Source organism: Engystomops pustulosus, chromosome 1 (genome assembly GCF_040894005.1).
Source record: "Engystomops pustulosus chromosome 1, aEngPut4.maternal, whole genome shotgun sequence".
NCBI classification, from domain to species: Eukaryota; Metazoa; Chordata; class Amphibia; order Anura; family Leptodactylidae; genus Engystomops; species Engystomops pustulosus.
Window position 1 is genome coordinate 84,629,394 of NC_092411.1, and position 121,896 is coordinate 84,751,289.

The 121,896-nt window shown below is 41.2% G+C and overlaps 1 protein-coding gene across 2 annotated transcripts; it reads left to right on the top strand.

The window, feature by feature from the left end:
- The first annotated feature begins 42,230 nt into the window (after positions 1–42,230).
- PRODH (proline dehydrogenase 1) lies at positions 42,231–121,646 on the top strand. 2 transcript variants are annotated; one of them, XM_072146522.1, is made up of 15 exons: positions 42,231–42,605; positions 46,554–46,762; positions 70,908–70,942; positions 78,308–78,382; positions 87,033–87,182; positions 91,360–91,424; positions 95,352–95,468; positions 99,362–99,441; positions 105,405–105,486; positions 107,527–107,619; positions 112,283–112,429; positions 113,151–113,326; positions 117,178–117,276; positions 120,285–120,373; positions 120,985–121,646. In XM_072146522.1, exons 1-15 carry the CDS (start codon positions 42,273–42,275, stop codon positions 121,173–121,175), a joined length of 1,941 nt encoding a protein of 646 aa, XP_072002623.1. In that variant the 5' UTR covers positions 42,231–42,272; the 3' UTR covers positions 121,176–121,646. The 2 variants fall into 2 exon arrangements, with proteins under 2 accessions (XP_072002623.1, XP_072002632.1); XM_072146531.1 differs by lacking the exon at positions 78,308–78,382.
- The last annotated feature ends 250 nt before the right edge of the window (positions 121,647–121,896 follow it).

Consider the following 121,896-nt stretch of genomic DNA (forward strand, 5'->3'; position numbering starts at 1 on the left):
TCTATAGGTACAAGTCTACTATATTATAATAAGTACTATGTTATAATTACTCTTATAAAGTTATATACATACACAGAAAGCACACACACTATATAACCTGTTCCTTATGTTCCTTAAGTGCTGCTCATCCAGGGGGTCAGGAAGCAAGAGACTGATTTCTGGTTCTTCCACCTTAAATATCCCTATGTGTAGTCCCTGCCCACCGCCTATAACTCCACCCTAAGACCCTCTCAGGATAGACCCCAGTGTGTGCAGGGAATCTCACACCTGGTTCATAGTGGCTTCTTACTGTTCAAAGCCTTTTGATATGTTAATGACCCAATGGCTTCAGTACACACATATCTCACCCCAGAATATCAGTGACTGCTATCAGTATATACTGTATCCATTTACACTATATGTAATATATATATATAATAATAGAGCAGAGGGTCCCGTTAGGAAAAAAGTTCCCCTGTAACATCTACAAATCTTTTGCATACAGTTAGGCTATATTCACACTGCCGTTGCCCGCCCGTACCGTACCGTAGCGGGCAACGGCAGTGTACGGGGAGAGGAGGAGGAGGTGAGCGCAGCTCACCCCCGCCCTCTCCATAGCAACCTATGGCGCACGGCGCCGTATTACGGGAAAAGATAGGACAGGTCCTATCTTTTTCCCGGGTACGGAACGGTACGGTGCCGCACGTGTGCGGCACCGTACCGCTCCCGTAGGGTGCCGTGCGCCCATAGGAGTGTATGGGGGACGTATATCTGCCGTATATACGTCGGCCGTATATACGTCCCCCATACGTTCGTGTGAATATAGCCTAACCTGATCAATCACGTTTACTAGGTATTTAACCACAATGAGGAATGACAATGGGAATCCAGTATAAAATCTGAACTTTTCAGTGATAGTTTATTTTATTCGGCTACAGTATAACTTCTTTTCTGTAGCTTATACATTTCTGCAGGCTAAACTTCTAGGTAAACACAACACAATGGAAACAACAAAAAAAAACATTCAAATCAAATTCACAGCCCAACTGTTAAATCCAAAACACAAATATTAACAGGATTAGCCTAAGGAAAATAAAGCTGGTTTTATTACAGTTTATAAACTCCGAGATGGATGTTATTTTTATCGAAAACCGCTTGAATAGATTACAAAATCACTCTATTCAAAAAGCTATGTAAATCCAAATGTTGGAATCCTAATAAAAAGATAGACTGTGAATCCCGGAAAGTAGAAAGTCAGATTAAAATTGGTGCAACAAAACCATTATAGGAGAATATACTACTCAATAAACATGCACCCAATAAAGTTTCTCAGTAAAATTAACTGTATTAAATCTCTATTAGACAACACTACAACAGTTATTACACTGAATAAGCTATCCCCTTCATAAAGTGCCAAGAAAGGAATGCTGTGGTTGCTTCCTACAGGGATCACCGCAGTTAAATCTTAGGGGTAAATGCCCTACACGTCCAGCAAATCTCACAAATGGTTTGTTTCCCTGGCTAACATAATTTTTTTCGCCTGGTGCTTGGAAATTGTAAAACTATAAAGCTGCAAATCTCTGTTCACAACATGTGTATTACACATTTGGAATAGGAATAGGAACTTTTTGTATGAAATAAGGTATAAATTAAAGGTATGAAATGAAGTATAAATAATATTAATGCAAGCAGCAATGTCAGTTTCTAGGGCACAAATGTATGTCAAAGGGCCATGATCTGTCGTAAAAAAAAATTGTTGTGTTATAAGATTTAAAGTATTTATTGAAAATAGATGTAATCAAATAAGATAAAGTGCTCAGACGATTAATAAACTATAGATAGATAGATAGATACCGGATAGATAGTCTCCTGTGATGACATGTGGAGACATTGCAACTATTTTTTATAGTTATAGTACTAATTAGTATGGTACTAATTTGTATAGTACTAATACTAGTACTAATATTTGTATAGTACTAACTAGTATAGTACTAATTTGGTCACTCTGTTTGTGATTAGATACATTGGAATATTGTGCACTTTATATTTATTTATTTTAAGAATGAGCTTGCAATATAAAATATTTCAATATATCACGAGGGGAAGTGATGTCACTCTGAGTTTTGTATATATATACCCCTGTTTCCCTGAAAATAAGACAGTGTCTTATATTAATTTTTACTCCTATATAGGCACTAGGTCTTATTTTCAGGGGATGTCTTATATTTCCATGAAAAAGAATTCGCATTTAATGCTGGACAGAAAAATCAACTTCTCTAACATTTTTATAACTCTCCAAATTTATTTCATGCAGAATTTCCTGTCACTCCATTTCTATTGGAATCATTGGCCCCAATCTCTCATGTTTAGCAATAGCACTTTTTTCCAATGATCCCCTTCTTGTCAGCACTTCATGTCTGGGTAACTGCTTGTATCACATTTGCAGCGCAACAGTCACAGATTTTATCCCATGATTTCTTCCCGCAGGTCACAACCTCTTGTGGTATCTAAATTATCTACTGATACTAATGTACAACATGGGGGGAGCTAGGTCTAATTTTCAGGGGAGGTCTTATATTTCTGAGCTTGAACAAAATTCTACTAGGTCTTATTTTCATGGGATGTCCTACTTTAGGGGAAACAGGGTATATATATATATATATATATATATATATATATATATATATATGTGTGTATATATATATATATATATATATATATATATATATATATATATGTATGTTTGTATACACCATGTTTTTTATGCTTGATAAAGATTTGTGATGAATTGAAACGTCATGTTTTTATGCCTGGATTGAAATAAAGATTTCTGGAATTTAACTCCACAGGGGCTGTGACTTCCTCCATTGAATGCATCAAGCTTTTATAGCCCCATTGATCCTTATGAGTGCCGATTGTATGAGGTATATTTTGGTATCTGCTAGATGCTGTGAAAAATATGAAGGATATAGAACCAGGGGTCTAACTTAAAGGACATCTACCATTTGATAACCTAATGGTAGATATTTATACTCACTTCCCCGTCCCAACCTTCTTTTGTTATTCTTTTAGAATGACCGAGGTTCATAGAAAAAGAGCTTTATAAACTACTCTGTTGAGCACCTCATGGCTCCACCACTCCCACCCAGCCGTATGACATGCCGACACAATGCTAAGAGAGCTGGTGACTAGAGATGAGCGAGTATACTCGTCCGAGCTTGATGCTCATTCGAGTATTAAGGTAATCGAAACGGCTCGTTGCTCGGACAAGTATTTCCCCTGCTCGAGATCGAGCATTTAATTAAAAAAACACAGTGAAGAACAATGAAGAATAGAATAAAAACGGTGAACACAGTGAACACAGGATCATTTAAGTGAAAAACACAGTGAAGAACACAGTGAAGAATAGATTACAGATGTTTGGCACATCTGCTTACTTGTCGGAAGATACGCGCGGAACGGTGTGAACAAAATACTATGTGAAAAACAATATATATGTGTGAAGAACACATTGAAGAACATGGTGAGCAGGACGGAGACACCGGGGAGCAGCAGCACGGAGACTTCGACGGAACAGCAGCACGGAGACACGGGGGCAGCAGCACGGAGACATCAGGGGAACACTTGTACTTTTCCAGTCTAGAACCATGAAGAGCCGCAAAGATGGTAAGACTATGAAGGATCTCAGCTATGAGGACAGACTAAAAGAATTAGATATTTAGTTTTTGGAATAGACAACTAACAGGATACATGATAAGGTGATATAAATATATACACTCACCGGCCACTTTATTAGGTACACCTGTCCAACTGCTCGTTAACACTTAATTTCTAATCAGCCAATCACATGGCGGCAACTCAGTGCATTTAGGCATGTAGACATGGTCAAGACAATCTCCTGCAGTTCAAACCGAGCATCAGTATGGGGAAGAAAGGTGATTTGAGTTCCTTTGAACGTGGCATGGTTGTTGGTGCCAGAAGGGCTGGTCTGAGTATTTCAGAAACTGCTGATCTACTGGGATTTTCACACACAACCATCTCTAGGGTTTACAGAGAATGGTCCGAAAAAGAAAAAACATCCAGTGGGCAGCAGTTCTGTGGGTGGAAATGCCTTGTTGATGCCAGAGGTAAGAGGAGAATGGCAGACTGGTTCGAGCTGATAGAAAGGCAACAGTGACTCAAATCGACACCGTTACAACCAAGGTAGGCAGAAGAGCATCTCTGAATGCACAGTACGTCGAACTTTGAGGCAGATGGGCTACAGCAGCAGAAGACCACACCGGGTGCCACTCCTTTCAGCTAAGAACAGGAAACTGAGGCTACAATTTGCACAAGCTCATCGAAATTGGACAGTAGAAGATTGGAAAAACGCTGTCTGGTCTGACGAGTCTCGATTTCTGCTGCGACATTCAGATGGTAGGGTCAGAATTTGGCATTGTATCAACGGTGTGGGGAATATTTTCTTGGCATTCTTTGGGCCCCTTGGTACCAATTGAGCATCGTTGCAACGACACAGCCTACCTGAGTATTGTTTCTGACCATGTCCATCCCTTTATGACCACAATGTACCCAACATCTGATGGCTACTTTCAGCAGGATAATGCGCCATGTCATAAAGCTGGAATCATCTCAGACTGGTTTCTTGAACATGACATTGAGTTCACTATACTCAAATGGCCTCCACAGTCACCAGATCTCAATCCAATAGAGCATCTTTGGGATGTGGTGGAACGGGAGATTCGCATCATGGATGTGCAGCCGACAAATCTGCGGCAACTGTGTGATGCCATCATGTCAATATGGACCAAAATCTCTGAGGAATGCTTCCAGCACCTTGTTGAATCTATGCCACGAAGAATTGAGGCAGTTCTGAAGGTAAAAGGGGGTCCAACCCGTTACTAGCATGGTGTACCTAATAAAGTGGCCGGTGAGTGTAAATGGCCTGTTTAAATAAGTTGGAGAAAAGTTATTTATATATATAGTGATATAGTGATGGAGGCAGGAAGCTGCAATATACAGTTTTTATACTCAACTTTCTCACAGACACTGATACTGCTAACAAAGCCCCCCTCATGAATGAGAAAGACATGTGACTCTTTGAAGAGAATTCCTGAGAGCAGCATGAGGTTGATTTCTCTCTTTATATAGCCAGGTCTCTGTTAGTCCCTCACCTTCCCGAGGGAGTGGTTAATGATGTAGCAGTACTGTATCACCTACAGCCCCTGTCTGTCTCTCTCAAGGTTTCAGCAAGGGATTGTGTAGAATTTGTTACAGTGCCCGCTGGGGAATGTAAAAGTGAGCTGTGCATGTCTTTAGTTGAATACTGGCAGACCATTCCTAAAGTTCTGGTTCCATACTGGCAGCATTGTGCACCATCAGCAACCCCACCACTCTGCCCTTTAACGGACCCCCACCAATAGTGGGCAATTCTGGCTGTCACGTGGCAGCCCAAATCACCCATTATATTTCTGGGTCCATTTTCCTGAACCGACTGTTAAAATAGCAGTCACTTCAGGGTACCGGGCAGTGGCCAATAGACTTGTGTCTATGGCAGAGCTAGGGAACATTATGTTCCCTGCTCTGCCATAGAAGAGGAGCGCACAAGACATGCTGTGTATATTTGCGTATCTAGGGGTGGTGCAGTGTGTATAAATGTGTTACTAGGGGTGGTTATGTCTATATAAATGTGCTACTGAGTGTAGCACTGTGTATATAAATGTGTTACTGGGGGTGGCGTGTCTATATAAATGTTCCATTGGGGGCGGTGCTGTATATTTAATTGTGTTACTGGGAGGGGTTCTGTTTATATCCCATAAACTGTGTATATACTGTATACTGTGTATATATCACTAGCAGCATTTACTTTAGTGAAAAAAATTGTGGGGAGGGCCCTCGCCTGTTTGCACGCAGGAAAGCCCACCTCCCTTAATTCAGCCGAATGAGACCTGTCAATCGGGAACAGGGAGGCAGGGCAGTGCAGTGAACAATGCATATGCTGGACTCACATTAATATGATAGGACCATTTAGGGATAAGGGAAATGCTTTTTAATCATAGTTTTCAATGAAGTATTTATTTTGGGTTGGTTAATTTGAATGGAAAGTTCCCTTTAAAATAAATACAATATGGTGAATAGCTGTAATCTTTATTCAATCAGATTACAGGCATTGTAAGGGATAGCTTCCCATGTGTATCACTTTTGTACACAGGCTTTGTAAGGGGTCAAAGTATCAGTCATTTAAGGGCATTTAATGCTCTTAAAAAATATACATATTAGTATATTCACACATGCGAGTTACAATCACATGTAAATACACTAATGTGCACACAAAGCATATGCACGCACATACAGTGCCATATGCAACATACTCACATACAGTGTATACAGACACCATATACACATCACAGAAACTGCATATATACATCACAGTATATGTTATATACATTTTATGCTGGACAATGTGCAGTACAATATAGATACAATGGTGCACATCCTCCATTCTTTATTGTGTCAGGTCAGACGACGGGGCCCCCTGACACTGCGGGCCCCATAGCGGCTGCTATGGCTGCTACTGCTGTAGTTACGCCCCTGCCATCAACCTCTTATTTAATTCTGTTTTGTCCCAGATTGCAATACAAATAATGTCAAAAATACAAAAAAATATATATTCACATTTTCATTTAGTATGTACCTAATTTCTCTCTCTCAACCAGGCCAATTTCTCAATCGTACCTTAAAAGCATATACCATAGCTTGTTTCATTAGTGGGAAGGAAGGCTGCTTTCTACAGTATATATCGAAGTACATATTTCTTCACTGGGTCCATATTTCATGGACCTGGCAATATGTCACTCAGGACATACTGAAATAACACATTCATAGCTTAAAAATCTGGGCAAACTAAACCAACCCCATGTAAACTTTCACATTTGCAACCCACATACTGTAGTAACTGGTATCAATCGTTAACTATAATATATGGTATAATAAAAAATACTCTCCATTATCACCTTGCAAAAATTAAAAACATGGTCTAATGTTGGCTTTAAGGGTATTGAAACTAATATTCCTGTTTGCCAAAGGAATTGGAGATCAAGTGGTAAAAACCCCAAGCATGTCTAGGGGAGGTTATTCTGCCTTACAATCTTACAACTTGATGTTTCATGATTTATTACTTTGTTTAATTACAAGAGGAGTTCAATAAGACATTGTGGTGGGGTTATACTATATAACACTGACAGAGGAGCTTTTGCATAGATTTAGACAATCCAAACCAACAAGCTTGTTTGTAAAAATAATGCTTATCGACTAAAGTCTGATTCTTCAAGAAACCAAAGCAGCAAAAAACAATGCATCTCAAGTTTTGCATTCAATAAGCACCCCAGGCATGAAACTAGGCAATCACTTACACAGAGTTGTAACTCGGCACTGCCACGAAGAATCACTGTACAATTGGTGAGAATTTAATGCAGCCTTGTTCCTTGAGATCATTTAACAGGAGGATAGTTATGTGCAGATGCAGCAGAAGCAATACCATTTATGCCTTTTGCAGGAAACCGCTTGTGAAGGTGTCAGAAAATATAATTGACAGTGATCCTTGTCTTTTTTCACAACTACAAATCCAACATAACAGAAACTTGGTTATGGTATGCAGTAAATACGAATCATTCCATGCCTACTAAACTTTCCACTTTCCCAGTCATTTCTCAGCTATTTTTTTGCGGTGTAAACTGAACGAATAATAATAATCTTTATTATATAGCAACATCATATTCCGTAGCGCTTTACAAATCATAGTGGACATATAAAAATATAATATTACATTACAGAGTACAAACAGTCTTCTGGAACAATAAGACTGAGGGCAGTGGCGGATCCACATTAGGACAGTATGGTCAGGTGCCCGGGGCCCTAGGCTCCCAAGGGGCCCCAAATAACAAAGCAGCCACCACCACAGTCGGGGCCGACAACACGCTTTGGTAATTGCCCAGGGATACCATTGTATAAGGACATGAGGGAGGGCAGAATGGCCGTGTGGGTGACTCGACCGTGCGTACAAACCAGCACATATCAAAAGAACCAGTCTATTCATATGGAGAATGGCACAGACTAAACCCATGTGTCTGCACCGCTCTGTATTCTGTGGAGGACCCAGGCAGTGTGTGATGATGTCATCACTCGCTGCCTGCTTCCCTGCACAGAGATGAGCCTCAGCAGCAAAAGAGCCAGGAGAAGAAGACGGGGCAGCACCATGGGAGCAGGGAGGTTAGTATAAGTTTTATTATTTTGTTCATTGCTCATATTTAAAACTTGGGGGGCTATATATAAATAGATTTGGTGTGAGGGGTGCTTACAAATAGACATTTGTGGGGGGCTGAATATAGACTGGTGGCTGGGGGCTGTATATAGACTGGTGGCTGGAAGCGGCTGTATACAGACAGGAGGATGTATATGGAATGGGGGCTGAGGGAAGCTGTATATAGACTGTGGGCTGAGGCTTGTATAGAGGCTGAGGGTTGTATAGAGAATGTAGTCTGGAAGGGCTAAAAATAGATTAGGGAAAGTGGGGGCTGTATATAGACTGGAAACCGTATATATAGTGGGGTTGTGGGGTGCTGTATATAGACTAGGGGGCTGTATATAGATTGTGGGCAGGGGGGATGTACGTATATAGACTATTAAGGCTGTGTTCACATGATGCGTTTCTATTTTGTTTTGAAACGCAAAGTTTAATTTAAAAAATGTTCTAAAGCATGGAGAACCAATACAAATTATTAATGTTTTAGTATCATACCCCTGCCCTGTTGCACCATATCTATACCAACTTGCCTGATGTTTGCTGGAGGAGTGGAAAACGAGGAGCGTCTATCTATTCTATGTACTGGCTTTGCCCTCCTATCCACCTCTACTGGATGATCATTGTAGACATCCTGTCTTCAGTCCTAAGCTTTCGAATTCCTCTAGATCCTAGCATTTATCTGTTATTTTTTTTTTCCAATCAGTTAAATAAGCATGCTTCCAAACTTTTCTTGCATTTGCTTATGGCAGATGCCTAATCGCAGCCAAATGGAAACAACCTGCCCCTCCATCCCAGGTTGAGCTCTGCCCTAGGATTCAAGAAGTCTGCACAATGGAACATCTAACAGCTCTCCTCCAAAATACTGTAGATAGATTCAATCTCATATGGGCCCACCTGGATGACTTCTGGACAGGAAGGAGTTTGTGCTGAATGGAGGACTGAATGGTCCACTTCCCTACAGGCTGGTGAAGGTATCATCTCCCTTAACTTCCCTTTCTTCCACTATGTGTTTTCTCCTATGTATGTCCCCATGTCTCTGTATGTCTGTTCTCTTTACGATTGTTGACTCACAACGAGTCTTCTATTTACTTTCTTTAAAGTTTTCATCTCGGTTTGATGCTCAACAGCATTTTGTTCAGACTTTACATATGTTCTCCTCGCAAATGGTTTTGAACATTGACTATGTTTATCATCGCTATGTTGACTTTCAATAAAACTACAGTTATATAAAAAAATGTTCCAAAAGCTGAAATGAATCCAATGTAATTAGATGTAATATGCACATATTACCTGATATTGATTGGTTTTCTATGTCAATGATAATCATAATTTTTTAGTGAACAATTTTTTTGCCTGCGTTTTTATTTCCAACTCTTTAAAAGTAACTTTTTACATGTTTCTGCTTTGTAGTATACTTCATCATCATGAAAAAGGTTCTAGGAAAAACAAAAAATGACAGTGGCAACTGCTATACAGGATTTAGAGATACAGTGACAAAGGAAGACTGTGGACACACAGGAATTTAATTATAGATAGTGAAATGAAAGACACTTAACTATGAAAGATGAAACATAATAACAAAAGCGAGACAGATATTCAAAAGGCAGAACATTTCCTAGCACGAGTGACTGTGCTTGAAGAAGTCAAAGGAGGCAAAATATATTCTATGCCAGACATTTGCTATAATTCTAACATAGTGCTAAATATATTTTCTTTTGCAATGCAACATTTGTAATTCTAACATAATACTCAGGAGTCAGTCATTAGATAGATTTGTGCATTGAGAAACTCTTATTTGCATATGATAGATACACATATTTTGTATTATCATGCAAGCATCGATAATATGTTGCTTTATAGTTATTTTCATTGGAAAATTATGCAAGAATCAAAATATGAGCATGCACAGTCTTTACATTCATTATACCTAATTAAGATTACAGTTTATAAAAGACACTTAATCTTCATGTTTCAAAAATCTTATAGCAGAGATGTCTCAGTATCAAAAGGTGCAACAAAAAATGAATGCATAAAAGGCCTGTTTCTGCATTCAGGATGTAGACTTGGATTACTGCATATTTTACTATTCACCGCTGCTCTCAATCCCATTCTGGTCTCTGCAACCTGTTCTCCTTTAAAACACAGAAATTGTACAAATCTAAACAGTGGCTAAGGCAAGTTATCCAGTGATTGCCTGTATGATCATTCCATTTTTCAACCAATGACATAAGTAGGAATGGCTTGGCCCCATAGAAAAATTGCAGCCCTTTAAAATATGAAAATATGCCTGACTAGTCTAGTGATGGTCCTCCCTACCAAGGTTGTGGTAGTTCCAACCTAGCTTTTAACTATTCTGAACCATTTATGAAAGATGTATACTTGTAGTAAAATATGACTAGTGATGATGTATTTTTTCTTCTCTTATTTGCGCATTTCATAAGTACTTTTTGAGGTCAAAGTTGAATTTTTAGCGACGTCATTATAAATAATTTTTGTATGCCTTTTAGGAAAATTTTTTGAGGGAATGTAAAAAAAAGGAAATTCAGTTTTAACATTTCTGCCTTTATTCAGTTAAAAGTCACCATCAGGTGTGAACATATCAGTAAAAGGCTTTAGGTTAAGGGCATTCAGACATGTGAAGGCGAAAAACCCTCAGGAATTATCTTAACTTTTTTTCTTCCCTTTATAGAAAACAAAATGACAATCTTCTCGGAAGTGGACGTCCCAGCAAATTCACCTCATGTTCAGACCATGCGAAGTTAATGGAAGCCTACCATCAGGAATACCTTAAATGAGATAAAGTTTTTAATTAGGTAGAGAGAAAAGTTTAGCTAAAAGCATTGCCTACTAGGGCTTTGTAGACAGAAAGGAAGCTACCATCAGTAATATGGTAATATTAAGACTGAACATGTAAGGCTTCTCTAGTATGGTTGCCATCGGAAAGTTTATTTTTTCTAAGAACATGGAAACATGGATAACGTCACAAATCTTCTTCTGAGCAAAAAGTATCTGGAATAATTCCTTATTTCACAAAATGGACAAAAATTGAGATGTTTGGCCACAATACACAGGTCCAAAGCACCTAGCAATCATTGGCCCAGACTTACCAAAAGTAGTGCAAACTGCATTAAGTGCAGTTTGCCTCACTATTGTGCAGGGTGCAGCAGATTATTGCACTCTGTTGTGGTGCTGTGCTATATCTCTATGGGGTTGCTGTGCTAACCAAATTTATATTGGTGCAACTTTGCTATCTGCGTTTATGAGGAGGTGCTGGTGTTAAATGAATGAATTAATTGAATAAATGAGGCAGAAACAATACGGTCGTATATATTATAATATATGAAAGGCTTACAGTATAGTATTTGCATATGCAGGGGGCACAATGTGATCATTTTGAGGAGCACACAGTTGTTATCTAGGGACATCTGTGTGTCACGGGCACCCTGTTGATCCAGGATCACCTCTCCACGCTCCCGCTCTTGTTCGTCCTGTGTATCCTGTCTTCGCGTGTATCCTGCATTCCTGTGTATCCTGCGTTCCTGTGTATCCTACGTTCCTGTGTATCTTGCATTCCTGTGTAACCTGCGTTTCAGTCCTGTGTGCCAGTCTGTTCCTGTGTTCCTGATCCATCTGTCAGCTCTTGTGTTTCCTGATGTGAGTCCTAGTGTGCCTTCCTGTGCTCATGGACCCTGCCAAGGAGCCACGTCAGATACTGGCTGAACTTTCCGGTGTTGTCGCCCGGCAGTCGTAGCCGATTGCTGCCCAAGGAGAACTTTTAGGCCAAGTCGCTTCCGCTCTCCAACAACTGCTTGACCCTCAGCCTCAGGCTCCTGTGACCACTCCAGCGGCAGTTCCAACGTCTACCCCTGAGACTTCTCCTGTCATCCCGGCTTCTACACCGGCACCAGAACCTAGGCTAAGATTGTCTATGCCTGATGGTGATCCCAAACTGATGGCAATCCCAAACTGTGCAGAGGATTCATCCCACAGTGCTTGCTGCATATAGAGTTAATGCCATCTCAGTTTGTCACCAAGCGCTCCAAGGTGGCATTCATCATCATACTCCTCTCTGGAAAGCCCTTGGCCTGGGTGACTCCTCTGTGGGACAGGAACAATCCAGTTATGGCCACCCATACTACTTTGCAGGCGGAGTTCCGGTCCGTGTTTAAGGAACCTGCACGAGCCTCTTCAGCAGAATCGGCGCTACTGAACCTACGCCAAGGAGATTCATCTGTGCGTGAATACGCGGTCAAGTTCTGCACCCTGGCGTCTGAACTTTCTTGGAATGACACAGCCTTATCTGCGACCTTTAAAAAGAAACCGTCCTCATGGGTCAAAGATGCATTGGCTGCCCGTGATCTGCCGGCTACTCTGATGGGTCTTATCACCTTGGCCACTTGGATAGACGTGCAGTTCTTGGAAGAAGCTGAAGACTTGCGGCACGAGCGACCACTAGTCCAGCCTCCGGTCGCACAGTCTGCAGTTGAACTTATGCAGGTCAACAGAGCCCGCCTCAAACCTGAGGAACGTTCTAGATGTTTTCAAGAACTGTGTACTGTGTCAGTCCCAAGCACCTCATAGGGTCTTGTCCAATCCGTCCCTAATGTCCAGGAAACGCCAGCACCTAGGGCTTCTGGGAGAAGCGTCCTTAGGTGTGAATTCAGCTTCCCCACACCAGACCTTCTCTATACGTGTTTCGTGGACTATCTTGATGACATCTTGGTTTACTCTCCGGACCTTGAATCCCATCAGACACACATACGTCAAGTCGTTGGTTGACTTAGTGCCAATCATCTCTACGTCAAGCTGGAAAAATGCCAGTTTTCCAAGCACAGCCTTCCATTCCTTGGTTATATAATTTCCAACAGAGGCCTCCAGATGGACCCCAGTGAAACTGTTTATTCCGCATTTCTCCACTCTGGTGTCTCCCATCGTGGCATTCACCAAGAAGGGTGCCAATCCACGTGCCTGGTCTCCAGCAGCTGAAGAGGCCTACTCCAGGTTGAAGTTTGCATTTTCTTTGGCTCCAGTACTCACTAGGCCTGATACAAACAAACCCTTTCAACTTGAGGTGGATGTGTCCTCTGTAGGAGCTGGAGCGGTGCTCCCCCAGAAAGGAAACTTCGACATTCCAAGACCTTTTCCTCGTCTGAGAGAAATTATTCTATTGGAGACAGAGAACTGTTGGCCATAAAACGTGCTCTGGAAGAATGGCGGTATCTTCTGGAGGGAGATCTCCATCCTGTTAGCGTGTACACTGACCACAAGAACTTACTGTACCTCCAGACAGCCCAGCACCTGTATCCCAGGCAAGCCCTATGGTCATTGTTCTTCTCCCGCTTCAACCTGCTGATTCATTTTTATTCAGCTGACAAGAATGTCAAGCCTGATACCCTGTCCTGTGCTTCCTGATATTGTGGGAGAAGAACTGGCTTCTCGGCACATAATTTCTTCTGACCAGCTTGTTGTTGCAGCTTTGGTGGAGCTTCGGCAGCTACCTCCTGGCAAGACATATGTTAGACCTGCTTTCTGGAAGAGCATTCTGTCTTGGGGACATTCTACCCGTGTGGCTGGGTACCCCGGAGTGCAACGTACGGTGGCCCTCATCTCCGGCTACTAAAGATGGCGAGACCTGATCAAAGATGTTTGGGAGTTTGTGGGATCCTGCTCCTCCTGTTCCCACAACAAAGCCTCTTGTCTCAAACCAGCTGGACTGTTTCTTCCGTTGTTGATGCCCAGTCACCCGTGGTCCCACGTGGTAATGGATTTTGTCACCGATCTGTCTCCTCAGGCAGTACTGTCATCTGGGTGGTGATGGATCAATTTTCCAAAATGTCCCACTGTTCCCCTTCGAGGTCTTCCATCTTCCCCACAGCTTGCCAGTTTGTTCTTCAAACATATCTTCCGACTGCATGGTCTCCTGCTACACATTGTGTCCGATCAAGGAGTCCGGTTTGTGTCCAAATTCTGGTGTTCCTTGTGTAACCAGCTGCAAGTCAGCCTTGACTTTTCTTCTGCCTACCACCCTCAGTCGAATGGTCAAGTAGAGAGGGTGAAACAAACTTTGGGCTGCTACCTGCTCCACTTCGTCTCAACCCGTCAAGACAACTGGGCTGACCTACTACCTTGGGCTGAGTTCTCCTACAATTCCCTGGACTCGGAGTCTACTGGCTCGGCTCCATTCTTTGTGGTCTATGGACGTATTCCTTTCCCTCCGATGTCCCTGCGGTAGAGGATCTGGTGCAGGACCTCAAGTCTATTTGGGACCAGACCCGCCAGTCCCTTCTACGAGCTACAGACCGTAACAAGACCCAGGTGGATAAGAAATGTTGAGCTCCTCCTGTCTTCTCTCCTGGTGACAAAGTATGGTTATCCTCCAGATATACAGGCAAAAGGATAAGGTTCGCTCACCACCAGGTGCACAATCCAAGACAGGGTCCTGGCTCCCACAAACATAGGTGAAAGAAGGTAAGTAAAAGAAGTTGATTGGCACTCACAAAATCCATTAAAATCGTTGTGCAGCTTTATTTATCCAAAAATAGGTACAGTACAAGCAATGGGCAGATGTAAAGAAAGGATGAAATTCACAGCTGACGCATTTCAGCCCATCAGGTCTTTAGTCATAGATCCATAGATCAAGGATCATATATGATGGTCTGAAACACGTCAGATGTAGATGTGAATTGTATCCTTTCTTTTCATCTGCCCATTGCCTGTACTGTACCTATTTTTCGATGAATAAAGCTGCACAACAATTTTAATGAATTTTGTGAGTGCCGATCAACTTCTTTTACTTCTTCTTCATCTATTATCCATATATGTCTGGCTCAAGATACCCAGCTACAAACTTGGTCCCCGGTTCCTTGAACCCTTTGAGGTAATGAAGCGCACCAGTCAAGTGGCCTACAAGCTCCGCCTTCCTCCATCTATGCGCATCCCAAACTCCTTCCATGTCTCCCTCCTGAAGCCAGTCATCTTGAACCGCTTCCTCTAGCAATCCCCTACTCCTGCTCCTGTTACAGATTCTCCAGATGTCTTTGAAGTTAAGGAGGTTCTGGACATGAAGATCGTGAGGGGTAAGCAGTTCTTTCTTGTAGACTGGAAGGGGTTCGGGCCTGAGGAGAGATCCTGGGAGCCCGAAGGCTAGTCGCACCTGTGGAGAGACCTGGTGATACCCCGCTACAGCAAGACCATCTCGCTTTGCAGCGGGCTCTGGTGATGACCAGGTGCCACTTAGACTCTGGTCCTAGGTGCTGGCTAGTACCATTTCCCACTGTGGTCCAGAGGGTCCACAGACTCACAGCCCTGACACTGTGAAGTCACCGGGGTGGCAAATTCTGCAGTGATGGCCAGGAGAAGTTGCCATGATGTTCTCTACCTAATGAAGAAGGAAGCCACTGGAAAAAAATCGGGATGGACCAGCCCAACACAGACTTAGACATTTTTGGTATTTATTTATACATGAAGGATATTTTTGTGTGTGCTGTTTATTCATTGCTGGTAAATATGTGTGGTATTGTCATTGGTGTCGATGGGTTTGGCATATTCATTGCTGAAATATATTTATGTATTTGCCAAATTTATTACAGGTATGTATTTATATTTGTGGTAAATACATTTCAGCTATATATATGTGTAGCATTTTTGCTGGAGAGATGTAATTTCTATTTGCCTTATATTTACTCCTGGTAGACCTAATTGAAGATGATCCCATAGCAGTTATCCTCTTAAATTTTTATCTTATGATTTTAAAAGGGGGAAGCAGCCATTTTATTTTTCACCTCAGGATTTGCCCTGTTTTGCATTTTTGCTACAATTTTACAGGGGGAGGGGGGTCACAACTTTGCTTCTTAGCCTAGGGCACCAAAATGCCTTGTCCCAGCATTGCTTCCCCCTCCCTCACTGAAAACACTTAAATCACTTACCTCATAGTCTCTCTCCTCTATGTAGTCTTTCCTAGGTGTACAGCCCATGATGTGGTGGTGCGGTCTCAGATAGCTGGAGGAGAGGTGGCACCAGCTCTGAAACCTGAAGCTGCATGGGACCCAGCAGTGGTCTGAGGCCCTATTCCATTGCTTGTGTCCCAGCTATGTCTAAATGCTAACCAGTAACTATTCTGGGCACTATAACCTGAAAATTAAGCTGAAACAAAGTCCATATCTCAGGTAAAAGTTGAAAACCAGGAGATTTCTTATACTTCTGTATAAGACCTGTCTACAGCAATAAAGACCCACATTAGCAGGATTTGCAATGTAACCAGACCAATTCCTTGATGACGCTCTGTCACAAATAAAGGTAAAATTGTTATTAGAGGGCTAGAATATGCTAGAACTCTAAAATATGTGACAATGTGGCAGATTTACTTGTGCGGTCCATTCGCGATCTCTGCGGTGGATTCGGGTTTTCCGTCGATTTACTAAGGCAGTTCCTCCGACGTCCACCAGGTGTCGCTGCTGCGCTGAGGTCCGCCGGAGTTCACAATCCGTTCCTGGGTACAAGTAAGCGTTTGTCCAGCGACACATTTTTTTTTTTTAAAATGCGGCGGTTTCTCCGAATCCGTCGGGTTTTCTTTCGGCTGCGCCCCCCCGATTTCCGTTGCGTGCATGCTGGCGCTGATGCGCCACAATCTGATCGCGTGCGCCAAAATCCCGGGGCAATTCAGAGAAAATCTGTGCAATTCGGAAATATTCGGGTAACCAGCCGTAAAAACGTGACTCGGGCACTTAGTAAATGACCCCCAATGTGTGTAAAACTAAGTCATTTTACAACACTAAAAGCAACAATACAGCCAATATTATAAATACAGTTAACATATTTGATTCAATTTATATAACAAATAAAATACAGCATGTACTCCAGTGTAAATGATTATTATAATGTCTATCGCACAACAACCAAGACAAGTGATCCATATGAGTCATTTGAGAAAAACTATTATTTATGATATAGAAAGAACAGATGTACATTTCCATTTATGTAATATTAATTGTTTTGCTTGCATATGGTGCTAGGAACTAGACACAATAACACTGCTCAGTAGATGACTGATTTGGTGATTTGGGAATTAATGGCTATTATAAACAATGAAATTACAGGATGGATTTTTCATCAATAATCCTACTTAAAAAAACATTATTTAAAGTATTGTAGTATAAAAAGTTTCCAATCATAAAGCACACTAATGAAATCATAGCGAACAGATTGCCTCCTACCCCGTATATATGATTTGCTAAGAAATTAATTCTACTTAGTTTTGTTTATCATTGTGTATTTTTCAGGGATGACTTTGTAATTGCTTATATTTTATGCAGAAAAGAAAACTTCAATTCTCTTCTGAGATAATTACTTTTTAACACTCTTGCTCCATTTTCTATAGAATTCTACAGTTTTTTTATTTGTTCCCCTGGCAAATTGATAGAATTTACATACTTACAATATGAAGTTTTCATCAAGCTAAATGCAAATATTTGTCCTAAAATATGTATGATATATAAAATGATTAAGTACTATAATATCACAAGTGTAATATCCAGAAGACAAGCAGCTTCTAGCTAAAGAATAGTTTTCAATTTCAATCCATTCTTCAGTATCTTCAGCAGGGGCAATCTTTTGTCCTGTGCCCTGAATGTCCCTGGGCAGGATTCACCAATATCAACCCTGTCTGTATCAGCAGACAGAGTTGAATGCTGTAGTGATGCCCACTATGGCGCTGTGAGCTCTTGTCTTTACCACAGCGGCAGATTGCACTGCCAAAACTGCAGGTACTGTACCATGCTGCCTGCAGCTTCTGTGGCTGAGGTGAGGAGAGAGCAGGAAGTTCAGCTGATCCCGCCCTCACATCGTAGTCTGGTTGAGCTAAGGAACAGCTAAAAAGTGTGAACTACAGCCCAGGAGGAGCAGGGAAACAGAAGTAATGGGTGGAGCTAAGAAGGGAAGATGAGAAAGCCTGTGGATAAACGAGATCTGGCCAGACTGGCCTCAGGTGGTGTCAGTAGGTGTGAGCCTGGGTCAGGAGGTGGGAATAGGAAGAATGTGCAGTCAGTGTGTGTGCAGGTATTAGGAGGTGTAAGCAGATGTGAGCGGGGTCAGAATTTATGTGCAGAGGTCAGGAGGTGTGAGAAAAGGTCTGGATGTATAAGCAGGATGTATGTACAGGTGTCAGGAGGCAAGGGCATGGGTCAGGATCAGGGGTGTACCAAGCCAGTCTGCTGCCTGAGGCGAGCCATAGAGAGACGCCCCCCCCCCCGCCAATATATGTGATATATCAGGGAGTGTCAGGACCAGATCCATCATATTGGTTTGGTGTAAAAATAAAGCAATGCAAAATGCATACAGCGGGTATAAAATGCATATAGCGTACCGCCATGTAGTATAAAATGCATACCGCGTACCGCCATATAGTATAAAATGCATACAGCGTACCGTCATGTGGTATAAAATGCATACAGCTTATCACCATGTGGTATAAAATGCATACAGCGTATCGCCATGTACTATAAAATGCATACAGCGTACCGTCATGTACTATAAAATGCATACAGCGTACCGCCATGTAGTATAAAATGCATCCAGAGTACAGCCATGTAGTATAAAATGCATCCAGCGTAAGCCATGTAGTATAAAATGCATACAGCATACCGCCATGTAGTATAAAATGCATACAGCCTCCCCCCATGTGGTATAAAATGCATACAGCTTATCACCATGTGGTATAAAATGCATACAGCGTATCGCCATGTACTATAAAATGCATACAGCGTATCGCCATGTAGTATAAAATGCATACAGCGTACCATCATGTACTATAAAATGCATACAGCGTACAGCCATGTAGTATAAAATGCATACAGCGTACCACCATGTAGTATAAAATGCATACAGCGTATCACCATGTAGTATAAAATGCAAACAGCGTGCCACCAAGTAGTACAAAATGCATCCAGCGTGCCGCCATGTAGTATAAAATGCATCCAGCGTGCCACCAAGTAGTATAAAATAGATACAGTGTACCACCAAGTAGTATAAAATGCATACAGAATACCACCATGTAGTACAAATGCTGCATATACATACAGCAATACAGCATATATACACATAAACAAACAGTAGATACAGCATATACACACACAAACATATATACACACACATATATACACACATATAACATATATACACACATATTACATATATATACACACACACATAACATATATACACACATATTACATATATATACACATATTACATATATATACACACACACATATATATATATATATATATATATATATATACACATACACACACACATATATATATATATATATACACATATTACACATATATAAACACATGTTACACATATATATACATATTACACACACATATACATATTACACACACATATATATAAATATATAAATATAAAGTAACCTTACCTGTTCTTGGAAAGTTCGGGGCCTTGTCCTGCAGCGGCGGTGGCGCAGTGCGGGAGCCGGGAGCGGGTAGGTCGAGAGCCGGGAGCGGGGAAGGGGGGGGCGCGTGAGCGGGGGTTCAGACGGGATGGAGGGGGAGCCGGGAGCCGAGAGCCTTGAGGGGGGGGGGAGCGGTAACGGAGCCTGGAACTTGAGCGGGGGCGGGGGAAGCAGGGAGCCTGGAGGGGGGAGGGGAGACATGAGCGCAGCGGGGTTGAGAAGGGAATGGAGGGGGAGCCGGGAGCGGAGTAATGGGCGGGACCGAAAGTATACGGGGAGTGGGGGAGTTTGATGCAGGCAGGGGGGCGGAAGCTCGGTGCCGGCGGCGTCGGGGGGCGGGCGCAAGGTGCCGGCAGCGTCGGGGAGCAAGGTGGGCTGCAACGCGGTCCCGTCCGGCGTGCGGCCCGGGAGTTCAGTGCCGGCCGGTGCCGCCCCCTCGTTGAGCAGGAGGCGCGCCGCCTGAGACGAGATGCTCAACTCGCCTCATGGCAGGTGCGCCCCTGGTCAGGATATATGTGCAGGGCTCATGAGGGGTGGGCAGGACTTAGGAGGCAAGAGCAGGGGTCCGGATGTTTGTGCAAGATCAGGAGGTGTGAGCAGGAGTAAGGATGTATGTGCAGGCGTTAGGAGGTGTGAGCAGGGCTTAGGAGGCAAGAGCAGGGGTCAGGATGTATGTGCAAGGTCAGGAGGTGTGAGCAGGAGTCAGGATGTATGTGCAGGGTCAGGAGGTGTGAGCAGGAGTCAGGATGTATGTGCAGGGTCAGGAGGTGTGAGCAGTAATCAGGATGTATGTGCAGGCGTCAGGAGGTATAAGCAGGTGGTATGTGCAGTGGTCAGGAGGTGTAAACATGGGTCAGTTTGTATGACCAGGAGTAGGGTCTGGGTAGCGGTCATGATGTATGAGAAGGAGGTGTGCTTCAAGCAGAATAATACAGCGACCTGAAGCAGGAGACATGATTTAGTGATCTCACCGCATCTTACCCTGCACACCCAGAAAAAGCATCAGGAGGGAAGAGATGTGAGTATTAGTTTATTTTTTTTTTTTATTATACAGGCACTTCCTGGCTTAGATACAAGATAGGCAGATCCTGGCGTAGGAATAAACACTTTGCAGGACCCCGCCGGATACATCAGGAGGCTGAAGCCTCTTGATGTTTCGTGCTGCGCAATAACCCCCAATAACTCAGTTTACCCTACTATGTATTAGTAAAGTGCTTTAAATATTTTCCATTATTATATAACAATTGAAACATTTCTTTTCTTTAGTTACACTTTAACCCCTTAAGGACGCAGCCATTTTGTAGCTTAAGGCTCAGCCCAATTTTTTTGATTCTGACTTGCTTCGCTTTATATGTTTATAACTTTTGAACACTGTTACTTATCAAAACGATTCTGAGATTGTTTTTTCCCCACATGTTGTACTTCATTTTAGTGGTAAATTTTGGCAGATAAGTTTTGCGTTTATTTACAAAAAAAAGAAAATATGATACATTTTTTGAAAAATTTGCCATTTTAGAAATTCTATATAGATAGATTTCAGATAGATTTACCACCTAAATAAGTTGCTGAATAACATTTCCCATTTGCCTACTTTACATTTTCATAATTTCTGAAATGTCTGGATAATTTATTTTGATGTCACGCGGCTTACAAATAGAATATCGCTTTTCCAGATTTTCAGAATTGACTATTTTGGGGATAAATACAGTTTTGAATGAAATTTTACATATTTAGCATCAAAACCCCCTATATAATCTACCCATTTTCAAATCTGCACCCCTCAAGCTATCAGAAACAGCTTTTACGAAGATTGTTAACCCCTTGAGATCTTCATAGTAATTGAATCAAAATGGAGGTGAAATTTAGAATGGTCATATTGTTCCCTTATACGTTAATTTAGCACTAAAATTTACACATTTCCAAAATATAAAAAGAGAAAACCCACCATACAATTTGTTCTGCAATTTATCCTGAGTACAGAGACCCCCCCCCCCCCACATGTGGACGTTACTTGTTTTATGGGTACACAGTGAGGTGCAGAAGGGAAGGAGGGCGCTGCAGCTGCCAGGATTTTAGTTTCCTCATTGGCCCCTTTTGAAGGCTATAAAATTTTCGCTTTTTCGTTATTGGGGCCATGTGACGGCATTTTTTTTGCGGGATGAGATGCTTTTTCCATTGTTACCATTTTGGGGTTGGTATCACCTATTGTTGAAAATTTAGGAACTTTTTTTGAGGGCAGGAGTAGAAAAGCATCAATTCTGTACTGGATTTTTTACTTTTTTTTTTTTTTGGTGTTCACCGTATAGACTAATAATCATGTTATCTTTATTCTATGGGTTGTTACGATTACGGGGATACAAGACATGAATATATTTTCTTACGTTTTACTAAATTTGTCAAACAAAACCCTAATGTGGGGAAAAATCTATCATTTATGTATTGCCATCTTCCAAGTGGCGTCTTCCATTGTTACTTTTTTGGCTACGGAGCTGGTTGATGGCTTGCTTTTTGCAGGATACTTTGCACCAGTATCATGTCTGAGTATATATGGTTTTTTGATCGCATTTTATAGCATTTTTTGTGGGATTGAAAAGGTAAAAATCATAATTTTTGGAGGGTTTATAACAGTTTTTTTTTACGGCGTTTATCGTGGGGGTTCAATAATGATTTACTTTTATTCTACGGGTTGTTACGGACGCGGTGATACTATATATGTGGGGTTTGTGTTATGATTTAGACTTTTTTTTGAGTTATATGTCTCTTTATATGTTTTGGGGGTTTGGGGCATTTTTAGTGATTTATGACTTTATTTTTTTATTGAATAACTTTTTTTTTTTTACTTTTTCACTTTTATACCATGGGAAATGACCAAGCAATCATCTGATTGCTTGTTCATGATAATATTCTGCAATACTGATGTATTGCAGAGTATTATCAGTGTCAGCCTATACACTTGCATAGGCTGGCACTGTGCCAGTAAGATGACGTCACAGACGCCATCTTACCGGCAATTCTTGCAAGTAACTCTGGGGTCCAGCGGCATTTAACGGGTTAAGCACCCGCGATCGGAGACAACTCCGATCGCGGGTGTTACACTGGGGTGCCGGCTATTAGTTACAGCCGGCACCCCGTGTTTCCCGATGCCGGTTTGGCTCTGATCCAGAGCCGAGCCGGCATAAGCGCCGTGGCGGATATTTCCGCCACTGAGCGCTAAGTCACTGCGCTCTGTGGCGGATATATCCGCCACGGAGCGTGAAGGGGTTAAACATGCCCATAGAATTGTTACTTTTGTACAACACAAAGTGGTACAGTAGCCAAAAGTGGAACATTTAATAAGAAACCTAATCATAGCACTAACCATATAGAAGTCTATAGCATATGCTGTGTGAACAATAAGGGTTAATAGCTTATTTGCACAAAGTGGCATTGACAAGGTGGGGAAGGACTGCGGCATAAGGTTCAGAGAGAGACAGAGAAAGTTCTGTAGAATCACAGACTGGGATGGAGGACTGAAAGGGAACAGGGGAGATCTTGTACCTCACTATGCTATGCAGAAGACACCTGTACCTACAGTCTTGAACACATCCAGCACTGCTACATACAGAGAGAGAGCTCTGTCTCATGGCTTTCTGCTCTGCGAGCAGGTAGCAGTAGCCTCTCCCTTTACAAACTGTAGAGTTTGTAAAGTATTTTTATACTACATACTCCATGGCTTGTGAGCACAAGTAGAGGAAGCCACCATTGCAGCACTTAGATAATCTCAGGGGGATAACAAAGAAACTGCTGGATTTAGGTAACAAAGATAAAAAGCAAAGTTCTTTTAGATTCCAAGAGCTATTGATATGTGGAAAAAAACCTTTACAGATACTCTTAGATTTTTCTTTAAATTGCTACTTGCATTTTCTTAGTCAAATCTAAGAGAACATCACATGCACATCTCAAAGGTCAGCATGTGGCCACTAAAATGGCAAATTGATGAGATCTTCAAAAGCCATCATTGTTGAAAGAGGGTCTCTTCAACTTTAATAAGTACAATATCATAACATTTTGTTGCTAATAAGTTTAATAAGCCACAATTATTACACTTTATATGCTGTTTTGACAGAATAACATACATGTATTCATGCAGGGTTCTCCAGAGGCCTACTGCACATACAAGGTAGTTACCACACAGTGATTTTAATAAGACTTTATTATCAAACGGTGCATTTTCTTGCTCATTATACAGCCTATTTGAGGAATGTTATCTGAACACGATTATGGCAACTTGCTATCATTTTTATAATGGTTATAAATGGCAAGTAAAAAAAGCTAGCTATATATATTAATATCATGTGAATTTTGAACAAATAAACCATAACTTACTCGGCTTATTTACCCAAGAGTTTCCCTTCAGGATAGATTTAAGCTTCTTCATGAACATTTTTATTACACGTTCCTCTTGTAGTGCTACTTAACATATTTAAAACGGACAGATGGAAATTAGTATGCAAATCAGATACTCTATAATTGATGTAGGTTCTCTATTAAAAGCTGTGCATTCATTACTTAACTTTGTTTGTCAGGAACTTCTTTATTTTAGTATGCCATAAAATAAAGTGACATCTTCTATTATAAAAAAATTATATAAATTTATATAAACAGCAGCTATTTAAAAAAAAAACACTTTTATTTATCTTTCAGGTAAATTCTCTAACTATTTCTCTAGCATACAAATCAACAGACACAGGGGCACATTTACTAAGGGTCCGCACACCACATTACCGTCGGGTTTCCCAACTACTTCCGATTTGCCCTGCATTTAAAAAGGGTTTTTGGCACACACGATCGGATTTTGGCGCAATGGACGACTTTCATGCGCCACAAATCGGGGGGCGTTGCCATCAGACAAACCGACTGATTCGGACTAAGAACGGGATTTAAAATTCAAATTGTGTTGCAAGACATACACCGGGAAGAAGAAGGTGAACTCCGGCGGACCTGAGCGGGGAAGCGACACATGCAGGATCTCGGGCCTACCATCTTAGTGAATCACGCCGGACTTCATCCTCAGCGGACAACGCACCTCGGGGATCGCGACAGGACCAGTTAAGTAAATGTGCCGCACAGTCTTTTGTTCACGTTCGTAAATAAAGTAGCTGGTTCTGATGCTAGAACCAGGTCTAAACTGGTAGAGATTACGTCGGGAGGCCAGAACCTCATAGTAGATCCGTGCTGCTGAGTGTCGACAGAGGAAGGGGGGATATTCAAAGAACCAGTCTTACTAGAATCCTCCCATTGTTTTTAATTTTTCCAAAAAGAGAGGATCCAGTGTTAATAGACTATCCATTGTCTACCGCAGTTCAATCCATGCACTGTAGCGGCTGGTGGGGTAGCGCCTATGTACTATAGACTTCCACATTTGTCAAAGCCAGTATTTTCAAAAATGCTGTAAGCTGCAAAGAATTTTTTTACCACTCTTTCCACTTTGCAGGTGTGTCAAGGGTGCTCATGTAGCAAACTTACTCTTAAAATAATTACTGCATTCCAATCCCCGGAGGAAGGAAATTACTGCTACAGTTTTTTCAGACAAAAACTTTTTTCATTTCATGTCAGTTAAAAGTAAACAATGCCATACAAGGACTTAGCTCATTTGTTTTGTGCATAAAACATCCATTCAAAACACATAGGCTAAGTCCTTGTATGTTGTTGCCTCCTTTCAACTGTAGTTTTGACTATAGTTAAAGGACCAACCCAATTGCGGGTTGCTGGGGGGTTGCCATGGCATCTGGGGGTCTAAACAAGACCTGCTTGACTATCATGTATGGAGGACTATTAGGGCCCATTCAAGACTGGTTCCAATAAGCAAACTGTCAGTAAAACAAACATATACAATACGAAACACAGATGCAATACAAAAATACTGAAATGTATGGTATAAGGATTCTAGGTATAAGTCCCCTAAAGGGACAGTAAAATACAATTTCAATATAGTTTTTAAAAATAAAAAATGAATAAATAATATAAAAATAATTTTAAAAATCGCCCTTTTCCCCATAAGTACCTTTATACTGGGTTAAAAATACTGAGACTCTCTTGCTAGCTTACTACCGTTTTCCACTTCCTTACACCTCTCTATGGCACCAACCTGCTCTTTTAGTTACAAGTAGGGGCAGGGGCATAATCTATTATATTTAGGGATTATCTTCGGACACTGCATAAGGAAATAACTCTCTGAAAGGATCATAAGGTCTAGAATCTGTTAGCTAGGTTGATTTCAATTGTTTATTGTGTTTTTCACACTAAACACCCAATATGTTTCTATTTCAGCAGGCTGCGATCCAGATAAACATGTATACTATGGATCATTTTGGACATTAACAGAAGTTTGTATCGATCCATCCCCTCATTGATATGTAAACATGTATATGTATAATATATTCGTATTTCATGCATTGTGTGATTGTCATGTTTTTTCAATAAAACAGTTTAAAAAAATAAAATACATTAAAAACACAAAATGGGCATTGTCATGCAGTGACATTGGTTAAGCAGATATTACTTAATTTTACCAATACAGACAGTCCCTGAATTACAGAAGGACACCCCGACTCACAGATGACCCCTTGGTACCTCTGGTGACCTCTCTGGATGCTTTACTTTAGTCCTAAAGAACCTATCTTGTATGTATAAAGTGATCAATAATAATAATTACTTTATTTAAATAGCACCTACAGATTACTAAGCACTGCACAGAGCTTGCCAAATCAGTCCCTATCCCTAAAGGGGATAATAATTTTGCTAACTACCTACCAACATAGTGGGGAAGATTTACTTACCCGGTCCATTCACGATCCAGTGGCGCGGTCTCCGACGCTGATTCGGGTTCTGCCGGGATTCACTAAGGTCGTGCGCCCGATGTCCACTGGGTGTCGCTGCTGCGCTGAAGTCCGCTGGAGTTCACCTCCTCCATCTCGGTGTATGTGAGTGCTATTCTTGCGACACAAATAATTTTTTAAATTTCACGTTTTTTCCGAATCCGTCGGGTCTTCCGATGGCCAAGCCCCCCGATTTCTGTCGTGTGAAAGCTGGCGCCAATTCGCCACAATCCGATTGTCTGCGCCAAAATCCCGGATTAATTCGGCGCAAATCGGAAAAATTCGGGAAACCTGACGAGAATGCGTGATTCGGACCCTGTGCCCCACTGTAGTGCCCCACTTTGAGTTGGATGTACCTCAAAGTAGTATATATATATATATATATATATATATATATATATATATATTATCCTGTAATAAACAAATCCTAATAATGGACCAGACCTTGGTATACCTATCCATCTGGGAGTCTGCCAGTCCCTCTATGGCTCTCATCTCCTCCATTCTCATGATATGGTTCAGGGCCTCTGCCCACTGGGCCCTTGAAGGACTTACACTTGACTTCCAAAGTCTGGGAATTATCTGGCGAGTAGCGGAAATGCAGTGTCTCAGAAATCCTCTTTTTATCGCAGAGATGGAGCCAGGAACCATGGATAGTAGCCCAATCTCTGGAAGCGGTACAACCGTGTCCGACCATAGTTTATTGTAAAGTGCAAAAACTGCTTCCCACAGACTTCTCACCCCAGGGCAAGACCACCAGATATGTAACATGGAACCATGTTCCCTGTCACATCTCCAGCATATATCAGACACCGCTGGGAACATTTTATGTAGCTTTTCTGGGGTTCGATACCATCTGGTGACAATTTTAAAGTTTGTCTCCTGTATTTGTGATGAGACAGAGAGTTTATGGCTCAAGACAGCCACCTTATCCCATTCCTCTTCAGCAAATGTTTTGTTCAATGCTCTTTCCCAGGCCTGTCTGTACGGGACTGGCTTACTTTTAGTCCTCTGTCTCAACAGCCACCCATAGACTACAGATATCAAATGTCTAGGAGTATCTTTGCTTGTGAAAATTTGTTCCATAAATGTTAGTTTACCTGTTAGTGATTGTATGGGACCCAGTGATTGTAAGAAGCTGCTTAATTGATTAGCCATAAACCATCTGCTACCTCTCATGTCTGCAGGAAACCAGCCTTCCAGTGAGTGTATGTCACGGCCTTCCAGTGCGTGTCGTACCTGTACTACTGCGTTCGACGGTAGACCAAAAAAATCAGGGTTCAGATCACGTAGGGCGCACTTAGCATCTAGAAATATTGGTGACATGGGCCCCGGTATGGAGGTCAAGTTATGTCGTTTCCTCATTCTGTCCCAGCTACCTAGAAGTGTTTTATAGAGGGTTGTGCAGGGAGAGGATGTGTCGCGGTCTGCTGGGGAAAGCCAGAGGGATGCCATCAGAGGTGATGGATATCTATTTTTTTAATGCTCCGCACAGGAAACTATGATATTTGCTATGAAACTATGCTATTTTTACCCTTAAATTTAACCTATTAGAAAATAGAACTCTAACCACATTAAATAAGCCCACATAAGCCCAAATAAAAAATAATTATGTCTATTAGAAGTTGAACATGGAATAACTAAAGGTGTGCTGTCCTGAAGGGCATTTTAAGATAAGATAAACTTTTATTAGTTCCACAGTGGGGAAATTTCCAAGGTTACAGCAGCAGAGAGAGTACAGAGAGTACAGTACAATCAACGACAGAACAATAATATTACGGATAAATGAACAAAAAGAAAAAATGATAAAAAGACAAAAAAAAAGACAAGCAATGATCGGCTGTTTGGTATTCAGTCTGTGGATGGGACCCGAAGGGACTGGTTAGGTGGTGAGCACAGCTTACTTCCTTTTGGGCCTTGCTGGTTAAACAGCCTCATTGCAGCAGGGAGGAATGACTTCCGATAACGCTCCCTTTCACCCTTGTCGTGAAGCAGTCGGTCACTAAAGGTGCTACCCCATGCCACAGTCTCATGCATGGGATGGGAGCTTTACTCCAAAATATATTTCAACTTACACAGTGTCCTCCTCTCATCTACCACCTGCACTGTGTTAAGAGGACCCCACAGGACAGAGCTGGCTTTCCTAATCAGTTTGTCCAGTCTGCTCTTTTCCTTAGCTGAGATGCTGCTTCCCAACAGACTACACCAAAGAAGATGCCACTACAGAGTTGAAGAAGGTCTTAAGAAGTGCCCCTGCACTCCGAATACCCTCGGCCTCCTCAGCAGGTTTCGCCTGCTCTGACCCTTACTGTGAAGTGAGTTTATGTTCTCTGCCCACTCCAGTTTATTTTTGAGGAGGACACCTTAAAGGCCACGTCCTTAAGGTGTTGATGCCTCTCTAGCAGTCTCTTCACCAATACCCCAGAGGTGGTTCATCTTGTCCTCCTTAACCACATTCATCACCTTCATAGCATCCAAATTATTGTTTCTAGGTAACAGGAAAAAAGGTTTGCAAAAAATGAGACCGAGTGGAGCGCTAATAGAAGTAGTTTGCCCAATATTTCGAAAATATACCAATACAAAATGCCAATCGATTCTATCAAATAGCTAATTTATTAGAATTCAAAAAAAACTCTATAAAAGGAATTTACATCAAATAAAAAGTCCAAATAACGCGTTTCGGGTCGCAGACCCTTTATCAAATTCAGGACACAAATGAATAAATGCATGAATAGAGAGTGACACAGAAGTATTTATAGTAAAATGTAACACCTATACTTACAATTAGAGGCTCTGGTGAAAGTGGGAAGAGGAGGGTGCCAAAAACGGGGAAAAATGGCGCGACATTATACGCAATCTTAGGATGGTCAAGGATTGCTTGATGGTCATCGTGATTCAAGTGCTTCTAGCAAATTGAATACTGCAGTTTGTCAGTTGATGTAATCATACATAGATATATAATCTTTTTATACTAGTATTTGTTATTCTGTAATTGTGTTTACCTTATTATGTATATTCATTAACGCTGACATCGTGTAACCATGGTGTGCCTCAAGTGTTGTACTGTTTCCATATTTTACTAATTTTAATGTGTATTTTGTTTTCATAAATAAAAGTATAAATGTTATTGTAAACCTAGGTGCCAGCTTCATGTGTATCTCTTTGGCGTAATAATTTGTGAGGAAGTGTAGTTGCTGTGTAATTTTGCATGGTATGCCATTTGCCATATTTGGTTTAATAACTCTAATGTTGCAGCTCCTCCTATTCAGCAGAGCTTGAAGATGTAAAGAAAGAATAACAGAGGGTCTGCACACAGTACAAAAAGACTGCTGAAAAATCAGGGATTATCTACAAGGCAGTTAAGGCACATGGGCAATCTGTGTAAAAGTGTGGCCAACTCGTTTAACTTAACTTTACAAGAGACTTAACAAAACACTTAACAAAGCAATTTTAAGGTATATTGTCTCAGATGTTTAAGGAATGTGGAAACTCTTTAACCCACTGAAAGAATTTGCTTTGAGTAAACACGTCAATGAAGATAATGCCATTGCTCTTTAACTATGGGTTTAACCCCAAACTATTATCCTACAGAGACCTAGAGTATATTAATCCCTTTGCCAAAATGCCTTATCAACAACTTTACACAATGTGGTCCAAGGTTCTTTTGAAACTTGACTACAGCCCAAGATAGACAATTATATCAGTCAAATAAAAAGCATTCTCCCAGTCATGATTATGCTTCAGGGAAGTGGGTAAGATTGTCTACCAAGAACCTCATCTGAAAAGTTTGCTCCATTTTATGTTGGTCTATTTTCACAGCATTCTCCACAAATCTTTTTTGAAAAAGCATGTTCCTCTGACTTTATCAGTGTCTAATCCATAGCTCCAGTTGTGATTCAGTGTGAATTGGAGTTTAAACACCACCTCAGGTTATACCATTTCCAAAATTCTTCCAAACCTGGTGGAGCTAATGAGATTCTGATGGCCTCTCATAAAAGGGTGGGTACTGTAACATTGGTCTAATTGTTCCTTTTGGTCAGGGGATCGTCACTTAAGTCGTCACTTAAGCACATTAAACAGTATTATTTTTAATTCATAATTTTTAGAAACTCATAATAGAAGCTGAGGAGAGGAGATTCACCTAATTACATTACTGTTAACATTTACGTTTGCAAAACGTGATGTAAATGAGACCATACTGTGTTAACACGTTTTAAAACATTAACATGTCCGTTTTGTAAACACAAATGTTAACAGTAATGTAAGTAGGTACAGATGAAGGAAATCAGGTGCATGAACTCTGTGAATCGCGGCAGAAAGCATTATGGTCGGACAACGCACAGCGGGGATTGCAACAGGACCGGGTAAGTATATGTGTCCCATAGAGTTGTTACGTGTACGGTTAATTTACACAGTGATGGCCCTGTACATGGATAATAAACACAGTGATATCACAGTATAGGGATAATATATACAGTGATGTCACAGCACAGGGATAATACACACAGTGATATCACAGTACAGGGATAATATATACAGTCATGTCACAGTACAGGGATAATACACACAATGATGTAACAGTACAGGGATAATACACACATTATGTCACAGTACAGGGATTATACACCCAGGGATGTCACAGTACAGGGATAATACACACATTATGTCACAGTACAGGGATTATACACCCAGGGATGTCACAGTACAGGGATAATACACACAGTGATATCACAGTACAGGGATAATACACACAGTGATATCACAGTATAGGGATAATATATACAGTGATGTCACAGTACAGGCATAATACACACAGTCATGTCACAGTACAGGGATAATACACACATTGATATCACAGTACAGGGATAATACACACAGTGATATCACAGTATAGGGATAATATATACAGTGATGTCAAAGTACAGGGATAATACACACAGTCATGTCACAGTACAGGGATAATACACACAGTGATATCACAGGACAGGGATAATACACACATTATGTCACAGTACAGGGATTATACACCCAGGGATGTCACAGTACAGGGATAATACACACAGTGATGTCACAGTACAGGGATTATACACATTGTGATGTCACGTTATCGGGTTAATATACACAGTAATGTTACTGTATATGGGTAAATACACAAGGTGATGTCACAGTACAGGGATTATACACCTAGAGATGTTACGGTATAGGGTTAATTTACACAGTTATGTCACAGTACAGGGATTATAAACACAGTGCTATCACAGTATAGGAATAACCCCTTCACGCTCCGTGGCGGATATATCCGCCACGGCGCTTATGCCGGCTCGGCTCTGGATCAGAGCCGAACCGGCATCGGGAAACACGGGGTGCCGGCTGTAACTAATAGCCGGCACCCCAGTGTAACACCCGCGATCGGAGTTGTCTCCGATCGCGGGAGCTTAACCCGTTAAATGCCGCGGTCAGCGCGACCGCGGCATATAACATGCATCTGGGGGGGTCTTTCCCCCACGATCGGCCCCCCCGAACCGTTTTTCGGGGGGCGCCGATCGTTGCTATAGCAACTCTGGGGTCCGATCTGGACCTCAGAGTTACTTGCAAGAATTGTGATGTGACGTCATCTTACTGGCACAGTGCCAGCCTATGCAAGTGTATAGGCTGACACTGATAATACTCTGCAATACATCAGTATTGCAGAATATTATTATGAAGAAGCAATCAGAAGATTGCTTGTTCATGTCCCATGGTATAAAAGTGAAAAAGTAAAAAAAAAAAGTTATTCAATAAAAAAATAAAGTCATAAATCACTAAAAATGCCCCAAACTCCCAAAACATATAAAGAGACATATAACTCAAAAAAAGTCTAAATCATAACACAAACCCCACATATATAGTATCACCGCGTCCGTAACAACCCGTAGAATAAAAGTAAATGATTATTGAACCCCCACGATAAACGCCGTAAAAAAAAACTGGTATAAACCCTCCAAAAATTATGATTTTTACCTTTTCAATCCCACAAAAAATGCTATAAAATGCGATCAAAATACCATATGTACTCAGACATGATACTGGTCCAAAGTACAACATGTCCCGCAAAAAACAAGCCATCAACCAGCTCCGTAGCCAAAAAAGTAACAATGTTATGCCACTTGGAAGACGGCAATACATAAATGATAGATTTTTCCCCACATTAGGGTTTTGTTTGACAAATTTAGTAAAACGTAAGAAAAAATATTCATGTCTGGTATCCCCGTAATCGTATCAACCCATAGAATAAAGATAATATGATTATTAGTCTATACGGTGAACACCAAAAAAAAAAAAAGTAAAACATCCAGTACAGAATTGATGCTTTTCTACTCCTGCCCTCAAAAAAAGTTCCTAAATTTTCAACAATAGGTGATACCAACCCCAGTATGGTAACAATGGAAAAAGCATCTCATCCCGCAAAAAAAATGTCATCACATGGCCCCAATAACGAAAAAGCGAAAATTTTATAGCCTTCAAAAGGGGCCAATGAGGAAACTAAAATCCTGGCAGCTGCAGGGTGCTCCTTCCCTTCTGCACCTCGCTGTGCCCCCATAAAACAAGTAACGGCCACATGTGGGGGGTCTTTGTACTGCAGAACAAATTGCAGAACAAATTGTATGGTGGGTTTTCTTTTTTTATATTTTGGAAATGTGTAAATTTTAGTGCTAAATGAACGTATAAGGGAACAATATGACCATTCTAAATTTCACCCCCATTTTGATTCAATTACTATGAAGATCTCAAGGGGTTAACAATCTTTGTAAAAGCTGTTTCTGATAGCTTGAGGGGTGCAGATTTGAAAATGGGTTGGTTATATAGGGGGTTTTGATGCTAAATATGTAAAATTTCATTCAAAACTGTATTTATCCCCAAAATAGTCAATTCTGAAAATCCGGAAAAGCGATATTCTATTTGTAAGCCGCGTGACATCAAAATAAATTATCCAGACATTTCAGAAATTATGAAAATGTAAAGTAGACAAATGGGAAATGTTATTCTGCAAGTTATTTAGGTGGTAAATCTATCTGCCTGAAAACGCAATGATTTAGAATTTCGAAAATGGCAAATTTTTCAAAAAATTTATCATATTTTCTTTTTTTTGTAAATAAACGCAAAACTTATCAGCCAAAATTTACCACTAAAATGAAGTACAACATGTGGGGAAAAAACAATCTCAGAATCGCTTTGATAAGTAACAGTGTTCAAAAGTTATAACCATATAAAGCGAAGTCCGAATCCAAAAAATCGGGCTGAGCCTTAAGCTACAAAATGGCTGCGTCCTTAAGGGGTTAATATACACAGTGATCTCATAGAACAGAGATAATACACACAGTGATATCACAGTACAGGGATAATACACATAATTATATTACGGTATAGGGTTAATATACACAGTGATGTCACATACAGGGATAATAAACACAGTGATATCACAGTACATGGATAAAATATACACAGTGAAATCATTGGACAGGAATAATACACAAAGGGGCTTATTTACTAAGGGTCCCGCGGCCGCATTTTCGTTGCGTTTCTGGGGGATTGCGTCGGGGATTGTGTCGCACACAATCAGATTTTGCCGCATCGGCCCCGGCTTTCATGCGACAGAAATGGGGGTGTGGCATCTGACAATCTGACTGATTTGGACAAACCGCATGATTTAACTTTCAATTTGTGTCGCAAGATCAAGCACTTACATGCACCGGTAAGAAGAAGGTGAACTCCGGCGGACCTGATCAGGGAAGCGACAGATGCAGGATATCGGGCGCACGCTCTTAGTGAATCGCGGCAGCTGTGCATTGGAGTCGGGCAACGCACCTCGGGGATCGCACAGGGACGGGTAAGTAAATGTGCCCCACAGTGTTGACACAGAGTAATAAAAAAAAATTCACAAAGTAATATCACCGTATAGGGTTATTATACACAGTGATGTGAAAGTACAGGGATAATACACATAAAGGGTTAATTTATACAATGATGTCCCAGTACAGGGATAATACACACAGAGATGTCACAGTATGGTTAATATACACAGTGATGTGAAAGTACAGGGAAATACACATGGAAAATGATGAAGAATATATGTGATGTGGTCAACAGAAGAATAAAATTAAAGCCAACCACAATCAAAAGACAATCAATTGTCATTTCTGGAGATGTCCGAAATGTTTTTGACTCCTTGTGCCACTGCAACTGAAACTGCATAATATCTGGAAGGGCATGTGTGGCATAGGAGGCAGATTTTAGGTTGTTTGCAGAATGTGTCGCTGTTGGGTAGATGGAGTCCGAAAAAACCAATCACTAAATTATATGTAACAAGTGCCTTTCACACAGCCAAACCAGTTCCCTACGCTATCCTGAGGAGACCCAATCGGTCGAAACAGTGCAGTCTAAAGATGGGAGTCTGTTCCTTCTGGAATAAATGTACTGGTTTGTCTTACTGGCTTACTGGTTGTAAGATTTCTTGTAGGTAGCAAACGGCATTGGGGCTCATTTACTAAGGGTCAGAATTGCGCACTTTTGTCAGGTTTACTGACGATTTCCGATTTGCCCTGAATTGCCCCGGGATTTTGAAGGCTCAGGTGGAGCCGAAAAAACGCGTTTTCCTTGCGTGTTATACTTGATTTATGATGTCTTGTTAAATAAAAGAAGAATATTTGATTTTCACCTACCTCGAAGTGCCCGGATTTTCCTTGTATATTTATAAGCACCATTTGTCCACGAGCACGAGGTGCAGGTGACTGAGTGCCGAACCATTACAACTGAATATTGATAAATGGCGGAAGCACAGATTTTGGAGGAGGGTTTTCGTTAGGGGTTCAGAATTCCTTGTACGATGGCAAGGTGGATGGGGTCCTTGAGGAATCTCTGTTCGATTAATGAGCATCCTGGGGTGGTATCTGAGAAGCTGGCCAAAGAAGTGGGGTTGGCTAGGATGGAGGGTACCTTTGACAAGCCCCTAGTTCTTTATCTTCTGGCATCGCCCCTTGGGGTGGTGCCAAAGAAGGAGCCTCCTAAGTTTCATTTAATCCACGATTACTGTTCCACAGACCAGAATCTGTGTTCTGTGGTGTATACATCATTAGACTCAGCATTGCAATGGGTACCGGACTGTGGGAGGGGATCAGTATTGGCAAAAACAGACATAGAGGTGGCATTTCACCTTTTGGCAGGGAATCCTGACAGCATACTGTTGTTGGGCTCTTTCTGGAAAAGGGGGTATTATTGGATAGCCACCTAGTGACAAAGTAAGGCCCTGGGCAAAACTAAAAGTAAGGCCCTACAATTAAACTATTTTATTATTTTATGAACCCTCACATCATTAAAAGCCAAAATCCAAGGCCGGTTAACCCTCTTCCTTGCTTAGTGCATATCTTATAATAGCCACATATTAGATACATATACAGTGTTATTACAATCAAATAAGAAGGATGTTCGCAGTATTAAAAGGTCCCCATGGTCATAGAATGCCTCCCGTCTACCACGCTGGACTTACCTGGTAGCCTTTGTCTGGGGGTGACAGATGTAACAGAGCCGACACAGTTCTTCAAAATAGAAAAATGTCCCTGCACACAACAGGATCTTCTTGCTCAAATAAAGGTTTATTAGTACAAAGGGATGTACAACAAATCAGAACGAGTTTCGTCTTATACCTAAGCCTTTGTCAACTGAATCAGTTCTTCATAGGTGCTGGATTGGCGCTCTACAGCTCATGTCGGTACTATAACACAGTCTATCTTGTAAAGCACAATCACACTTTGGCCATAACCCTTATGGCAGCAAGATTAGGCAGCACAATCTTTGCGAAATGACAGTTCAAAGTGCCAGTATAAGGCACAAAAGTATTCTGTTTGTGATGCCACTTGCAACTTCCCCCCACCCGGGGCCGAGCCTTTTCGTGTGGCCTGCAGGCAGCCGGGGCCCAGAATACTGGAGTGGCTGGCTAGTGCGGCCTTGGGCATGCTGTGGTCAAGGTGCTTGGCATGGGGACAAGAGGGCTGACCTACAGCCTGGCAGGTCTCCAGCAGGTGGTGTGTGCAAGAAATATGGAGGAAGAGGCTGATGCAGTGTTTTCTCCCTGGGGCAACCCATGAGGTGTCTGTAGGATGAATCCCTGGGTGATGGATGTGGAAGCCCGTGGTGGTAAGCAACCGTACCCAGGGATCAAATGGAGGCAACATTGTGCAAATCAACTTACAGTTCTTAACTGAACAGCAGGCAGCTGCCAAAACGATAACAGCTGATTCTCAAGCTTACACTCAGTCTGGTAGTAGATTCAGGCTGGGCTGGTAGTGTTGGAACTGAGTTTGGGTGGTGGTGCTCCGTTCTGGACTTAAGTCTCTGGACTTGTCCTGTGTGCCAGGCAGTAGGCCTGAGGCACTTGAGGTTCCTGGAATTAGGACAGTGGCTGTTGCAGACAGAACATGAGGTCTAATTCTGTCTGCAGACTCAAGGTTTTGAACAGACTGACCCCAAGATGGAGTCTCTCACTCTGACCATGTGCTTCCGCCCAGCAAGGGTTCATATACTCCTCTGATCAGATGGTAGCACCTCTCCAATCACCTTCCAGCTTGTATTGCAAGAATATAATTGGACAGTCACATATCACAATGTTAACTGTTGCCTTAACAGGTAGTAGCTACAGCTGCGATTACTCAATATTCCAAGTTCTAGAAACATCCTAGAGAATTCATCAGTCTCCCTAAAAGCTCCTGACCTGGAGAGGGCGCTAATCGAAACTACCAACCTACTCATGCATTGGCAGGGGTGTTGCATATGGTCTGGATACTGCTCCATGCTGGTCTGTGCAGAGTCTGTGCCTGCACCAGCATACCCGGGCGCAGTACCTGTGATGCAGCGTTGGACTGGACCATGTGTGTCCTGCTGCTATAACCTTTCTCTAGCTGTTTCCTTCGTTCATAATGGAGGCCCCACCCACCAGCCCGAGCCGTCTGTGCATCTGCCTGAAAGTGGCCTGTACGATTATGCTGTTCCTGGCGGCATAAGACGCCCCACAAGCCTGGAGAAAGTGTTGCAGGTCCTGGGTCGGTACTGTGACACCAACTACTAGGAAACAGCCGCTGGGATGTGAGGAAGGAGCAGTGCAGTATCAGGTGCTGGAACAGTCATGTGTCTCCTGTGAAAGTCCCACTAGTAGCTGTGTATCTACTATTTTGTCCTCCTGGGATGACATAGGTCCACATCCAGTGTATCAACAGGAGAGGTAAGTATGTACTCTATTTGTATGTATGTATTTGTACATGTGTCTGATGTGAACTAATATACATCAATATATGTGAGATTATGCCCATTATATGCGTATGTCCGTGTTTTACCTCATGTTATCTGAGTAATGTCTGCTAAATGAATATAACGTATTCGGGGATATATGTGTGAGTAATGTTAATTATGTGTAATAGATGTATGTAATTGTAACTATATATGGATATGCAGTATATGGGGGTTATCTGTACGAAGTACGTGTGTGTCTGTAGTATACGTATGTGTAATAGGTATATGCTGTATGTTATATATGTATGTGAGCGTATATTATATGTGTTTGTATGTTTTATATGCTGTATGCAGGGCAGCTTCCGTCATACTTCTGTATTTTATAGTGGAAAAAACTATTCAGACGGCTTGGCTTGACAGAAGCTCGCAAACTTAGCTGCAAACATGAACTTTATGTTGTAGTAGACCCCAACCTCCGTTGTGCTACCTTTAGTGGATCAAAAGCAGCATCAGAGAGCAGGACATGGCTACAGCAGGCCTAGATACCGAGCTGGTAACACAAGGTGAGGAGGAGGTGGGAGCATAATGTGAGGGGACAACTATGGGGCACAATGTGAGGGGAAAATGGGAGGCACTAACGGGGGTATTATACCAGTAGCGCAACTACAGTCATAGCAGCCGTAGCCACCCCTATGGGGCCCCCATTGTCAGGGGGGTCCCGTCATCTGACTTGACACTACAGAATGGAAGATGTGCACCGTTATATACATATTATGCTTCACATAATATTTATAACAGATATGTCATGTGTGTATATATATGAGTGGAATATGTATAGCAGAAGTCTGATATGGTGCCCTGCCTCTCCTAGTTACGCTAGTAAGAGGCAGGCCTTAAAGGAGTATTCCCACTACAGCACTTTCTGGGGCACATTAACTAAGGGTCCCGCGGCTGCATTTCCGTCGGGTTTCGCTAATTTTTACGTTTTGCGCTGAATTGCCCCAGGTTTTTGGCGCACCCAACTGGTTTTGACAAACCCCGGAATTTAAAAATCGAATTGTGTCGCAAGATCAGCACTCACATACACCGGGAAGAAGAACATAAACTCCAGCAGACCTCAGCGGGGAAGCAACACATGCAGGAAATTGGACGCACAATCGTCGGACAACGCACCTCAGGGATCACGACGGGACGGGTAAGTAAATGTGCCCCTCTGTATCAATTCCTTTTCTAGATCTCTGCTTTCTGTCATTCTATAGAAAGCTTCTATCTTTACTTCATGTGGAAAGAAATCCTACCATGGCCACACAGGGGCTTGTTATAACACACTGCTCTGATTACGCTCTATGATACTAATGAGCTGTGCACGTGTGTGACTATGGTAAGATTCTGTCCACTGGAAGACAACATAGAAGCTTTCTAAAGGACAGCAAGCAGAGATCTAGAAAAATGTGAGGATTTGATACAGAAAGTATATTGGAAAACTTTATAACTGTTTATCATAAAAAAACAATAACATTAATTTGCTGTAATGGGAACACCCCTTTAAGGCCCTTTCTTTGCCACAAAAGGTAAGGAGCAAAGGTGCCCACTGAGGCTCTGTCGCCCAGAATTAAACCTAGAACTGGCCTTGGGTCTGTGTGTGGTCTGGATACAGGCAGTCCCCGGGTGACATACAAGATAAGGTCTGTAGGTTTGTTCTTAAGTTGAATTTGTATGTAAGTCGGAACTGTATATTTTATCATTGTAATCCCAGACAGAACTTTTTTGGTCTGTGTGACAATTGGATTTTAAAAATGTTGGGTTGTCATAAGAATCAGGATTAATACTAAAGCTTAATTACAGACACCTTTGATAACTGTTATAGCTGTTTATTGTAGCCTAGTACTAAAGTACAATAAATTACCAATATCCAGAGGTCCGTTTGTAACTAGGGGTCGTATGTAAGTCGAGTGTTCTTAAGTAGGGGACCGCTGCTCCATGCTGTGTATGTGTATGGACTGGATGTTGCTCCATTCTGTGTATGTGTATATGTATGGTCTGGATGCTGCTCCATGCTGTGTATATGTCTGTGTATGGTCTAGATGCTGTGTATGTGTATGGTCTGGATGCTGCTCCATGCTGTGTATGTGTATAGTCTGTATGCTGCTCCATGCTGTGTATGTGTATGGACTGGATGTTGCTCCATGCTGTGTATGTGTATATGTATGGTCTGGATGCTGCTCCATGCTGTGTATATGTCTGTGTATGGTCTAGATGCTGTGTATGTGTATGGACTGGATGCTGCTCCATGCTGTGTATGTGTATAGTCTGTATGCTGCTCCATGCTGTGTATGTGTATGTGTATAGTCTGGATGCTGCTCCATGCTGTGTATGTGTATATGTATGATCTGGATGTTGCTCCATGCAGTGTATATGTATGGTGTGGATGCTGCCCTATGCTGTGTATATGTATATGTATGGTCTGGATGCTGCTCCATGCTGTGTATGTGTATGGTCTGGATGCTGCTCCATGCTGTGTATATATATGTCTATGGTGTGGATGCTGCTCCATGCTATGTATATGTCTGTGTATGGTCTGTATGCTGCTCTATGCTGTGTATGTGTATGGTCTGGATGCTGCTCCATGCTGTGTATATGTATGTTTATGGCGTGGATGCTGCTCCATGCTATATATATGTCTGTGTATGGTCTAGATGCTGTGTATGTGTATGGTCTGGATGCTGCTCCATGCTGTGTATGTGTATAGTCTGTATGCTGCTCCATGCTGTGTATGTGTATGGACTGGATGTTGCTCCATGCTGTGTATGTGTATATGTATGGTCTGGATGCTGCTCCATGCTGTGTATATGTCTGTGTATGGTCTAGATGCTGTGTATGTGTATGGTCTGGATGCTGCTCCATGCTGTGTATGTGTATAGTCTGTATGCTGCTCCATGCTGTGTATGTGTATGGACTGGATGTTGCTCCATGCTGTGTATGTGTATATGTATGGTCTGGATGCTGCTCCATGCTGTGTATATGTCTGTGTATGGTCTAGATGCTGTGTATGTGTATGGACTGGATGCTGCTCCATGCTGTGTATGTGTATAGTCTGTATGCTGCTCCATGCTGTGTATGTGTATATGTATGGTGTGGATGCTGCTCCATGCTGTGTATGTGTATAGTCTGGATGCTGCTCCATGCTGTGTATGTGTATATGTATGATCTGGATGTTGCTCCATGCAGTGTATATGTATGGTGTGGATGCTGCCCTATGCTGTGTATATGTATATGTATGGTCTGGATGCTGCTCCATGCTGTGTATGTGTATGGTCTGGATGCTGCTCCATGCTGTGTATATATATGTGTATGGTGTGGATGCTGCTCCATGCTATGTATATGTCTGTGTATGGTCTGTATGCTGCTCTATGCTGTGTATGTGTATGGTCTGGATGCTGCTCCATGCTGTGTATATGTATGTTTATGGCGTGGATGCTGCTCCATGCTATATATATGTCTGTGTATGGTCTGGATGCTGCTCCATGCTGCATATATGTATATGTGTATGGTATGGATGCTGCTCTATGCTGTGTATGTGTATGGTATGGATGCTGCTCTATGCTGTGTATATGTATGTGTATATATATGTGTATGGTCCGGATGCTGCTCCATGCTGTGTATATATATGTATGTATGGTCTGGATGCTGCTCCATGCTGTGTATATGTATCTGTGTCTGTATATATATATGTGTGTAGTCTGGATGCTGCTCCATGTTGTGTATATGTATATATATGTGTGTATAGTCTAGATGCCGCTCCATGCTGTGTATATGTGTATGTATATATGTGTATGGTCTGGATGCTGCTCCATGCTGTGTATATATATGTGTGTATGGTCTGGATGCTGCTCCATGCTGTGTATATGTATGTGTGTATGGTCTGGATGCTGCTCGATGTATGTGTATGTATATATATGTGTATGGTCTGGATGTTGCTCCATGCTGTGTATATATATGTGTGTATGGTCTGGATGCTGCTCCATGCTGTGTATATATATGTGTGTATGGTCTGGATGCTGTATATATATATCTGTGTATAGTCTGGATGCTGCTCCATGCTGTGTATATGTATATATATATATATATATATATATATATATATATATATATGTATCTGTGTCTGAATATATGTATATATATGTTTGTGTATAGTTTGGATGCTGCTCCATGCTGTGCTTGTTGTGATGTTTGGATGAGCAGTGACATTCCTGCTTCCAATTGCTTCTTGCCTGGTACATAACAGGGCGGCAGCCAATCAGAGTGCGGGGGTGTGTGTGCTGTGGGCGGGGCTATGCCGGGCGCTTCCTATCACACCCTTCTAGTATCATCTGCCTTCACGTGTTCTCATACCCAGCAGCAGCCATGGCGTGCAGTAAGATGCGGCCCGCTCTGCGGCTCTGTGCCAGCCTCCGGTGCCCGCTCACTCTGCCAGTGAGGATGAGGTCCACTGCAGCGGCCAAGGCTAAGGAGCAGGCGGCAGAGGACGGGGCTCAGGGGCAGCCGTGTCCTCTGGGCTCCCAGGTAGATCACATGGAGAGGAGTGAGAACCTGCTGCACAAGCCTTGCCCTGCTGCCACCATGAATTTTGAGAACACACAGGAAGCCTATAAGAGTAAACCCACATGGGAGCTGCTCAGGAGTCTCATGGTGTTCTGGCTCTGTTCTATTGATCCCCTTGTGGACCGGAACCAGCAGGTAAGATGCCCATGGGAACATCTCCTCCTCTACATCCTTCAGTGTCTCTATCCTGTCTAATGGGGAGGTACCAGAGCTTCTGCAGGCAGATGACTACAGTATGTGGAAAAGTATCTGCCCCCCTCCCAGGACAGTATGTGGAAAAGTATCTGCCCCCCTCCCAGGACAGTATGTGGAAAAGTATCTGCCCCCCTCCCAGGACAGTATGTGGAAAAGTATCTGCCCCCCTCCCAGGACAGTATGTGGAAAAGTATCTGCCCCCTCCCAGGACAGTATGTAGCAAAGTATCTGCCCCCCTCCCGGGACAGTATGTAGCAAAGTATCTGCCCCCCTCCCGGGACAGTATGTAGCAAAGTATCTGCTCCCCTCCCGGGACAGTATGTAGCAAAGTATCTGCTCCCCTCCCGGGACAGTATGTAGCAAAGTATCTGCTCCCCTCCCGGGACAGTATGTAGCAAAGTAACTGCCCCCCTCCCGGGACAGTATGTAGAAAAGTATCTGCCCCCCTCCCGGGACACTATGTAGCAAAGTATCTGCCCCCTCCCAGGAGACTATGTAGCAAAGTATCTGCCCCCCTCCCGGGACAGTATGTAGCAAAGTATCTGCTCCCCTCCGGGGACAGTATGTAGCAAAGTATCTGCCCCCCTCGCGGGACAGTATGTAGCAAAGTATCTGCCCCCCTCGCGGGACAGTATGTAGCAAAGTATCTGCCCCCCTCGCGGGACAGTATGTAGCAAAGTATCTGCCCCCCTCGCGGGACAGTATGTAGCAAAGTATCTGCCCCCCTCGCGGGACAGTATGTAGCAAAGTATCTGCCCCCCTCCCGGGACAGTATGTAGCAAAGTATCTGCCCCCCTCCCAGGACAGTATGTAGAAAAGTATCTCCCCCTTTACAGGACAGTATGTATAAAAGTCCTCCCCCCTTACAGGACAGTATGTATAAAAGTCCTCCCCCCCTTTACAGGCCAGTATGTAGTAAAGTATCTGTCCCCTACTAGGACATTATGTAGAAAAGTATCTCCTCCCCCCCCCCCCCCTCTTCCAGTATGTAGAAAAGTATTTGCTCCCCTCCCAGGACAGTATGTAGAAAAGTATTTGCCCCCCTCCCAGGACAGTATGTAGGAAAGCATTTGCCCCCTCCCCCCTTTACAGGACATTATGTAGAAAAGTATCTGCCCCTCTTCTAGGACAGTATGTAGAAAAGTATCTGCCCCCCTCTTCCAGGGCAGTATGTAGAAAAGTATCTTTTCTCCCCTTCCAGGACAGTATGTAGAAAAGTATTCCCCCCCCCCCCCTTTACAGGGCAGTATGTAGAAAAGTATCTGCCCCCCCCCCCCCCGCTCTTCCAGGACATTATGTAGAAAAGTATTCGCCCCCCCCCCCCCTCTTCCAGGACAGTATGTAGAAAAGTATTCCCCCCCCCCCTCTTCCAGGACAGTATGTAGAAAAGTATTTGGCCCCCCCCCCTCTTCCAGGACAATTTGTCAAAAAGTATTCCCCCCCCCCCCCTTACAGGACAGTATGTAGAAAAGTGTCTGTCCCCTACCAGGACATCATGTAGAAAGATCAGGTTTACGAATAATGGCCAAATTTTAACAGAAACCGCAGCTGTATTACCTACAGGTTGATTGCGGTACTGCAGCTTAGCAATTATTAAATCCATTGTTGCATAACCAAGCTTATTCTGTGGACAGCCATGTTATCATTATTTTGGTCAAACCCTACTAAGTAAATCTGTGACGTGAAAAATGTTTCCTCATGTAAGGGCTACCTATTTCTCAGTAGCATCATGTCTTTATCCTGCACAACCTATTCAGTCACTTGCTACTATGAGAATAATCATCTATAGCTTGAACTTTTGCTCGATTTTGCCACGGTCCACAAAGAAACTCATCCTCCTTACACTACCTGCTCAGGCTCCAAATGGCAATTCCCCAATTTATTTTCAGGCCGTATCTTCAGAGTATGAGGACCGCTCTCTGGCCGTTGACTGTAGAGAAGACTGTCAGGGTGCAAACCTGGGCAGGAATAGGACCTGCTCTTGAGTTTTTTGCATTTACCTCCTACACAGGGGTGTATAAACATTGGCTGGCTGCGGGTGTGAACCCATTGATATACATGGGGATGCTGTACGCCACCTAATTCACCACCTAATCTCCGGCTTTTCAGCATTGAATCCACAGCAGTAAAGAACATTAATATGAAATACATAGGGGTTGGCCCCGTATTGTGAAATCCATGGTCTGCGTCCGGAATTTTGACTTTCTACTTGATTCTTTTGGTACAGCACATACAGCTGTGGTAGCACAACCACGATAAGATCTCTATTGCCTGAAGTTAACTGTGAAGGACATTGAAGAGAGTTTTCTTTGTTATAAGGTTTCTGCAAATGCAAATGAGTGGTCTTACTTAAAGGAAACCTACCAGTTGAAATGGCAGGTTTAAGAAGAAAACACCGAGCACCAGCTCAGGGTGAGCTGGCGTCGGAGCTTATTTTTGTTAGTGTTTTAAACCGCTGTATCGCGGTTTAAAACACTTTTTAAACTGTATAGCCGGCGCAGGGAGGTACGCGCTCGGCGCTTACCATGCGCGTGGCTCTCCTTCACTTCCTATGTAGCCGCGCGCATGGTAAGCACCGAGCGCGTCCCTCCCTGCGCCGGCTATAAAGTTTAAAAAGTGTTTTAAACCGCGATACAGCGGTTTAAAACTCTAACAAAAATAAGCTCCAACACCAGCTCACCCTGAGCTGGTGCTCGGTGTTTTCTTCTTAAACCTGTCATTTCAAGTGTTAGGTTTCCTTTAAAAGGACCCGCTGTTTAAAAAATTAAGTTGCGGGCAGGTTCCTATAGAGCCCTTATAGCATAAGGGCAACCTTTCTTCATCTAATAAAATCTCTGCTCCGAAAAGGCAACAATTAACATTGATTCTCTGCCTGGTATCCAGGCCTATGGGCGTATACATATAAGCAAGTCTGAGTCCTGCTTACACCTACTTTCCCTACGTCATCCTGCTGTCCGCTGAATTATCAAACGGCGCATGCGCGGCTTTTCTGCTTCCGCGCGTGGCAGCCATAGGCATTTGAATGATAATTCAGCCGGATGACTTGGGGAAAGTAGGTGTAAGCAAGACTCAGACTCGCTTATATGTATATGCCCACCTTGACTCGCCTGACTCTCTGCCTGTTAATTTTTGCCTTTTCGGAGCACAGATTTTATTAGATGAAGAAAAGTTGCCCTTGTGCTGTAAGGATTCTATGGGAACCTGCCCGCAACTTAATTTATTCAAACAGCGGTGACAGGTTCCCTTTAAATTAGGGCATGAGTTTTTTATATTATTTTTTGTTACTGAATACCTTGGCTTTTGTGCCAGCTTTGCCTGCTTTGGAGCAGGATTCAACCTTTGCAATTTAAATCAACTCAATATTTGCCATGGTGTGGATGTTATTTATATAAGGACGGCTTCACACTGTTATCCGTGAATCACGTACCATGCAGTGTCCCATTCAGTGGAACAAATCCAGTATCCAGAATTGAACACCTTGCATCATAGTGATATATGACACAGACTCCCTTCATACATTATACATCACTATGAGGCACGAAGGCCTGTCCGTAAAATAGGACACTGCCCCCGTCTTTGATTCACGGACCAAGATCCCAATACTCTTACCATAGCTGTTCCTCCAGACTTCCCACACTCTCAACGAGACCTCAACAGTTTATGTTCCTAGAAAAAGAAAAGGATCAACTATGTTAAAATCCAATCATTTCAATGGACTTTTGCCATTAGGGGTTATGGGACACCCTTAAGACTTTGGTCCCTTGAGTTGGCTCGGCTGAGGTGCATGTGAACCCAGGTCCTACAGTGGGGAATATGCAAATAAACATTGCCTTAAATAATGCTTCTTTGGAGAATAAAGGGATGTTACATGTGTTTATCTCTTCAAAGCTTCTCCAGTTATCAAGAAAACTTCTTGGCCAGAAGCTTTTTGAAGCAATGATGAAGATGACTTTCTATGGACAGTTTGTTGCTGGAGAAGACCAGGAATCTATTAAGCCAATCATAAAACGCAACAGAGCATTTGGTGTGGGGTCTGTCTTGGACTACAGTGTGGAAGAAGATCTTACACAAGAGGAGGCAGAAAAGAAAGAAATTGAGTGAGTTGTATACAATTATTACTGAAGCATCATGTACCTGACTATACATGCCATTTCCGCAGCTTTCTTATACAGTCGCCCCTCTCTAGGACTTCACCCTCTTTACCAGACCAGATTTTCTGTGACTGTTCTCTATATTGTATTGCTATGTTTAATGTAACTACAATGGTCTTCTGGAGGACCGCTTTTCAATCCCTATTTGCCAAGGTTATTTTGTATCTTGTCTTATATTTTGAGTCTTTATTTATTTTTTTAAATCAGATATTTTTTATTAACATTTTTTTTCCCCTTTCCCAAACAACCCCAACTTTACAAACTAGCAAAGAAGATAGCTGCCGCAGGCAGTAGACATTGACATCACTGCAATTGTACAATACCTCCAGAATAGTTCAACATTGTCCAGTGCCATATAATTGCTTTGCATTTTGACACATAATTAACACCAACCCGGTCCCTATAATACCCCTTTATAAACCCCTACCCCTTATTTTTCATTTATATTTTGTAAGACTATGGCAGATTAATCCTAATACCTATACTGTTGCATATGCCCATATACATCCATCCCTGCTGAACCATAATGAGTTCAACAGTAAACAATTTTCTAAAAAATCTAGTTTGACTGATCTATTGCATCCCAGAGTATATAGTGTATGTCACATAACAAAAGCCTATCGATTTGCATGGTAACTGGATGAACTCCCAGCATACCCAGCCATATGCAATGTACTATGTATTTAAAGCTTTTGTGTAATAGCCAGAACTATTTTTTAAATAAATGTGTACTATAGTTTCTTTGTTGTATTGGGCATATAAGTTAGGCCTTTTCTCCCTGAATTCGTTGGAGAACCGTTGGTATCCTTGACCTAGTACAGGCATGCAGGGGCAAGGCGAGACGGTGGTGCGGGCTGAAAATACAGACTTGTTTTTTTAAATCCCTTCCCAGCCCGGCTACAGAATTTTCTAAACAATCGGACAACCGCTTTAAACTTCTATTTCTGAAATTAAAGTTACATAATGGGGCTTATTTACTAAGGGTCCGCAGACACACTTTCGTCAGATTTGCGGGATTTGCACCGCTGTGACAGGTATTTAACTAGGGATTGTGTTGCATGCAATCAAATTGTGGTGCAGCTGCACTGGCTTTCATGCGACCGAAATCAGGGGACGGTCCGTCTGACAATTCGACTGATTCAGACCTGAGCGCGGAATTTAAGATTCAATTTGTGTCGCAAGACAATGCACTTGCATACACTGAGAAGAAGGTGAACTCCGGCGGACCTGAGCGGGGAAGCAGCACATGCAGGATATTGGACGCACAATCTTAGTGAATCGCGGCAGATGCATTCCGGTCGAACAATGCACTTTCAGGGATTGCGCAGGATGGGTAAGTAAATGTGTCCCTATGTGTTAAATATCAAGTAAACATTAGATTTTTTTTTTTTTTTCATCCCATGCATTTTACTGCTCTGTAGTAGTGTAAGTTAGTTACAATGGTTCTATTGGAACCTGTCACCATTATCACCTGTTGTGATAATATGGTGACAGGTTCCCTTTTAAGTATAATTGTATTTCTAAAGATTCAAAAAATGATTTGTAATAGATTCCCCAATTCTTCATGTACTTAAAGCTAACATTTGTCAAGGAAAATTATGCACAAAATGAAAATATATGAATAATAAATCTGTATGTGCTAACACTATGGTAGCAGCTACACGTTGTGCGATCAATCTAGCACTGCCATACAATTTTATTCTGCTCTTATGAGTATAACAGGACTTTTGCCGTCATTACTAGTCTGTCCAAGAATCCCGATCTGCATGGTAGTGGGCAGGGTTCACTGAATAACAATGTTCAGAACAAGTTGTTCTTACCAAGTGTCTTGTACATGCCAAAACAAATGTATGTGAAAGAACTGGCCAAGATTTGCTTCAGGATTAGAAGCTACATAGTATATCCAACTCTGCAGCTCAGAGATCTAAATGTTAGTCACTATTTATTTTATTAACATTAAGGTTATATGTATCTGACTAGAAAAAGCTGAAAGGTTCTGCAAATAAATCATAAAAATTCAAGAGTTAACAGAAATATCAGGAAAGTTGAAAATAAATTCTATATAAGGAAGACATTGTTATGGAATGTGTGTACATGATGACCCATGCACCTGCTCCAAAGCCATGAGATTCAGTCCTGTGGTTCTATCCTTATGTCCCTGGTACTGTACTAATGCCTATATCACATTGCCATCTGCACTCCGCTGGGTCCTGAGATCCTCTACTTTCCTACAACATTACATATAATTAGGCATGTAAAACCCTTTTCCCTGCTAAAAATACTAAAAAGATTGACATAAGGATGAAATATGGTGGAACTGATAACTACTCATGCAAGTCTTTCACTTCAAGGGGTTGTCTGAATGTTCTCTGTTATAACTCTGGGGCTGGATCCGTATCCGCTCTCCACTATATATGTTTGTCTGAATGGAGTGTTTAGTTGTTGGGGATATATTTATTTCTGTACTGTGGTATTTAATTTACTATCTGTAGATCTCAGCATTGCCTGGGATAGTTAATAACTTCTCTTGGCTATAACAAAATAGAATTAGTTAACAAAAATATTTTATATCTACGTACATCACTCACTCTCCCTCCCTCTCTGGCTGGCTGACGGTCTCACTCACTCTCCCTCCCTCGCTGGCTGACTGTCTCTCCCTATCATATTACTTCACACATAAGCTGTCTTATACTCATTGCCTATAGTAACCAATGGTGGTTAATAAGTGTATTTTGGAAAGCGTGGGGTGAAAATTTTGATTTCACAACCTAGTCTTTGGCTTAAGGCACATACCAATTATTGGATCAATGGGGATCAATGGCTGACCACAGCCTAAGAAATGTGTCACTTTTTATTGTCCTTTTATCTGATGTGTACTGGAGAGTCCCCCATTTCTAAACTTTTTTTATCCATTTTGATTTTCGGCGATTAAATCGCCATCTGTCAATGAAAATTACTTGAATTGTAGATTGAATCAATGTTAATTTTGCAGGGGAATCTGCAATAAAAATGGGGGTAGGGGGCCAAGGCTGGTATAATTTATTTGTATTATATATTTTTCGTTTTTCGATCCGTTTTTCGTTCCTCTTATAAGATCACATGACTTTCTTTCAACAGCAGCCAAAATTCTTCTTAAACTTGCTTAATTCAGCTCGGCTTCCTTATCTGGAACAACAGAAGTACTCCTGTCCAACTTGTTTATGATGATGCAATTAGATTAACATCTACAGTAAATTGAAAATATATTAGAGGCTTGAGAAACTTCTCTTTAATTTTCTAAAGCCAAGGTGCACAACGGTAGTTACCATTAGGTTTAAAGCATAACCCAATAGGACAGATTTTCTAGGCCAAGTGCACCAGATTTCTGTTGAACGGCACATGTCTTGCTCAAGATTTACCAAAAGTTTTTGGCGCCTTTTATACACTTTTTTGCTTAAAGGCAATCTGTCACCACATTTGCACATATACAGCCAGTGACATGTTCCTATAGAGCTCTAATAACTGACTGACACCCTTCTTTTAGCTGAAAATTGTTTTGCTTACATCCACAAAAATCACCTTTTATCTTATATTACCTGGCATCAGAGGGGGGAGTGTCCTACTCAGCCAGCCTCTTCCTATATAACCCTCCCCATGCCTTATGCCTCCTTACTGGTCACAGTTCATGTCATGTGATCAGAGTGACATAATCTCTGGTACTTTAGACTCTTAATAATAGCAAACTGTACCCTATGCATGTATCTGACCACATGAAGTCATAGCAGCCTCCATGAACTTCTACTCCTCCTCATCCTCAGTGGAGGCTGCTGTGATTTCATGTGATCACATACATGGTATACAGTTTGCTATTGTCCGAAGGCTGAGAGACCTGCGATGATGTCACTGGTCACATGTCATAAATGTAACACAAGGAAAGGTGTAAAAAAAATTGACACAATATATCCCATCTGTACATAGCGCTTTATATCTCCGTAGTTGAATATTAACACGGTCGCTAAGTATATGGAGGCAGAGCAGTGATTAGAAGAGACACAGAGCTGTCAATCAGAATAAGGGGATGTGGTTCACTGCCAGCCTGAGAGAGAGAGTGTTGAGTCAGAGATAACAGAGATGAGTCAGAAAAGCTTATATGCAGAAAGTCCGAAAAATAGTTATAATTAAGGTACAATGCCCCACTGGCAGCTAATTTTAGGTTATATAGGGAGGCATTGTTAGTCGGGGAGGGGGCAAGATCTGGTGACATGGGTATTCCAGGAATATGATTGTTTGAAACAAAAACCCATGATTCTTTAAATAAAGGAATACAGGTGGTCCCCTACTTAAGAACACTCGACTTACATACGACCCCTAGTTACAAATGGACCTCTGGATATTGGTAATTTATTGTACTTTAGTCCAAGGCTGTAACAGTTATCAAATGTGTCTGTAATGAATCTTTAGTGCTAATATTGATTCTTATGACAATCCAACATTTTTAAAATCCAATTGTCGCAGAGACCAAAAAAGTTCTGGCTGGGATTACAATGGTAAAGTATACAGTTCCGACTTACATACAAACTCAACTTAAGAACAAACCTTCAGACCCTATCTTGTATGTAACCCAGGGACTGCATGTATAACAAAACTCCATGTCATTAATCACAAAATGGAACTTAAAGGGGTATTCTCGTCTGGGCATTCACATTCAGTTTCACTAATCTTCCATATATAAACATTTCTTCAATTGAATGTTATTAAAAAAAATTTTCCTGTGTGAAGATAATTTCGTATAAACATAGCCATGTTGTCCCTTAGAAACGAGATCAGCTTCCTCGGTTACGACCACGTCACACTCTGGCAGCGGTGGCCAGACTTGCGCTATAGAGTCCTGCCGGACCACCAGGATTCAGCCATCATTACCACAGGACGGCTGTGGGACCTGCAGTAACTCCTGGACATTTCATATACAAAACCTTTTTGTTTCTTTGTGCAATCTCTCAGGCAGAGGTGGCCGTATCCGAGGAAGCCATCTCGTTTCTAAGGGACAAAATGACTACATTTATGAGAAATTATCTTCACACAGGAACATTTTTTTTAATAACATCTAATTGAAGAAATGTTTATATATAGCAGATTTATCAAACTGAATGTGAATGCGCAGACGAGAATACCCCTTTAAGTAGTTTGATCCACGAAATTTTATGGCCTCTTTAAAGTATGCGGAGTTATCACCAAGATGGCCGCCACTGGAAACTATAAGTCCCATGATCCTTTAGTTTTCAGTAACTCCTACTCCTTCTTATGCGCTGCTCCCAATGATGATGTAACAAACTGTCCTGCTCTGTTACGAAAGCAATGATGCCATCACTGCACATGGTTTCACTGAGATGACGTCTCACCCCAATCCTGCCCTTACTGAATCCATTGCAACCGACTACAGCCAAACATGGTGATAATCCCATGACCTGCCCAGGGAGGTGCTGGACATGTGATGTGGACATGTGACCAGTGGCATCTTCTGTACTGTGGCTGCTCCGCACGGAGAAAATCAACAGACTGATTAACATGCCAGTAGCATTTTAATTCTTCATTACAGTCTGTCAACAGCATGTATATAAATTATGCTTATTCCTGGAATACCCCTTTAAAGAAGCATTGCTTTAGAGAAAATGGATGTGACTAAAGTAGCAACACTGTTGCTAATGTTACACTTCCCTTTTAAATCTTTTTTGGGCTCAGTCTAAAAATTTGACATATTTGCAATCCAGCACAAGACACTTGTATAAGACCAGTCTTGACTAACTTTTACACAGTTGTAGATTAGCCTGGATCTTCTTTTAACCAGGAAGCTCTGGTGGTCTGGATTATCCATTATCTGTTGATTCCAGTGACGGTGGGTGTCCAGAGTATTAGACCCCCAGCAATCTGATATGCATAGGTCTTTAATATCATTGAGCTTGGAACTCCCTTTAACCAGTGTTCATACCAGTTGATAAATTATGTGAGAATTGTTCCTTTCTACCATGTATATAGTTAGTAAATAGGCAAACATCTGGAAAGGGAGACAATTAAACACGTAAAGATGCACAGATGTAATGTAAAATTCTTTCAGCATATTGGATGAGGCTGCTAGCTTTTTGTAAACCACTTATAAATAATGTTTTATTGCCAAGCTGTAGAAATGACGATTTATGACTCAATCTACAAATGAAACCATCAATTTATTTTGTCTTAATTGACAAGATGTTTCTGAAGGACTGTAATTGTATGCCTTATAGGGATTTTATACTGCTATATATTTACATATAGAGTGTTGATTCCTTCTCTTCAGTATGCTCAAAAAACCTTCGAACCAATGTACTATGGGATGGTTGTATGGAAAATACAAGAATGGTTGTTTATAGAACACTAATTGGTTTATTAATGCAAGGAATTTAGTGCACTGGTCTTGGATGAGTGGACCCCCCGGTTTAGGGTTCGGCCGCGTATCTCCCTGGCCAATCATAGTCATGGCTAGTTGATACGGGCGTCAATTGGCGGTCGAGCCGCCAATCCAGCAATATGTCTGGGTCTTGCGGCCGACTCCGAACACAAATATCCGGTCCACTTATCTCTAGTCTTAATCATTTCCTCTGTTTTACTTTCATTTCATAAAACTCAATGGAATAGATGAAAGGCATCACCTTTGCAGTAGTAATTCAAGTGAGTGCAATGGTGGTGTTATCCTTTGTAATCTGGCTTTGTCTATGATGTAAATGAGGTGACTACTGCAAAGAATTAGAAAATGTAGTCTAATACAAGGCTTATTAGCTGTAGTCCAAATTCGGGGTAAAATAATATATATACTGTATACAAGAAATGAGTATCTGAGTGCACATTGCAGGTTGTGTACAATTTTATATTTTCTACACACAAGCTACAATGTGCACTCAGTCCAAGCACTTGATTCCCTGCCTTCCATCTAGATGATATATGGTAGGTTTTAGCAGAGTTTGTTTAGTGTTCCTCGCTCTCAGCAGTTCTCTGACTGCTACAGAAGATATCTACAACTTGTTTGATTAGATGTTTTGCTGCCTAAAGCTAAAAAGGAACTCCAGCTTGCCTAAGAACGCTTCATTAGCTATAGTTGTGCAGTGTGTGAGGGGAAAACAAGTAGTTATACATGAGTGCTCTGTCCACTTGGAGGTTTTTTGTCTATAAAACATACACTACTCAAATAGAAAAAATATTCAGTCGCTGTGGTAAGCTTCCTAACAAGCCTGTCACCAGGAATGTAATTTTTAGCTAGTGACCGGTTCCAAAGAGTATGCTATGGCGGTTTTTTAAAATGCCTTTGTCATAATATCCGGGTCCAGTGATGCCACTGAAGAAAATATTAAACAATACTTAGACAGCATCAGCATTCCTAAACTCTCTGAAGAAAAGAGAATGCAGCTTTCCCACTCAATCACGGTCAGGGAGTTAGAAGAGACGTTATCCTCCACCAGACGTAATGTGTCCCCTGGATTGGATGGGCTGCCCCTGGAGATTTATGACAGATTTGGTTCCCTTCTCCTCCCTCTTATGATTGAGGTATGGGATGAATCGCAGGTAGTGGGTAGACTTCCTGAATCATGGTATGAGGCGGGTATAGCTCTAATTAGGAAGAAAAACAAAGATCCAGCTGAGGGGGAATCATATCGACCTATTTCTCTTTTGAATGCTGATGCCAAGTTGATGGCTAAATTACTGACTAATAGATTAAAGTTAATAGTTCCGGCCTTGGTTCACAAAGATCAGTGTGGCTTTGTGGGACTTGTACTTTGTTAGTACCATATTTATCAGACTGTAAGAAAAGGAGAATTATTCTCACCGTTAATTCGGTTTCCATTAGTCCACCGTGACGGCCCCAACTGGAGGATGGCCCTTGACCTCTGTAGGGACAGGAAGCAGAGAGGTTAAAAGCCCCTCCCCTACACCCACACTCCAGTGGCTACCAAATAACTACACCGGCTGTGGATGCAACCCATTTATTGTATGTTATAATCACACACAGATACAACAGGTTAAATAATAAAGACTAAGACTACTCTGTCTTATAAAAATAAAAGGGGACGGGAAAAATATATGGGCCGTCATGGTGGACTAATGGAAACCGAATTAATGGTGAGAATAATTCTCCTTTTCCATGGCGTCCCCCATGACGGCCCCAACTGGAGATGTACCAGATTACCAGTACTTTAGGGTGGGACAACTGCCTGCAAGACTTTCCTACCGAAGGCCTGATCCCTGGCACTTTGGATATGTAATCTGTAGTGTCTAGCGAATGTCAACTGGCTAGACCAGGTAGCTGCTTTACAGATATCGACTAGAGAGGCCCCACGTTTTTCAGCCCATGAGGCTGCCACCCCCCTGGTTGAGTGGGCCCTGACAGTCCCAGGAATGTCCATATTTTCAGCATCATATGCCTCTTTGATGGTAGTCCGGATCCAACGGGCAATGGATGCTTTGGAAGCTTTCTTCCCCTTATTCTTCCCTGTATACTGCAGGAGGATGTTGTCGTCCTTTCTCCAAGGTTTAGAGATGTCCAGGTAGTGGAGAAGAAATCTCCTCACGTCCAGAGTATGCCATGCTGACTCCTTACTGTTCTTAGGGTTCTGGCAAAAAGAAGGTAACACAATTTCCTGATTGCGATGAAAACTGGAAGACACTTTGGGAGCGAAGGTCTTATCTAGAGTTAGAATTACTCTATCTTCCAGAACTCTAAGGTAAGGTTCTCTAAGGGAGAGAGCCTGGATTTCTCCTAACCGTCTAGCTGAGGTTATGGCTATAAGGAAGGTCAGCTTGAGGGTTAGGCTTCTAAGGTCCGTAGTCTCTAAGGGCTCAAATGGAGGACCTGTCAGGTGATTCAACACCAGAGACAAATCCCAGTTTGGGATATTTTGTTTTAAGTGAGGTCTCAATCTGGAGGTAGCTTTTACGAACCTCTGGATCCACTTGTGCTCTGCCAAGGAAGTATCAAAGAAGGCACTAAGGGCTGATACCTGGACCTTGAGTGTACTCGTCTTCAGCCCTTTATCAAACCCAGCTTGCAGGAAATCCAGTATCTGCGAGATGTTGGGAGACAACTGGTTAGGAGGGACTGAGCCACAAAAGGACACGAATTTCTTCCATATTCTGGAGTAAATTCTGTGGGTGACCACCTTACGACTAGCCTTCATCGTGGAGATCACTTTGTCCGATAGCCCCTGGGCTGTCAGTATCTTCCTTTCAGGATCCATGCAGCGAGCTGGAGAGCCTGCGGATTGGGATGAAGGACTGGACCCTGCAACAGGAGGTCTGGACGGGGTGGTAACAGGAATGGATCCGCCATTGCCATCTTTTTTAGCCAAGGAAACCAGTTCCTTTTTGGCCACCAAGGCGCTATGAGTATAACTTCCGCCTGGTCTTCCCTGATCTTTTGTATGACCCGGGACATAAGAGGTATCGGAGGAAAGGCATACAGTAACAGCCCCCCCCAGGACTGGCTGAATGCGTCCCTTTGGTTGAAGGGAACTCTAGGTTCCAGGGAAAAGAAACGCGGGAGCTTCGCGTTCTTGCTGGAGGCAAACAGGTCTATTGACGGATGTCCCCACCTCCTTGTTAACTGAAGGAAGACATCTTCGTGAAGACACCACTCGTTTTGATCTATCTTCCTCCGACTGAGGAAGTCTGCTGCCTGATTTTCTTCCCCCTTGAGGTGGATGGAGGAGAGGGATTGAAGGTTGTCTTCTGCCCAGATGAAGATTTTGTTTGAGAGTGCCAGGAGACTCGGGTTTTTGGTTCCCCCCTGGTGACGTAAGTAGGCTACCGTAGTGACGTTGTCCGAAAGAAATTCTGACCTGCTTTCCTCTCAGCATTTGTGTGCTGGACCTCAGGGTTTCCAGAACAGCTCTTAACTCCCGATGATTTGAGGAACGGGTCTTCACTGAATCCGGCCACAGGCCTTGGACAGGATTACCTGCGACAATCGCTCCCCAACCCGACTGACTTGCGTCCGTCTGTATAGTTGTCACTGGCCAAGGATGCCAGGGTACTCCTTTTCCCAGGTTTGCTGGATCTGTCCACCAGTCTATGGACCGTAAGACTGAGAGGGGAATCTCCACCTTTCGGTTTAGGTGACGAGGATCTTTGTCCCAAGAGGACAGCACCCAGTTCTGTAGTGTCCTTGTATGACTTTGGCTCCATTGCACGCACTGGATGCATGCAGTCATGAGCCCAAGGATCCTCATTGCTTCTCTTATGGAGCAGCCCTTCTTTTTCTTGAACGTGTTTAGCTGGAGAATTAAATTTTCTCTCTTTGCTGGTGGGAGAAAAGACATCTGTCGTGTGGAGTCTATTAGAACTCCCAGGAATACCACGTTCATGCTCGGTTCTAGGTTGGATTTTTCTGTATTGATGATCCAGCCTAGCCGCTGAAGAGTCTTCATGGTGATATCCCTGTGAAGAATCAGCTCCTGACTTGAGGCACTTATTACCAGAAGGTCGTCTAGGTACGGAATGATGGATATTCCTTCTTTTCTCAGAACCGCTACCACATCGACCATAATCTTTGAAAAGGTTCTCGGTGCAGAAGATATCCCGAAGGGAAGGGCTTTGTATTGAAAGTGAGCTTCCTCGCCTTCTGGTGACAGGACTGCGAACCTGAGAAACTTCTGCGAGTTGGGGTATATTGGGACGTGGTAGTAGGCGTCCTTCAGGTCTATTGTACACATGAACGCCTGACGATGGATTAGAGCTGAAGCGGAAGAGACGGTCTCCATCTTGAATTTTCTGTATAGGACGAACCTGTTTAGCCCTTTCAGGTTGCAGATGATCCTGGACTTCCCGTTCGGTTTCTTTATGAGGAACAGTGGAGAGTAATGTCCTCTTCTCTGATGTTCCTGGGGTACAGGGATAATCACATCCAGTTCTAACAACTTCTGCACTTCTGTCCAGAGTTGGAGCGACAGGTCCCGAGAGGGTTGTCTGGTAAGGACGAAATTTGTGGGAGGAAGAGCGGTCAATTCTATCTTGTAGCCGTCCTGGAGGATGGACAGAATCCAGGGGTTTGATGTTATCCGGCTCCATTGCTGATGAAAATTCAACAGTCTTCCTCCCACCTTGGCGTCATTGTTTCCTGAAACTCGTAGCGGAGTTACTGGGGTTGAGCAGAAACCCCCTGCCTCTTCCACCTTTAGGGTAACTCCACCTTCCTTGTTTACCCTTGCCCCTAAAGGATGGTCTCCTCTCTTTGGGGTCACGAAAGGAAGGTTTCTTCAGACTGGTCCTGGATTCTGGGAAGCCCTTTTTCTTATCCGCCGACCCCTCCAGGATGGTGTCTAATTCGGGCCCGAACACATACTCGCCCTCGAACGGGATGCCGCACAATTTGACTTCGACCTGAAGTCTCCGCTCCACTGGCGCAACCAGAGAGATCTTCTTACGGAGTGGGAAAGAGCCCCTTCTTTAGCACTAATCCTCACTCCCTCTGCCGAGGCGTCAGCAATGAAAGCTGTGGCTGCTTTCATGGTCGGGAAGGTATTAAGTAACGGCTCCCTTGGGGTTCCATCCCTTACATGCTTTTCCAACTCCATTACCCAGTGGAATAGTGTGCGAGCTACGGACGTTGTAGCAATGTTGGATTTAAGATTCAGCATGGAACATTCCCAGCTCTTTTTTAATAGGCTGTCTGCCTTTCTATCCAGCGGATCTTTCAACTGGGTAGCATCCTCAAAAGGCAAATCGGTCTTCTTGGTCATTTTAGTGACCTGGATGTCCATCTTAGGAGCCGAGTTCCATAGCTTGGCTTCTTCATCACAAGAAAGACGATTTCTGAATTCTTTTGAAAGAGAAATTTTGTTTTCCGGATCCCTCCATTCTTCCAGAATCAGATCCCTGAGAGTATTATTGACCGGGAACACGCGCCGCTTTTTGGCTTTGAGCAGACCAAAGAGTTCATCCTGAATGGACTGCGTCTCCTCTGCCTCCTCTATCTTCATGGTATCTCGCACCGCTTTTAAGAGGGGTTCCAGGTCTTCAGAAGCCAGCAGATATCTCGATTCCATCCTGTTTGCAGAGGTGGAAGGGAACGTATCAGGCTCCAAAGAATCCTTGACCGTAGCACCATCAGAGTCTGAAGCGGGGTCAGAAGATGAATCCACTATTTGGCGCTTTTGAGGTGGTTCCTGGGGGGCAAAGGCAGCCAAGGATGCAGATGATCTGACTTCCTCCTGGATAAAGCTGCGCATCTCATCCATGAATGAGGTCTTTTCTTCACGAATCAAATTATCCAGGCATTTTTTGCACACCGGTTTTTTATATGCACTAGGTAACTTTTCAAAGCACATGTTGCACTTTTTATGAGGAGTTTTCTTCCTCTCAGAGGAGGATTGCTCCTTAGCACGGCCTTTTTCCTTTTCCTTGGGATCCTATCAAGGAAAAGAGAGCCCGGATAAGGAACTGCTATAAACGGGACGTGCGGGTGACCCACCACCCTATCCCTTTAACCCCTACTCACAGGAGAGTCCAGACCTGAGGCCTCTAAATTGCAGGGTTCCATGCTCCTAGAGGAACTACAGTAACCAGCCAGCCTAGAATGTAATAACAACAATTGAAGGCTTGTAAATCAGCACTGCAATGGTTAAAGGGTAGGATTTTACCTGGTACCGGTAAGCCAGGAGAGATCCACCAGGGTCTCTAAGGTAAACGTGGCCCATATCAGAATACAGTGCAATAAAATATAGTATGTGCCAGCATAATATACAGTTATACATATCAGGGTGTTTGAAGCCAAAGACCTGACCTGAAAAAACGCCAAAGGGAACCTTTAACTCGTAAGCCGCAGGTTAGAGGTGTGCTCCGGAATGAAGATTAGACCTCAGATCAACGTAATTACCACGCCAGAGCAATTTACACTTACCGCCCCGCGATCCTGTTTCCGGGTCGCGCGGCTTTGACGTCACTTCCGGTTTCGTCACTCCACCGGAAGTTGACGCCGGGGTCGACCGGAAGTGCGCGGGAGCGCCAGAATCACATGTTCCGGGTGTCGTAAGCTCCAGGAGCTGCGGGCAGAGCCGGAAGGAAAACACAGATCCACGCAGGCAGAGGAAAGGGCCGCAACCCGATCGAGGCCCGGAACTGTGCTGGGTAAGGGATAGGTCCCGCGCCATGGTGTCCCCCCTCACTGTCCCAACTAGTGGGAAGCGAGGAGAGAAAACTTCTCTCTACTCCCTGCCCTGTGTAGGGACAGGAAGCCACTGGAGTGTGGGTGTAGGGGAGGGGCTTTTAACCTCTCTGCTTCCTGTCCCTACAGAGGTCAAGGGCCATCCTCCAGTTGGGGCCGTCATGGGGGACGCCATGGAAAAAGGATTTATCGCTCTCACACACACGTTACATATGAAGTATGTGATCAGTCGCCTGGGTCTGACATCCCTCTAAGTCCTGCAGTTATTTCACATATTGCTATGGGCCGAGAGAGGGAGAGCAGTCTAGAGGCACTTTTCTTGGAGTTTGGTTGAAAGGCTTTGTCTGTGTTTCCCCCTATCTCCAGGCCCTGACTGCTGTCCTGGATCCTTTTGTCCTTTGTACTAAGACATGGGCACTTTTTAGTAAAAGTGCTAAAAGATGTGTCTTGCATACAAGAAAATACAGTATTATTTGAACTATAGGACTTTGCTTGCTTTCACCATTATGTAAAGCTTGCCATATACCCGAGTATATGTGCAGCAAAAACCCTTACTCTGCTTATACGTGAGTCTTTGAAAAACAAAGAACCTCTGTACTAACCTTTTTGCCGTGCCTCTTCTGAAGCTGCATCTCTGTCTTCAGGTCCCTGCTGCGTCGCATATACCATGGCTTCAGCCGCTTGCCGGCATAGTGTGTGCTCTGCCATTGGCACACACTATGATGGGTCTTGCTGGCTATATACTAAGGGGGCATATAGGCTGGGCATAGTGGGCTGCTGGCTATATGCTAAGGGGGCAGGGGGATGCTGGTTATATACTGGGAGGCATATGCTTGCTGGCTATATACTGGGTGTAGGCTGTGACCAATGCATTTCCCAGCCTAGGCTTATACTCGAGTCAATAGGTTTTAAGTTTTTTTTTTTTTTTGTATTAAAATTGGGTATTAAAACAGGAGCAGTGAAACATGTTGTATTTCATGGGAATATCTGTAAATAGTTATGCACTATGCCTTTGTCTAATAGTTTTCAATTGTTTGTAAATTTTACATTTTTAAGTTTAAATTGTTTTGTTGCCTCTTCGTTGTTACAGTAGCTACCGTTTTAAAGAGGACCAGATTTTGACCACCCTGAGTAACAATGCCTGATGACAAAGGTTTACAAGTCCTCCAATATCACCAAAAATTGGGGCACTGTACCTTTATTACAGGCATTTTTCTCATATGCAAATTAGCTTTTGTGACTCGTGTCTGTTGTTGTGACTCTTCTCTTACTCAGGCTGCCAGTGAACCACACCCCCATATCCTGACTGACGGCTCTGTGTCTCTTCAAATCACTGACCTGTCACCTTGTACTTGGAGACTGTCTGCTAACATTCAACTACAGACATTTAAAGCTCTAAGTACAGATGGGAAATATTGTGTAAATTTTTTGTGTTGTTACCATTATGACATGTGACCAGTGACCTCATCGCAGGTCTCTCAGCCTTCTGACAATCGCAAGTTGTACACTATGTATGTGATTACATGAAAGCAGCCTCCATGGAGGATGGCGATGAGTAGAAGTCCATGGAGGCTGCAGTGACTTCATGTGGTCAGATACATGCATGGGGTACAGTTTGCTATTATAAAGAGGCTAAAGTACCTGAGATGATGTCACTCTGGCAGATGACATGAACAGTAAGAAAGTATGGGCAGTATTAGATGGGAGGGGCAAGCTGAGCAGGACACGCCCCCCTCTTCCAGGTAATATAAGATAAAAGATTATTTCTGTGGATGTAAGTGAAACAATTTTTAGCTCAAAGAAGGGAGTCGGTCAGTTAATAGAGCGCTATAGTAACCTGTCACTGGCTGTGTATGTACACATGTGGTGACAGGTTCCCTTTTAAGATTACAGTCTTCATTGCATTCCAGGGTTTGAGATTGAAATCCTTTATTACCCTTGTAGCAAAGTTCTGTAACCTCCGGCCTCTTTCATCAGCAAGGTACAAATTGGATTTAAATCTATTTCCTGTCTGTTTCTTCAGGTTTTAGTGTAAGCTACATGAATGTTGATACGAGAAGTGTTAATGTTTAAATTGGTACAGCATGCAATGGAGAGGAAATGTAAATGAAATTCGGCTTGACCTCTGAATCTCTAAATGTATTTCCATGTCCATATAATATAAGGCCTGGCTATTGTTCTATTTAACATCAGTCCTTGAAACATCATGGCCATGTACAGTGCTGGGTCTTATGCAATCTATTTACAATGTCCTATGGGCTGTGAATAATAACATTTTCTTGAGTATATCTATTTTTATATGTGTTTTAAACACGTGTTTAATTTGGGCACATTTGTTATTGGGTTTCTATTAGATGTATGATAGGGGCTTAAATAGCTTGAAAAATGTGGCACATAAGGTGTACATTTCTGCAGAGGACTGATTGCAGCTCCGAACTATCCAAGGGAATGGGTCAGAGCTGCAATACCAGACCTAACCACTATTCTGCCGCTCAAAAATCCCTTTAAGAATTAACCAGTATCAGTCTATTTATTGACTGTCAATGAAAATCCTTTTAGTTAGTGAAAATGTGGCATGAGTCTGTGTTGGGTTGAGAAACCAAGCCCCAGTAGTGCTCAGATCAAGGTGTATTCTAAGTTTTTCTAGGATATTCTTTATGGTATGTTATCCATTGTATTGTACGTTACACGTGTGTTTGATGTCTGCATCTATATACCACCCGCTGCCCTATTTTTCCCTCACCTCTTTCTTTAAGCTATTGAATTTTACATGTTTGAACTCCTTTCCGACAGCTGGGGGACAGGACCATTTGTCAAACGGAACAGCGCTGAGTTATAAGTACACACCATAGGACATGATCAGGAGAGCAGTGAGGAAATTAAAATGCGCGTCCATACATATTTTTTTTTTTTGCAGAACTAGGAAGCTGTGAAGAACGTGATTAGGATGGCAAGGGGAATGTGTAGCAAATATGTAAATCCCTCTTCGTTCCAGTCTCCCCATGTAACCTATCTCCTCTTGTATCATGAGTGCTGAGCTGATAAATATAAAGGTGCACTGTGCTTTTGAGCGTACAGCAAGGCTTGGATACAGCTGCCAGACGAATGTGCCCAGCTAGAGATTTCCTCCTGGCATTTATTTCACTTCGCTCTGAATGATTAATGTACAGATGATACAGCCTTGTGGCATGGATAGGCTCTCATGTCCTTATATCCTGTTCTAAAATAAATAAAAAAAGAAAGGGAAGTTTACAGAATGAGCCAAAGTGGCTCAAAGCTGATAGATACCTGCTGAGTTTCACTGAAGAAGCCAAAACCAGCTGTAAAAAGTGATAAATGCTGCTATCATTGGTTCTTTTTAACAAGGGAGTTTCAAACTAAATGCAGTAAAATCCTAAAGGGCAAGGAAATGTCTGATATTATGCTGTATCTGTAAACTTTTTCAGGGCTTGTCCTGCTGCTTGGTTCATAGAGGGGGGGCATCTGTTTCAATGGTTTATCGGCCCTGAATTAATAATAACTGGCCTATATGCCTTCCGGTTTACCTGAAGACCTTTAGATTACCATATGTTTAATACCTGAAAGTGCAGTCAGAGAGAGAGGGAGAAACCCAAGAGAGTACAATGTCCCTCAAACCAATGGAGCGAATCCTCCTGAGGAAGAACCGTTGGTCCACCATATCAAACGCTGCCGAGAGATCCAAAAGAATGAGGAGAGAATAGTCATTTTTGGATTTGGCAGTGAGGAGATCAGTGGAGACTTTCGAAAGAGCCATTTCAATGGAATGTATGGTGTGAAAACCAGATTGTAGGGGTTTGAGGAGGGGTTACCTGAGAGATGACGGGTCAGTCGAGAATATACCAGGCAGTCCAGGAGTTTGGAGATGAAAGGGAGATTAGGGACTGGTCAGTAGTTAACATTACTGGTTAGGTCCAGGGAAGGTTTCTTTAGTAATGGGGTAACAACCGCATGCTTGAAAGAAGTGGGAACAATACCAGAAGAGAGAGGTTTAAGATTTTAGTGAGCTGAGAAGTGATTGCTGAGGAGAGAGACTGTACGAGATGTGAGGGTGATAGAGATTTTTTTTATCTAGGACTCAAAACAGTCCTCACTTCAGTTGTACAGGTGACTTTCTAATGAACCCTTTCATGGCTCCTGGGAAAAGAGCACAAACCAAGACACACCAGTCTCTTAGACATTGCAGAATCTCTGTTTATTAACAGGCAGGCGCATATATAAAACACAGAAAAATCAGCATAGGGGGGCGTGACAAGGAGATAGAATACTGCAATGCTATTGGCCATAATGAATTCACCAGGACATTCTCCAAAAAAGTTAATAAATTGTGCACTGTTTTCTCAAAGGCCTTGTTCACAGATGTGTTTATATTATCTCAGCTAAAAAAATGTACAGAGAATGGCCCCAAAAGCTTCTTGCTAACCAAAACAAGATAAGGAGAAGAAAAATAGTCTGAAGGACAACTATCTCTCACATGTGTCAAGGAGAAACTTTTACAGGCGGCTTACACAAAAATGGCTGAATCATGACTTTAGCTGGACAGTGGTCAGCATGACCCCCGGCTAAGAAATGGCCGCTTGATCTCCAAAATGGCGTTTGTTTGGTTTGCTTGGTCCAAAATGGCCGCTGTAGAGAAATCTATCACTAACAGAGGGGATAGGTTAACTGATACAGGTAGTGGGGAGAGCCCAGGAAAGGAGCCTGGACACTTCTTCCTCTATGACTGTCTCAAAAGAAGAATGAGGAGGCTGAGTTACCGGTGGGAAAGAGAGTTAGTGGAATGGGAAATTATTTCCTGTCCGATAGAGTCAATTTTATCTTTTAAGGAGGTGGCCAGGTGTGTGTGATATTATAATATATAATTATTATTATTTATTTTTTTTCAAAATTCTTTTTAGGAAGTTGTGTCATTTTACTATGTCCCTACAAGAGAATGTTTATCTCTCGAAACCATCATTTTTGCCAAACAACTTAATGTTGTAAGTTAAGAAATCATCTTGGCACTCAGAACAGGGTATGTTATGCAGAGGAACCAATATTAACCGAGTGTCATTGTCAAGGACATGAACACCTAGTCCTGATTTCCAGTGAAGTTGTCTAGCAAAATCCATTTACTTTTAAGATTAAAAATTCCAATTTCTTTAAGCTTCAATTTCATTCCACAGGCATGAATGAATAAATACAAAAAATTCTCTGAAATGTGGACAGCTCATTGCAAATTTTCTTGCATAGCTCGTCTGTTTAATTCTTCTCTTCTTTTTTTTTTGGTAGTGTTTTTGTTTCTTTTACTAATGAGACCTGTATAATAGATTTCTATGCAGTTTCTTATTTAGCATGTTCTCCTTTTTCTACTGTCACGGCTTTAGATTCTACACAGGCGTATAAAACTCTATCACGCTGGTTTGAACATCTTTCATGCCCACCCATTAATAGCTAGAACAGGAGATCCTCATATCTTTGTCATTTAATCTTCACACCTGCTGAATTGACTGCTTCCTAAATCCCGTCTGGTTGTGTTATTCCAGCCTGTGTTCTTTTCCAATTTGATAAGGCAGAAATCCTTATCTACACCTTTGCTACTGTTTTTATGTCTCTACTCGGCAGCATGGAGCACTGCAGACAGTTTAACAAGCTGTAAGAGACAGGTGTTAGACAGCGCTGTTGGTCTGGGAATAGCCTGTGTTTCTCCAAGGGAGGAAAGATGGGCTAAAAAAATAACCGTATGCTGTGGACTTTTATAGCTTTCACCATCGTACCTGTGGAAAACAACAAATTTTCATGAAAACTAATTTATACTTGTCACCTCAACACACAGCACTTTGTGCATTATGGATTAGCCTGCAATGAGCTCACAGCATCAAGATGTATAAAATCTAAATTTCAATGGGGTCTTTGCTTAATAACCCTTCCGCAATCCAACAAGTCATTGTGATTTTATTACTTCTGTCGCACATAGACTCGTGTTTTTTTTTTTTCTCCTGTAGTGCGCTCTTGGGTACAGCCATGGAAGCAGATGTAGTGCACTCTTGTATACAGTTCCCTTTTAATTATAAAGGCTTTTAGCTGTCCAACTATCTCCCCGAGAAACAGCTAAATGTTGTGGCATCTGCTTCGTGAGGATATTTACACAATGAACTGACAATCCAAAAAACGGCAATGACAGATGCAGTCTCATAAGGATAACATTCCCATAGATGTTTTTCTCTTGTTTATCTCTTAACAATGTTAAGATTTCATTCTAACAAGTTCTTGTCACACTTGATAAAGCGAGGATCTGGAGCATCCAAATAAATCAATGGGAATTACTAGATGCATATCCTATCTGCTCCCTGTAACCAGCACTAATGAGTGGGAAGGGAGAGGAGGGTTGTTCTGCTGATGCCGACTGTTAGGACTCATTTGTTTTAAACTGATTTTTTACTTTTTACCTAAATCTTTATGCATTGTAAGATTATGAAAAATAAATTACAAATTCAGGATTTAAAAATTTGTTGTTAAAAGGGGTTTTCTGGGCTAAAATATTGAGAACCTATTTTAGTGTCAAGTGTCATCACAATCACATTGATGGGGGCGCATGCCAAATCAGTGAAACTTCCATTCAAATGAATTGATGCTGATCTGCAGTAATCTGTTGACCACTGCACACACAGTGGAGCTGTCTGCCTTCTGTTCCCTTCTAAAATGCTCATCAACTGTCGCTAAACTCTCTCCTCTTCAATCTATTCTTAATGCAGCAGCCAGGCTCGTCTTTCAGGCCAAACGCTACACAGAGGCCTCCAGTTTGTGCCAGTCACTGCACTGGCTACCTGTCTCCTTCCGTATTCACTTTAAAATAATAACCCTCATCCATAAAGCTCTGAATAATGCCGCATCTCCCTATCTCTCTGTCTATCGACCTTCCCGTGCTCTTCGATCTGCCAGTGACATTAGATTAATCTCTACCTTAATTCGAACCTCTCATGCACGTCTCCAGGACTTCTCCCGAATCGCTCCAATTCTCTGGAATGCCCTTCCCCAGACTCTGAGACTAATACCCACCCTCCAAAGCTTCAAACGTGCCCTTAAAACCCATCTCTTTAGGCAAGCCTATCACACTTGCTAACTGCTTGAAATGTCTACTCTCCCTTCTATCTCCCATCTGTAATTTGGCAAACAGCAGATCTATACCAAGCTCCAGGCTTCTCTGCAGTCACTTTCACCTTGCACCTTGCAAATAAGATGGCGGCTGATGACTGGTTCAAGCAGCAACATCTTTATTTAGTAAATTATTTATTAAATTATTTTATATTCCCTTATAATGGTCCAGCCATTCTTTATACAACCTCTTGTGTCACCCCCTCATCCTCATAGACTTTAAGCTCTTGTGAGCAGGGCCCTCACTCCTATTGTTCCATATGACTGTTTCTCCTTTGTAATGTAATATATTTGTATATATCCCCTATGATTTGTAAAGCGCTACGGAATTTGATGGTGCTATATAATTAAAGATTATTATTATTATGTTGAGTATTGGACCCCACCAATCTGATATAAAGGACCTATTCTTGTTCTAGATGATCAATATTTTGTTAGCCCAGAACCTCCCTATCATGGAGTTAGAGGTGAGATGCTCACTTCCAATGGCAGGGCTGTTGGTAGGCAGCTACTTATATGTATATAGTGTTAATCTGAGAACATGGTTCATCCAATACATTTACAACTCCAGCTCTAGGGTGGTTTCACTTGTTTGATCTGTTCTTCTGATCTTAGAAAAGGAATCTTGTACATCTCTGTGTTGGGTAGAGTCTAGTCCATGAGTGGTCCATATCTTTTCTGTGTGTCACCAGTAATGTGTTTTTGGTGTCCATTTTCCTCATTCCTTGTGTGAGCATTGTACATACAGGTCACATCTAATAATATCCATGGAATGTTAATGATCAGTTTCTACCATTATAATATCAGTGTGTCCTATAACTTTACTGAACTACGTCAATTTAGTAGATAAGAGTATGTGTGTATATGTATATAATAATTATAATTTTAACAACTTATTAATAAAAATATATATAAATATTTATTAGTTGGTTAAATTTATAATTTTTTTAGTTGTTAAAATATAATATTTTTTTAAAATTTTCCATTATTAAACTGTAAGGAGAATATTTGTTGCATTGAAATATTCTTGTTCACAGCATTATTCGGTAAATGGGGTTAAGTAAAAGTCGGAGAATAACTTTGTTACAGATTGCTAAATGTGTCTATAATGTCCCTGACCCTTTTTCCTTTCTCCTGTTGGGAAAATTATTCTGCTCTATTAGAGACTTGTCTAAGCAGTTCTGTCTTTCTGCCAGAAAGGTTACATAACATTGAAATGAATGTGTACTATTCACACCCCTCTCACACCCATACTTGTAATTGGCTGGAATAGAGGAGGCTCCGGTTGCTTAACCTCTTTGAGGCACATGACTGTACCTGCGTCAGTACAATTGGAGTCATATGATTATTCTGCGTGTCTTTCCATCAGGCTGAAATCTAGAGTACGGAACATGTTTTGCCTGCAGTCCTAAGCATTGACCTTTTATAATAGCAGCTGTTGGTATCGCAGACACATACTGTGGCTACATTCTAGTACTGTATTGTACGCTTTACCAAGAAATGTAATATAGCAGGATGCTGAGAGTTGATTTTATGAATAGTACATTTTGAAGCTCTGAGGTTGATGTCCTTTAACAAAAGTTGTATTTACGACTATGCGTAGAGTAATGGGGACGCTCTTGAAATAAAGGTGAAGGTGGTTGATATACAGTGAAACCTCTTTAAGACGATCATTCCACATAGCACTGGAAAGTGGTCTTGTAGTGTTGCTGTAAGATGAACCTGGAAAACTGGCACCAAAAAGATTGTTTAGGTCTGCACCATGTGGCGATGTCACTGTGCTTTGTAAAGTTGTGTACTGATGGCTCTTCTGCATGCCCATGCTACTGCCTCCCACAATAAAGCACAATGTAGTGTACTCTCAGCTCGTCTGACTGGCTGATCACATGAGTACTCACCTAAGGACATATTCTGACAACATACTGCTTTAGTGCTTTAGGCCAATTCCTGATGAGTTTTCCTGTTGGAAGTTGTCGAGAGTCTTGACAGTCTTTGTAGTTTTCCTGGCCATATTGATATTTTATAGAATATAGGTCATTTTAAAGGGTATGATATTAAGGAATGATCACTAGGTATAGGTATCGAGTTCAAACTTCTTAAAATTGGCATCTTCAGTCATTGTAAAACACTCATTTTATAATTTTTTTATAATAATGATTTTCTTTGTGTGTTTATTGCCTTTGACCTTGACATCAAAGAGAGCCAGTTTCCATCTAACCCAAATAAAGCCAGTGACACTTGATAAGCATTCCGGACATACTTTCCCCATAATTAGTGCATTTTTATCCTTGTGCAAATTAGCATCTCAATGCACCAGGGCGGACCATTCCTGCTAGTGTGTGTGTGGTGTGTGTTTTTTTTTTTTTATAATGCTGCCTAGTGTCACCAACCTTTTAACACTTTTCCTTGAAAAATGAAGAAAGTTAGCACAGCCATACCCCTGATGCACCAATAATCTAATTTGCATATTGAGTGCAATGATTTTGGAGTTGTTAAATGCCCTTCGATGTGATATTCAGGATATAAATTTTTTTATATATATAATTTATTGTAAAGAAAAGACCTAATTGTAAACAAAAACCACCTGTTCTCAATGTTTAATAAGCATCATCAATGTCAAGTGTATTCTGTATACTTTACACTTTAAAGGGGTATCCCAGGAATAAGCATAATTCTTATTCAAGTGGGTCATTTCAATTTTAGCTTATATGTAATTTTTTTAAATTTTGCTCCCCTTAGCAGAAAAATGCTGTAGATATACACTGTAATGAAGAAATAAAATGCTAATGGCCCTTTAATCAGCCCTGTAACTTAGTCCTTGTGTAGGAGACACCGGACAGAAGATGGACGCTGGTCACATGTCCACATCACATGTCCTGCACCTGCCTGGGCAGGTCATGTGACCATCACTATGTTTGGCTGTAGTGCGTTGGTTGCAGTGCATCCAGAATGGCCAGTGTTGTGGTGAGACGCCATCTCAGTGAGGTAATGTGCAGTGATGGCAGTTACACATCATTACTATGGTAACGGCAGGACAGTCTGTTACATCATCACTGGGAGCAGAGCATAAGAGGGAGGAAGAGTTACTGAGAACTGAAGGATCATGGGACAATGGCGGCCTGCTTGGTGCTAACTCCACCTACTTTAGAGACGCCATAAGATTTTGTGAATCATAACATCATAATCACAAAATGGAGCTTAATTATTAATGACATTGAGTTTTGCTCTATTAATTTATTTATAGCATTATGGGTTTTTGTATTAATGTTCATATTCCGGGAATACCCCTTTAACACCTTAATGACCACCATATCGTGTCAGAAGAAAATTGTGGGACATCGGGTCCTGCAAATTGCCGGTGTGGGGCTGTGACTTCACAACCCAGACTCAGCACTAACACTCGGGATCAGAAAAACTCTGATCTTGGGTGTTTAACCCCTTACATGCTGCGGTCATGCTTGTTCCCGTGGATCAGACCCTACCCGGTGAGCTTACCGGGGGATCTTTACAATAAATCTAAATCTATATTGAACCCGCTCGGTGAACGGCGTAAAAAAAAACCACAAAAAACATCCCATAATATACCAATTTTTTTTATCACAAAACCTCACAAAAAATGTTCTACAAAGTGATTGAAAAAAGATATGTGCTCTAATATGATATGACTGAAAAGAGCCGGTGATATGGGGTGAAGGAATGTTTCTTGTAATATTTGTGTTGTATATTCATTGTTTTCAATGTAGTTTTGACCTTCTTTACCCTGCTTTTGTCTTTTAGATCTAGCACTGCTGAAGCTGAAAGGGAAAATATTGGTAAGTTGTATTCTGTGTTAATGATGGAATACAGGGAATTTGTTGCAAACAAATTGAATCAGACCAGTTGTGGCCGGACTGCAAAGGGTCATGATCCTGGTGTGCTGATCTCACACTGGCTTCAGTTTACATCACAGTACTGCAGAGGATGTTCTAACCCTTCCAGTTAAACCAGGGACATGTATCCACATTCTGAACTCCAATTACACATGTCCCGCATTACTTTTCAGAATAGTATCTGCACTGTCTAGTTTCAGCTGCCTCCAAGCATCAGGGATATTAGATGCAACAGACCAGTAATAATAATAATAATGGTCTTTATTTATATAGCGCCATCAAATTCCGTAGCGCTTTACAAATTACATGGGACGTATACAAATTATAATATTACATTAGAGTACAAACAGTCATATGAAACCATAGGAGTGGGGTCCTGCTCACAGTCTATGAAGATGAAGGGGGTGACACAAGAGTTAAAGAGCTTGTATAATTGTCCAAACATTCTTTATATGGGAAGAGTATAAAATAATTTAATAAATCAAAATTTTGCTGCTTGAACCAGCCATCAGCCTCCATCATATAAACAAGGTGAAAGTGACTGCAGAGAGGCCTAGAGCTTGGTATATATCTGGTGTTTGTCGGATAACAGACGGGAGATAGGACATAGGGTGGATTAGTAAAGGGAGAGTTGACATTTCATGCAGTTGGCGAGTGTGATAGGATTGCCTAAAGAGATGGGTTGTTAAGAGCTTGATTGAAACTTTGGAGGGTGGGTATTAGTCTGAGAGTCCGGGGAAGGACGTTCCAGAGAATTGATGCGGCTAGTGAGAAGTCCTGGAGACGTGCATGAGAGGATCTAAATTTTGCTTACCTGAAAATTTCTTTTCCTCGAAGTCCAAAGGCAGCACTGATGGGTAAGAGTCTGGAGTCCTAATTACGACAGAAGAACACAATAACAATGTTAATTAACAATAAATCAATTAACCGACTGCCCTATAAGTATCCTAGGAGTCAAGGAAGAGGCGTGTTTTATGCAGCAAAAAAATTATTTTATTGGGAGGGAATATAATAGTGCTGCCTTTGGACTTCGAGGAAAAGAAATTTTCAGGTAAGCAAAATTTAGATCTTCCTCTCGTCCTACAGGCAGCACTGATGGGATTTAGGTAGCAAATCAAAGGGGGGGACAAATTTTCGAAGCCACTGTAGATAGCACCGATACGCCAAAGGCTGAGCCAGCTGAGGAGACATCCAGCCTGTAATGTTTAGCAAAAGTATTAGAAGAAGTCCAAGAAGCTGCTTGACAGATCTGATCTATAGAGAGCATTGCATACTCTGCCCAGGAAGTAGCAGTAGATCTTGTAGAATGAGCCCTAATCTGTAAAGGTGAAGGTTGTCCCAAGGCTCTGTAAGCCATAGAAATACTCTGCTTTATCCATCGAGAGAGAGAGGCTGCAGAGGCCTTCATCCCTTTTCTTGGACCTTGAAATTGGAGAAACAGAGATTCCGATTTTCTAAAAGATTTTGTCTTCTCTAGATAAGTCAAGACGGATCTTCTAACATCCAGAAGATGCAGAACTTGCTGATGAGCATTAGCAGGAGTTGGACACAAAGCTGGAAGATAATATTCCTGATTTAAATTAGAAACTGAGGCCACTTTAGGAATAAACGATGGGACTGTTCTTAGTATGATGCAGTCTGGTCTTATCTGTAAGTATGGCTCTTTGCAGGATAAGGCTTGCAGCTCTGAAATCCTTCTAGCGGTGGAAACGACAACTAAAAAGAAGGTCTTCCACGATAAACATTTGAGAGAAGCTTCCTGTATAGGCTCAAAGGGAGGTTCTGTGAGATGATGTAGGACCAAGGCAAGATCCCACTGTGGACATGGTGGTCTAATAGGAGGTTTGATGTTCCTTAAAGCCTTGAAGAATCTCCGTACTAAATGATTAGATGAGAATCTATTGTTATTTAAAGCATTGATTGCAGCAAACTGAAGCTTCAAGGTAGCAGGTTTTAAACCTTTATCAAGGCCATCCTGTAGAAAAGTAAGAATATCTGAGACTGAAGGTTCAGATACAGAATTATCTGAACACCAGGATGTGAAGACTTTCCAAACTCTACCATAGGACTTAATGGTCGCTGGTCTTCTAGCTGACAGCAATGTCTTTATAACTCTGGATGAAAGACCTAGACCTGTTAGGGTCTTCTTCTCAATCTCCAGGCCGTAAGCTGTAGCTTCTGTGGTGATGGATGGAAAAACCCCATCTGTTCCAAGAGATGTGGAACTGCAGGAAGTTTCCAATATTCGCCCTTGGACAACCTCATTACAAGAGGAAACCATACTCTGCGTGGCCAAAATGGTAGGATCAGAATTGCATTCGGTTTCTCTTCTTTGATTTTGTAAAGTATCCTCTGAATGAGCGGTATCGGAGGAAATATGTAAATGAACAGGTTGGTCCAGGGAAGAGACAGGGCATCCACTGCATAGGGTTGGTCTGACCTGTAAAGAGAGCAAAACATTGGCAACTTCGAGTTCTGTTTGGTCGCCATCATGTCTATTTGTGGACAACCGAACCGACTGACAATCTGTTGGAAGATAACACTGTTCAGGGACCATTCCCCTGGTCTTAGTTGAGAGCGGCTTAAAATGTCTGCCTGAGTGTTCAGAGACCCCCGAATGTGGACTGCTGACAGACTCTGAAGGTTTTCCTCGGCCCAGGAGATAATCTTTTGACACAGTTTGATGAGGGGTGTGCTCCTGGTACCCCCTTGCTTGTTTATGTAATAAACACATGACAGATTGTCGGTCTGTACCTTCACATGCTGTTTTTTCAGCTGGGTCTGAAAGAATTTCAGGGCTAAAAATAATGGCTTTCAATTCTCTTTGATTTGAGGACAGAGTCCTGTCTGTGTAATTCCATTTGTCCTGAACCCAGAGATTGCCGAGGTGGGCCCCCCAACCTGAGGATGAGGCATCGGTTGTCAGGATCTGGGGTTGAACAAAACGTAAAGATCTGCCGGACGCCAAATTCTTCCTCAACCACCAACCGAGGCTGACTCTGGTCTGAGGAGTTAGTACAATCGGTTTGTCGAATCCTGCTGGAGATTTGTTCCAAAGAGCCAGAATGTTGAATTGTAGCTGTCTGAAATGTGCCTTTGCCAAAGGAACTGCTTCTATTATTGAAGTCATCAGACCCAGGACCCTCATGGCTGTTCTGACCGTTGTGCATCTTGTCTTGATAAGGTAGTGCACGGACTGCTTGATTTTCAAGATTCTCTCCTGAGGAAGATGAATAGTCATACTGCACAAGTCGAGAATATACCCCAGGAACTGAATTCTGGTTGTTGGAATAAGAAGGGATTTTTCCCAATTGAAACCCAGTTGTTGTAGAAGATCGATTGTCATCTGAAGATGAAGTTTCAAGAGAGATTGATTCTCTGCTATGATCAGCCAGTCGTCCAAATAGGGCACGATCTGTATCCCCCGAAGTCTCAGTGCAGCCGCCAGAACTATGGTGGTCTTGGTGAAGACGCGAGGGGCTGATGTAATGCCGAATGGCAGACAGGTGAACTGGTAGTGAAGAGTTCTTGAATTGGTCACAATTGCTATTCTGATATTTTCTGTGACCTCTCCTGATGGAAATGTGGAGATAAGCATCGGCCAGGTCTATTTTGGCCATGTAGTTGCTTTGCTGTAGAATGGCGGTGGCTGATTTTATGGAGTCCATCTTGAATGCAATTTTGGTCAAGAATCTGTTTAGATAGCGGAGGTCTATAATTAATCTCCACCTGTAGTTTGGCTTTGGTACAGCAAATATGGCGGAGTACACTCCTTTTCCTCTTTCTGACAAAGGGACTTCTTCTAGAGCTCTTTTTTGGATAAATTCGTGCAACAAGGGAAGGATCTGAGATTTCTCGATTTTTGTACTCAAAAATCTTTCTGGCGGAATCTTGTCGAATTCCAAAGCGTATCCGTTTTTTACTGTGGACAGTACCCAAGCATCGGATGTGATGTCTGTCCATAAGTGAGCGAAGTCTGCCACCCTTGCACCTACTGGAGACAGACCTGGCATGGCGTCAGAAGTCAGGCTTCTCGTTTTTTTTACTGTGGAAGACAGTTCTGTCTTTAGACTTCTGAACTCCTCTACGTCGGTTACGAAATGCACGAAAAGGTCTTTCCGGTCTTGCTTTTCTAGGTGGAAAGCTCGGTTTTTTGGAGGTACTGGCTACTTGTGGAAAAGAGTTCCCCTTATCTTCACTAAGATTCTTCAACACCTCCTTCAGGTCTTTCCCAAACAAGGAAAATGGGTGGAAGGGAAGTGAACAGAAGTGATGTTTGGAGGCTACATCCCCTGTCCAGGGCTTTATCCACAGGGCACGACGTGCAGAGTTAGCCGTTAGCATGTTCTTAGATGCAAGTTTTAAAGAGTCAAGAGAAAAATCACACAGAAAATCGCCTGCAAGTTTAACAGAAGACAAATTCTCATAAATTTCTTCTCTAGGGACTCCATCCAAAATATCCCGACCAATCTGGCTTAGCCATAATCTTAAGGCTCGTGCAACAGGCACAGTAGCAAGAGATGCCTTAGCCATGGCTGCTGAGAGCTGATAGCTTCTGCGGAGCATAGCGTCAGCTTTCCTGTCAAGAGGGTCTTTAAGTAAAGAAGATTCATCTGCAGGAAAAATAGATTTTTTTAGATAGTTTAGCCACTGGGATATCAATCTTGGGAGGCAATTCCCATTCTTCAGATTCTTTAGGGTCGATTTTGTATACTGCTCGAAAACGAGACCCCAAATTAAATCTTTTTTCAGGCTTAGACCAACCCTGTTCAAAGAGGACTTTAAGATCAGGATGACTAGGCAATACTTTGGCTTTTTTTTTTTCTGGGAAAATAAAAAAGTGCATCTTGGTTAACAGAGTCATTAAGAGACTCATCTGTCTCCATTACACTTTTAACCGCCTTGATCAATTTAGAGGTTTTATCTTTGTGAAACAGAAAAAAAATCCTCAGATACATCTGGCCCAGAACCTTCCGATTCAGGGCTATCCCCAGAAATTATCTGGGCTTCTGAGCAGCTACTAGAAGGCAAAGATATAGAAGATGATTGCCTATGATGTTTTCTACGTTTATGATGTCTTTTAGACTTCTTTTTCTTTGAACTCATCTCTTCAAATACAGCAGACATTTTTTTCCTTCATCCACTGAAAAAATACATCTCCTCCTGAAGTCTGAGCAGGAGCTGCACAAGGGGCGCAAACATCATCAGGGCAATCATCCGGTATAGGCTGATCACAGCTAATACAGTCTCTATGATGAGACTTTCTCTTCCTTTTACCAAGGCTGGACATCTGTAACACAAACAACAAGTGTTAGGACATGCCAAATGAAGGAACAAGGGCACTCATGAAAGGAACAAACCTTAAGCTCAGACTGACTCTGCTGCCTGGCAGGTGCAGAGAGCATACCTGAACAGTACAGCCTTAAAACATTCCCAACAGGAAATGCAATGCACCTGGTCAGAGGCGACACCCGGGCTAACAACCAAATCCTTCTAACATAAGAAAAGGATGCAGGGGATGCGCTGAGCCCTAAGGTTAGCAAGAGCTTTGTTCACAACAATATAGAAACCACCTCACGGTACATTGTAGATGGTGGCTTCAGGAAGGGGGAGATGCGGCAATACAGCAGCTATACCCCAAAGTATTGAGTGCAACACAAATCTGACCTCCACTTCTCTGCTTATTCAAAAGCCGTACCTGAGAATACAGCGGTTCCCGCTTCCAATGGGAGACGCAGTAGGAGGGGAGTTTATCCAGAAACTCCGAAAATACTGGACTTCCGCCACCACGGGGGGAAGGACAGCCTCAGAATGTAGTTTCACCAGGATTGCCACTGGTAAGACATTTGCTTCTACCCTGCTGGACGTGCACCACAGCCCAGGCCTCAGGGGAGCAAGAGGATACTGGCAGTAAACCTAATTAGGACAGAAGAAAAAAACACGCCTCTTCCTTGACTCCTAGGATACTTATAGGGCAGTCGGTTAATTAATTTATTGTTAATTAACATTGTTATTGTGTTCTTCTGTCATAATTAGGACTCCAGACTCTTACCCAGCAGTGCTGCCTGTAGGACGAGAGGAAGTTCTAATTAAGGTAGAGGTTCATCTAATATCACTGGGTAGGGTGATAGACTTAGAAGAGAGACGGGGAGGTGCAGCATTATGCAGAGCTTTGTGGATGAGGGTTATTATTTTAAACTGAATTCGGAAGGAGACTGGAGTCATCCGTGTAGCCTTTATTCTTAATGCAGCAACCAGACTGTCTTTCAGTTACAGTAGTAATAAAACCCCTAAATGTCAGCAAGGGGTTAATGAGATTACATAAATTATTTATTTTTAGAGATGCCTTGGAAGTAACTGACAGACTTATTATAAAGTTTAACTATAGTAACTTATATTTCACCATCGCACAAGAAGGATAAGCCGTAAGGCTATGCAATTCAATGAAAAGAACAACATTCAGGATATTTCATACCCTATTCGAGGGAGTCTGTAGTTTAGGTGGGTATACCTTCAGGATATTTCTTAACCTACCTGAGGGTGCTTCTAGTTTATGGGGTAGACATTTGGGATATCTCATACCCTACATGAGGGTGCTTCTAGTTTAGGGGATAGACATTTGGGATATCTCATACCCTACATGAGGGTGCTTCTAGTTTAGGGGGTAGACATTTGGGATATTTCATAACCTATATGAGGGTGCTTCTAATTTAGGGGGGTAGACATTTGGGATATCTCATACGCTACATGAAGGTGCTTCTAGTTTAGGGGGTAGACATTTGGGATATCTCATACCCTACATGAGGGTGCTTCTAGTTTACAGGGTAAAAGCTGGTGACAGGTTCTCTTGAATAATAATGCCTCAAATACTTGATAGCCCAAAGCTAAATTTGCCTTTTAAAGTCCTATTCCAGTAATAGGTTATTGCAGTGTGTATAGTCTCTGTAGTCAGTTGCCTAGAATGATGGAGTATATAGTTTATATATTCTCTGCTATGCGTGGTAGCATCTCTGTGAGAGCGGTTATTGATGCATTAATGGCTTCAACTAAGTGCAATAGTATTACCTGAGATGGGTGAGAATTATACTTGGCTTCAGGAGATCTATAGGGATGAATGTAGCAGCAATCTGTGGATATGGTGGGCACCCAGGGGTACAACTGCCACCTTTCTTGCTATTGCAGAAAATAACTATAAAAATATATTTTTTTTATTTTGTGGCTAATAGTAAAGAAAATGAAAGTCTTGCAAAATGTTAGTGGTACAAAATGTTGTACAAAATGTTGTAGTAATAATCTATAATTTATCAGGTGTATTATTGAAGACGGCACCAGCGTTCCTACATGTGTTCCATTCTGTACTTATGGAAATGAGCAGAACCCCAAGTCAGTACGCATGCAGACCTGCTTGGCTTTGAGTGCTTTTAGCTGCTGCTGGCTGCATACATCATGTTGTGGTGTAACAAGGGAGAAGCATTCATCTATCATGGCACTTTATCACCGTGGGGGTGATTCACAGTAAGCTCTGTAAAAGGCTGCATTTTCCCAGTTGATAAAACAATAACCATTTCCTGTCAGTAGATTTAGATTAGGGCTCATAAAAATGCAAGGCTAATGGATATGGAGTGTGATGGTTGGGCGTAGTGATGGTTTAAGTATATCCCTGTCTACCGGGCAATGTTGTCTGAGTATTCTACTCTGTAGACTTCTTTTGAACTGTGTCTGTAGTTGTTGAAGGTCTTATAGATTTATATCTGGGGCTCAAACCCCTAATCATTGTAAGGTGACTTTCAAATTAAATGAGTCTGTGTCCAGCGCTGGAATGTGACTAACTTGAATGAAAAGACAAGACCTGTCCTTGCAGGAAGTTAGCAACAAGACTAATAAGTTTATTGAGGGATGGACATTTATAGAAAACCATAAGGCACTTTACATAAGGCGTGTAATCAGGAAAGCAGCAACTATAATTGGGTGTTCTCACCCAGGAAATGTAACACTATTGGATGTAAGCACACAAAGGAGTCTGATACTATTGGCTACATGCAAATACTGAAACTTCCCAGGTGCTCGCCTGGATACCTTCCTCTAGGTGGTGCTAGTGAGCACTAAGCCTTTGTGTGTTTTTCTAAGGAATGAGACCCACACCCAAACTTCAGTTATCACTACACAAAGTTATATGAAATGAATACTGAATCTTTAAAATGTCCGACAATACGTAAGATGGCGTCTGAGTCCAGTGTAATATCTTTAACAAAGGCGTTGCCTGATCTGTGAGTGTACTTGGAGGTATTATAGAAAACGGCAAGATCAGGCTATGGAAAATGTTATGTTATCCTAAAACAAATGCAGTCTAGCTCATAGAGCTCAATTAGACTCTGAGACATGGGACTCCCTAATGCATCACCACCTAGTGAGACAGGGTCAATATCTGGGAAAGGAGCATAGGAATTCCCTTAAATATCTGCCATAAAATATTATATAATTAATGGATATGTTCTGTATCGAATAGTTGATAGAAATCTCACTAGCAGCATCAGATTTGTGGTTACTACACAGGAAGCATTTATGGTTGTTCTGGAAACTTGTTTTATGTTTCTTCTACTCTTGTTTCATGATTTCACCCCTAATGCTTAACTGACCTACTGCTAGTAACCATTGGGCTAGTCTGGCAGCGTGTTCAGTGTTTTATTTTTTGATTCTTAAGTAACACTCTGATGTAAAATTATCCACTAACTTTTAATATTTTATTAATCTGGTATGGCATCTTAAGACCTGCTTTCCACATTGCCAAGGACAATTTTTTTAGGTGCTCCCCCAGTAGGCTCGGCAGCCGCGGCGCTCCCCCAGTAGGCTCGGCAGCCGCGGCGCTCCCCCAGTAGGCTCGGCAGCCGCGGCGCTCCCCCAGTAGGCTCGGCAGCCGCGGCGCTCCCCCAGTAGGCTCGGCAGCCGCGGCGCTCCCCCAGTAGGCTCGGCAGCCGCGGCGCTCCCCCAGTAGGCTCGGCAGCCGCGGCGCTCCCCCAGTAGGCTCGGCAGCCGCGGCGCTCCCCCAGTAGGCTCGGCAGCCGACAGCTGCTGCTTGGTGAGAGCGAGGAAAGGTAAATATTGGAGCTGCCCTGCCTATGCTGCGTTCCCAACAAGCGCAGCATAAGGGCAGGGAAAGTAGAGCTCTTCCGAATAACACAAGGCAGACCTTGTGATTGACCCCCGTGTCATACAGCAATACCAAATTTATAGGTTGTTTTTTTTCCTTTTTAGATTTGACTTTCTTTACATAAAGGGAAAAAATTACTTTTTGCATCTCCACATTCCAAGTGCCTTAACTTTTGAATTAATTTTGTCAATTTGGCTGTGTAAGAGCTCATATTTTGTGAAAAGACCTGTAGATTTTATTTGTACACACTTGGGGTTCATAAAGTTTTTTTTATTTATTATATTTTTATTATTTATTTTATTACAATTTTTTGTGATGGATGATTTAAAAAATAGACAAAAAGCAATGCTGAAATTGGCTTTTTAACGTTTTTTTTTTACTTTTGCCTCTAAGGACTCCTTTTCTAGTAAAGCAAAGTTCAGATGACCGTTTTGGCTCATTTGTCTACAATATGGCTCTTTTGTGTGTTCTCCAAACCACTCTTCATTGGTCACAAAGCTTCTACTTAAGTGTTAACGCCATTGCATGATATACAGCAACGCCAAGGTTTTCAAGGTCCCACATTTGCTGTACACTTCAGAAGTTGTAATGAACAAGATTTGTTGGGGACTGATAAAATTGGCCACAGCACGTTAATGGCACTTCTGCCCTCTCTGTCTCCACTATAAAGGGATGTATAATGTATGTGTATATGTGTGTGTATATATGTATATATGTGTATATCTATATATATATATATATACCACTTTTTATTCTCTTTTTACATAAGGTAACATATTCATAAAATGTTGGACATGATTTAATTCTATAAATTGCTCTAAATTCCAGTATCATAGAGAATATGATGTAATATAGGTAGATATCACAAAGGACAATCCTACCCTGCTATGTGATGCTTTCTTCTGAAGTATTACTTTAAATGAGGAAATTTTGGTATGAAATATAGCTGTCCTCTTTCCATTACATTCTCTATGTATTGTGGTGGTCTCTCAATAACCTGATATATAAAAAAATGATTTTACGCATAGTTTCTCAATCTTGTTAGCGCAAGGGTTTTAAAAAAAAAACAACACTTTTTTTTTAAGATCTTTTTGGTATAGCGCAATGGTGCATGTGCTACATTTGCCTTGCAGTACCTTGCTTTGTGGCTCGCTATTGAAGTGAAGGATAGACATGAAAGAGATCTCACTGGCCAATCACTGTGGCGAGTAGATAGGGGCGTCAATTTGCTGGATTGGCTGGACGGCCCCTAATCCAGCAATATGTTCATGTCCTCTCGTTTCGAACGAGTTTAAAGGGAGCCAGACACCACACTAGACCCCCCCCAACCCACAAATAGTACCTTTCTCTGTAATATGTATGCCCCCTAGAGATCTTTTTAGCCTATTTCTAGGTTGCAGCATGAATGAAAAATCATCTTTTATTCTTCTGTAAGATGTAGTCAAGTAGGTGTGGCTGCTCAACTAAGCAGTCAGACATCTTGACCTCCTGACCATTGTTTAATCTGCCCAATCTATGCATCTGGTGTCCTAGCCCTAATTGCAATATCATTTTCCAGCTATCCTACTAGAGCAAAAAGCAGTGAGAAAGTGGGGATCCCTGACTGCTTGATTGAGCAGCCCCACCTTTTTGACTACATCTTACAAAAGAATAAAAGATGATTTTTTATTTATGCTAAAACCTACATGCTAAAAAGGCCTCCCGGGGACATGCATATTATAGAAGCAGGCACTGATTGTGGGCTTGGGGTGGTTACTGGTGACCGGTTCCTTTTTAACTATTTGACCTGTTCTAGAATTTATCATTATCCACCTTTCAGAGTTTGACTCTTGATACAGTGTTGAACTTGCCAGAGGTCGTAATCTGAAGGACCTTCTCTCCATCCATAAAAACCCCATGTAGAATGTATCATCTTCTGCTGGATCTATGGGCCCCATTATAATTTGTTAGAAACCCGGGTCCCCAGAGGATTCTCCGATGGTGTGGTGGTCCTGTGCAACCCTGGATGTCACAAGTGACATAAATAAGTTTTATGATGGCCTAAAGAAGCTTTGTGATGTCACAGTGGAGTACCATAAGTAAACATTACTCCTGGGGAAAAAAAGACATTAACTCCTTCATCGTGGACCACCTAAACATGATTCTACAGCAGGCATTAAGGGTAATTTTGATGTGCCGCCTTTCTACGGGGTTCCGATCCCGTGTGTTTAACCCCTTAGACACCGTGGTGAAACACAGACTGTAGTGTCTAAGCATGCTCGCTCTGGCAAGCATCAGCACCCTGCAACTGTAATTGTGTTGCGCTGCCGCCCGAGGTCCAGTAAAGGACCCCAGGGCTGCCTGTAATAAACATCTATTAGGCGAGGCCTCTGGCCTTTGTATTACATATTATATAATCTCATGTTAGTGTCCCCTTGTGTGAAGTGTGGAAAAAAAAAAACCACAACACAAGAATATACTTTTTAAGAATAAAAAGTAAAAACAGACAAATGTTGTACCTCCACACCTGTACCAATCCAGGCTACAAAACTATACAAATATTTTTCCCATACCACAATAAACTTTATAGTCAGTTTTTGCATTGTTTTTCCTTTTTAATTTTTTTTTTTTTTAAATCGTCCATCACACACACACAAAAAAAAAAAATTACCATATATACTCGAGTATAAGCTGAGTTTTTCATCACAAAGAATGTGCTGAAAAACCCTAATTCGGCTTATACTCGAGTAAAAAAAACCCTAAAAGTGTAATCCCCTTCTAACGCCCCCCCCAGGTCCTCTTCCATACATCGCGCCATGGTGCCTGCAACGGTCTGCGCGGGACACTGAGCCTATGCTGGGGCCGAGATGGATAGAAGAGGACCTGCCGGGTGGGCGTCAGAAGTACTTTTTTTTTTTTTTTTTTTTCCTACAGGCTTTATATTGGGGTAGGGGGCTGGCAGGCTATACACTGGGGGGGGGGGCTGTGATCCTATAGAGTCAATAGGATTTTCAAGTTTTTTGTGTTAAATTAGGGGTCTTGGCTTGTACTCGGGTCGGCTTATTCTCAAGTATATACGGTATAATAATTGCATTCAAAAAACTTTATGAACCCCAAATGTGTACAAATAAAATCTAAAAAAAGAAAAACCTAGAAATGTGTTATTTGTAGAGATGAGCGAGCACTAAAATGCTCGAGTGCTCGTTACTCGAGTTGAACTTTTCCCGATGCTCAAGTGCTCGTCTCGAATAACGAGCCCTATTGAAGTCAATGGGAGACTCGAACATTTTTCAAGGGGACCAAGGCTCTGCAATAAAATGTGTCATTTTATTGAGAAATAAGTCAGTCCTGTAAGTTTTTTTTTTTTTTTTTTTTTTTTTTTTTTTTTAATTTTATTTTTTTTTTCAATGGAATAATCGTGGAACTTCAAAAAGGAGAATGACCCGTGTTAAACAATGCAATGTGTTCTTCACACGTATTGTTCTTCACATACTATTGTGGAGAACACCTTTCTGTACTAATGTCTTCTGATAAGTTAGCATATGTACGGAAACATCTGCAATGTGTTCTTCACTGTGTTCTTCACTGTTTTCATTGTATTCTTCACTGTTCTACACTGTGTTTTGTTAAGTAAATGCTCGATCTCGAGCAGGCGAGATACTCGTCCGAGAAACGAGCCGTTTCGAGTACGCTAATACTCGAACGAGCATCAAGCTCGGACGAGTATACTCGCTCATCTCTAGTTATTTGCTTTATGCTTATTGACCCAGATATAAAAGTTATGATATTTAGGGTTGATGATATAGGCAGAAACCTCTACTCTGCACCGCTGAACTGTCCGGGCCCTCAGAGCACGGAAGCAGAAGGTTGTAAGGTGGTGTATTCGCAGTTAGGGCACCTGACCACTGCAAAGCATACAATACATCTTCTTCTGGGTCCATACTGTGTTCTGTAGAGCCTAAACCCATTCAATCAGATATTTATATCATTCGGAGAGTTTATCAATGTACTATTGGACAAACTTTTTGTGGCTCACATCATAGGTTGCATTTATATTGCCGTTTGTGCTACCATACAGATTTTACTGCGTACGTGAGACCTATACCAAGCACAGAGATTATCTACAAATTTATTAATTCATTTACAGCAAACGGCCCCAGAAGTCATGAATTGCTTTTTATTTCATTTTAGTGGTTATGCAGAAGGACAAACGGTTCATTGCTTTTTAATAAATGCATGCTGGGACACGGACACAAACAGACGTGTGTAACTTTGCCATCTCTAAATACATTTGTAACATGTTCTATACTGCCGGCATGGGAGGAGAATTAGATAGTTATCGATCAGGTTATGCTTTTAGGAATAGTAAGCAATTATTGTTGAGGCCAGAATTGCATCTTAACCCCTTAGGAGTTTAAGAATCTATTTATACACAATGCTGCATTTTCTAGTAGTTTGGAAGTAATGCATCTTGTAAGAATTACAGCATAATTTTATTTCCTTCTCTAATATAATACACTGTAGGTATAATACGCTGGAACGTATACAGTGCATGGAACTATAAACATGGAGTCCATTCTGATGCAGTGTCAGGAAAGGTTTGCTATAAATATTGCTCCAAAAAGTTAGCTTTCCTAAGTGCAATGCCATGGGAAGCCTTAAAGTCCAGCCTTAATAAATCACCCATTTCTGATCTGTCTCAGCCAGGAACCCAAGGAACTGGCAATGGATTTTTCTTTTTTTTTTCTTTTTGCAAGGGCAGGAATGAGTGTATGGCTCTTAATCACATTTGTGGACACAATAATAAATGGAACTATGTTGGTCCTGTTGACATCTTGTAGTGCAGCCAAAACCAATAACCTTGCTGATTATGACTTGATTCTCGCTCCTTTATTTTCTGTGCTGTACAGTGAGGCTGTTTAGTCTGCAGTACAGTCTACTCCTAGACCTGCATCATTGAAGAGCTGCACAAGTTATTTATATGGCTGTGCTCAGACATTTTCTCCTACTTGCTCCATTTCACCTCTGGCTTTGGAAATAACTGTGCTCGACACGGTAATGCAGAATTCAGGAGAAATGTGGTCAGATCTTGAGCTATGAACGGTAACAAAATGGATTCTGGGTTGTGTTACCTGAAGCAAGTAATAAAAAAGTAAAATGACTGTACAATTTATATATTGTACCAACATTGGGAGAGAAAAAAGAACTGGACCGCACATCATACAAGGATCTATTGCCATTCAGCTACATTTACAAAATGAACTCGGGGTTCTTGGTTACATTTTGATCATATTGCATAAGCCAGTCACTCGCCACTTCCCGGTGACCTTGTTCTAGTGCAGTGATGGCAAACCTTTTAGGGACAGAGTGCCCTAACTGCAACCCCAAGGCCCCCTCATTTATCGCGAGGCGCCAACCAAAAATAAAGCACTAACTTATTGCTTCCTGTTCTTCAACAACGTCCAATCATACTGGCCTCCTGAGGACACCAACATAGTAGAAAAAAAAAGATGGAATATTTGTGTCATTGTAGCTTTATTCCAGTGTCCCTCTGTACAGAGAGAATCATGAGGCCAGCAGGAGGTCCTCCAAAGATAATTTGGCCCTGTCTACACATTCCCCTCTTCCTACAGTCCCATGTACGTATCACTTTAAAATATCACTGAAAGCAGCATCTTTTAAGTTGTTTGGAACTGCTGGAAAATTCTTTGACTCCTGTCTGGTGTGCTTGGGCAATGGCCCGGGTGCCCACAGAAAGAGCTTGGAGTGCCGCCTCTGGCACCTGTGCCATAGGTTCATCACCACTGGGTCCCCACGCTGTAAAGCATGGCTTCTGTGGTGCGGTGCTGGTGGGGACCCGGTGCCTGGAGCCATGGGGGCTATGCCTGCCAGTATGGGAGCTGAGGGCCAACCGTTTCTGGATCCCTGCTGGTCCTGTGTTGCGGTGGATGCCATGTGATTCTGCACCTAATGGCGTAGAGACCCACTAGAACGGGGTCACCGTGTAGTGGTGAGCGGCTTATGTAATTTGATCAAAATGTGACAAGAACCTTGAGTTTGTTTTGTAAATGTAACCTAGTGGCAATAGATCATTGTATAATGTTTAGATGTGCGGTCCAGTTCTTTTTTTTTTTTTTTTTTTTTTTTTTTTCCCTCTCCAATGTTTATTATATATTGTGTATAAGGCTTTGCAGTAGTGTTGAAATATGATGTAGTGTAGGATAGGTGTAGTAGTAGTGTAGATAGAAACGGCAAACACACAGACCGTCAGACAGACACATATAGACACACAGAAATCACTTACTATTTACCTGACACTTGTCATCAGTCTTCTCTTCTTCAGTACTGCACAACTAGAACCTGTGGATGACATCATCTCTCAGGTCCTGGAAGGTCAATAGCAATACATGTGTGTTGGGAGCCGGCAAACATGCATCACTAGAGAGAGTAGGGCTGCGCTAGTCCCTAGGTGTTCCCCCAAGGACACAGATGGAGCTGAAAGCTCCTCAGTGGGCCCCTCAAAGTTAGGGGCCCCAGAGTCACTGCTTCCCCGGTAGCTACACCTCTGTTTAGGAATCTAGAGGCAGCTGACACTCAAAGATCGACTTTCTTCCATGTATTGGTCAATCTCTGAGTAGGACTGACCCCTGGACTCCTAAGGTAAGAGTGGGCTTTTACATTTAGTTATCAAAATAATAATTAGTGTGAAAGATTGTTTGACATATGTCTCAATCTACGCTTCCTGCTCTACAATATGCTCCCTGTAGAATGACCAATGTAAGCTCCCTTTTAATGTCTAGAACTGAATTGAAAGAGCTGCAACAAACTTGGCCCATGCATTATTACATAAGCAAAGTGTTGTTTCTTACAGTAATTTATTAATGTCCATTGGTGTTTTCTTTCAAGGTGCAGTGCAACGAGAGAAAAAATACCAAGTCCAGCCTGGTTTTGGTGATAGGCGTGGGGGTGTCATCAGTGCCCGAACCTATTTTTATGCGGATGAAGCAAAGTGTGACCATCACATGGAGACTTTTGTGAGATGCATTGAAGCTTCAGGTAGGTATATAAGTCTAAATTTAGAACTGCAGTATTTTATGTTTTTGCCAGTAAGCTTTATAGACCTTTTCTTTGAGTCTTACATTGGAGGCTTCTGCGGCTCCGACCCCTGTGTTTTGCACCAGTCTAAAGATTTAAGGTGACCCTCCATCTATCCAACTTTTAACATATTGGTGTTTTTACACATGATCTGCTAAAATGACATGTCCTTCGGTCTTAAAGATCTGAGGCTGTCTTGAGAACAAATTATCGCTCTCCGAAGACATCACAGGGAGTGACAATCACAGCCAAGATGGTCAAAGCCCATGCACTGCCAGCTGTTACATGCAATATGCAGCAAACACCCAATGGGGCACATTTACTTGCCCGTTCCTTGGAGTCCGACTATAACGCACTGTGCCGCGATTCACTAAGATCGTGCACCCGATATCCTGATGCATATAAGTGCATTGTCTTTCGACACAATTTGAATCTTAAATCCCGCGCTCAGTCTGACTCAGATTGTCAGACTGCACACCCCCCAATTGTCGCATGAAACCAGCGCAGCTGCACCACAATCCGATTGCGTGGGACGCCATCCCAACGCAAACCCCTGTTAAATACCTGTCAAAACTGCGCAAATCCTGAAACCGACAAAAGTGCGATCTGCGACCCTTTCTATGTATGCTGAGAGGCCCATGAGCCCTCTCCATACGCCTCCTACACGTTTTGACGTACTATTACGTCTGTTTTTGCAGCATTGTGTCTATGTACGATTTGAAATATTTTGATGTGTACAAAGTAGAGGCTATATAGGTAAACCTGAAAATAAATTTTAAAAACAAAATAAATTTTATGTACTTTTTTTTTCTCTATTGTAAGGGCTTCCAGTGACCTGGAAATATTATAAATGACTTTTGAAAATGCTCATGTTGCAATGGGGTGCCATCTTTATGGAACCTTTCCTTGTCGCTTTGCAATGAGCATTCCTGTAATTTATTTAAATGTAATGTTCCTTTGTAGTATGGTTGCTGTGCTCTGTGGCTGAATGGACAGGCTTGCTTGATCTTGAATTCCAGCTGGTATTTATTTGTTCTGTGATGCGTTTTCCAGCTAAAATGAGAGTGCACAGTGCGTAGCTAAATAACATCTCTGCAAGGAGTTGGGATACATGATGTTGCTATTTATTCTCTAAGCAATTAATGCTTACATTTGTTGTATTTTTTGTGTATCAAGACAACTCTGAGCTCAGGTAGTTCTAATATGAAATAGGCTTGGAGCCGGTTTGCCTATCTTCTGGAGAGTGATGACCTTTTATGAACTTCTGAAACTAATATCTTTCATAACTAGAAGATCTGGATGTTCCAGAGTTTTTTGTTTATTGGCTCCATTTTAGTGTTTAGTTGTGGGTGGAGGACAGCTGTTTTTTTTGTTTTTTTTATTGTAAGAGTGTGCAGTTTATGTAAGAAACTGAAGACTTTGTTTCCACTGGCATCTGTCAAGATGTGATTGTGGTTGGTGATAAGAGTAGATAATAGCATCGCCCAAAGAAAATTACTGGTGTTCGATTGTATTTGGTCAACCAGACCCAAGGCTTATGCCCCCTAAATGTGGGGGCAGGAGTGTTCGTCGGCAGCAGCATGAACGGGGCGATTGCCCCAGTGATGTTGCGGTCCTAATATGGATAGTGACATCACCATTTTCCCCTCCTGCCGAGCAATGTATGCATTGGGCTGGGCTGTGGGAATAGATAGAAATATGCTGCATTAGCTCCCCATAGCCGTCCATTGCCTCTGGAGGTTCAGAGATCTACTACAGGTACTCCCAGTCAAAGGCCGGTTATAACAAATCCAGACCTTCCCTGTCCCTCTTCCTCTGCCCTAATTACTAATATCCCCTCCGAATCTAAAGACTCGGGAGTCATTAGTAAAGACTATTTCATGTTTTCGGTATCTGAGGATGAACTTGCAGGTCGTCCATTGTTTCCTATTGATGACACCGAACACTTATTAAAGATGGTCAGGGCTGCTATGGACCTTGAGGAAAGGATAGAACCTAAGTCTATCCAGGATATCATGTTTGAAGGGTTATCGGTAAGGGGGAAACGTATCTTGCCTATACCAGAGAGTGGAAATGTCCATATCTAAAATCATTCATTTCAAGGACACTTAATGTAAGTATCCCTTTTGATTAAAAAAAAAAAAAAAAAACTTCCTCCTGAGGTTCCCCACCAAACATAGATGGTTCAATTACAAAAATCTCCCTTCTTTTTAAAGACATATGGGCCTTTAGGGACTCTATGGATAAGGTGGTGCGGGAATTCCTTAGAAAAGGCATGAGAATTGGCTACAGCTGCATTCAAAACAAATGTAGCAGTAGCATGTGTGGCCCCCTCGGTCCTGATGTGGCTCAATCAGTTAAGAGGGGATGTTCTTATATCTTCCATCACTAATGTACAGAAAGTTGCTGCATTCCTGGTGGTTCTATACACGCCATAAGACTATCGGTAATAATTCTGCTCTTAGGGCCTTACGGGTTGAAGAATTGGCCAGGAGATGTTGTTCGAATAAGTAAACTTTGGTGAACCTGGTGAAAGAACTTGGATATCATGGAGAAATTTGTTTAAAATCTAAAGTCTTTTTTCCAATTGTTGCATGGCCTCTATAGATCTCACAGATGTGTATTATCACCTATCTTTTCATCCACATTAAAAGATTAAAGTACCATACTTAAGAATAGCGATTCAGATACATACAGGAATGTTTCATTTTCAATACAGAGCCCTACCCTTCATTATTTCACTAGCACCAAGGGTATTTACCAAAATACTTTCAGAAATTGTAGCACATATGAGAGAAAATCAAGGATTATTCACTCCATTTCTGGACAATTTGCTTTTTGTCAGTCGTATAGATCATGCGGTAAGAGATCGTCAAAAATCCTTTTTTCCTCAGGAAAAGATAGGGAAGTTATAGTCCAGTAGATCCTAGAAATAAAAATATCCCCTTACGTTTCCATCAGAACAGCTATGTCCCTTCTAGGTCTACTTACAGCTACTATCCAGGTGGTTCCGTGGGCCCAATTCCATTCAAGAAATCTTCTAAATTCTCTACTGGGAAAAGTTGTCAAAACTCTTTAGACAGTGCTCTTCAGATTCCAGAGAAAATATCAGAATCCCTCAATTGATGTTTAGTGGGAAATAATTATAGAATCGGGTCTACGTTGGACTAACAGTCACAACCGTATTATTACCACAGACGCCTTTCCCAGAGGCTAGGAGCTCCTATTTTACAGCATAAGTTTCAGGGGAATCCGATATAATTTCACCTCTCTTCAAATTGCAGTTGCTAGCCATCCTAAATGGACTTCAGTCGTCACGGCTGCTCCTTGTAAAAAAAAGGGATTGCAGTCATATCAGACAATACTACAACCATAGCCTACATAAACAAACAAGGCAGCAGGAGATGTACTTCACTTGACTGGTGGCAGTCCACATAAGAGGCACAGAAAACATATAGGCAGACTTTCTAAGTTATCAGACCTTACGTTAGGGAAAGTGGTCTCTCAGCGAATCAATGTTCTTTCCTTCATAGGTCGAAACTAACTAGACATGTCATTCAAGGGTTCCTTCAAAGAGGTCTGGATAAAGGGTAAAAACCTGCCACCTTATTTCAGCACTGGCAGCATGTTTTTTGATGCCTTTCGTGATCTTCCCCACACACTTTCTTTAGATCTTATCGGTTAGATGTGGCAGGTTCTTCAGAATTATCTTTTAGGGAGGAAGTTTCTCTCCTCTATTATCCCTCCCTGAGTTTTTCTTCTCTCTGAAAATCTTTCTGGTGGTGCCATCGTGGTAAAGTAGAAAACGGTTACTCACTGGTAATGATGTTTCCTCTAACCATGACGGAACCTGGTGTTCTTCCTCTTATCTTGGAGTTGGTATCACAAGTGTTGCAGTAAAAAAATAATACCTGTAAAGGCGAGCCAATCTGGTCAATTTCCACAAAGGAGCTACTGAAGCTTTACTTGCTGTAAAAATGAAAAATTTGCATTGGAAGTTAAAAAAAAAAAAATCAATCCAGTATTGCATGGGCAACTTTGGTATTTAAATGAAATCTACTAACAAAATCAAACATGACAAACACCGGTAATCATGTATTTGCCATATGATGTTTATAATTTTTATTTTCTCTTGCAGGAGGAAGTTCTGAGGATGGATTTTCCGCCATTAAGCTGACCGCATTAGGAAGACCGCAATTTTTGGTAATTTAGTACTCTCTCTTTTATTCTCTGTCTCACCATTTGATGTTTGGAAATTTTTGTTCTTATCTAGATGGTTGGTACCTATATCCATTTTATTTGTGTTGCAAGCTTTTATTGTATTGCAGCACCCCCACAGGAAAAATTAAGCATTACACAGTGCCCATTTAAATCATTAGATTGTCAAGTAATGGGGGGGGGGGGCTAAAGTCCCCTTTCAAAATAATTTTTTACTTAAATTAAAATTTTGCAGTGATCCAGACATTGTCACCTCAATGGATGGGATAATTGCTGATGATTAAATCCTATCTGGTTTTTCTTTGGTCAATTAGTTACATAAATAAGGATTATTTTATAATCGTATTAAAGATAAAGAAGATTTAGCGCAATGTGTCTATTCACTCTGAGCTTTAGACCATACATGCAAAAGACAAAGCGGAAAAACAGATGTCTAATGTTGTGCTTTATTGACCGTCCTATTGAATTTGTAATTTAAGTGACTAGGAATGGGGGCTAATGTCTCTGGTACATAAGTCAATGCCACTTCAGACCTCGCTAATTTAAGAGACACAAAGGAAAACCACAACCGTTAATTGCAAGGTCTGTTACCGCTTCATCACTACTCACAAATCTACATAGGCTTTTCTAAATGGCTGTGGGCGTGCTCATAGAGGCTTGTTTGTAAATGTAGGAGTTACTTTATTTTAGGAGACTTTTTAGAATATTGATGTTATTTCATTAACGCCTTAATGACCAGGCCACTTTCATTTTTTGTTTTCACATTTTTTAACTTTTTTATAATTCTGCTTGCAGTGCCAGGGCTTGTTTTCTGTGTAGTATATTGTCCTTCTTGGTAAAAGCATTTCCAAATGTGATAATATTGTAGATAAAACACATTTGCGCCATATTCTTGTGGGCACTGTTTTTGCAGCTTTCATTGAGCGCTCAAAAATGACACACCTTCTTTATTCCTTGGGCCGGAAAGATCACGAGGATACCAAATTTATATAGGTTCTATTATGTTTTAATAGATTTTAAATAAATGAAAACATTTTGTCCAAAACAATTTTTATTCATTTTTGCCATATTTTGACAGCAGGAAAATGGTTAATTCCCTTGATTGTTATCGGAATCGATTGCATGTGTTGACTGCATAATGCAGCCAACACCCACAGTGTTTTAATGAGGGCTCAGCCCGTGAGTCATGCATCCTTAATGCATTATGACGTTAATCCTTTAAGAGGTTAGTGTGTGTAGAAAAAGTAGATCATCAATTCTGCTTTTGGGTTTTTTAGCTTTTTTTTAGGGGGAGTTTACTGCACCATAAAATATATTGTTTAATTAGGAAAAAAGTGATACATTCTGTGTAGGTGCCCTGGGTAAAATAAAATGCAGTTATATTCCAGCATTGTAGCTGGAGCGCTCCGATGCACTGGTGTATGAGAGCAGAAGGGAGGGATATGCGGTTTAGTGAAAAAATCTGAGTAACAGCAGTTCACATTAGCAACCCAGTGGTCAGATATATAGCAAAGGGGAGGTGGTGCAGAGATAAAGCAACATAGCAGACATATTTTTCTTTCTTCAAATGTTGGTAGACCTCAAGGTCCCACCTCCATCCTGGTGCTAGAATATATATTTTTTTTATCAGTCCTGATGCTACATATAAACGCATAGGGGCAAGTCCGGAGACTTAAAGCGAACCCGTCATGCAAAATAACCCCAGCCTAAACTAAATCTATTTTCATAAACTGGCATTAGAGAGCATTGCCTCTATCCCTTCATTGTCCCTCCACTCGCCTGTAAACCTAAGCAATGAGGTCCTAAAGCTGTATGCAAATGACTTGTGAAATGTCCAATGAGTCATTAGCATATTCAAGCTGTCCAGCTTATTCATGAGTGGGAGGTACAGCCACACCCCCAGTGCTTGACTGACAGCTGCTCCATGTAATGGCTACTCCATATGCTTGCTGCTGGCCACGCCCCCTGCAGCCTGTGTGTGTATGTGAAAGATACAACAGCTCCAGGCAGCCATGGTATAGCAGAACATGTCAGGTACTTGTGTAGCTGATGTCTGTGTCTCTGTGTATTAGGAGGATGCAGCATGTCAGCAGATGCAGCACACACACTAGCAATGCTTTACTATACATTACACACAGACATGAGCAGGGGGTGGAGAGGGGAGGGGAAACAGGAGTGACATCACTGCCTCTGACCATGTGACCAGCCTCATTTACATAATAAAGAAAAGATTATTTTATAATTATTAATGTATGAAATTACTAGATAAAGGCTGGGGTGGAATCCATGTGAGCTGCTCCAACAGTTAGTAGTGACAGGACAAGTGACACAGACCTGATGACAGGTGTCCTTTAAGTCCAGAGCTGAGATCCATCACCAGGACTCGGCTCCATCTCTACCAGCCCAGCCTGAAGCTACTACCAGGCTGTGTGTAACCTTCCTGTGGACCATGACTCTTCCAGCTTGAGGATCTGCTGTTAATTGTTTGGCCGTTGCTTGCTGTTAAATAAAGAACTGTAAGTTGATTTGCACAACGTTGCCTACAACTGATCCCTGGATCCATGCTGCTTACCATCATGGGCTTCCCCATCCATCACCCAGGGATTCATCCAACAAACAACTCAGGGGTTGCCCCAGGGAGAAACCATTGCATCAGCCTCTCCCTCCATATTTTTTGCACACACCACCAAGCACCGTGACCACAGCGTCTCCAAAGCTGCCCTACCCAGCCGCTCCGGTATTCTGGGCACCAGCTGCCTCCAGGCCCCCAAGAAAACGCTTGGCCCAAGTGGGGGATGGTGTACTTTATATGGTCAATATCTCTGGTAGACTACCAACACGTGCAGACCGTTGTGAAATAATCTTTATAGAAGTCACAAATTCTGGGTGGTATGGAGATCTGGGAAATTTTATGGAAAGGTTGGTCATTTGCTCTCTTAGTGCAGGAATAGTACTTGACAATTTTGTAGTTTGACAACGGATGTTAAACTGCTGAAGCAAAGCACTCCCATTAAGAAATGCAACTATTATGAAGGGACTACTATTGTCCACCTTCTTCTATTGCTCCAAGAGCCAGTTCTAATGCTTTTCTGCAGAGAGTCTGGGTTAGCATTGGCATTCAGATTGGACTGTGACCTTCCCCTACTAAGTTCTGATGTTCTCATTGCTTCATTACAAACATTATAATTGTAGGTAATTTGGTACCAGTAGAAGAGGCGCCAAAGTGCGGACAATTTGCCATTACCCTGTTTTCTGTTCATTGACTTTCCTTTCTTAGACCCCTTTTTTATAGGTACTGAGCAAAGTCTCCCAGAATCTTTGAAGTTGTTCAATCTCTTAGATTTGTCCTTTTTTTTTTTCCCCTTCTTCCAACAAATTAATTTCACCTTCAAAAACGGACTTGTCCAGGGCCCATGTAACAAGATAATAAGGTAATATTATTCACTCCATAATGTTCTAGCTGATCAGTGTATGAAAGGAGCTGAGCCAGTTATCTGTCACATCTAAGAATGAACCCCCTGAAGTTTTATCCTTTATGCTTCGGACATTTTTTAATGGGAAAACAACTGTGCAATGCAAACTTGGCAAGCGCTTGTTTCCATAGAAAAGCGCGTGACTTAACAATGCGGGCATACCCTGTAGCAATCCAAGTAATTTACCATTTCCATTTAGATATAATTTGTCCTAAATTAGCTCTTTAATTTGGTATCCTCTGCTGCCTTCCCTTAATGCCACCATTGTTCTTCGTTCTTGTTATATTTTCTCTGTATCACGTTAAAACATATTAAAGCCATTAATTGTGCAGCGTTTTCATGGAGCCATATGAGACACGAATAGGAGGTAAAATGGATGAGATGGTATATCCCCGCTTGTGTTGTAATGTGTTCTTCTTTATCTTTCCTGTCCTTTCAGTTGCAGTTTTCTGAAGTGCTTGTAAAATGGCAGAGGTTTTTCCACCAGCTAGCAGCAGATCAGGGCAAAGCTGGACTCGCTGCTGTTGAAATTGAACTGGAAGTCGAGAAGTTAAAGGTAAGATAATGACCTTTGATCCAAGTTCTGAAGCTCATGTACACTATTTAGAAGCTACAGAAATACTGAAGCATACCTAAAATAGAGTTTCAGTGAGACTGATGGATCCTCGACTAATTACTGATTGAAGGGTCTCCTCTCTACCTTTTGCAGTGGCTGTACTTCATACTGTTGCTAGGTCCCAATTAAAGTCTTTGGGATTGTGAAGTAATGAAGAGGTGCAGCAGCCATGGCCCCTTCCATTAGCTGATCAATGGGTCATCCACAAGTACACCGATCTGATATTTTTAAGTGGGTTCTATCATGACTGACATTCAACTCTGAGGTTCCAAAAGATGCGATCTCCTGTAACCTTTAAATTGCGTTTCTAAAAGCCGACCCCAGTTCTCCCGTACAATAGTGGTTCCTAGTGGTTGGACATTTCCCTACCCTGTGGATTAGAAGATAATCTATTGTGTGAGAACACCTTTAAGGATAAGCTATCAATTTCAAAGTCTCAGACTCCGTTTTTTAATTTTTTTTTTTTTTTGATAAATTATGTTTGTTCTTTTTGTGAACCCTCCTAATGGCTTTTCTTGGTAGATGGGTTTTTTCAGAATTTAGATGGGACACATCACATCAATCATTGTTATGTGGTGTTTAAACTAGTTACTTTGTTTACTCTTCATTTTCACATGGACACCTACAAACCTAGCGAATGACGACCCAAATAAATTTTTAATAAGTTGGTAATGAGAAAGTGACTTTGCTCCGTAACTCAGACTTTCCAGGACGATCAGCTAAACTGAATTTCACTTTACTTAAGCAAGTGACATTTTTGTTTAATTAGAAAACTTTTTTTTTTTTAAGCTCTTATTTTTCACTTCCTAGCTTCAAAAAATCCATAACTTTTTTTTTTCTTCCATGTACTAAGCTGTATGATGGCTTATTTTATACGTAACAAATTGTACTTCCTAGTAGAGGCACTTTATATGCCATGCACTGGGAAGCTAGAAAAAAAAGTGTTTTTACGGCTTACACTGTGCGCTCCAAACAACACCTTTACTTTATTCTTTGGATCGGTACAATAATGAGGATAACAAATGTATATAGGTTTAATTGGGTTTTAATATTTTTTTTAAAGATTAAAACATTTTTGTTAAGAAAATTTTTTAGTTTGATTCACTATATTCTGACTGGGCATGAGCATGGTCGCACACCATACAACTGCAATCGTTACACCCCTGTATACATCTGTTAGGAGGATTACTTTCTCTTACTGAAAGCATGTTAACAGTATAGGACCATATTCCCAAGGCTGTACAAATTTTCATTTTAGGAAATGCAGCTTATATACTATGTGGTTTACTATGGACTGAACACAGCTGTCTGAAACATACTAAACCCCTTGTGACCACCCATATGGATTTCACGGTCGGTCACTAAGGGGCCTCGGGCTTTTCCCAAGTTCTGCACCCAATTGTCCGGATCAACGCTTTTTTGCTGTTGTAACACATAAAAAAGTTATCAAAAGGTTCCATGGTCCTCAAAATGGTAGCATTGAAAACGTTCGCTTGTCCCAGAATAAATGACACCTCAGCCAACTCATTATTCCTAAGTGTGAAAAATGTTATTGGAGTCAGAATATGGGAAAATGAAGCCTTTTTTTTTCTTTTGTACAAAATACTTACATTTTTTTAATCTATTAACCCCTAATTAAACCTATAAAAAAGAGCCAACAAGAAAATGGTTAAAATGCGCTTTCTTGTAAATTTTTCTAAACAACATTTTCCCAGTACACGGCATGGAATAGAACTGTAACAAGGAAAACAAGCCACACAGCTCTGTACACAGAAAAATTCTTGTGTGCGATTAACAGCAAAATGGAAAAAGCTCATCAGTGGCAAGGGGTTTTAGTGTCCCCTATACCACATTATAAAAAGTTTACAAATTCTCTGGGGGTTGTGGTACCTAAGACCACGGTCACACGGGCTTTTTGAAACGAAATCCAAAGGCTCCACCCGTGAATCACATGTTTGGGTAACTTTGTGTGAAGGAAATAATATATTGCCTCAACATACGATTTCAGGAGCCTTTGAATTACGTTTCAAAAGGCAACCAAAATGTCACTCCTTAATGTGGCCTCAGGGGCTCTGCAAATACGTCCTGGCACATGACAACAAAATCTGCCCTACAGAATCTCAATAGCTCTCAATCCCCTCTGGTCCCGGCATGTGCTCAGAGAGCAGGTTACTTCCACATGTGGGGTATCCTTTACTTTGAAGAAACTGCAAATTTGTAGATGGATTTCCTACTTTTATTCAGTTTATGTGGGTAAATTTTACAGCTAAATGAACACATTAATGATAGATATTAGTGAATTCCAAATTAAACCTTCATTTTGTTTTGAAGTTCTGCAAAAAGGGTTAACAAGCTTCCTACCTGCTGTTGTGAATAGTTTGAGGGGTGAATTTAAAAGAACGGTGTGATGTGTGTGTGTGTGTGTGTGTGTGTGGGGGGGGGGGGGGGGGGGTTATATTAACAGAATTTCCAACTTCCACATTTTAGAATTTTGAAATTCACCTATTCTTCATAAATACATGCTAAATATGTCAACCAAAATTTCCCACTAACTTAGTACAAAATGTCACGAAAAAACAAACTCAAAAACACTTGATAATTTGTATGATGAAATATAATACAATTTTTTCAATATACTATCTGTATCAATTCCTCACGGTTTTCTAGATCTCTCTTGCTCTCCTTCTATAGGAAGCTTCATTGTTTATTTCCAGTATGCGGTAATCTGTCCATGGTCACACAGGTGCTGCGGCTCGTTAGATCACAGAGTAATCAGAGGTGTGGGTTATAACGATCCTCGCACCTGTGTGACCATGGTCAGATTTCTGTCCACAGGAAATAAACAAACAAGCTTTCTGTAGAATGACAGCAAGCAGAGATCTAGAAAAGCGTGAAAATTGGACATTTTTTTATAACTTTTCATTATTCAAACAATATGTATTAGTTTTTGAATTGGGAATACCCCTTTTAAAGCATTCTTAAGTTATAGCCGGATAATGTGACACATGCTGGTTTTGAAAACATAGGCCTTGGTCATCTGGGCACAAATGAGGTTGGTCACTAAGAGGTTAAACCTTAACTAAACTTTTAAACTTATAAATGAATAGTGCAGATTATAATCGTAAATGTTGTAATATGCTTTATTAAAGAAGTGTGTTTCTGTGTCCTTCTTTTTCCTCCACCTGCCTTTCTTATTTAAGCAAACACGTCACTGGCAATGCCATTTTTAGCTGCTGACGGGTTCCAATAGCCTATTCTATGCTGATTTTAAAAGTACCTTTGTCAGTAGTTTATATAGTTTAATTCACCTTGCTCCCTGCCAGCAGCATGAGTTAGATCCCTGGGGACAAAAAGGCAAGCCATCTCTGTATTAAAAATGGTCAGGGCCGTCAACAATCTTTATTAGCCCCTTAGTGACTGGTTGGTTACTGTTGCAACTTTCAGTCCTGGTCCCAGTTGGTAAAGCGTCTCTGGAGCACAAACTACTAGTATAAATGGCGCACAGAGCAGACCAGTGTAAGAGGGACATTCATGAGTACAGTTTTTGATATTTGGGTAGAGATTGTTTGTAGAGTTTTCTACCTTGTGTTGTCTAAGTAACTATATTATACATTAACAGTGGTAAATGCCATTATAAAAGGTTTAGAAAAAATGTTCTGTAACTGTTACGTGTCCTTTGGAAGTATATTCTCTTTATGGCTGCTTAACTTCTAACTGTAGCAAAGCATAGTCCGGCTCCCTCTAGTCTCTAATGTATATTTATCTCCGCCGTGTTTGTTTCTTTGATCCAGAAGCTGTACAGCCAAATAAATCAGATTTGTGTTCCCTTACAGGAGAGCCTGGCAAATCTTGGAATTGCTACAAAAGATGAAATTCATAACTGGTTTACGGGTGAGAATCTTGGACTATCAGGGTACGCATCGCTGATTAAATTGTGCTTTTTATATCCTCCAAATGTACAAAGTGCCAAATATCCATGTTTCACTTTATCCCTCCGTTGTAAAATGGAAATGTCTGCCATTAATCCACACCATTAAGTACCTTTGTTTTATAACACTTTCTTGCTCAGTGTAAAATTTCTTGACTCATACTTTTCATGGATGTTATTTCTAATTATTTTGTGCCTTTAGAAAACTATTGTGCCAGGCTTTAGTGTAATACAGCTTTTAAAAGGCTTCATGTAGGCTCATGGCCTCCATTGACTTGTATTGTGCACAGGCATGTTGAGGCGCCGGTCCTTGCCGCACCAGGAACATATTTGGACATGACTGACTGTGGCCCATTTTGTGGACACTTTCCTAACTGTAATACAGCTTACTGCCATTGAGATTCATGTCCAGGGCACAAAAACAATAGACTAATGCCACAACATAATTATATAGCCGTTTTGTTTACTTGATGTGTGTAGGTTAATTGAATTTCCTGTCAATTAGTTCACACCCTTTATAATATTGGCACAATTGTACTCACAACATTGTATGCTCCAGTTACTTGCAGTGGTACTATGTATTAAATTAGCTTTCCCAGAGTATGAGTCATGTGTGATCTAAATAGGAATTTCTTCCTATAATTCTGTTATGCAAGGTGACGGATGAGAATAAAAGTCTGTCCCTATGGGGTTACATCATGTGCATTTCATTCTGTTAAATCAGTCCCTTAGAATTAGTTGCTTCAGTCTTTTACAGGAAGAAAAAAGTTATTTTTTAAAAAAAATCTCCAATTTTGCTATAGTGGATTTGCATATAGTTTTGACACTTTATTAGAGTTTGACGTAAAACGTCTCCTGGCTAAGTGTGCCTTTGGGAAAACCTGGATTTCTTTAAAAGTTAGTGTGATTAGTGGGGTTAACAATTCTAGGTCCTGCATCAGATTTGCAATTTTGGCAAGAGATCTTGGGAGGTCAGTTACACAAAAATGAATTTCCAAAGCATCTACAGTCAAACAGGTGCATTTCAAAGAAAGTCTTCTGGGAGAAACGTTAAGATAACAGTTTAGCGCCAGCTGGCAGAAATATTGGCATGCTTCATCTATGTATTGCTTTTTATTCAAATAACTTTTAGGAAACATGTATTTATTCAAGATTCAGATACATAAAATGTTACATTTATGATAGCAGATCCGTGTAATATTCCGGCTAGAAGTGCGTACTACTAATAGCCAAACATGGAAAAGATACATTGGTCTCCAAGTTTCTTTCTGGCTATATATGTGATTAGAATACTCCTGACAGTGTAGACTAACAACTACTTACATATGAAAAGTCTACCCTTGGGCTTATCTTTCTGAAAACAATTCAAATGTTACGCCCGCTAATCGAATGGAAATATATTTGCATAATCATTGGTAAAACTACCAACCATGGTAGCCATAGGAGTTGCTCACAGGGCCCACTTGGTGAACTCAGAGAAAGTTAAGTGGCAGAGGCGTCGTTGGTGGTGTCATTGCGTCAGGAAGCAGGACTTCTGCGGGCGAACAAGGTGAGTATGCAAGAAATGATGGGAAAGGGGCCAATTAAAGAGGTGAATATGAATGGGGGGTATTGAAAGAGATGCATTAGGGGACATAAGTTGAGGAGGGAGGCCACAGAATGGAAGACATAAGTTGAGGGGTTACAGAAAGGAGCATTTTTAGTGGAGGTCCAACAGTCATGAGTGATCCATAAAAAAGGTGCGGCTACTAATGTGTAAGTGGGGCTACTAATAGCCAAATATGGAAAAGATACTAGATCCCATAGTGCTCCACACCAGCAGCAAGAGAATACCCTCGTCTGTAGAATGCCGTAGAACTGTTGTACATGCCGCACTGAAGCCGGCAGATGCGATGTGTGTATCATCACGTCTGCTGCCTTCAGAGCCGCTGAACACAGGCGTTAAGAAGAAGACTGCTGTTCAGTTCACGTAAGCAGGGAAAGGGGAGTAACGAGTACCCTAGACCCTGTGCTGCTAACCTGACCGCCACTGTATAGGGGCATGGAAATGGACCGGATAACTCAGGGCCTTAAATTTGACACCCATGTCTTAAAGCACTGGATTCCCTTTACAATGATATGGCAGCTTACTGGACTCAGTAGCTTACTCAGGGCCCCTTTACGCATACAATCTGCCACACTGAAATAGAGGATGTGCACTATTATATACATATTATTCTGCACATTGTACAGTATACTATGTATATACCCGTGCACATCTTCCACAGTACACGCATGAGCCAGCAGTGCAGACAAGAAGTGTCGAATTCGGGGACAGCAGGATGGCGAGACTAGGTATGTCTCATCTCTACTTCTTGCCGTCTTCTTACCCCACATGGTCTGCAGCTACTGGCACAGATGTTTATAAATGTATATATCAGTGCATAAATGAGTCCCTAAATGGGTGTATGTGTATAACTGCACAAGTATAACTATATATGTATTTTATAAGTGGATAATGGCGCCCTATTCAGAAGTCTGGTTTGGGGCCCTGTCTCTCCTAGTTACGCTCCAGTAGTAGCCATAAAACCCACCATCTATGGCTCTCCATAAAATAAACATTTTTAATATCATCTAATAGGGAGAAGGACTGCCATTATTTTGAACCTCTTCCCCTATAGGGCAGCTGCATAAATTGTATATATGATATTTCTGCTCTTGGGTGTATGTCCTTTTGAGCAGTTTTCTCACAGCATTATGTATTGCTTGTCTTTAGAATAGTTTTGAAAGAATCATATACTTTGCAACATGTTGTGAGTGGATTGCAAACTTCTATATGATTATGCAATGTGTATATATTATTTATACATACAGATTGCAGAACTGTGTACAACTTTTTACAGCCATGAAAAAAAAATAATGGCATAAAGTGTCCCTTAATGAATAATGCAGTTGTGAACTTCAAGCTATTTGGGAATGTAAGTAAAAGTGAAAAGGTGGTGAAACTAGACCTGTAAGTAATAACCTTGCTAACAAAATTCGAGCAAAACCAGGTGAAACCAGCAAAAATGAGTGCGAGCTTGTCGCAGCTGCGCTTCCTCTTGAAACCGTTAGTTATTGTAGCTTTGTTCCCAAGTCACTCAGTACAGCACACAATGCCTTCCCCTGACCATTATTGTTATCACATCATGGCACCTTTTAAGAGATTAGGTACTTGACAAAACATTCTTTCAGAAAATTGTTTGAATGAAGTGGATTTTTTCTAGTGAGCCCTCTAAAAAGCACAAAAGATCTCTTCACAAAGTAAAACGATTGCAAAATGTGATGTAAATAGGACAACCTGAAAAATCCTTAACAATACTTGAGCGCTCAATATGGCTTTGTCTTCACTGATGAATTCGTGCTTTGGTAGACTAGGATGACTTGAATGTGCCACCATATCGAAGGGCAATATTTGACAGCTACAGGTCTTTAAATGGCAACATTTATTCTGCTGTTTTAACTAGAGCTATAGTAGATTTATAGTGATTTGTGATGGATTATGGACTGGCATCCTTCTGATTGACTGCTTGAAGTGGTCATGGCTCTTCATTGGATGCCACTTCAGCACAGTCACAGGCCGGCCCTATTAAACATAAGAATATAGGCAGAAATTTATGATACACCGGCGCCTGTGTGCTGGCGACTGCCAAAACAAAGTATTTTATTTACAGCACCATTAGCCATTGTGATTGGCTGCCTACTCATTCTCTTATATGCACTTCTTCCAGCGCTAGGCTAGGGCCTAATGTAACGTTGAGGCCATGCTGATGTGTAGAAGAGCTTCCACACTAGACCACTGACTAAAAGGAATTGGACAGAATCCATTCCAATGAGCCAGAATCAATTAAAAGAAATTATAACTTGGCTACTCTCAAGCTTTATGCTTCATAGTTCTTCTAACTGCAAACCAGTTGTCATGATATTTATGTTTCATATGTTACAACATCTGCTTCTTCTGTAGAAGTCGGGAAGGCTGCTAAATGGACCACAGTATTTCAGACTTAAATGGCATTGTACAATAGTTGGCATAAAATAATTCAAATGTGATATTTCCCCTTCCTTGTTGGGATTAAGTCACAACAGACCTGACTTTAGCGTTTCACCTTTGCATTATTCATGTTTGTCTCGTAGGCTATTATGGGCAACTAGTTCTCAACCAGTTATACAAGGGCCAGCTCCTGTTATACTTGTATGATGTCTTTATTAACTGGGTAATGAACTTCTCAAGCTGCTTTCTGAGCTTATGTAAAATCTACCCTGCCCCAATTAATGGGAAAAATAACATGTAATTGTAGCTTTGCTCTTGGAAGTCATTCACGTAGCGTGCATTAGCTGCATGAATGTACTAGCTATTATTGAGCCATATAATCGCTTCACACAAGAATAACTACCATATTATATTACTTCTATGGTGCCGAAATGAGACAATTTGTACATTTTCAATCAACAGTAAATTTTATGAAAGGGATCAGTGAGAGACCAAACGTGCTAGAACAGAGGCACATAAGTATAAATCGGTCAAGTGCAGATAGATGGGCATGGTCAGAATGTGATTGGAGTCCTACAACCAGAATAGTTAGACAACACAAGAACATTTGAAGTAGCAGCGTTCTGAAGTAAATGGGTACAGTGGTATAATCAGCATTTCAGAGTGTAAAAAAGAATAAATAAGTAAATCTTTGCAACCAAAAATTACAAGATCAGGGGTCCTGGAGACGGCCTGCAATTACGTGGGATGTTGAGGAACGGCAGTAGGTGGTGACTCAAGCCACCTGCATGAAATCTTTGCAGGCTCACCTTTGGGTCATCTGGGACCACTACTTACATCTTGTATGAAAAATTTACAGACCTGTGCCAAAAATCCCTTAATGACAGGACCACAACAGATAAAGGAAGGTACCCGCACCTGGGGCACATGGAAACCATGTTGACACTTGCCAACTCTACTTGTTGAAAGATATTCTGTATAAAAGATATACAATTGCAACATGTGTTCCGCCGGACCAGGGAACGTTAGTTTTGGCATGGAAAGGGCAATATTTAGGACCATTTCTTTTTACTTACAAATTGGTCAAATGCCTTCTGTGGTTGTTATTAACTGACCAAAATTAAGACTTGGTGGCAGGAAAACATCCAGCACCTCCACAGATAAACTGTTATTAGCTTCTCATCTATGGGGGTGTTGGACTCTCACCAATCTAATATTGAAGTCCAAACAGTTCCTTTTGTCTATCTGATTATAAACCCTATCAATTCACATTAGGTAGGACTTGATGTAGTAGTTATTTTCGCTACTACATGTGCCCACCTGGCAAAGAGTACATTCATAGACCATTTCTGGTATTACTTAGAAACTTTCACTTGAGTTACAAAACACCTTTAAAGGGAGACTTTCGGCAGTTTTGACCAAAAAAAGCTGCAGACAATGTGAGGTCACAGACTTGGAAAGCTATGTAACCTTTGCATGTATTAGCAGCAAGACTGTGAAACGAGTATTTCTTTTCCAGGATTGTAGCTGGACTTTGAGCACTCTTGTGCACACTAGTGTGTGAGATTCATTCACTGAATAGAGCACAGCCCCCCCTTCCTCGAGTAACTGCTGTAGTATGCCAATAGAAGTATGCTACAGCAGTTACTTATGGCAGACTATGCTGTAAGATTTCACACACCAGTGGACCAGAGTGCACAATGTGCATAAGTCCAGTTACAATCTTGGAAAATATTTTTTTTCACAGTCCTGCTACTGCTTAACACCACAGTTTTTCAGGGCTGCTACATAACATTGTTTGCTACATTTGTGGTCAAAACCGTGTATCAATTCCCTTTTAACTTTACGTGGTGGCTTTTTTTTCTTCCCGATTTCTAAATCATAATGAAAAAAAATCAGTTCATACTTTGGTTACATGACTTATACTTTTATTTTTCAGGACTATGGATCTACTGGATTGGAACAGTCTAATTGACAACAGAACCAAGCTCTCCAAACTTCTTTTGGTGCCAAACTTACAGGTATAAATTCACTATTTCACCAAATATTGTTAGGTCCTTTTAGCCTTCTTTCTTTCCAAGGTTTCTGACACAAAACATTTGTTGAAATATTATGTGTGCACACATGCATGGAATATTCCATGCAGTTTAATAAGAAAAGGAGATAATGTTGGAGCACAAAAGCATCATTTTCTGTGGTCCTATAATGTAATGGAGGCCCAATGATGCACTCCAAACAACTTGATCAACCAAGCAGCACTCCATTCTCTGTGCAGTGGTCAGCCTAGGTAACTGCAGCTCAGTTATGATGAAGGGAGATATATTGAAGTGACACAGCTCAGCCACTTCTCAGAGAATGGAGGTTTTCTTCCCCCACAATTAAGTGTGTTGATTTTGGCACCTGAGGCTACCGATGGGGAGTCCCAGATATCAGACCCCCCAACCGATCCAATATTGATGACCTGTCCTATGCTGTACCCATTTTAAATGTGTTGTAAAATCCTTTAATGTTATTCCCATTGTTTTTCCCATTTTTCATTTCCTTCATTTACTCTTGATCCTTATGAAAAAACATATGCATGATGGAAACATTACCAGTGTCGTACTTCTTTCCTGCTTATTGTTTTGCAAATTAAAAAAACAGATTAAGCATGAATTCCGAAATGAACACGCTATGCACAGGAAGATTTTTGTTTTTTATTTTCCTAACTGTACGATTTATACATCTTTAGCGATGCGTGTTATGTTCTAGAGCTGTGATATGAGAGCTATAACGCTGAATACAGATGACGTGAGTCTGGTCTACATGTAAATCAACATATGTTGCTGTTTTTTGGCATCCTGGGAGAGTGACAAGCACTTGTCAGTTCCCACCCTATGAGGAAACCTATTTAATCCTGTATATTGTCTTACATTGAAGTTCCCCTCATTAGGAATTCTCCTGCTTTATTGCTATAGCTCCCAGTCATGTAGGGAAGGCTATTCTTTACCACACCGGAGTTTCTTATGTTTTGTTCTGCAGCTTCAGAACTAGATCCTTTTTCTTTCTTTTCTTTTTTTTTTTTTTGGCATATTTCTAACAAAATGTATTAGAGCATGATACAAGGGGGGGAAAATCTTCTGGGATTTGCCACCTGCACGATGTGTGAAATTCTAGGCTTTGGCTTATTATCTGCATGCTAAAGAAGCGAACAAGTTTACAGCTCGGTTCTGCAATATGTAATGAAACTGTGCCACCATCTGGCCCTTTCCAGATCTACGGAGGATCCCTCCGAGCAGGCTGCTTGAAGGCAAGAGGGTGTTTGTGGTGAGCGCCTGTTGACCCTCCTGCTTGTAATTTATCTTCATGATATCTTGACCTTGATGATGATGTTTCAATCAGGAATAGTGAAGCCGACCTGACATAAGGCTTATTGTATGGGTTTGGAGAATGCGGATATGAATCTGTTCCTTCCAGCTAGTTACAGCAGGATTTCCTCCTTTTATAGCATGTCTGTAGAATTTAATAGCCTGCGCTTCTATTATTCTTCTGCTAATAGAATTATAAATTGATAACATTTTTAATTTTCCATTTGACACCTTTAATGCGCACCTTGTACACCTTATTATTCTTCTATAACTGTTTCCTATTGCATTTTTGGAAGATGTTCTATTTGCCGAGCTGCTATTTCAACGCGACAAGAACTATAAATAAAGTTACTTATTTGTCTGCACTTTTTTTTTCTTTAGAAGCAATAAAGGCCAAGTAGTTAAGTTGTAAGGGAGAATAAACTCATTTTTGTGTTGATTTGTAGCAGGTCCTTAGGGATGTATTTGCATAAATTAGGCAGATTTTTATTCACACCTGAATACATTTTGCTGCGGCTGAATAAATTGAACTGACAAACCATTTTCACAATGACATATTTATGTTCCCAGGGCTCTGTAGAGAATACAGTAATATGTAGCAAAAAGTTACAAGTAACAAGAGTGATCATGGTTGTAAATGGCTACACATTAGTAGTGCTGGGTTTTGTATTTCACTTGTAATAAACCCATTATTTTTTTTTTTTTCCCAACCAGAGCGGTCAGGTAGAGCCCCTCTTGTCCAGGTTCACAGAAGAAGAGGACCTGCAGATGAAGAGAATGTTACAGAGAATGGATGTTCTCGCAAAGGTCAGGAATGTATTTTTATGCTGTTAGCTTGACACCGCTGTATATTTCTTTCAGTACTTGTCAAGTTAGAATTTATAACGCCTCACAAAGGAGGGAAAAGGCAATGATTAAAACAGTGTGGAGGAATCAAAAAAGACCCAAGAAACAGGTCTTTATTCTGAGGAGGTGGAAATGTCTCTGTACTACACTAATGAAGTGTGGTGAGAAGTTTTGTGTGTAAGGGATTTCCCGGTCTAGCTGTAAGTAGATCTGGTAGAGATCATGATTGAGCCCGATCTCCCTGTCCACCATTTTCCAATATCTTCAGACATTCTGAAATCAAATCTTTTTATTTGGAGACACGGTTTTAAAATTTGGTGTTGACATTTTTAGACTTTGTTGTTCCATTTTCTTCTACTTACACCAAACACTACCATGAAGACTTGTTCCACCTATGACTCTACTCTAAATTTGCCACTTGAGTCCCTGCTTTACCATCACATACGTGATTAATACCCTCTACACAAACTTCATATCCTGATTCCCGCTATCCCTTCCCTTTATCAGGCTGCAGCATTCAGAGTTATTACCAAAAATATGGTGCCCCACACAATAATAGGGTATCCCCTTTGTGCCGATTGATCTCAAGTCTGCTTTTATGCTGCCCTCCCTTATGGTTACCCAGTTTAGCAATCTCAATCAATTTCAATTGCCCCTAGACAAGACCCTGTAACTTCTAAATTGGGGTCGGGGAAGCCATCTTGGATTTCTGTGTGACGCCGTGTGGCTGAGATTTCTGTCTCTGCTCCCTGCACTGTACCCCCCCCCCTGCAGTCCAGGATGGAGCTCACAGACACTCGCTTCCTGCTAGCAAACCTTGTGACGGCAGAGAAGCTGCAGCCTACAGGCAGATAAGTTATTTATCCATGGAAGGGAGGCACAGGAGATCTCATTGTGTGAGCGCACATATGTAGCAGGGCTGACATTGTGTGTAATGAGCATCTCATGGATTTCATCTCTTTCTATGTGTCAGATACTAGTACAATGTACAGTTGTATTCTTAAAAAAGTGTAAAACAATTCCACGTGTTACTTCATAGTTTTTATGCCTTCAATGTGAATCTACAATTTGTATTGTCATAAAAATACAGAAAACTCTTTGAATTAGAAGGTGTGTCCAAACTTTTGGTCTGTACTGGTTTTTTTTTGTTTTTGTTTTTTTATCCCTGAAAAGCCCTTTAAGTCTTTGTTGTAATTTTATATAATTCAATATGTTGGAGTAGTTGTGCTTAGAGGTAGCTGATCACTTCAAAGAAATTCCTTAGCATATCTGCAAACATTGTCTAATGGCTGCGTGATTTACAGAAGCAGTAATCCCGCAAAAATCAGCCACAAATGTCGTGGCCTTGATACTGCTGCAGTTGGTAGTCACTTATTTGCTGCTGATAGTGTTTTTTTCCCCATAAGTGTGTATGGTATCTGCAGTTATACCACAACACGTACAGATACAGTGCCAAATACAAGCTGGATAAAGTGTATGTCTATATTTAGCTTCATTCTCACTGCTAAGCTTCAGTCACCCACTGATCATGTCATTTGAGATGTGTCAGAAGTTATTTAAAATAAAAAAAAAAGTGTATAAAATTTGGCTTGTAGTTTGATTTAAAGTAGAAACTTTAGAAGGGTTTTACATAAGATTTATCATAAGATGCAATTCCACAACCACAGTGGGATGAGAAACCAACAAGATGTACACGTTGTTAGCTAAGTCTTTGACGTTATTGTGCCTGATAATTTCTTCACCTAAAATCTTTATGATCGCTTTGACATCATAATTGACCTAGGGCTTATTTTTGGTGTGGGTTTTCTTTTTTTTTTTGGAAAAATGGGGTATGAGTGAAGGACTGTAGTACTTTATTTCTATCACTAGGTGTCTGTATATAATTGTGCATATTTTAAAGACCTGTAATGTGAACCCTCATCATTCCTCGAAGAGCAAACCATGTGGTAAAGCTTGGTATTGCAAGAGAACAGTTGGCAATAACCGTTACAGGACATATTTCTTGAAATCAACATTGAAGTGTTTTACAGTTTATGATTTATAATTGATGTAGGCACGTTTTTGCTATCAAATAAGATTCCTAAAGCGCAAGGGTGTAATTCATTATTACTTTTATAGTTTTAGTGTGTGTATTTATTTATGTATTATTATATAAATAATTTTTAGTATTCGTTAATATAATTACTTATATTCCAATAAATAACCACAGAGGATGCGTATATAGCACAATAAATACAAAAATGAATTTATTAGCAACATTGGACTACATACAATAAATGGGACGATAATAAAACCACTTAAAAATACACCTAGAAAGGTGTAGGAAGCTACCTAGGGCCCAGAGGCATGCATGAACCCAACACCCCTGCCATCTTAGCCTAAATAAAGGTAATAGGCGATCCAATAAGCACAAAAATAGAATCAAATACCGAGAAAACAAAATATGAATAAATGCATAGAAAAGATCACAAAATAAAGCCTGCGACCATATCAATGATGATCATACCCATGAAGGTAAGTGTGCAAGATGACGAAAAAGGGAGCAAGGCATAGGCTGTGGATAGGGGAGGCAGACAAAACCTGATTATATTCCAATAAAAACACAGTTGAATTAACACAAAAGGCGTGAAAGTGAATTTCACCTAATACTTCATACTAAAATACTTGGCAGAATGTGCATTTACCTATAGTGGGTTAACGCGTAAGGCTACTATATAAAGACACTCTTATGTAGATGTTTGTATTCAGAAGCCCCAACATCTGAAGCTGCCTTGCTGGTCAAGAGCTGGCACAAAATGCCTCATTAATATTTAGAGCCAGCCTTACCAAGATGAGCAGTAAATGTGGCTCAGATGGTGCCGTAAATCAATGCCACTATATTTTACACTTCTAAAAGGATAGAAACAGCCCTTAGAAATGTCAGCTATATCAGGAAGGCTTTGAAATCCCTTAATAAGCACTAATTTAAATAAATGCATTGATGCTGAAATGTAATCTTTCATAATGAAATGCAAACAAACACATTCTTTTGAACTTTGATAAAAAAAAACAATATCAGCGGCTTGTTAGTGCCATAAGTTATCAGCAGACACTTGAAGATGCTTTATGGCGTCTTAAAAACTGACTGATTAAGTGAATGTACTTTATTTTGTCCTTCACAAGGAAGAAAGAGATTAATTGTCTAATTACGACATGATTGCTGCGTAAGTTCCCAATAAAATAGGACTTGAGCCCTTATCTATGATACGATGGGACTGACATTGAGTGATAGAGATAGAAATGCGCTGCATGTTCTCTAGTTGTTACTGTGCACCGTGGGCATTGTGTGCGGATGTAAGTTTAGCCATTAGAGTTTGCATTATTGATGCGTTGTAATAGGTAACCTGCAGTTCTAGGAAAAACATCATATACGACTACATCTTGACACTGACAAGGACTTTATTAGAATTGAGGAGTGAATTTCTTCTCAATAGCCGGTATACCAGAGGTTGTTTTATTATATGTATGTGGGTGGCTTGTATATTTATATGTGTGCAATATATAATGTGTGTAATAAACACATGCACATTCACACACGCACACACACACACATACATACATACATACACATGTGCAGGAAATGCTTTTATGCTACAGATTGCATCATAGTTGGGCCTCGTTCACATGCCCACATGTGGTTATTGTCTGGAATGAATCCCGGATGTAGCAGGTGGAAGGGGGAGGGAGAGTGAGTGCTCCTCACCCCTCCTCTCTCAATTGAAAGCCATGCAGCCGCGGTCACGGTCACGGTGTGCTCACCACACTATGAACAGTTGCCGCAGACTTCTAGTGTGCCCGTGACCTGGCCGCAATTTGTGCAGCCAGATTGCAGGTACAATTACAGCTGTGTGAATGGGGCTTTATATTGGGAGAAATTGAGTTTGACGGATGTAAAGAAAAAAAAAAAAACTTGTACCCATCTCCCGGACTGTTTAAAGAAATGTTGGTATATTAATTGTTTTAGATAAATTAAAATTTTCTTTACATGGGGAAATGATCAATTCCGATTTGATAATACGTTTTCTGTAATTGGTATTCTTGGTTTAAACCATTAACTATGCTCCGATGTTCTGATGTTTTAACGATTTTATGTACAGGAAGTCCCTGGGTTACGTACAAGATAGGGTCCGGAGGTTTGTTCTTAAGTTGAATTTGTATGTAAGTTGAAACTGTATATTTTATAATTGTAGATCCAGAAAAAAATTTTGGCCCCAGTGACAATTGGAGTTTTAAAGATTTTTTGCTGTAATGGGACCAAGGATTATCAATAAAGCTTCATCACAGACACCTAACAGCTGATTATTGCAATCTGGGATTATAGCAAAGCATTCAGAAAGCTTCACCAGAGGTCAGAGGGGTCTGTCTGTAACTATGGGTTGTCTGTAAGTCGGGTGTCCTTAAGTAGGGGACCGCCTGTGTATATATAGCAGTAAAAGAAATAAGAATAGTTCTGTGGCAGGATTGTGGTGTAGGTCTGTGATATTTTATAGTGCTACGCTACTTATATTTTTGTGGATTTGTCTTTCTCATTTCAGGTTTAAAAGATGCCATTTCTAAACATTGCTTTTTTTTTTAATCCCCCTAGAAAGCCTTAGAAACTGGTGTCCGACTGATGGTTGATGCAGAGCAGACCTATTTCCAACCCGCAATCAGCCGTTTGACATTGGAAATGCAGCGTAAATTTAATAAGGACAATCCCATTATCTTTAACACATATCAGTGCTACTTAAAGGTGAGAGAATGCATATCAATGACCATTCCTGCTCCGCACAACATGGTTTTCCTGGAACTTGTATACAAGGATTGCATCTCCTTATATTCCTATGAGAATTTAAAGTATGTCTCCAATTTGTAGAGAAAAAAAAATGCAATTAGTTACTAACAGATGATCAATTCTTCCATTTATTCATTTAGTGGATTCGTTCACCTTGTTTTATTAGATATTATGTCCAGCTCTCATTCAAATAAGCTCTGTACTGCTAGGCTCCCTTACTGAATAGTAAAGCAGGGAGACACTGCAGCTATTATAAAGGCCCTCCGGTCTGGCTACAATATCTAATAAATAAAGCAAATTCCAGCTATAGGATGGATGGCAAAAATTGATCATCTCTGTAAGGAAAAACGTAATTTTATTTCTTTTCTCCCCATGTACCGGAGGTAGTGAGTGATCCAAAGTAATATCTGTAATAACCGTACATTGTTGTGCTGGATGTGTGCGTTTATAAACCTGCCACTGTAATATCAAGTGAAATGTAATAGGTGACAGTTGTTTCTCTCACAGTAACAGTGACAAGTTCTGGACATGGAGAAAATGATTTTTTTTGTATTTGTTATAAATTATTGAATAAATAATATATGTGTAATGTACATGTTTATCCTATGCAAACCACATCAATTACATATGCAAATTGTATGCAAGGGAACACCATAAAATCCCATCTCTCCTTTCGTAGGAAGCCTATGACAATGTGACTGCTGATGTGGAGCTGTCTCGACGAGAGGGCTGGCACTTTGGTGCTAAACTTGTAAGAGGGGCTTACATGCAGCAAGAGCGAAGTCGTGCAGCAGAGGTGGGCTACGAGGACCCCATCAATCCCACATATGAGAAAACCAATGAGATGTACCATAGGTGAGTGTACAGGACAGATTGCCATTTACTGTGTTATTTCATTAAAATAAATCCCTGGATCATTCTCGTGTCCAGAAATCTAATTCCCAGAGCTTGTACCAAAAGGATCCCAACAAATGCATCATGTGCTGGCCATTTGGTCTTTGAAACACGCAGTCCTTTAAAGCAGCGCTCCACCCACCATAGTTATCTATGCTATTAGGGGTACAACTCCGACTCCACCTAAGTGGTACCAACTCAGACTCCACGGTCCCATTTTCCTGGTCACTTTAGCAGTGCTGAAATAAAACCGGGCATTCCTTGCCAGGGCCTTATTCCTCTAATTTATAGCAGAGCAGCTGCTGTACTACTACTACTGAGCATGTACATAAAGTGCAGCCACATTCCTCTCTACTTAACCAGTTCGCGACCGCCCGCCGTGTATTCACAGCAGCGGTCGGGTTGCGCTGCATGGAGAGGGCTCACGGGCTGAGCCCTCTCCATAGCCGGTAAGTCTTTGCTGCATATTGCAGCAAAGGCTTACCGGTAACACCTGCGATCGGTGCTAGCACTGCGGGTGTTTTCACAGCGATGGCTGATGGCAAAGCTGCCTTAAGGTGCGCCTTATAGTCCAGTGCATCTTATATATGAACCGTAGTTACAGACAACAGCTGCCTTGAACTGTGCACAGGTCTGACACCTGTTGGTCATTCATCCTTATAATCAGGTGCGCCTTATATATGAACCTGGACGTTTTAGCAGGCATTTATTGATGGTGCGCCTTATAATCCGGTGCGCCTTATATTCAGAAAAATATGGTACTCTACTCGTTGTGACAACCAGTGAAAAGACATAACTGTGAGGCTCTGCGCACACACACCAAATCCCCTCAGGCTTGTTACATAATTCTAAAAGTTTATTTTAAAAGGAAGGAGGTTAACAAATATAAGAAGATTACCACGGTCATGGTGCCTGGATCTATGAGTAAGTGGTAGATTTTCTTTGAATAATTAATTTTTGTTCTTTGCCTCTAGATTTCAGCCCCAATGGACAATCTGGCATCTATTGGGTGGGAAGAATAATTTAATATTTGTTAACAATTTGATTGTAACCTATTAGTTTAAATTCAAGTCCTTACATCTAAATCAGTCGCTACAGAAATGATTTTTTTTTTAACAACCTTTAAAAAAATTTTTTTCCTTCTTACATTACTTTTCATTGCCAGTATAGCTTAAGGCAACGGCAGACTCAAAATGTCAGGCATATATTTTGTTTTATACAGATACGACCAAAATCTTTGCCAGATAAATAGTTTTTTTTTAATCAAACTGCCAAGAATCCGTCCAGTTGCGCACCGCTCAGTTAATCAGCCAGCTGTATGAAAACTAATTTGAATGGGAGTGTGATGAGTAAATTACTTATTAGCATAATACAACATCCAATTTCTGATTCCCTTTTTATGTTGCATATTTTATCCCTTCTCACTGGCCTTCTTGATCTCTTGAAGTGCATTAAATATTCTGAACTAAAAAGAGGAGCTCTGGAAAATGTTACATGCTCATTATCCAAGACTGAAATGTAGGTCTAAGGTGTTCTAAAAGATAAACTTGCAAGTACAAAATTGTTACATTTACCAGGTGGTTAACTTGAAGTTGGGCATATATGGCCCCTGCATAAGGTTTTGTTTGGACATTTTTTTTTCACATGTCCCTATGTATTCCTATGGGCTCATACAGACAGTTGCACTCTCCACTGACCCATGTTATGGCTTCTATACACCCATAGTATAAAATCTTTTAACCTCAAAAGCAAATTTGGAAGGAGAAAACTTTGATGTATGTAGATGAGTACCAACAATAGTATACAGGACCAAAAGAGTATAACTCATAATAATATAATATTGCAAATCCTTTATTTGTACACCCAAAGGCAATCAAAAAACATTAAAACACATGTTAAAATCCACAAAAACAAACAAAACTGGTGGTGGTCAATCTATAATATACATGTATCATCACTGTAAACCTCCAGGTAAATACAAGATAGGGCTGTGCAATAAGTACAAAAGATAATTTTACCCAACCGGGTGTTACATGCTACCAAGTACCTCACAAGCAGTAATCGGGCCCCAGACCACCACCTTGGCATGTATGTAGATCCCAGAGGGGTGAGTTAAGTTGGGTTAATAATGGGATTAGACATCTTTAGAGAATAGTGGGCCCAATGAAGCTGACAGAGCCCTATTCACAAGCCAAACATGTTTCCTTTAGTAAATTTGGAAGCTTAAAATTTAATAACCATTTGAAAATGCTGTTTTTAGGAAATATTGAAGTCACGGGTGAAGTGTAATACTGATGTAAATGCTATTACAGGTTATCATGCGACTATAAAACACTATTAAGTATCTTATTTAATTTGTACTAATTCTAATAGACATGTGAAGTGTTTGTAGGCCACTTATCAGGGACAAGGGCATGCCTTAAATTATAGGACATATGCTTTACAGCGCATCCTGCCTGCAGAGAATGGCTTATTACAGTTTAGTAATAACATCTTCTGGATTGGTTTCAGGACTGCTAGCTATGTGTGTAACAGCCAAAAAGAAACTGCAGGTGCTGCCTGAAAATGAGGATTTGGATACCAGTTGTGAGAGTGAGCAGTAATTTGATTACATTACCACGATCTTAAAAAATGCAGAATAAAGGAATTTATGAGGTCGTCTTGAATATATATGTTGGGTTGTCCGTTTCAGACAATACATCGATAACCTCTTTCAGACTGCACCTTACACAGCATATAGAGCAGGAAAAAGGTTCTATGGTGTAGTGGCTGCTATTGGAAACCGCAGCTATAATTCATGTTAACAGAGCTCTAGCACTGTTGTTATACAATGGATAGATTTTGGCCATGACACAGTTGTTGTTTATATTTGCTTACACTCGGATTTCGCTCATAAATGTTATTCTCTCATTGTTTTTATACATACAGACTTTTATAAATAGGATGTTCCTACAGAATTATCAACTTTGGGCCCTGTTTTAATACGGCCATGTGTTCCCTGTAACGTACATTTTCAGTACGGGTGGCACACGGCCACATTCACTTTAAGGGGCAATACAGCCATCTATTTGAATGGCCATATTTCCCACCTTACCGTACCTTTGTTGGAAAAAAAGAGTATGTTCTATCTTCCACTGTACAGGTGCCACTCCATTGCAAATCGCAATTCTGGCAATTTTTACTTTTCTTTAGACCTTCCCATTCTTCAGCAATCTTATTTCTGGATTTTACTAACCAATATGCTCATTTGGGTCTCTACTGTCAAGTAGGCCAAACTGGGTCAGAGTGGAAGTCTTGTCCTCGTCCAATAAATGATCATGAATGGTCTACTGCATTTGAACCATGGAGCAGACCCTTCTAAAGGAAGCATAAAGTTAGTTTGTGAAAGTAGTGCAATTCCCTCTTTTAGATGTGAAGTTATTTTTTAGATTTATGGTCTATTAAAGTGATGTCATTATGGAATATATAAAGACATGCACAGTTACATTCAGTCCAGGGGTGGTTAGTGCTTCATGTAATTTTTACTTCAATGGTTCTCATTAATATCAATGAACTATTGTAACATTGTATCTTTTTTAATATACTGTAATCGTGTTGATTTCATTTTAGAAAAAATGGGATTAACAAACAATAGGTGTCATTTCAATAATTTTCTAATATAAAATTGCATTTTTTTCATCTTAATATTAAACTGTAGGGTTGCAAAAAATCAGTTGGTGTCTGAATGGAAGCTGTCATCTTGGCAGGTGTATAATTCTGTAGGAAATCATGGAAGGTATTGTGAGTTCTGATTACCCCTTTTTGTGCAACAGATGCCTTGATTATGTCCTGGAAGAGATCCGACACAATCGTAAAGCCAATGTGATGGTGGCCTCTCACAATGAAGACACTGTAAAATTCACTCTGAAAAGGTGGGTGCTTATATTGTGTGATCTCTGACTGGCATGGAAGAATGTAGAAGGTCATGTGTTTTCATTTTCTCTCTCTGCTTCCAACTCTTGTATTTTTTGTTTTAACATTGTCATGGTTCATATCCACACTTATGTTATTATTCATCACATTTTTATTCCTTTTTAACAGAATAGCTTAGAATGGCGCTCAAGTAAAATCATGGCAGATCCAGAGAGCCTAAAACTCTGAAAATCCACAACCACAGTTATCCCCTTTGCATGTCCCTACTCTGCGTCCTGTAGACCTCTCTCCACTGATGCCTAGTTATTTGTGATACCACTAAAGGGAACCAGCCACCAGCATTTCCACCAGTATTCTAGCAGCTACCTCAGGGACTGAAATCTCTGTTGGTTCTTTTATGTATTCGTTCTTTTATTTGGGAATTGGATCTTTATCTGTGATTCGTATTCCCAATCAGGTCTCTAACTGCCCACATCCCTGGCTCTACACCACAAAGAATAGCAAGACCAGACAGTCAATGCAAATATTAATTAACTTATAATATTATTGTCCAGGATAGAGCACCTCGTTTTGTATTATTATTACTACTTTCATTTGTTTATGTGCTGTGTGTATGTGTGTGTTTCCCTGCAGCTAACAGTCATGAGCTTATGTCACTAAATCTATTCCCATGGACTGGGAATTGTGTGGAAAATGTACTGCATCTGACTTATGCTAATATTATCATCGTGTCCTGACAGAAACTACTTACATTTCCATTACTCATAGCATGTAGGACAAATGTAGTAACCACAATTCTTCTTAATGTGTCATTTCTGATCCATCAGCTACAACACGAAGGCTCTAGAATTATTGCTCTTTGCTTACTCTATCTCCAAATCCTCTATACTGTGGATTTAATTATTTTTCAGTGAATACCTAATGTTCTCAATTTAAGTAGTCTAGTGCATAGGGTGGAATACAGAAGTTTATTCATGCAGGGGGTTTTGTATTGATTTTTTTTCCTGCCTTTTCATAAAGGGAGAGGACTTTTAGAAGTATTTAGACTCGGAAATGATAATTTCTCAACAAAGCTTTGTGTGACCCTATAATACATAAAAGGCATAACAGTACTAAACCACTTGGTGACAGTAGGTTGCAAATTTGATTTTAAAAAGTTACACTTCTATATGTTAGGACCCAGGTCCCATTTGAAATCGCATTTTCAGGTGCTTGGTAAACAAATATAAGCAACAACCTGTGAGTAGGGTAATGGATGTTTACATGCAGTCATACTTCTGTAGCCATTACATTGCTTGACCATATATTATATTATTGTAGTATTGTTGTTGGGTTTTTTTTTTTTTCTTTCATTCATGGTAACATTTACTGTGAGCATTGCATCTAAATTCATTATGTCCCTTACCAAAGATACAGTATATTGTAATAATAATTTGATATATTCTAACTTCATATGGTTCCTGTACAATTTTAACATACTAGCACATAACTTCACTCACAAGGTCTCAAAAAGTAAAAAGAAACATTTTTTGCTCTCAAGTATTTATTTTGATAAAAAAAGAGAATATATATCAGTTGACTTTAGGCAAAAGTGATTACCGTATATACTCGAGTATAAGCCGACCCGAGTATAAGCCAAGACCCCTAATTTTACCACCAAAAACTGGGAAAACATATTGACTCGAGTATAAGCCGAGGGTGGGAAATGCATTGGTCACAGACCCCCCCCCCCCAAGTATATAGCCAACCAGCCCCCTATAGTATACAGCCAGTCCAGCCTGCCCCCAGTAGTATACAGCCAGTCCAGCCTGCCCCCAGTAGTATACAGTACTGCCCCAGTAGTATACAGCACTGCCCCCAGTAGTATGCAGCACTGCCCCCAGTAGTATGCAGCACTGCCCCCAGTAGTATGCAGCACTGCCCCCAGTAGTATGCAGCACTGCCCCCAGTAGTATGCAGCACTGCCCCCAGTAGTATGCAGCACTGCCCCCAGTAGTATGCAGCACTGCCCCCAGTAGTATGCAGCACTGCCCCCAGTAGTATGCAGCACTGCCCCCAGTAGTATGCAGCACTGCCCCCAGTAGTATGCAGCACTGCCCCCAGTAGTATGCAGCACTGCCCCCAGTAGTATGCAGCACTGCCCCCAGTAGTATGCAGCACTGCCCCGTGTGGTATACAGCCCAGCCTTCCCCCGGTAGTATACGCCTGCCCCCAGTAGTATACAGCTTGCCCCAGCATTAAAAAAAAAAATAATAAACGTATATACTCACCCTCCGGTGGCCCCGATGTGCAGCGCTGCTCCCCCGATGTCCGCGCGGCTCGTCTTCAGGCTTCCGCGCCCGTCTTCTTTCTTCTGCCGGGCGCCGCCATAGCTCTCTCGGCCGGCGCCTAGTATGACGCGCCGCTGCTGATGTCATACTAGGTGCCGCCCGGGAGAAGAACAATGGCGGCGCCCTGCAGAAGAAAGAAGACGGGCGCGGAAGCCTGAATAAGAGCCGCGCGGACATCCGGGGAGCAGCGCTGCACATCAGGGCCACCGGAGGGTGAGTATATACGTTTATTATTTTTTAAGTATTTTTAACTCGTATATGACTCGTGTATAAGCCGAGGGGACGTTTTTCAGCACATTTTTTGTGCTGAAAAACTCGGCTTATACACGAGAATATACGGTATGTAGCATAAATGAGTACATTCTGCCTGTAGAGGGTGGGCCACTAACTCCTCTAAAACAATATAAGGCTTCATTCAGAGAACCTCAATGGGGGCAGTGACCTGGCTACCGGTGACTGTGAGCATACATGTCTTACTGCACCATTACCGAGCTGGAAAGGGGAAGCTTAAGGAGTGCTCAATTCCTGTCCTTGTGCTCGCCTTTTATCCGTTCCAGGGTGAGCACAAGGCTGCGTGGATGTAGCCTAAGTCAGTTTAAATCTTTGTACTTAAATGTAAATGACTGTACAGTGCATACATTTTCCAACAACTAAACTGGTTTTCATGTCTTTTTCAGGATGAATGAACTAGGTATTTATCCTGAAGATAAAAAAGTATATTTTGGACAGCTGCTGGGCATGTGCGACCAGATAAGTTTCCCTCTTGGTAAGTACAGTCTTTCATTTCCTTCTTTATAGGGAAACTAAATAGAAAGGTAATAGGAAATGAATAAAGAAAAAATTATGCTGTGTTCAATACCCACACATGCAATGTAATAGTTCCTGTAGGTGATCAAAATTTGTTAGCCATCATGTGCATGAGCATGTACCACAGATTAGCAGTCTGTTGTTTGAGGCCCATATGCCATTAGTGTGCGAGATCATATGCCAATGACTATTTTATAGACTTCCCAAGCCCAAACACGGCATGAGTGGGACCCCCTCTGATAATCCACTCGCACAATGGGCAGTGTGCATAAGCGCATTGAAATGATGTTGTCAGTGGAATTCAATTAAGCTAGTATAGCTAAGATATTCTCCATGATTTTACTGGAGGTGATATCTATATAAAACCTATTGTCCTGGGTCTATTCGATATGCATTTTGCTTATTGGCCTTTTATGTATTATATTGGATATTTGTTCCAGCGATGCCCCTAATTCAATTTGAAAGCGATGTCAATATAATAATTTACTTGAAATATCTGATTCATTGTATAAAACTAATATCAATGTGTCCATTGAATATTGGTAAATACTTCTGTTATTCCTATGACAGGGCAAGCAGGGTATCCGGTGTATAAATATGTTCCTTATGGACCTGTCAACGAAGTTCTACCCTACCTGTCTAGAAGAGCCCAGGAGAACAGAGGCATTATGAAGGGAGCGGCTAGAGAACGTGAGCTTCTCTTGAGGGAGTTCAGAAGACGTCTACTAACTGGAAACCTTTTCTACACTCCTCAGTTCTAGAGTAGCCTCTGATTGGAGGAACAGCTAACAAAGCCAATGTATAAGAGATAAGGATGTGCAAGACAAATCAGTTATTATTCGCTTACTTTAGATGAGAATTAATTGGTTGAATCATATATAAACAATTGTCATTTTTAACTATAGTGACATGCATTCTGCTACTGCTAAATGTGAAGGTAGTAATTCTGATATATATGTAAGATCTTATATATGGGAGCTTCTATGTACACTGTAATAGACAAGCCAAGATTAACCAAAGGGGAAACATGAGATGCAATGGGGACCATATTCCATCCTGCACCATAGTGCATCATATGTAAGTGTATGAAGGAACTGCTAGCTCTTTCTGATTTTTAGATTTGTTTTAGCTGTTTGTGTCTATAACATAATGGCTTTGTAGCTAATGAACTGACAGCCAAAGGTTGACAGACTTACCAGTCTTTGAGAAAGTTGTTAGAAAGCAAGCTTTTACATTGAGACGTATCTCTAATAATCTATTTATGGGATGTAAACAATATAGACAAGCAGACAGCAATTTACAAGCAGCTTTAAGCGGTCTGTGCAATTTAAGAGATGAAAACTGATATTTATAAGAAGATGTGATGATGAGAGCTGTTCAGTCTAGAAGCCTGCTTATGTAATTACGTCTGCGGCTCCACATCCTGACAAGGTCAAGAAAATCGCAGATTAAAAAAAAATATATGCAAACTGAGAAAGCCAA

Excerpts from the sequence above, each read along its gene's own strand:
- PRODH (XM_072146522.1), top strand. The coding sequence starts at position 42,273 with ATGGCGTGCAGTAAGATGCGGCCCGCTCTGCGGCTCTGTGCCAGCCTC. Across the intron at positions 42,606-46,553 it reads TTGTGGACCGGAACCAGCAG|CTTCTCCAGTTATCAAGAAA; the intron begins GTAAGATGCCCA and ends ATCTCTTCAAAG. Across the intron at positions 95,469-99,361 it reads TGGAAGTCGAGAAGTTAAAG|GAGAGCCTGGCAAATCTTGG; the intron begins GTAAGATAATGA and ends GTTCCCTTACAG.